This window comes from Rana temporaria, chromosome 2, assembly GCF_905171775.1.
Source record: "Rana temporaria chromosome 2, aRanTem1.1, whole genome shotgun sequence".
NCBI classification, from domain to species: Eukaryota; Metazoa; Chordata; class Amphibia; order Anura; family Ranidae; genus Rana; species Rana temporaria.
The window spans coordinates 380,160,462-380,304,640 of record NC_053490.1 but is presented as its reverse complement, the minus strand read 5'-3'; the positions used below and the strand labels follow the sequence as shown (position 1 = coordinate 380,304,640).

At 45.4% G+C, this 144,179-nt stretch overlaps 1 protein-coding gene across 3 annotated transcripts; it reads right to left on the bottom strand.

Moving 5' to 3' along the window:
• Positions 1–53,701: 53,701 nt before the first annotated feature.
• TMEM222 (transmembrane protein 222) lies at positions 53,702–102,097 on the bottom strand. 3 transcript variants are annotated; one of them, XM_040337849.1, is made up of 7 exons: positions 101,582–101,720; positions 93,709–93,917; positions 68,419–68,503; positions 68,291–68,322; positions 68,104–68,200; positions 56,720–56,847; positions 53,702–54,229 (listed from the first exon to the last, which is right to left on the bottom strand). In XM_040337849.1, the coding sequence occupies exons 2-7, from the start codon at positions 93,798–93,800 to the stop codon at positions 54,142–54,144; spliced, it is 522 nt and encodes a 173-aa protein (XP_040193783.1). In that variant the 5' UTR covers positions 93,801–93,917; positions 101,582–101,720; the 3' UTR covers positions 53,702–54,141. The 3 variants fall into 3 exon arrangements, with proteins under 3 accessions (XP_040193783.1, XP_040193782.1, XP_040193781.1); XM_040337848.1 differs by lacking the exons at positions 53,702–54,229; positions 101,582–101,720 and adding exons at positions 55,007–55,163; positions 102,009–102,097; XM_040337847.1 differs by lacking the exon at positions 53,702–54,229 and adding an exon at positions 55,007–55,163 and having other exon boundaries at positions 101,582–101,916.
• Positions 102,098–144,179: the final 42,082 nt, after the last annotated feature.

Sequence of the window (144,179 nt, the reverse complement as noted above, 5' to 3'; positions counted from 1 at the left end):
ATTTTATTCCCAAAGCCTCCGTGTTTTAGGACTGCCCACATGAAACTCCAGTTCACCCTGTCAAAGGCCTTCTCTGCATCTGTGTTCAAAAATATACATTGCGTCTGTGTTGTGTTCGCTATCTGCACCAGGTTAATAGCCTTAATTGTATTATCGCGTGCTTCCCTAGTAGGGACAAATCCCACCTGGTCCAGATGTACTAAATCTGGAATATATTGTTGTATCCTATTTGCCAAGATCTTAGCCAGGATCTTCACGTCCAAATTTAATAGCGAGATTGGTCGATAGTTCCCACAGATAGCTAGATCTTTCCCCTCTTTTGGTATCACCGATATATACGCTAGCAAAGTATCTTTAGCTAAACTAGCCGACGTCCCTAGGGCATTAAATAGTTTAACCATATATTCTGATATTGAGGGAAATAAGGTTTTATAGTATTGACCTGTGAAACCGTCAGGTCAGGGAGCTTTTCCCGTTTTCATTGTGCTTACTGCTATTTTAACTTCTTCCAGGTTTATGGTTTCCTCTAGTTTCTGTCTGTCTAATTCTGATAATCTTGGTATTTCTGCTTCTGTTAGATACTTGTCAATTTGCTCGCTAGTCAGGGGCTTGCTTTGTATGTTATAGAGAGAATGATAATATTCTTGGAACTCCTTCGCTATATCTTTTGGTTTTGTAACCTTCGATTTCTTAGGTGGATTAATATGTGGAATATAATTACTCATTTTCTGTTCACGTAAAAGTCTAGCCAATCTTTTCCCGCATTTATCTCCTGACTCATATTCAAACTTTTTGCATCTCTGCATTGCCGCAGTTACTTTGTAGTATAGAAGATCGTTAATTTCAGTTCTTTTATTTACCAACTCATTCTCTACATTTCTTGACCATGTTTGTTTATGTTTGCCCTCCAAGATAGCTAACTCTTTCAGTAGCCTGTTCAACTTTTCAGTACGTTTCCTCTTGATCCTAGATCCGTGTTTAATTAACACACCTCTGATTACTACCTTGTGTGCTTCCCAGATAATTCCGGGGTCGCACTCTGGAGTGTCATTGATTTTAAAATAAAACTTCAGCTCTTCCATTACGTCTTCTAAGACCTCGTTATCTTGCAACAAACTTTCATTTAATCTCCTCTGATTTGTTCTGGTCTGTCTTAAATCTTTTAACTCGTATACCAGAAAGATCGGGGCATGATCCGACCAGGTAATAGATCCTATTTTGGTTGATTGTACAAAGTGTAATTGGGCATGTGGAATAAGGAAAAGGTCTATACGAGAGTATGTTTTATGTGGGGCAGAATAATACGTATAGTCTTTTTCTTTATTATGCATCAACCTCCATATGTCAATCAGTTGATTTTTATACAAAGTTTGCGTAGTCCGATTTCTCACGCCAGGAGATATAGATGATTTTCCCGATGAGGTGTCCTCTTTGGGGTCTAACGGGATATTTAGATCCCCTCCCATAATTAGGTGTCCTTCTGTAAATTCTAATAAGCGTTTAATTGTTTTGTCCAAGAAAACTTCTTGGTGCTCGTTTGGGACATACACAGTAGCAAGTGTTACCCCTGCTCCTCCTATTTTGCCCTTCACAAAAAGGTATCTCCCTTTCGGATCACTCATTGAGTCTTCATATGTCCACTGAGTTCTCTCTGCTATTAGGATAGACACCCCCCTTGACTTTGCCTCTTTATTTGTCGCGTGATATGCTATTGGGTATATCCTATTCTTTAAAATCGGAGTTTTGTCCTCTCTAAAATGTGTTTCCTGTATGTACGCAACGTCAATTTTTAATCTTTGTAGATCATCTAGAAGGACCCTCCTTTTTTCGGGTATGTTCAACCCCTTCGCGTTTATCGATATGATATTTAATTTCTCCATCTTATCTTACTATATCTTACTATATCCTTGTTCCCGTATTTAATGGATATGTAGGTATAGAGGGTTTAGACCGTTATCAGGGGGGGGGAGGGTAGGAAAAAAAAGCAGAAATAAAGATGAATATAAAACCCCTTATGTGGAGAAAAAAAAAAAAAAAAAAAAAAAAAAAAAAAAAAAAAAAAAAAAAAAAAAAAAAAAAAAAAAAAAAAAAAAAAGGAGATACTCTCCTTTGCTAATATTAGCTATCCTGCTAATAAGAGTAGAAACACTCACCGTTTAAACGGTATTTGAGCGTCGACCTATGTTTGGGGGCGTGTACCCCAGATGGCCTCCTACTGTGCTCCCATATCCCCTTCTCTCTCAAGATTAAGTACACAAATAGGAAAAAAATACAAAAAAAGACAGTGGGAGTACCAAGATCCCACTTCTAAAGTTGTACTTCTAGAAAGAAAAAAGGATATGTATTGAACAATAATAAGAGAGAGAGCCTGCAGCTCCGGGTCTCCCCACGACTCTCAGCTTCTTTCCAGTACCGCAAGCTAAGGCCACTAACAAATAGGGGAAACAAATAAAAAAAGAGAGAAAGGACCATTACCTATCTAACGTGTACAACTGCCTTATCTAGTACCAAATATACGTAACCTATAACTTATATAACACTTATAGCCTTTGGCCCTGGCCATTTTCTCTTTTTCCTCCCTCCTTCCCCTCAGATATAACCCCCCCACCCCTCCCCTCCCCCCCCCCGAGGTGGTTATCATTCCCTGTTGTACCCACTCTTACCCCCTTTACCCCCCACCCCCGTCCTCTTGTGTTAAACCCCTTCCACCCGCTAGCCGGATCTAGATGGGAGTACAAAATGAGGGCATGATATAACATGATGTAGTTCAAAAATTATAACCCCCCCCCCCCCCCCCCCCAAAAATTTTTTAAAAAGAAAGAAAAAAAAAAAATAAAAAAAAAAATAAAGGGGGGAGGGGTCAGTTATCCACTTCTCTATTTGCCTATGAACTTTATGGACTATATACCATCCTATCATATCATATCATTACTTCAGATATCTTCCCCTGTGTACCTTCACAACAAGATGTATTCCCGACCGGCAGCGTTGGAAGGATAAATAAAGTTTTAACCCCAGCACCAAGAAGGAAAGAGAAAAAAAAAAAAAAAAAAAAAAAAAAAAAAAAAAAAAAAAAAAGAAAAAAAAAAAAAAAAGGACCTGTCCACCTCCCCTATCTCCCAAACACCTTTTGGATGGTTGGGGCAGGAGAGGAGAGAGTGCTGTGTTCCCAAAAAATCGCTCTACTTTAGTGATGAGGTGCGTCCAGGTTTATATTACCCCCCGTGTGTATTAATTTATCTTATGTGTGTGTGAATGTGGCAATGTGATCTAAGCTATTATGTATAGTATTATAGGGTCATTGATATTGTGATTAATAATAATTAGTGTGAATTGGTGTTTATTACTAAAGTGTTTACTGGGGTGTATCTCACTCCCCAGTAGTGTCAAGTGTGTCAAGTGTATGTAATGAGTGTGTAATAAAAAAAAAAAAAAAAAAAAAAAGAAGGATGGTCCTCTCTTCCACCCCAATCAGACCACACTGGCCATACCAAATGAATACATTTTCCCGTTGGGGGGTGTATCCCTTCCCTCTCTCTGTCCCCCTTCCTCCACTCCTCTCTCTCCCCCCTCCTCCCCCATGCTGAGAGGGGGGCGGGAAAAAGAAAAAAAAATATATATCTTATAGTTCCTTAAAATACATTTCCCTATAATCCTCCCCATTCTTTGAGGAAGTTATTTCTCCTCCAGTAACAATGAAAAAATATACCAAAAGGGGAAAAAATGTATGTGAGGGAGAGGAGAGGGAGAAAAAGAAAGAAAAAAAAAAAAAGAGACAGACCCCGCAGGAGAGGGGGGATTCTCTGTTTATGAAAATAAATAAATAAAGGAAAAAAAGACCTCGGGGCCGGGAGGTGGGAGGGGGGGCAGATCAATAAAAAAAAAGTCCAAAAAGTCAGATAAAGGAAAAAAAAGTAAATTTAAGTCTCACGACTTTTATTCTGGCCTGGGCACTGTCTTCCATCTGGAGCCACTATTTGTCTCTTGGGTAGTCTCCCAACTTGCCATCGTCCCCTGTTTGTGTATTTTGAGATGTCCTCCTTTGTCCTGTCTTCATTTGAAACCTTCCCCTGTTGCTCATATATGTTATCGGTAAGAGCCAGTTTGGAATCTGAATTGGTGTTGTTTCGAGGAACATAAATAACTCTGGAAGCTCTGCTGGGTTTCTAAGCATAAATGACTCTGCAGACTTACGGAATGTGACCGCAAGTGGGTACCCCCACCTGTATGTGGCCCCTTTTTCTCTAGCGAGAACCAATAGTGGCCGCAGGCACGCTCTGCGCTGAAGAGTAGCCCGGGACAAGTCTGGTAAAATTTTTATGTATGCACCCTCGAATATTATGTCCTTTGTGTCCCATGCTGTCCTAAGAATCACTTCTTTCTGCTGATACCGGTACAATCGGCAGATTATGTCCCTTGGCCTATCAGGGTTAGTCGATTTGGGGCCTGGGGCTCTATGCACCCTCTCTATCTCAATTTCTGTCTGCGGTAATTTTAATAGTGTCCCAAAGACCTCCTTAATTTTAGCGTCCAAGTCCTCAGCGTCTGTTGCCTCCGGGACGCCCCTAAGGCGCACATTTTTCCTACGACTTCTGTCTTCTAATACTTCCATCTGCAGTTGTAGATCAATTAATGATTCAGTTGCTATGTCCGCTCTGTTATGCTTTATCTCCTCCAAGGCTCTTTCAGCGGCCCCCACTCTCTGCTCAATCGACACTATAGATCCCTCTCTTAACATCACCTTTTCTGACAGGGTATTTAGATCTAGTCTTACCGCCTGTAGCTCCTGACGTTGGGTCTCCTCTACTCGGAGTATCATTACCTCGATCTCCTCCCTGGTGGGTAGCCGCTCAATATCCTGGCGTGTGGGGAGGGCAGCTAGCATCGCTTTAATCTCTGCCATTTCCATGTCTATCTCCGCCGACTTCGTTCCACCCGCCGGGACCCTCACTGCAGTAGGCGTCTGTCTCTGGGTATTTCCCGCTCCAAAAGATCTCCGTTGCGTTACTAACCTCTCCCCCTCAGTGTACCTTTCACTGTCCCGGCCTCGGGCACCTTTGTTAATTACACCGCACGCGGCAATAGACACCGGTGATGCCGAGGTAAGATACCTCTGAATATCTCCTTGTTTACTCTTTACTGCCGCTTTCTTTGTGTCTGCCCGCGTTGTGTATTTGCGATCATTACTCATACCGCTCCATGAAACTTACAGCTTCTGCCAATTACTGCCAGGCACTCCCGTTAAATACCCGCTCAGCACCTCCTCTCCTCCTTTAGTGTTATCAGCTCCAAAGAGGGAGAGAAAAAATAAAAGAGGGAGAGCACCCCAAAAAAAAGAGGGGAAAAAAAATAAATCCGTTTTCCACTTTTAAATTGTCAGTAGATGCATCAGATTTAACCACTATAACAGGTGCAGCATATGGGGTCTATGTGTTTAACCCCCTTATATAGGTGAGCCTGTAGCTGGGTCACAGAGTGAACATACGGGTCAACCTCTCATAAGAGGGGGGGGGTGGGGTCTATCTCAGCCTGTCCCCCAATGCTGCTGGGTTTTTCACTGAGGTAGAAGAGCCAGAAGTAGAGCCAGTCCTATCATCTGCTCATCTCGCTATTTCCCGGGGTGTAGCTCCATCTCCAATTCTGCAATGTGGGGTGGTGGTGGTGGGGGTGGTGGGGAGCAGATGAATACAGTAGTAGAAAGTAGTCTACAGTAGTAGAAATGATTAGTCTTTGGGGATTAGTCTTTATGACTTCTTTAATGTTCTTCCCCAGCAACCCTACCCCCCCTTCCACATCTGAATACTGTCTCCCACACTCACGTAAGGCTGCGGGGTCCCGTGCTCCTCGCTCTGATTGCTATGCACAGTGCTTCCTCGGGTCGGATCTGGTCCCGTCCTTCCGTCCACCAACCCAGCGTTGCCCCAGTAGCTCCAGTGAGGGTCTTCAGCTACATCTGACCACCGGCGTACGCTCACCAGGCACTCGCTCACCACCGATCCACAGGATCCCAGATCACCCCGCACCAGGCACTAGCAGGCGGGGGTCGAGCGGAACACACCGGTACAGTGACACTCAGGTACGGCTCACGGCACTGCTCCCCGGGGATCTCATCAAATTATTATCATATGCGATCAGGAGCACTTAGACGCTCACGCCGCCACCTTTACTCCTTCCAGTTCCCTGTCGCGTCCTCCCGTCCTCGTGGAGGTAACTTCAACGCTCTGCTGGCTACATTAATCCATCCACGGCAGTTACACAGTCCCCGAGTTAATCAAGTTAATCACCGTTTTGGCATGGAGAGAGCCCGGAGCTTCAGGTTTCTGTGTCTCTCACGCTGCCATTCCTAGGCCACGCCCCCCATAACCAGTGTATTCTAACCACAAAGGGTTCCTGCTGTCAGAATAAAATAGCACAGCGTGGAGGATTCCTCCATGATCAGTGTATTCCGACAGCGGAGGGGTCCTGCTGTCAGTGCACAATAACACAGAGGATTCCTCCATATACCTTGCTTATGTGCAGTGGCAGTTGATGCTAAACTTTTTTTGGGGGGGTTGCCACCCCCCCAAGCCCACACTCAGCCCTCCACGGTCCCCCGCACTGAGGGCCGTCTTAACATCATGGGCCCCTGAGCAAAGTAATGCTTTGGGGCCCCAACAATGGAGACAGTACAGTTAAGGAGACATCAAGTAGGCAGGAGGCAGACAAGTGGAGCTTCCCCTTTTGGTTGGAGCTCCGCATTAACTACATGAACAATCATTCTGTACAGCAAAGAAACATTGTGAAAACACTACATACATAAAGTATCAAAGCTGTCCTGTGCATATAATATATCTGCTAGATTGATGCCTCCCCAGCACTATGGCCTCTCTACACCCCAGATGTTCCCTAGCACCCTGACCCCTCTACACACCAGATATCCCCCAGCACTCTGACCCCTCTACACTAGGGTGATCAGACATCCCCAGTTTCAGGGGACAGTCCCCTGATTGAGGACACTGTCCCAGGACCAAGTCTGTCCCTGGTTTTGTCCCCAGATTGGATTTAATAAGCGGCAGGGGCAATTTCAAAGACAGTCAGTGCAGAATTAAAAAAAAAAAAATAGAATTGCACACCCCTGCTCCGCCGTGGCTACTAGCATAGGGGGGTTGTATTTTTCCCATTATCTGTGCCCCTTAACATGTGCTGGTCGGAGCGGAGGGAATATTTCTTCAGTTTCGGGTGCATGCCCATTCAGCTTCGCTCGCATTTTCTTCTGCCTTGGCTCAAATCCTGGCCAGCCTCCTGCCTATCTCCTTGCCTTCCCTGGCGGAGTGATCTTCCTCCGCTCCCCATCCAGTATTAGCTGGGGCCCGAAGAGTAAGACTTGAGAGGCTGTGAGGTGAGCGGCGACAGGCAGAGAGTCGCTGATTGTTGCCATTACTAGTAAAGAAAAAATATGTCCCCGGATTTCATTTTAAAAAACTGGTCACCTTACTCTACACCCCATATATCTCCCCAGCACTCTGACCCCTCTACATCCCAGATATCCCCCCCCCCCAGCACTGTAACCATGTACCATAAGATACTCCTTTTATTGTGTCCCCACTACATCCCTGATATACCCTACACCAGGGGTGCCCAACCTTTTGAAGAGCAAGGGCCACTTAAGCGACTTGGTACCCGGGCACGGGCCACAATGAGCCGAGCGGGGGGATGGCAGCAGACTCGGCTCTATAGAGCCCACTCTACTTTCAGCACACCAAACTCGCAGGTAATAGAAGTCTATGGCTCAGTGCAGGTATCCCACAGGTGCACTTATCTGCACCTGTGGATCAGTTTGAAAGCAGCCCAGTAAGCACAGCAGAACAGATATACCCATACATACATTGTGATTTTAGTAATAAATTTACCTTTAATAAACAGTATTCTATTCTATTCCATCCCAGAGCAGGAGGTCGCGGGCCACATCAGAGGGCTTCGCGGGCACTGATTGGGCACCCCTGCCCTACACTGTGGCCTCTCTACATCCCAGATACCTCTAGCACTATAGAGGGACAGAGGAGGGAGCATCCCTTCGGGCATTCCAAGGGCCAGATTCAGATAGAGATACGACGGCGTATCTCCTGATACGCCGTCGTATCGCTGAGTTCCGTCGGGCGGATCTATGTGCCTGATTCATAGAATCAGGTTCCGCATAGATCTCCCTAAGATAAGACAGGTGTAAGGGACTTACACCGTCGGATCTTAGGCTGCAATCTCACGCTGGCCGCTAGGTGGCGCTTCCGTTTGTATACGCGAGGAATATGCAAATGAGGAGTTACGCCGATTCAGAAACGAACGACCGCCTGGGGCATTTTTTTGTACGTCGTTTGCGTTCTGCTTTTTCCAGCGTATAGTTACCCCTGCTATATGCAGCGTATCCTATGTTAAGTATGGCCGTCGTTCCCGGGTCGAATTTTGAATTTTTTACGTCGTTTGCGAATACGGATGGACGTAATTTACGCTCACGTCGAAACCAATGACGTCCTAGCGACGTCATTTGGAGCAATGCACGCTTGGAAATTTAGCGGAGGGCGCATGCGCAGTTAGTTTGGCGCGGGGATGCGCCCGATTTAAATTTTACACGCCCCCTAGCCGCGGAATTTGAATTCCGCCGGGGGATTTACGATACGCCGCCGCAACTTTACAGGCAAGTGCTTTCTGAATTAAGCACTTGCGGCGGCGTAACGTAAATCATCTAAAGATCCGCTGACCTATCTGAATCTGGCCCCAAGTCTTTTGGTGAAAACAATTCTGCACAGCTGGGCTCACCATGACACCATCCACAATGCTACTTCCGCAGGTGGTCTTTTAGTGCTGCCGACTCTGCAGCTCCTACCCCACAGCCTTCGAGTCCCAAGCATTCAAGCTGCATGGGGCAGGGTCAGAGCTAAGACAGCCCTGCCCGCACTCACCCCTCCACGGCTTCCTCGGCTTCTCCTCCTTGCCAACCTGATCTGCCTCCTGTCCTCATTGGCCAGGAGGAGAAGCCAGAAGACAATAGCGAATATTGGTTCGCTAGTGTAACAAGTGGGTGGGTTTGGGGTGAAGTGCTCCGAGCCCAACCTTTTTCAAGCCAATTAGAGCCACCGGCTCTAATCATGTGGCTTGAAAAAAAGAACCTACGAGTCTGGTGCCCTGCATGCATCCCCACATGCAAACTAGGGGGGTGATGCCCCTTGTAAACCGACCGCTCCTGCTTATGTGGATGGGAAAATATATACTTTTTTTTTGATCAGCCTGCTGTGTGATGAAAAAACAAAACAAAAAAACAATCCATCTATAACCAGTTTTAGGTGCTTGTTCCTTGGGCAAGGCAGTTTTTCAGGTGCGAAACACACAAAAGTATTGTATGAGTATTTCACTTTTACAGCCAAACCCATTGAAGTCTTTAGGGGCAAAAACACCTTAAAATGCTATAAGAAAAAACTCATGCACTTTTTTTGGGTATAAAGTGTAGGGCGACTGACCATACAATTGTGAACAGAGATAATTAGAAATAATGGGATTCTGCATGTTGAGCATAGTTGTTCTGTTCCCAAATGAAGGCGGATGAAGGTATAACTGATAATAGCTGTGTGACGTCCTACCTTTGTATCCAAGCAGTGGGGCAGACAGGACCGGCAGATGCTCAGGTTAGATGGATCCAGACTTGGACATGAGGATGAAATCAACGTGGGTTTATTCAATCCAGATAAGCAATAAACGGTGATAGGGCAACCAAATTGATAAGAGGCATGGAGGAGCTCAGTTATGAGGAAAGATTAGAAGAACTGAATTTATTCACTCTTGAGAAGAGGAGAATAAGGGGGAATATGATCAACATGTGCAAATATATAAGAGGTCCATAGAGTGAACTTGGTGTTGAGTTATTCACTTTACGGTCAACACTGAGGACAAGGGGGCACTCTTTACGTCTAGAGGAAAAGAGATTTCACCTCCAAATACGGAAAGTTTTTTTCACAGTAAGAGCTGTCAAAATGTGGAACAGACTCCCTCCAGACGTGGTTCTGGCCAGCTCAGTAGATTGCTTTAAGAAAGGCCTGGATTCTTTCCTAAATGTAAAGAATATAACTGAGTACTAAGATTTGTAGGTAAAGTTGATCCAGGGTAAATCCGATTGCCTCTCGGGGGATCAGGAAGGAATTTTTTTCCCCTGCTGTAGCAAATTGGATCTCATGCTCTGCTGGGGTTTTTTGCCTTCCTCTGGATCAACTGTGGGTATGGAGTTGGGTGTATGGGATTGTACTGTGTTTTTTATTTTGTTTGTTTATTTTTTTGTGGTTGAACTGGATGGACTTGTCTTTTTTCAACCTGACTAACTATGTAACTATCAAACTATGATACAATACTGTTCTGTAGTAGTGGTATCAATGCTGACTTGTTGGTATCAATCCTGAGGCTAGCTGCTGCTGCTGCTGGTCAAAAACTGATGCCTTCTCAAGCCCAAAAAATATGCAGTGTCTAGTCACACAGTCATGAGGCACGGAGATGGCTGCCCCCACGTGATGAGGCCAGCCTTGCAGGAGTACATGCCCCAGATGGAAAAAACTTTACTAACAAGAACAGAGGCGTGTGGCATGCAAATTCTGGCCAGAAGATGACAGCAGTACAAGAGATGCATGAAAACAACATGGTGAAATAAAGATTGCATTATTAACGTACAGATAACTATGAGGAGAACAGCACACTCCCCGTCTGAAATTTCCGTTAGGAGATTTCACTATGACGAATGTCCATGAAATATGATGCAACCTGTAACAAAGAACATGTGAAATGCAATAAACATAGCATAGTGGATTGCCTGATCCATAGTGATGTACAGAACTGTTCGCCGGCGAATAGTTTGTGGCGATTTTCGCTTGTTCGCGTTCGCCGCCGCGGGCGAACATATGCCTCCCTCCCTGACCCTCCCACTTCCTGGACAGCATCCATTTTAGAATCATTCGGAACCTGCAGTCTTAGTGAGAGGAGGGACAGTGTAGCTGCTGCTGTTTGAATAGGGAAATCTATAGCTAGGCTAGTGTTTTCAGTGTCCACTCCAGTCCTGAAAGACTCATCTGATCTCTGCTGTAAGGACAGCACCCCAAAAAGACCTTTTTAGGGCTAGTATATCAGTCTGCTTTTTTTCCCCTCTGTAATCTAATTGAAGTTGCCTGCTAGGCAGCGTGTGTGTGACAGGATCACAGCGTACACTGTGCCCAGTGCCACCCACCACTCATCTATCTTGGTGGCACAGTAGATAACATTTAAAAAAATATATATTTAACTGCAATAGAATAGTAATCAGTTGCCTGGCTGCCAGCGTGTGTCAGGCTCATAGCATATACTTTGCCCACTTGCCCAGTGCCACCACTCATATCTGGTGGCATAGTAGATTAAATAAAAAAAAAACACAATTTTGACTGCAATAGAATAGCAGTTGTCTGCAGGCGTGTGTCAGGCCTACAGCGTCTACTCTGCCAACTTCTGCCAGTGCACAGTGCCACTCATATCTGGTGTCACAGTAGCTTGCATGCATAGTACTAAACGAATAAAAAAAATGACTGGCAGAGGCAGGCCACCCCGCAGGGGCCGTCGTGGTCGTGGTGCTGCGATTCCCTTTGGCCCTAGAATAATGCTCAGTGTTCAGAGACCACGTACCCTGAACTCGAAAAGTTCTGAGGACATAGTTGACTGGCTAACACAGGACACCCAATCTTCTACAGCTTCCGCTCGAAACCTTGACGCACCATCCTCCTCCCACTCAACTTCGGGCACCTCTCAAGTTACCACTCGCCCACCTGCCGCCACCACCAACACTAGCATCACAGCTGCTTCACTTGATCTGTCAGAGGAGTTATTTACACATGAGTTGGAAGAAATTAGTTATGCGCAACCATTATTGCCAGAGGTTGTAGATAAAAGGGATATGACTCAGTCAGGCAGCATTACACACATGGACGTATGGTGTGATGATGATGTACCCGCTGCTGCTTCCTTTGCTGAGTTGTCAGATACAAGTGAAGCGGTTGATGATGACGATGTGTCCGGGGATGTCACGTGGGTGCTCACTCGAAGAGAAGAACAGGGGGAAAGTTCAGATAGGGAGACAGAGCGGAGGAGGAGACGAGTTGGAAGCAGGGGGAGGTCGTCGCAAGGAGCTTGTGGCACAGTCAGACAGCATGTATCGGCACCCGGGGTCAGCCAGACAGCACGCCAATCAATGCATGCTGTTGCCACCACCAGAATGCCGTCATTGCAAAGCTCAGCAGTGTGGCATTTTTTTGTGTGTCTGCCTCTGATAACAGTGATGCCATTTGCAACCTGTGCCAAAAGAAACGGAGTCGTGGGAAATCCAACATCCACCTAGGTACAACTGCTTTGCGAAGGCACATGATCGCACATCACAAACGCCTATGGGATCAACACATGATGACGAGTACAAGCAGCACACAAGCTCAAAGCCACCATCCTCCTCCTGGTGCAGCATCTTCAGTCACGTCAACCACTGTTGTCCTCCTTGCCCCCTCTCAACCATCCGCCACTCCGTCTCTCACCTTGAGCAGTTCCTGCTCATATGCCCACAGTCAGGTGTCTGTCAAGGACATGTTTGAGCATAAGAAGCCAATGTCACAGAGTCACCCCCTTGCCCGGCGTCTGACAGCTGGCTTGTCGGAACTCTTAGCCCGCCAGCCTTCAAAAAATGTGTAACTATTGGGACACCGCAGTGGAAGGTACCCGGCCGAAATTTCTTTTCACAAAAGGCAATCCCCAACCTGTACTCTATTGTACAAAAGGAAGTCATGGCATCCCTGGCACACAGTGTTGGGGAAAGGGTCCATCTGACCACTGATACCTGGTCTGCAAAGCACGGTCAGGGCAGGTATATCACCTACACTGCGCATTGGGTAAACCTGCTGACGTCTGGCCGCCACGACTTGCAGGCAGTCCTGCTGCCACCTCCTCTACTCCTCCGAACTCCATCCTCTTCGATAACCTCCTCGGCTGAGTCCTCTTCTGCAGCTGCGTCTTGCTCCACATCAACTGCACCCCCCCAGCTCCCCAGAGGCTATTCCACATCACGGATATGACAGTGCCACGCCGTCTTGGGGTTGACTTGCCTGAAAGCAGAGAGTCACACCGGACCAGCACTCCTGTCCGCCCTGAACGCACAGGTGGATCAGTGGCTGACTCCGCACCAACTGGAGATCGGCAAAGTGGTGTGTGACAATGGAAGCAATTTGTTGGCGGCATTGAATTTGGGCAAGTTGACACATGTCCCGTGCATGGCACATGTGATAAATCTGATTGTACAACGCTTTGTGCATAAGTACCCAGACTTACAGGACGTCCTCAAGCAGGCCAGGAAGGTGTGTGGCCATTTCAGGCGTTCCTACATGGCCATGGCGCACTTTTCAGATATCCAGTGGCGAAAAACATGCCAGTGAGGCGCTTGATTTGCGACAGCCCCACGCGTTGGAATTCAACACTCCTAATGTTCGACCGCCTGCTCCAACAAGAAAAAGCCGTCAACGAGTATTTGTATGACCGGGGTGCTAGGACAGCCTCTGCGCAGCTGGGAATTTTTTTGCCACATTACTGGAAGCTCATGCGCAATGCCTGTAGGCTCATGCGTCCTTTTGAGGAGGTGACACACCTAGTCAGTCGCACTGAAGGCAGCATCAGCGACATGATACCATTTGTTTTTTTCCTGGAACGTGCCCTGCGAAGAGTGCTGGATCAGGCCGTAGATGAGCGTGAAGAGGAAGAGGAAGAGTTGTGGTCACCATCACCACCAGAAACAGCCTTATAATCATCACTTGCTGGACCTGCAGAATCGCTGGAAGAGGAGTGTGAGGAAGAGGAGTCAGAGGAGGAATGTGGCTTTGAGGAGGAGGAAGACCAACCACAGCAGGCATCCCAGGGTGCTCATTGTCACCTATCTGGTACCCGTGGTGTTGTACGTCGCTGGGAGGAAGAACAGACCTTCAGTGAGATCAGCGAGGACGAGGAACGGGACATGAGTAGCTCGGCATCCAACCTTGTGCAAATGGGGTCTTTCATGCTGTCCTGCCTGTTGAGGGACCCTCGTATAAAAAGGCTGAAGGAGAACCACCTGTACTGGGTGGCCACGCTACTAGACCCCCGGTATAAGCAGAAAGTGCCTGAAATGTTACCAAATTACCGGAAGTCGGAAAAGATGCAGCAGTTCCAAAATAAATTAAAAAGTATGCTTTACACAGCATACAAGGGTGATGTCACAGCACAATGGGAATCTAACAGTGGAAGAGGTGAAAGTAATCCTCCTCCTACCATGACCACGCCGGCAAGGACAGGACGCTTTACAGACGTGTTGATGGAGGACATGCGGAGCTTTTTCAGTTTTACGCATCGTCACAGCCCTTCGGGGTCCACCCTCAAAACGACTCGACCGACAGGTAGCAGACTACCTTGCCTTAACTGCAGATATCGACACTCTGAGGAGCGATGAACCCCTTGACTACTGGATGTGCAGGCTTGACCTGTGGCCTGAGCTATCTTAATTTGCGATAGAACTTCTGGCCTGCCCCGCTTCAAGTGTTCTTTCAGAAAGGACCTTCAGTGCAGCAGGAGGTATTGTCACTGAGAAAAGAAGTCGCCTAGGTCAAAAAAGTCTAGATTGCCTCACCGTTATTAAGATGAATGAGGCATGGATCCCGAAGGGACTGACAGTGGGCGATACATTTGACTAAAAGGCCTGATGAGATGAGCTTCCTTGTGCTACACATGGTCCACACGCTGCTGTATTTTATCTCTGCATGCCGGATTATCTGCCACCAAATAGGGTTCAAGCCGCAATGTTTTAGTGCACTTTCTGCCTGGAAAACATCAATTTTTCTGGCCGCTGCTACAGCAGCAGCTGCAACAATACCTACTTTTTCAGGCATGTGTACATGCCTAATTTTTTTGGCCTCTGGTGCTGCACTGTGGCTGCAAAAAAAAAAAAAAAAGGCACATACATGTGTCAATTCCCCTTCGCGATCGTTACCTTGTTGTGGTGAAGGGGCTTGCGTAGCACAATGAAGCGACCACCTCTATGAGTGTGTTGGCAATGGCAATGTTGGCACACCCCAGATGATAAGGTCATTGCTTCATTGTGAACAGTCCAAAAGCCAACGGCTGGATAATTTTGCATAGAAAAAACATTAATTTTCTTTGTGATCATCTGAGGTGACCATTAAAGCCTACTAGGCCAACAATGGGCCCACACTGCAGAATAATTGTTTTCTGGGTCACTTAACTGTCACTGAACTACCTCAGCACAACCATAGGCTTTGAAAAACCCCCATCGCCTGCAATCTCCAAAACGTTCGTTGATATCAGTGAGGACAAGGAACGGGACATGGCTAGCTTGGTATTCAACCTTGTGTAAATGGGGAGTTTGCGGTTGTGCAAATGGACTGTTTGCAGGTGTTTGTGGTGCGTTAAACGGGGAGTTTGGTCTGTCACTGTGATTAAGTGACGTCGGCTGTCACGATACGCGTGAGGACTAGGAGGGTTCACTGGTGACGTCATCCGCTCGTGGCAGAGCGGAGACACATGATACTGCACACGCTGTCTATACAGCACTGTCTGTGAGTGTATTTGCTTTTACTCTATTAAACATGTCAAATGATTCTATGCTATGGAGGCTTCCCTGTGCTTTATTTTGAGAGCCATCGCTGTGACTGTGTGAGCCTTTCTGGAGTGGATCAGCACGATTTTGAGCAGCAATTGTTACAGGCTTGTAAAAAGCCTCATCAAGGTAAGGGGCTGGTAAAAACATCTCTACACTGTGGAAAGCCGGGCGTTTGTGTTTACAAGCATGTGGGCACATTTCATCATTTTACACTGAAGTAATTACCTGTGGATTTTTCATCTATGAGTGGAGCACATATGCACTTTAGAAATATATGATTGAATTTTTATTTTGGACTTTATTCCACTTCTGCACGATTGTGCACTGGACACACATGTATTAATATTTGCCATTCTATTTTTATTTTTATATTTAAATTTTTTTATATAAATATATATTTTTCCCGTTATATATTTATTTTTCCATTTATTGACACATATTTGGGTTTGATCCCTTTGGTGGATCGTATGGGACACTTTGCACTGCAGGATTATTTTAGTGGTTTTTGATCACCCCTGCATGTTTATTGAACATTGTTTCAGGAACTTGGCTCACAATTACTGCTTTTTGTTTTTTTTGGACTTTATTTCACCATTTATTTTATTGATTATTTGCACACTGCACTTTTTTTGGATGAAGCACTTTAAGGATTTGCACATTGCTTATTATGTTCAAATTGTCTGATTATTGTTTTTAATTATCTTGAATTTCCTTATGGTGATTTTATTTCTCACCTCATCAACATTGTGCTGTCATTGGCACGTTTGTTCACTTGACTTTATTATTATTTCACTCGTATTACCCTCCACATTATGTGATTGATGCTGGGCGGTATTCCTGGTCAAGACCGAGAGTGGAACATATTTAAACCCTATTAAGGGACGGATGCACTTTTTTTCTTTAATGATTCATTTTTAGTCATTGTTTTATTCTTTTATTCATTATTATTGACTTTAATTGTTTGCAAGCGCCACTACACCCCCCCCCCCATTTTTATCTGTTGCCAGTGTGTGAGCACTATTAGTCGTGGCTGCTGCTTAGTTATTTGTATTTATTTAAATGTATTTATTGTGCCCTGGTTAGGTTGGTTTGCGCATTAGTTCCCCCCATTTTCATACTGTGAACCCTAACCCTATTACAGACAGGGTTAGGGTTACAGACAGGGTTAGGGTTACAGACTGTAACCCTAACCCTATCTGTAACCCTAACCCTGTCTGTAACCCTATCTGTTACCCTAACCCTAACCCTGTCTGTAACCCTATCCCGATCTGTAACCCTAACCCTTACACTACCTGATCGATACAACATCATACCTGATGTTTTAAAGCACGTTATTCCAAACAATTTATGATTGTTAGGTGATTTATGCCCTTTATGGATTAAAAACGGACTCTGCGACTACGTAATTTTCCATGGGAGTTTTGCCATGGATCCCCCTCCGGCATGCCACAGTCCATGTGTTAGTCCCCTTGAAACAACTTTTCCATCACTATTGTGACTAGAAAGAGTCCCTGTGGGTTTTAAAATTTGCCTGCCTATTGAAGTCTATGGCGGTTCGCCCGTTCGCAAACCTTTGCGGAAGTTTGCATTCGCGAACCGAAAATTTTAGGTTCGCGACATCACTACTGACCCATAGCGGGTTAGAACCGTGAAGTTCAAGTTTAGTCCTTTTCAACCTTCAGGAACGTTCTCGATGGGTAATATTAGAATGAGTTTGTTAATTGGCCATGCAAACGTTTTAACCACTTCCAGACCTGCGCACGACGATGTACGTCCTCTTTTTAAAGATGGATATCTCGGTAACGGCAGCAGCTGCTGCCACAACCAAGGTATCCATCTTTAGTGTGCGCGGTCCGGTACACGATAACGGCGTTCTCTGCGGCGGATTCGCCGCCGTTATCGGTGGCGGGAGAGGGGGCCCCCCCTCCCGCAGCTCTCCCGCGCCCTCCGCCGCTTACCGGAGCCGTCGGTAGCGGCGGAGGAGATCGGGTGCGTTCGGCTGCTGACTGGGGACAAGACTGAAGGAAAAATCTCCTTCGCCCGTCCCCATAGCTCTGCTGGGCGGAAGTGACGTCAAAACGTCAGTCCCGCCCAGCCTCTTAAAGAAACATTTTTTTTTTGTCATTTGTCATTTTTCAATTTTTTTTTTCTTGCATTTTAGTCTAATTATGAGATCTGAGGTCTTTTTGACCCCAGATATCATATTTAAGAGGACCTGTCATGCTTTTTTCTATTACAAGGGAGGTTTACATAAAAGTAATAATAAAAGTGATCAATTTTTTTTTTCAGTGTAAAAAGTAATAAAATAAATAAAAATAAATAAGAAAACAAAAAAAATGTTTTTTAAAGCGCCCCGTCCCGACGAGCTCGCGCACAGAAGCGAACGCATACGCGAGTAGCGCCCGCATATGAAAACGGTGTTCAAATCACACAAGTGAGGTATCGCCGCGATCGTTAGAACGAGAGCAACCCATAATTGGGTTTAAGTTAGCAAGGGGACTTTTTATAGGAATCTGCTGTCTGTTGTTCAAGCACTTCCATTCTACGTTAAATTCCTCCTGCTGGACATGACGTATTATGAGAGACTCGATATGAGAAATGTCCTCAGCAGAGAATGGTTTATGGCAGACGTGCCAACCATGACAATCTTTATCTTCCTGAGTATTGACATAACATCTGGCTAAGTGCACTAACTTCGCAATGGTTCTGACAAGTCTCATCCAACTGGAGAAATGTTCAAAACGATGACAGTCAAGCCTGGAGGTCTCCCTTGTTTCGGTGACTAATGCGCTAACTTTGGCGCGGATTTCTGGATCATTATCTGGATCCTGGATGCTGAAAACTTCCTGTACACCTTTGTCTGCCCGTTCTAGCAGAAACTCTGGGCCTGTAAGCCAAGTAGATTTAGTAAGGGAACCCATAGACGTAGGCCTGGTGGCGTAATCTGCTGGATTAAGTTCGGACGGTACGACAATGTGTTCTCTCGTCTTAGGCTTGCTGTTCATGGTACGCTGAAGAGAGTTAAATCTGGATAGCGCTTGCTCCCGATTGTCCGGGAGCCTTACCCTGGTGGTTCGGAAGGGTAATGGAGAAACCCAGTGATTGGTTTCGTCTTTAAAGAACTCACTGTCCATTATCTTTATGAACTCTCTGTCTTCTACTGATAAGGCTACCTCATCGTCATCCTTGGTTGTGTGAAAGACTGATCTCCCCAAGTCGTCAGCAAAGAGGGGAGAAATTATGTCAGGTGGTTGTACGAGGTCTGGAGACTTCTCCTTCACTTCATAGTGATGAGGACACGGCATAATGCAAGTTGTGCGTCCATCTCCACGCATGTACGTTTTGAAGGAGTCAATTTCTGGTTGATCCAGGCATACATTTCCTATGACTACCCATCCCAGGTCCGGCCTCTGGGCATATGGCGCTTAGTCAGGACCATTAGGTGCGGTTGGTGAAATGCAGCTTCTGGGGTAGGAATCTCATCCCTATGGTTGGGTATTTGGTCGCATTCAATCAACATTGGTAGGGGTATTTATGTATTTCCACTGATGGGGGAAGCAATGAAGCCCTCCTGCCGCTAGTCTCTAGGCGGCCTGAGCAGGTGTTTAAGATGTAGGGTTCTGATGGTCCCTTTATCCCAAAGGCTTCAAAGAATTTTGGTCCTGCTAGGGACCGGTTGCTTTGGTCATCGATGATGGCATACATTTTTACTGCCTTTCCTGGTAGTCCCTCTGGATAGACCTCGCCACATACTTCCAAACATGAGCAGGAAACAGCAGCGGCTGTGTTGGCTTGGTTCTGGGGCTCCCCGCAATGACTTGGAGCGGGACTGGTGGTGACGGCAGCTGGCGAGTCTCTGGGAAATGGAACTGGGTGCATAGCTGAGGCATGTCTTTCACTATGACACTCCTCACACTTGATGGATTTACAGTCCTTAGCCATGTGCTCCAATGAAATGAAGCATTTGAAACATACACCAAGCTCGCTGAGGACCTTCTTGCACTCCTGTATGGGTTTGGATCTAAACCCCCTGCATTTGTTCAGTGAGTGTGTTTTTTTATAAATGGGACATTCACGATTGAAGGACTTGTCTCCTGAAGAGGTATTGTACTGTTTACCCGTGGGTGCTGCAGAAGACGGTAGGTTAGTCTTTCTAACACTCACGCTGCTCTTTAAGTCTCTGTGTTTATGCATGACACTTTCATACCTTGGTGATGGTGTCGCTGGAGCTGTAGTGTTGAACTCCAGGAAATCGAGGCTGGGGTCATTCCTCATCTGGGACTGTTCATCAATGAATCTTAATAAATGAATAAATGGGGGAAAGGTGACGTCATGCACCCTTTTGTACCTTGAGACTGATGCCGCCCACTTTTTTGCAGACTGTATGGTAGTTTCACGACAATTGGGTTCACTCCATGGGCTGTATCCAGGTAGCATAGCCCGATCAGACGAGGCTCTCTTTTGGCAAGCTCTAGTTCCGTGAGCAGGTCACTCAAGTCCTGAAGCTTATGGACGTCCTTAAGATTGATCTTTGAGACGTTCTGCAGTCTCCTGAATAGGGCCTTCTCTACTGCTTCTGCACTGCCGAAGGTACGTTAGAGTCTCTGCCAGGCGGCAGCGAGACCTGCTTCTGCTTGTCCCACGTAGACAGTTCTGAGGCTCTTGATGCGGTTTGTGGAGCTTGGGCCCAGCCATTTGATCAGGAGGTCGAGCTCCTGCTCTGCGGTTAGGTTGAGGTTGGTAATGGCGGCCTTGAAGGTTGCCTTCCAAGCTCTGTAGCTCTCTGCACGGTCATCATATTTTGAGAGACTTGTGTTAATTAGCTCTCTGCTCACCATAAACCTGGCAAACTCAGACATATCTGATTTCTCACTGCTTGTTGCCACGACAACCTGTGATGCCGTCGTGGCGTGTAGGCTGCGCGGGGTGAAAGGGTGAGATGCATCCGGGTAGAATGATGTTGCTGCAGGGTTGAGCTGTGATCTAGCCTCTGTAGATCGTGATGACTGCTGCTTGAGCTGTGGGGGTAGGCCAGGAAATGCATGATGGCCTTTTTTGTAGTTTTGTAATAACTTTTCTTGAGAAGGCACATCTGGGTGAACACCATCAGGTTGCTCAGGTGCTGTGACACTGGCACTGTGGGTGATGACTTGGAGGTTTCAGTGTTGTCGGCTTGGACAGTACTGCCTACTGGGGGTGATGCAGTTAATTGTTCCAGTACATAGTCGCTGGTGCGGTCAGCTGGATCTTCTACCTCCTGTGGTAGCGAGCAGACTGGATCAAGACCTTGGCTTAATGCTTGCTCAATTAGTCTTACTTTAGCGAATGCAATTTCCTCTTCCATCTCTGATTCAAGAATCTTTATTCAAGCCTCTGCTTCTGCCTTCTTGGCCTCTACTTCTGCTCTCTTTGCCTCTGCTTCCGCTCTTGCCAGAGCTTCTTTTTCAGTGAAGGAACGTCTGGCTTTGGATTGCTCTGCATTTATGCGGGGCCTCTAGTAATCTGTTGCTTAGGGCTGAGCTTCTTGAGCACGATGATCTGTATGACCGAGAGGAATGTTTGGATGAATTTGATCTGTGTGATCTAGTTTCTTGCAAATGGGAGATGCGGAGTTCGGCTTTATCTTTAGCAAGCAGCACCATGGCGTCTCTTTGTATGTCTATTGATTTCGCCTTGCTCAGTTCTGAAAGGGCTTCATCATTATTAACATTTTTTAGAAAGGTTATATACCTTGTGGACAGTCTCTTGTATCCTTCATGAGCTGTGTTCAGCCGCTTGATGGCAACTTGTAAGCTTGTGATATCACCAGAGGATTTAAGTCCTGACATGAGGGAGGAAACTTGTTCCCATAGCTCTTCCAGGTTATCGCATAGCTCGTCTTTTGTGGTTTGATAATTTTCCCTGACCTTTATTGTCGGTTTGAGGGAGCGTCTTGGTCGCACGACTTGGTCTGCTGGAAGTGTGGGTTCTACTTCCTGTTCTTCTTGGTGATCAGTATCAGGCTGCATTAGCTTTGTTTCATCACTGGGGAACTGTGCGAGGTCCCTTTCGTTCATTTTGATTTAAGGAGCACTGTCTCTTTAAGAAAATAAACTTCTGAATTGGGGGCTGAAAATCGCAGTGCGGTTGCGCTGGGGCACTCTGGCAATGTTCCTCAGGTGTTTTAAGTGATTTGTGGGGGTTAGGTTAGAGAGGGACCCCGTATGCGTTAACAGTTCTGCTATGCGAGCAAAGGTTGATATGGGATATAGAAAACGGCTTGATGAGTTGTGGAGGACTTCCAGGCGACAGTAAAGATACTGTGGACATGCAGTGCTTGCCCTTAGACTTGTGGAACTTGCACTGTAGCCAGGCAGATTCGCTGCAAGTGGGCCTGTTGCAAGGGAGATTCCTGAGTGAGGGAATCTGTGGCTGGGGTGTGGACATTAAGGCAGTTTTTGACTTTTCTGTTCCCACATGAAGGTATAACTGATAATAGCTGTGTGACTTCCTACCTTCGTATCCAAGCAGTGGGGCAGACAGGACCGGCAGATGCTCAGGTTAGAGGGATCCAGACTTGGACATGAGGATGAAATCAACGTGGGTTTTTTCAATCCAGATAAGCAATAAACGGTGATACAATACTGTTCTGTGGTAGTGGTATCAATGCTGACTTGTTGGTATCTATCCTAATGTGTTAATATACACTGACATAGGTTGGGGAAAATCTACAAGAAAATAGAAAAGACACATATTGAGAGGAGATGGTGCTGCTCACCCCGGATGTGTACAATATGGGAAAGTTCCCCCGGTGGGGTTTTTAGGCAAGCAAGAATTCAATAATTATAATGTATAATATGCATTGTATAGTGAAAGTACTCCCGCGCTGTCAGTAGACTAAAAGAATAGGGGGACACTGCTGCAAGCACCTAGTGATCTATCCTGATAGAAAACAATGTAACAAATGAAAAAAGTGGTGGTGTCTGCGCAACAAAAGGAAAGGGGACGTGAAAAGAAAGGGGAGTAGTGTGATACACTAAATGCGTGAACATGAAAATTGCCTCAACTGACCATTGAATAATCCAAATGACAATGGATAAGTGAGATAAATAATAATATAAATGATGAAACACCCTCGGAAGGGATAGGGAGGGAATTGTCTCCTGGAATCCTTACAAGGTGTTGGGGATTTGACTGTAATACACTGCTTGGTTTTTATGTGTACTCTCCCATGTAATGTTCAATGTTTTAAAAAGCTCTGGAGAATGTAAACTGAATTTATTTTATACATGCTCAATAAAAGACCTTTGTTTGAGAAAAAAAAAAAAAATGATGAAACACAGTGCAACATGTGAATGGATACAAGTACCTATATGCACAAAATATAATGAGATGTGGTATAACAAAAAAACATACGCATGCACAGAAAGTGCATATAATGAGAGTGAATAAATAAATAAGTAAATAGATAGATAAATAAAAGTCTCTAGGTCGTGATCCCAAAGCCAAGTGTTGAAGGATGTAGAAACTCCAAAGTGCAGGAACACCTCTTTTGGCTCTTAGCAGCTCACCTAAAAGCTGTTGTACTAACAGCCTAATACTCCACAGTTAAACCAGGTGACACGATCTGTCTGGAAGTGCAATTGTAGGACCCAATTCCAGGTATAGTGGGCCAGATTCACAAAAGAGATACGACGGCGTATCTCTGTAATACGCCCATCCTAACTATGCGGACGAGCGTAATTGACTTACACCGTCGGATCTTAGGATGCAATTCTAGGCCGGCCGCTAGGTGGCGATTCCATTGCGGTCGGCGTAGAATAGGCAAATGACTAGTTACGGCGATCCACGAAGATCCGCGCATTCGTCACAATCTCGTACGTCGTCGCTAGTCGGTTTTTCCCGTCGCAAAGTTACACCTGCTTTAACATGGCTTATCTTTAGAACAGCCATGTTAAAGTATGGCCGTCGTTCCTGCGTCGAATTTCAATTTTATTTTATTTTTTGCGTAAGACGTCCGGGAATACGAGACGCACGTCGCAGTTAAAAAAAAACGTTGGGAGGGCCGTAATTTCGTGCAAAGCACATTGGGAAATTTTAACACGGAGCATGCGCTGAACGTTCGGCGCAGGAACGAGCCTAATTTAAATGGTGCCCACCCCATTTGAATTAGGCGGGCTTGCGCCGAGCGGATTTACGTTACACCGCCGCAAGTTTACAGGTAAGAGCTTTGAGAATCAGGCACTTATGCTGTAAACCTGCGGCAGTGTAACGTAAATGGGATACGTTACGCCGCCGCTGAGTAACGTAATTGTACCTGAATCTGGCCCATATAGCGTAACTCTGTGACCCTTCTAGTGGCTCAAAGGGGATGCAGTATCAATACACTCACTCAGACTAAAAAGATAAGGAGCCTATCTCCACGAACGCAGAGCTCGTAATTAATCCTGTTTGTCCTTTCTTATCCCTCCTTGTCTCCTGGGCTCACACTTGCGGTAATAGATAGCTCAGAGAGTGACAATGGAGTAGAGAAGAGAGAGGAGACACAACGCATAATCCCGTAGGGAACAAATTTATTGGTAAAAACAATATATTAAAAAAATCTCTGGGTGTATGACATGGACTTAAATATTGTTTATAGCGCAAAAAATAAAAACCGCAGAGGTGATCAAATACCACCAAAAGAAAGCTCCATTTATGGGGAAAAAAGGACGCCAATTTTGTTTGGGAGCCACGTCGCACGACCGCACAATTGTCTGTTAAAGCGACGCAGTCCCGAACTGTAAAAACACCTTGGGTCTTTAGGCAGCATATTGGTCTGGTCCTTAACTGGTTAATGAAATAGTTTTTATTTTAATTTTTACTTATTCTTTTTTTTTTTTTTTTTTTTTTACAAATTCTTTATTTTTCATTTTTCAACATATCACATTGCCTCAAAACACAGGTTCGTATCACATCAAACAATATAAACAGCTTCATACTCTACATTCTTCTATTTGTCTTTTCTCCTATTTAGATTTCCTCTATTTTTATCTACCGCTCTCCCTCTATATCTCTTCTACCCAAGTACTTTTTCTCCTTCTCCTCTTTTCCTCCCTTTTCTACATCTTTGACGTGATCTTCCCCTGTTTAAGGCACTAATACCCCATCTTCTCCCCCTCCCCCCCCTTCCCCCGAGTATATTACTCGGCATAACCAAAAAAAAAAAAAAAAAAAAAAAACCCCCATACTCTCCCTCCTCCTCCTAATGGACTCTCCTCCTCACCCTTACCCCTCCCCCCCCCGCGCCCTATATCTGACATATGGTGCCCATATCTCTTCCACCCTCTCCTCCCTCTCCCTCAAAGAAGCCGTGAGGGTTTCCATGCTTCGTATTTCAGTGATTTTGGCTATCCATTGTGATTTGCTTGGGGAGCATGCGCTCTTCCAAAGAGCCGGGATACACGATCTGGCTGTGACCACTAAATGTCTCACTAGGGATCTCTTAAATTTTTCTATTGACATGGGTAAATCTAATAGCAGATAAGTCGCCGGTTCATCCCCCAACACTATCTCAGTTATTTCTTCTATCACTTCAGATACCATTTTCCAAAAGTCTTTGACTCCTTCACAGTTCCAAAAAATGTGTAGCAGAGTTCCCTCTTCTTTCTGACATCGCCAGCAAATATTTGATACTTGGGGAAATATCCGATTTAAGACCTCCGGTGTTCTGTACCACCTGCTCAGAATCTTATATCCTCCTTCTTGGAATTTAGATGCTATTGATGCTTTATGATTAAATTGAAAGATTTTTTTCTTCTGAGTTTCCGTGAATGTTACCTCTAGGTCTCTTTCCCAACTCTGAATAAAACCTATTACTCGTGGTGCTTTTATTTCGTTTACCATTGAGTAGAACAGGGATAGTGAATGTCTTACTGGTTCTCTCTTAAGGCACATTTTCTCAAATTCCGTCAGTATTTCTCTCACCCTGATTTGTCCTCGAATAGTTCGGAGAAATCCCCCTAACTGTCTTCTCCTAAATGGGTCTAGATGTTCGGCCAGTTCCCTCTCTATTTCTTCATTAGACATTACCCGATTCTCTCTCTGAAAGTGTATCAATCTAGTTTGACCTCTATTTTTTAAATTCCCGAATCCTGGATCATTCAGGTCCGGAATATACAGTGGGTTCCCTAGAATTGGTGTCATCGGGTTGACTTCCGTTTCATCCTCTAGGTTTTTAAATACTTTTTTAACAGTACTTATTGTCGTCCCTATCGTTGGGTGTCTCTTGACTGTCTGTGGTATGACCGATTTAGAGAGCCATATTAGCCCCTCCAGTGGGATATCCGTCATTTCTTGTTCTAAGAGGATCCAAGGTTTGATCTTTGGCGCAACGCACCAGTCAAGTACTCTCGACAGGTGAACTGCCTCATAATAGGCTAGCGGATCTGGGAATCCTACTCCTCCCTTTTCCTTTGGCAGTGTTAAGATATCTCTTCTCACTCTTGCCGGTTTCCCTGCCCATATGAATCCTGCAAACTTTGCTTTGATTCCTTTAAGGAATCCCTGCGGAATCCTTATTGGGAGTGTCTGTAGTACGTACAATAACCTCGGCATTGCATTCATCTTTAAGATGTTAATCCTCCCGAACCAAGTAAACACCTCCTTGTCCCATTTCTGTAAGTCTTTTTTCAATTGTCTTACCAACGGGGCTAAATTTAACTCTAATATTCTGCTTAGTTTCTTCGGTATTTTAGTCCCCAGGTATCCTACGTGTGAGTTCGTCCATCTAAATGGGAAGCAGTTCGCCAAATGTTGTTGTTGTGTATTATTCATCTCTACCCCCATTGCCTCAGATTTGTCATAGTTTACTCTAAAGTTTGAGATTTTTCCATACTTGTCTATCTCTGCAAGCAGTGGGGGCAGAGATAGTACTGGTTCTGTCACAAAAAACATTAAATCGTCGGCAAATGCCGCGAGCTTCTGCTCTCCCCCCTTTACTTTTATTCCTCTAATATCTGTGCTTAGCCTTATTGTTCTTAAAAAGGGTTCTAATGTTAAAACAAAGATCAATGGCGATAGAGGACACCCTTGTCGTGTCCCATTGCATATATCAAAGGGTTCTGACATAATGCCATTTATCTTTATTTTTGCTTTTGGTCTGGAATATAGGCTCATAATCCATCTTTGCATTCCCTCCCGCAGTCCTATATGTTGGATAATAGATTTTAAAAACTTCCAATCAACCCTATCGAATGCTTTTTCAGCGTCCGTAGATACTAATACTAAGGGCTTTTTATGTGACTGCGAGAGGTGAATCGCATTGATCACTCGTTGCGTATTTTCCCTACCTTCTCTTCCTGGCATGAAGCCTACTTGGTCCTGATGTATCAGGCTAAGCGTGTATGGTAATATTCTATTTGCTAAAATTTTTGCAAAGATCTTCAAATCAACGTTCAGTAAAGATATTGGGCGATAATTTGCACATTGCGCTGGGTCTTTCCCCTCTTTCTGTATAACCGCTATATGTGCCATAAGAGTTTCTTCTGGCATCTTCTGTCCTTCTCGTATCGAGTTGAAAGCATCTAAGAATCTCGGCATCAACTTTTCTGCGTAAGTCTTATAATAAAGAAGGGTAAATCCGTCTGGGCCGGGTGCTTTACCCGGTTTTAACTGCTTAAGCGTGTTTCTAACTTCTTCTGCTGTTATCGGGCCTTCTAGACTTCTCCCTATATCTTCTGATAGCTTCGGCATTCCTGACTTCTCTATATATTCTTTTATTTTTCCCTCCCTCTCCCCCATTTTAGCCATCCTCTGCTCCCCTTCTAGTTGGTACAAACTCACATAATAGTTTCTAAATATTTCAGCAATTTCTTGTGGGGATTTCGTTATTTTGTCCCCCGTTGTTTTAATACCCTCTATATGGTTTTGGGCTCTTACCTCACCTAAAGCTCTCGCTAGCATCTTACTTGGTTTGTTGCCAAATTCATAAAACGCTTGTTTACACCTTCTTAATGATGCTTTCGCTTTATCCGTTAATATTAGGTTCAATTCCTCCCGTGTCTTCCTCAGCTCTTCCTCTACCTGTATTGCCAAAGATCTTTTATGTACTTTTTCTAGTCTACGGATTTCTCCCATCAGAGCATCCATCTTTGCTCCTATCTTTCGTTTCCTATGTGTTCCCAGGGATATCAATATTCCTCTGATATAACACTTATGTGTTTCCCAAATACACATTGGGGTCACTTCTCCATCCTCGTTATTGTCAAAGAAGGTCTCCATTTCCTGTTTTATCTTTTCCTCATACTCTGGGTCCCTTATAAGGGACTCATTGATTTTCCAGTGCCATTCACGTGCTACCTCTTCCCCCCATTTCAATGTACACTTTATAGGTGCGTGGTCAGATATTGAAAAAGACCCAATAGTAACTTCCTCTATTCCCTGTAGATAATTTTGTGATACAAATATATAATCTATTCTGGAATAGGTTCTATATTTCGCTGAAAAAAAAGTGTAGTCTCTCTCATGTGGGTGGGTGGTCCTCCAACAGTCTACTACCTGTGTTTCTTGTAGGAGCCTATTTGCTTTTCTTAGTTTGCTATATGCTAGATGTGAGGTTCCCCTTGATGTGTCTAAAATAGGATCTAGAGCAATGTTTAGGTCTCCTGCCATTATTACAATACCTTCCGTAATCTGTTGTACCCTGTTTGTGTACTTCTCCAATGCTGCTATTTGACCGTCATTGGGCAAGTACACATTTACCAGGGTCACCTTCTGCTCATTTATGTATCCTTTCACAATAAGGAGGCGTCCTTCCTCTTCCTTTGTTATGCTTAACTCTTTCCATAATATCGTTTTTGAAAGCATAATTGATACTCCCTTTGTCTTTGTTGACGATGAGGAACTGTGATACACCTTTGGGAATCTGTGATTCTCTAGCTTTGGAATTTTTTTTTTTTTTAAATGAGTCTCTTGAAGAAATACTATTTGTGCCTTTGATCTCCATAGTTCTGCCATTAATTTTGATCGTTTCTCCGGTTTATTTAGCCCTTTCACATTATAGGTCATTACCGTAATTTTAGACATTTTGAAATTTTGCCTATGTTAACCCCCACAGCTCTTCTTGGGAGGGGAAAGGGATCGGGGGCTGATACACTAAGATGATGGAGGGCTCCACCCCCCGGCCAAAACGAATACGCGAGAGGAAGCGGGCGAGGAAGGGGGGGAAAAAAGGCAAGCCCGGGAAGAGAGAGGGAAAGAGAAAAAAAAAAAAAAAAGGGAGTGACCTGATCTGGTTTAACCCCTGGGATCTCAGACCTGGAAAAAGAAAAAAAGAGAAAAAAAAAAAAAAAAAAACCCCAAAAATACCCTCCACCTAGCGTCTCCGACTTCCCTCCACACGGAGGAGAGACGCTCTAATGGGGGTCGATGTATGAGCAACAAGGAGGACCGCACCTTCCCGCAGGTCCGGGTATCCCTCGTCTATTTGGTCTCCCACCTTTCCCCACCAGAGAAGGAGAGAAACAAAGACCAAGAGAGGAGAGGCGCAAGAAGGGGGGAGAGAAAAGAAAAAAACAAAAAATCCTCTCCCCCCCCCGTCCACCCCCCCCCTCACCCCCCACCTCCCCCCCCCCTTCTCCTACACAGCCAACAGCCTTTTTATATCTGGGCCTTTTCATCCCTCTTCAATAGCATCGGTATCCACATATTTACAATATTATACATACATATCACATACATATCATTCTATATATACTTGTCGTTCCTGTCATCCCTCCTCTTCCCTCCTCTCACTTCTTTCTCTCTTATCTCCTTTCCCTGCCATGGCCCAACGATCTTGCGATCTTCATACTTTTACATTATTCCCTGGCTCCACTGAATCCCTATTTTGGGTTGCTTGTTTGTTCTTCCCCTCCACCCTTCCTCCCCTCATCCCATCTCCCACTACCCTTTTCCCTCCCATTCCCACCCCCGAATCCTTCCCATTCCTCCCCCCCCCTCCCCGTGTCATTCCTTTAAATTAGTCCTCTATGGACTGTGTTATCCCCCTCCTCTAGTGTGTCTAGATATACTAGACCTTAGCGTCAAAATCTTCCCTAAATCCAGTGCTCTTATTTTACCCGTGTAATCAATTCCTTCCTTATTACACTGCATCTCTACTCATTCCCATTCCCTTACTTGTTCGTGTCTCACTCTTACCCATCCTTGTTCCCACTTCATACTTAAACCCCTTGTACTATTTATCATACTTCATTTAGTGAAATGATATCTACCTCTTAACCATTAAACCCCTACTGACCCAATATATACAATATCATTCAATCCAATATCAAACCCACAAAAAGACAAAATTCCCCTCTAACCCCCTAACCACCCTTCCCCCTACCCCCCCCCCCTACCCCTTCCCATTCAACCCCAAATTCCCACCCCTCCCCCTTTGGTGGACGGGGAGTCCGATCATATCCTATATTGGTTTCAGGTTTGCAATTCTGGCCTCTAATCTTCTCTAATCATGAGCATACCCACAACATACCCAAGATACATACACCCCAAATCCAACTACACCAGAATTAAAACACCAATAACCAGTCCGCGTTTGGAAATGGCCTAGAAAGGACCTCCAAAAAAAAAAAAAAAAAAAAAAAAAAGGGAGAGAAATGTTCTCAAGATACCCCCAAACCACACAGAGGAGGAAAAAAAAAAAGAAAAGGCAGGCATTAGAATTCCTCATTATTTCTGAGCTTAACCCCCGTCTGTGTTCTACTGCACACTTTACTCCAATTTTTCCAATATCCAAAATATTTTCCAAGCCCTAAAAAAAAAAAAAAAAAGGAAAAAATTGAGGGCTATAAAAAAGAAGGGGATGTTAATTATTGTCAGAAACCCCCCTTAACTGGGGGCAGGTAATTAGCTTCCTCTCCCTTCCTTCCAATTTTTAGAGGGATGACGCTCCTTAGTATCCATGTCTGTATTGCTGTGGACCTTTGCTATCTATATCCTCCTTCTATCTATCTGATACTGTGTCTGGTAGGTCTAACCAGTTCGGTACTTCTATAGGCGTTGCTTCCAGAAATCCAAAGAGAGCGGGGAGCTGAGAGGGGTCTCTTAGATTAAAGTTTCTTCCTGCCCTTTTTATATTTACAGCCAGCGGGTATCCCCATCTGTATGTAGCTTCCTGACTGCGTATGTATTCAAGTAGCGGTCTCAACATACGTCGTCTTGCTTTTGTTTGCCAACACAAATCAGGAAAAAGCTGTATACTTGCCCCCTCCCATATCATAGTTCCTTCTTTCCATGCCTCCCTCAGAATATCCTCCTTTATTCTAAAAAAATGTATTCGGCATAACACATCCCGAGGACTGCTTTGATCCGGGTTTCTTATTGTAGGAACCTTATGTACTCTATCCAGCTCTATTGGGGACTCTGAATTTTTTTTCAATATTTTGTTGAAGATAGATACGACAGCTTCTCTTAGCGCAGCGCCCTCACAACTTTCCGGTATGCCTCTAATGTGCACGTTATTTCTTCTGCTTCTATTATCCGCCTCTTCAGCCTTTAATTGTAGTCTAACCAGCTGCTGTTGCTGTCCACGGACTTTTTCTTCCAGGGCTTCTAATCTATAGTCACCTGTAGCTTGCTGGTTCTCTAGTACAGCTATTTTTTGCTCCCCATCTGCCACTCTTATCCGGACCTCTTCCATCTCTTCTTTCAGTGTACCTGTCAAGGCCGTTAACATTTTCTGAATGTCCTCTTTGGTTGGAAGGGCCTGGATAAGCCTGCTTAATTGTCTAATGTCAAGGGGCTGCTCTTGTAGAGGTGTATTCGCTGTGTCCCCTCTATTCTGTAGGTCAGGCTGTGTGTCTTCTCCTGCTGAGTGTATTTTTTCCTTTACCTTAGACATTTCACCTACTATGGCCATTTTCACACTTTTAATTTCTAGTGTGGGTGGTGCAGTCAGTGTCTCTGTATGCGTTGCGGTATAAGCCCCCGATAATTTCCGAATATCTGGCGTTAATGACAATGGAAATAGTGACTTTACCTCTGTAGATGGGTGTGAAATACCTCCGGTCAGCTCTTTCACTATCCACTCCACCTCGGGGGCTGCTACCGTGCTTCTCGTCCGGTTTTGAACCTCCTGCGCTGTCAAGATCTTTGCAGCTGATCCTACTGCCGTGGTATCCTCCGGTACTGCTATCTGCCGCTTTCCTTCTGCCTCTGCTGTGACCGCTGCATATGGCTTCAGTATTACGGCGGCTGCTTGCAGAGAGCTTTCTGTCAGGGATTCCCTCCTCAACACAGCACTTCCACTGGCGTCCTTCTGCTGTGCACTGCCCCTTTGTACCGTCATGTACCTAGTGATATACGAATGGCCGGGCGTGTGCACTCCTCCTGAGCTGCCGCTCTTCTTTCCCCGCCGCGACATCAGCTGATCAGCGCCGCATACTAGGCGCCACTCTCCCTCACTCGCCGGGAGGGGTGAAGGGAAAGGGGTTTTCAAAACTGCCGCTCTTCTGTCGAGGCGCACCACGGACCTCCGCTAGACCAGCGCGCTCACTCCTCCATGCTCACGTCACCACCCCCGGAAACGGAAGTCTCTTACTTATTCTTTTTTACCAGAGTTTATATTATAATTGTCATGATTCATATCACATGTTTACATCAAATAAAATCTTTTAAACCAAACAATGCATATTATACATTATAATTATTGAATTTTTAGCTTGCCTAAAAACCCCACCGGGGGAACTTTCCCATATTGTACACATCCGGGGTGAACAGCACCATCTCCTCTCAATATGTGCCTTTTCACGCAATTTTTTGGGCTGGTTAAACACCCCTTCCCCCTCAGACACATGAGAGTTATGCCCCGTACACATGATCATTTTTCGGCATGAAAAAACATTGTTTTTCAAAAACGTCATTTAAAAATGATCGTGTGTGGGCTACACATCATTTTTCAGGTTCTGAAAAATGACAGAAAAAAAAAATTCGAACATGCTGCATTTTTTAATGTAGTTTTAAACTATGTCGTTTTTCGGGTTGTAAAAAATGATCGTGTGTGGGCTAAAACGACGTAAAAAACCTGTGCATGCTCAGAAGCAAGTTATGAGACGGGAGCGCTCGTTCTGGCAAAACTAACGTTCATAATGGAGTAAGCACATTCATCACGCTGTAACAGACAGAAAAGCGTGAATCGTCTTTTACCAACACGGAATCAGCTAAAGCAGCTCAAAGGCGAATGGAACTTTCCCTTTATAGTGCCGTTGTATGTGTTGTACGTCACCGCGCTTTGCTAGATCATTTTTTAAAAACGACTGTGTGTAGGCAACGTCATTTTAATGATGAAGTTGGGAAAATGTCGTTTTTTGGACATGCTGAAAAATGATTGTGTGTACGCGGCATAAGGATATGAGCCATGTGCCATTGATGTGCTCTTTTTGCCCTTTGTCTCTGTATTGCATATATACCTCATATACCTGGAGTAATTTTCGGGGTGATGAATGGGTTAACCTGATGTTAGGATACGGAATAAACTTCGAACAGGAGACAAATTGTGAGATTTTGATCTCCTCCCCTGTTCGAAACACAAGTTCAGTTAGAGAGAAATAACCTTTTCCTCTCTGGCTTTTTAGTTACAAAACAAACAAATCCATACCCCCCCTTTCCATAAGGACCAATACCCTATGTTTTTTTTTTTTTGCATAACTGGGACAGGCAATCTTGATGTCACATCACCAGGCACATGGCTCAATACCTTTTTTAGATATAATTCTAATATTCAAATACTGCAACAATGTATTGTATTTCAATATGAGTATTGTGTTAAATTTGTGTAATTTACATGTACTAACTATATGACAGCAATGATGATTTTTTTTTTTTATATAATTTCTTCTGATTCCCTTTTAAGGATCCCCTGGCTTCCTGTTTGGCCACTGGTGCTAGTGGGTTTGGTTTTATTTTCCCCCATGTGACTTCCCGGCAGGGGGAGGGAGCACAGGGCTCTGTGCTCCCATCATGCTCCATAAGGTGGCAGAGTTTCTTCCGTCCGCCAGGGGGAGCAATTCCCCTTACCGGCAGTGTCCCCGATCACTTCCGAACGTCGCAATGTCGCTTATGCGGCTTGGTTTCCTCGGCTTAGCACAGTGTGGATGGGGGCGGGGCACCTGCGGGAGGGGCTCGCCTTGGAACACATTTTCCCCATTAAAGGCAGTATAAATTTATGCAAGGAGCTAGGTGGATCTTGGCAGGTTCCCTAGCATCCAACTATGGGCGGCAGGATAGTCTCCAATATGTAAGTATATCTCTCCTTCCTTTTATCCATAGGTTGATTGCAATTATATGCAATCAACACTAGTTCAACTGTGTAGATGTAGTAGTAACTTCCCTAAACAATTCAATAGAACATAAATCAATATAATGAAAATTTAAATAAAAACAAAATTTCATTAACACTGACAACCACACAATTTAAGCTGATCTAGCATAATTTCATCACCACACTTCACTACTTGTTTTTATCTCATTACAATTGCGTTTTCATTGTCTTTTTGTATTCCCTTTCTACCTTATTATTATCGCCACCTTCATTAACCCAATTTCATTGACCTATATACCCAATGAATGGGCACCTTTTTCCTTTTATAGGTACATAATTATATATAAGAACACTTACTATATAGAATATTATACAAAAATAGGATACTTTTCTGGCGAATTTCTGCTTGCCCATACCAAATATATAAAATTAAAAACCCATTTAAGTGCATCATACAATGCACTTTATAAGATTGTTTCCAATGTTCTGCCGCAGGTGTCCGCCATCTTGTCCATGCATGCCCCATAGGGGCCATTCTCCTAATTGTGACTCCCTACAAGGCGCATGTGGTCCAATTGACGCTGCCAGGTGACCGGGGAGCCACCAGGATTTTTTATGTAATCTCTTGCAGCAAACCAAAAACCTCTGAAGAAGACCCCGAATGGGGTTGAAACGCGTCAGTTTGTTTATGCACAGATGCATGTAATATGTCAAGTTGTATAACAATTTTGGTTTTGCACCATTGTGTATGGATTTTTATTATTCTTCTTTTTACCAGAGTTTATATTATAATTGTCATGATTCATACCACATGTTTACATCGAATAAAAACTTTTAAACCAAACAATGCATATTATACATTATAATTATTGAATTTTTGCTTGCCTAAAAACCCCACCGAGGGAACTTTCCCATATTGGGGAAAATCTACAAAAGCCAAGAGCCTGTTGTAGAGGGTTTCATGGATCCCCAGTGTTACACACCCCCCCCCCCCTCAGCATGACCAGATTATACCCCTTGGGTCTTGGATGGAAGTCTGACTAGAATAAAGGACTGGATTAGTACAAAGTTTTAAAAATTAGATATAAAGCAATTCTGGAAATTTTTCTGGTTGAGGCCCCCATGAGCGAGGGACCCCAACCTGTGTATCCATCTGGTCTCGTTCTGTGATACCTGAATAATCTTATTGGTCCCCTCCAGTGGTCCGTAATAATATGTACCCCATAAAAGATGAGGCCTGAGGTGTCCCTCTGATGTACCTCATCAAAGTGTCTGGATAAGCTATGTTTGGGGAAGCCCTTATGTATGTTATTGATGTGCTCCCTTATCTGGACACACAAGGGCCTGGTGGTACGCCCCACGTACTGCAGCCGACATGGACACTCGACTACGTACGCGACATGTGTACTGTTACACATAATCAGCTCTTTGATCTGATACTCCTTATTGTATACATTAGACTTAAACGTTGTTCTCTTCCTGGGTTGTGTTTTGCTCTTCCTACATGGCAGACATCTCTGACATCTGTAGAAACCCTTAAGACCAGGACAAATTTCTACTTGAGTGGGTGGATCTATAACATTGTGTACCAGGTGTGTTCTTAAAGCGGGGGTTCACCCTATCGACGGGAAAAAAAAAAAAAAAATTATTTTACCTTAAAATCAGGCATTGTAGCGCGAGCTACAGTATGCCTGTCCCGAATTTTTTACCCCCGTACTCACCTTGTAGTCGTCCATCGAAGATACCGGGGAATGGGCGTGCCTATGGAGACGGAGGATGATTGACGGCCGGCTCTGGCGCGTCACGCTTCTCCGGAAATAGCCGAAATAGGCTTGGTCTTCACGACGCGTGCGCATAGCCTGTGCGCAGGCGCCGTGAAGAGCCGAGACCTACTCCGGCTGTCTTCGGGGAGAGTGACGTGCCAGGGCCGGCCGTCAATCATCCTCCCTCTCCATAGGCACGCCCATTCCCCGCGGGAGCCGAAATCTACGATGGACGACTACAAGGTGAGTACGGGGTTAAAAAAATCGGGACAGGCATACTGTAGCTCGCGCTACAATGCCTGTCTCGATGGTAAAATGTGGCGGGGGGGTGAACTACCGCTTTAATGTTGGTGCTTTCCTGTATATGAATCTGGGTTTTCGTGGCAATATTTTTACAAGTGTTCTGTCTTCCTTTAGTATTGGCCAATATTTTTTTTAATAATGTGTTCAAGTTGTGGGTACTGATTGCTGTATCCCGTAATGAAGGCTATATCCATATGTCTTGATCCCAGTGATTTTTCTCTCTTGGTCAGCAGGGATTTCCTGTCAAAGCCTCTTACTGCATCTTTAAGTTTGTTCAGCTGATGTTCCTGATACCCTTTTTCCTTGAACCTTTTAATGAAGACATCTGCTTGTTTGTCATAATATTCCACCCAGTGGCAATTGCGCCTGATCCTCAGCAGTTGCCCTTTCGGGATGTTGACTTTCCACTTCAGGTGGTGACAACTTGAAATGGGTATGTACCCATTACTGTCTGTCTTTTTGAAGAAGGTTTGTGTATACAGCACATCTCCCTCCTTAAAAATTTCCAAATCCAGATAGTCAATACGTTCTTTATGCCACTTTCCCGTGAAGGTAATTCCATACCTGTTATTTAGTCCCAGCAGGAATGTTTCAAAGAATTCTGCTGTTCCATTCCACAGGATCACCAGGTCATCCTATACAGGGAGTGCAGAATTATTAGGCAAATGAGTATTTTGACCACATCATCCTCTTTATGCATGTTGTCTTACTCCAAGCTGTATAGGCTCGAAAGCCTACTACCAATTAAGCATATTAGGTGATGTGCATCTCTGTAATGAGAAGGGGTGTGGTCTAATGACATCAACACCCTATATCAGGTGTGCATAATTATTAGGCAACTTCCTTTCCTTTGGCAAAATGGGTCAAAAGAAGGACTTGACAGGCTCAGAAAAGTAAAAAATAGTGAGATATCTTGCAGAGGGATGCAGCACTCTTAAAATTGCAAAGCTTCTGAAGCGTGATCATCGAACAATCAAGCGTTTCATTCAAAATAGTCAACAGGGTCGCAAGAAGCGTGTGGAAAAACCAAGGCGCAAAATAACTGCCCATGAACTGAGAAAAGTCAAGCGTGCAGCTGCCAAGATGCCACTTGCCACCAGTTTGGCCATATTTCAGAGCTGCAACATCACTGGAGTGCCCAAAAGCACAAGGTGTGCAATACTCAGAGACATGGCCAAGGTAAGAAAGGCTGAAAGACGACCACCACTGAACAAGACACACAAGCTGAAACGTCAAGACTGGGCCAAGAAATATCTCAAGACTGATTTTTCTAAGGTTTTATGGACTGATGAAATGAGAGTGAGTCTTGATGGGCCAGATGGATGGGCCCGTGGCTGGATTGGTAAAGGGCAGAGAGCTCCAGTCCGACTCAGACGCCAGCAAGGTGGAGGTGGAGTACTGGTTTGGGCTGGTATCATCAAAGATGAGCTTGTGGGGCCTTTTCGGGTTGAGGATGGAGTCAAGCTCAACTCCCAGTCCTACTGCCAGTTTCTGGAAGACACCTTCTTCAAGCAGTGGTACATGAAGAAGTCTGCATCCTTCAAGAAAAACATGATTTTCATGCAGGACAATGCTCCATCACACGCGTCCAAGTACTCCACAGCGTGGCTGGCAAGAAAGGGTATAAAAAAAGAAAAACTAATGACATGGCCTCCTTGTTCACCTGATCTGAACCCCATTGAGAACCTGTGGTCCATCATCAAATGTGAGATTTACAAGGAGGGAAAACAGTACACCTCTCTGAACAGTGTCTGGGAGGCTGTGGTTGCTGCTGCACGCAATGTTGATGGTGAACAGATCAAAACACTGACAGAATCCATGGATGGCAGGCTTTTGAGTGTCCTTGCAAAGACAGGTGGCTATATTGGTCACTGATTTGTTTTTGTTTTGTTTTTGAATGTCAGAAATGTATATTTGTGAATGTTGAGATGTTATATTGGTTTCACTGGTAAAAATAAATAATTGAAATGGGTATATATTTTTTGTTTTGTTAAGTTGCCTAATAATTATGCACAGTAATAGTCACCTGCACACACAGATATCCCCCTAAAATAGCTAAAACTAAAAACAAACTAAAAACTACTTCCAAAAATATTCAGCTTTGATATTAATGAGTTTTTTGGGTTCATTGAGAACATGGTTGTTGTTCAATAATAAAATGAATCCTCAAAAATACAACTTGCCTAATAATTCGGCACTCCCTGTATATCACCTATACAACCTAATCTGGGGTATAATCTTCTGGTAAATGTATTCCTCTTCCCACATATCCATGAAAAGCTTCGCCATACTGGGGGCATATCTTGCCCCTATGGCTACACCTCTTGTTTGTACATAATAATGCTTGCTGTACCAAAAGTAGTTATTTTCCATAGCCAGTTTCAGGCCCTCCAGGATATAGGTTAGTTGTTCCTGTTTCATGTCTGTGTGCTCATGCAAGGCTTTTTCAACTCCATTTAGGCCGTCCTGTTGCACAATGCTTGTATACAGCGAATTTACATCCACGGTGGCCAACAAGCAGTTCTCCATTCCTGTTAGTACACAATTACTAGTTGAACTCCAGGAACTATCTCTGAAATGCAACCTCCCTTTAGTTACTAGGGGTTTAAGAATTTTGTCCAGGTACTCGCCCAGCTTAGAGAACACAGAGTTTATACCGCTGATAATAGGTCTCCCTGGTGGTTTGTCTAATCTTTTGTGAATTTCCTTGTTCCTGATGTCCTCTTCTACCATTTTTTTTAAAAGCTCCCAGGCATTGATTTTTTTCCTGGGGTCTGGGGGTTATAGATGGAGTGGTTCTTAAGTGTGGTATGGGTATAAATAGCTGGTTCTGTTGTTCTGGTATCCTCATTCAGTGCAAATTTTTTTTTTTTTTTCAATTTAATTTCCTCATACATTTTTGAAGATCAATGTAGGCTTCAAACTTGTCTATTTGTTTCTCTGGTGCATATTTGATGCCTAAATCAAGAATTTTCCATTCTTCATCTGTAAACGTGGCACTACTCAGATTGTAAATGCCCTCTCCTAGTATTCCCTTTGTCTTTTTCTTCTTCCCCCCTCTCTTCCCTCTTCTGCGTCTGCTCGGTCTACGTTCCTTTGATGGAAATCGTTTGTTCTCTCCCAGTCCTGGGTTCTGCCCCCTGTGTTGTTGGGCTCTTGGGTTTGGTGATAAGTTCGTTGCTCTAATGGTTCCTGACCTCTTTCCATATCTCTGGGTGTGGTACCCCATCCTGACGATCCTCCCCTTCTCCACCATGGATTCCTTTACGGTACTCTTGCATTCCACCGTCAATGTGGTCTGTCGCATTGGTTCCCCCTGGGAAAATCCCTAGGTACGTCCACCCCCAGTTGGGTTGCTTCTGCCCTTACCAGTTCCCGATATATAGTTGGAGTTGTATTTCCATAGATTTTATCTCGGATGTGCCCCCCTCAACAGGTTCTACAGTCATCTGGGTAGTGGTGGATCGGTTCTCCAAAATGTGTCACTTGATTCCTCACCCAGGCCTTTCTTCTTTCAGTCTTGTCACAACTTTCATTTCGTCTTCATGGGATGCCTTCACATATTGTTTCTGACAGAGGAGTTCAATTTACTGCTCGGTTTTTGAGCACCTTGGCCAAATCCTTTGGGATTAAATTGGATTTTTCTTCTGCCATTCATCCCCAGTCCAATGGGCAAATGGAACGTGTCAATCAAAATGTAGAACGTTTTCTCTGTGCCTTCATCTCAGCCCACCAAGATGACTGGGTGGACCCTTTGCCCTGGTCAGAGTTTGCCTTAAACCAACACTCCAATGCCAGTTCTGGAAAATCTCCCTTCTTCACTGTTTACGGGCAGCATCCATCTGTTCCCTTCCCTGTTCCCATTTTCCCCCCTTGTACCAGCAGCAGCAGAAACCCAAAGGACCTTCAACTCAATCTGGAGTCTAATAATCTTCATCTGGCTGCTTCCAGGCATAAAACAGCAGCAGATGGTCATTGCCATCGGGCTCCTAAGTTTCTACCTGGCGATAGAGTCTGGCTCTCTACCAAGCACATCCAACTCCGGGTGCCCTCAATGAAATTTGCCCACTTCATTGGTCCCTTTCCCATTCTCCTTCAGATCAATACAGTTGCTTTCAAGATCCGTCTGCCCTCTCAGGATCCCCAATGCCTTCCATGTCTCCCTGCTCAGGCTACTGGTCCTCAATCGCTTCTCTCGCCCTTCTTCTCACCCCGTTCCTGTGGATCAGTATGAGATTAAATAAATATTTTACTCCAAATACCCCCGAGGGAAGCTACTCTATCTTATTGATTGGAAGGGCTACAGCCCGGAGGAGAGGTCTTTGGTTCCTGTTGCAGATGTCTCAGTCCCACGCTTGATGACCAGATTTCATCGGAAATTTCCCTCCAAGCCAGCCCCCAGACGTGTAGGGGGATCTCATAAGCGGGGGGTTACTGTCACAGATCAGCTGCGGAGCTGATCTGTGTCTTACCTTTACTGCTGTAGGTCGTCTGGCACCTGTTGTTCCACAAGCTTGTGTTCAGCCCTGGCTGAACTCAGCAGTTATGGGTGTCGCCGGCTTCACCTGTTGCTTAATATATCCTTCCTTTCTGCTACTTCCTGTCCAGCCCCCCATGTGCCTTGCTATTTAAATTCCATTGAGACCAGTTTCTGGTTGCTTGAGCAACACTTGTTTCTGAGCACTATTTCTGTAACCTGCTTACCTGACTTCTCATGAACTCATCTCTTGTGTACCCAATCGGCTAGTTCTCCCGATTACGTTGTCTGCTGCCCTCCCTGACCTTGGCTCACTATCCGGCTCTCTTTTGCTTCATCCATCCGTGTCTGACTGTGTCTTCTGGTACTCTCCTCGCAAGCAGGGTGAACCTGGGTCGTGACCTGGGGTCAGCACGCAGCTAAGCCCAAACCCTTGTGACGGGGTCCCTGGCAGAATACCGGCTGGCCCTTAGACTCCACGCCCTGGGGGATCCCGTGTCACCTGCTCGCCTGTGGGCTCACGTCAGTACCATTTTGACACCAGTACCAGTGCTGCCGCCAGCGATAGGCCCCGCGAACAAATGCCCAGTACCAGTGCTGCCACATCACGCCTGAATACCAGCACAGGAAATTCAACTCCCCCAACTACTGGAGTGTCACATCCCCCAAGAGCCAGGGCCGCTACATACATGCCAGATGGTCTTGCCAACCCAACACGGCTGCCTTCCGACTCAGAATTACCAATTATTCCCCCTTTCACAGCACAGCCAGGAGTGCAGGCCAACACCCAAAATTTCACAGAGATCGATTGCTGCAGTTCATTGTGAACCAGACAAATTTATATGCCCAGCAGTATATTGCCAACAACCCCAAATCACCTTATGCCCATCCAATTGAGTGGAGAGATCTGAATTTGGAGGAGTTCAAAATGTTTATGGGCCTCACCATAAACATGGGGCTTACAAAAAAAATTTATGACATACCTATTGGTCCACCAAACCCATCCACCACATGCCCATGTATTCTGCCGTAATGCCCAGGTCCCGATATGAGATGATTGTGAGATTCCTTCATTTTATAGATGACACCCAGTGCCCTCCCCGCAATAATCCAAATTCCGATAAGCTATATAAAATTCGCCCACTGATATTTATTTTACCAACGATTTACAAAACTCTATGTCCCCGAGAAGCATACATGTGTGGATGAGTCCCTCGTACCTTTTTCAGGCCGGCTAGGAATAAAACAATATATTCCTAGCAAAAAGGCCAAATACAGAGTAACATTTTACAAGCTCTGTGAGAGTCACGGAATATCTGTATGCGTTTCGCATATATGAAGGAAGAAATTCCCAGCTCCAGCCCCCTAAGTGCCCGGCCTACATGGGCACAACTGGAAAAATCGTATGGGACCTGGCTTACCCACTTCTGAACAAAGGATATCACATATACCTTGACAATTTCTATACCAGCCTGCCCCTTTTCAAACACTTATACATCACAAAAACCCTGGCTTGCGGAACCGCCAGAAAAAAGGGCTTCCCACAATCCATAGTAAACAAAAAGCTGCAAAGGGGGGGGGGGGAGAGAGCTGGCCTTGAGATGGAAGGATAACAGGAACGTGCACATGATGTCCACCATTCACAATGACACTACAGTTGTAGTTCAGCTAAGACGAGGTCCCATTGAAAAGCCGACATGTGTCCAAGATTACAGTGGGAATCGAAAGTTTGGGCACCCCAGGTAAAAATTTGTATTAATGTGCATAACTAAGCCAAGGAAAGATGGAAAAATCTCCAAAAGGCATCAAATTACAGATTAGACTTTCTTATAATTAGGGTTGTCCCGATACCACTTTTTTGAGACTGAGTACAAGTACCGATACTTTTTTTCAATTACCCGCCGATACCGAATACCGATACTTTTTTTTTAATGTCATGTGACAGTGGCAGCATTTTATTTTATTACGTTTTTTTTTTTACAGTGATTTTTTTTTCTTTTTTTGGGGGAGGGGGGGGGGGTGAGTGGATTGTCAGTGTGTTTTTTTTTTTTTACATTTTATGTTATTTTTATTTATTTTAAATATTTATTGCAATTTTGTTTTAATCAGCCCTGTTGGGGGTCCTTGGAGAGATATCAGGGGTCTAAACCTCTGACATCTCCCCTTTAAGACAGAGAAAGGGACTAAGGACAGATTCCCCAGTCCCTTTCTCTGCAGCCTCAGCTGAAATGAATGAAGGGAAGCTCCTCCATTCATAAACTGAAGCATCATAAACACAGGTTACGATGCTCAGTTATGATGTGATCACTGACTCTGTCCATTCTGAAAAGGTAGGAGCCGGGTTTAGCAGCTCCTACCTCCGCTCTCCATCCTGACAGATTGAGGGGGGAGAGCAGCACGGAGGGGGGGGGGGGAGTCAGCACGGGGGACTAGGTGGCACGGAGCACAAGGCGGCACGGGGGACAAGGCGGCACAGGGGATAAGGCGGGACGGGGGACAAGGCGGCACGGAGCACAAGGTTGCAGGGAGCACGGAGCACAAGGCGACACGGAGCACGGGGGACAAGGCGACACGGAGCACGGGGGACAAGGCGACACGGAGCACGGGGGACAAGGCGGCACGGAGCACGGGGGACAAGTCGGCACGGAGCACGGGGGACAAGGCGGCACGGAGCATAAGGCGGCACGGAGCATGGGGGACAAGGCAGCACGGAGCATGGGGGACAAGGCGGCACGGAGCACGGGGGACGAAGGCAGCACGGAGCACGAAGGCAGCACGGAGCACGGGGGCAGAAGACAGCACAGAGCACGGGGGCAGAAGACAGCACAGAGCACGGGGGCAGAAGGCAGCACGGGGGGGAGAAGACAGCACGGAGAAGACTTGCAACTCCCCTGCCGCACTGATCTCCCAGGTATCGGGTGAAGTATCGGAGCATTTCCCCCGAGTACAAGTACTCGTGGAAATGCTCGGTATCGGTACCGATACTGATACTAGTATTGGTATCGGGACATTCCTACTCATATGTCAAAAAAAGTTAGATTTTATTTCCATCATTTACACTTTCAAGATAACAGAAAACAAAAAAATGGCGTCTGCAAAAGTTTGGGCACCCTGCAGAGTTAATATCTTGTACTGCCCCCTTTGGCAAGTATCACAGATTGTAAACGCTTTTTGTAGCCAGCCAAGAGTCTTTCAATTCTTGTTTGAGGTATCTTTGCCATTCTTCCTTACAAAAGTCTTCCAGTTCTGTCTGATATTTTTCTTGGTCTTCCAGATCTTGCTTTTACTTCCACTGTTCCTGATGACTGCCATTTCTTATATACATTCCGAACAGGGGATATTGACATCTGAAAACGCTTTGCTATCTTCTTATAGCCTTCTCCAGCTTTGTGAGCATCAACTATTTTCAGTTTCAGTTTTCTAGACAACTGCTTAGAAGATCCCATGGTGCTGATTGTTGGGGCAAGGTCAGATGAGTCTGGGCATTCAAAACCTTTGAGTTTGACATCACCTGGTCTTCCCAGACGATGATTGAGAACAATCCATGACACTGGCAGGTCTCAGCTTTGCAAAGGGGCCAGTGCATGCTATAAATTCTGCAGGATGTCCAAACTTTTGCAGACACCATTTTTTTTGTTTTCTGTAATTTTGAAAGTGTAAATGATGGAAATAAAATCTAACTTTTTTTGACATATTATAAGAATGTCTAATCTGTAATTTGATGCCTTTTGGAGATTTTTTCATCTTTCCTTGGCTTCGTTATGCACATTAATACCAATTTTTACCTGGGGTGCCCAAACTTTCGATCCCCATGGTATAATCCCTACATGGGGGGGGGGGGGGGGGGATTTCAATGCTCAAATGATTCAGCCCTATTTATCAATAAGGAGGTCCCGATTCTGGTACAAGAAGGTAGCAATTTCTCATCCATTTGGCCATTTATAATTCCTACATAGTCTACACCAAATTCACAGAAAGCCCCGCCCCTTCCTAAAATTCACAGAAGTAGTCACGTCCCTCATCTATCAACAAAGACCCCCCCCCCCCAGAAGACCTTTGCGCTGATGCTGTTAGCCAACTTCATGAACGCCACTTCCCGTACAACATCCCACCATCCAAAGCAGGCCGAAGACGGCAAAAAAGATGTCGCGTTTGCAGCAGAAGAGGATTTCGAAAATATACCAGCTATCATTGTTCCCAGTTTCCCTCCCAAACCTGGCATTTGCATTGGTGAATGCTTCGAACTTCATCATACATCCCTAAAATATTAGCCCATATTTTTAACCATTTCCCCATTTTCATCATCTGTGCTGACCACTTTCCATGCTTCCCCTAATAACCATGCCACTGCCTTCCACGTGAACTGACTCTGGCCTGCTTTTTGACTATGCCTCTGCCTACCGTTTGGACTGCTTCCACGTGAACTGACCCTGGCCTGTTTTGTGACTATGCTTCTGCCTACCGCTTGGACTGCTTGCACGTGAACTGATCCTGGCCTGTTTTAAGGACTATGCTTTTGCCTACCGCTTAGACTGAACTGTTGCCCTGCTACTGTAGTACACAGGGGTCTCACATATGTGAGGGGCTTCAGAATAGTTTTTCCGGATAGAGAAAACAATTTTTTTGTTTTCTCCAGGTTTCGTAATTTCCGGATTAGGGTCTGAAGTCCAGAGGCTTCATAGAGATTTGGGTGGGTCGAAGCCTCTACCCCTATGCCCCTGTACACAGGTCTTACCCAATTGCGGCCCTCAGCCTGCTGCTGACTTACTACCATCATGCCTTTGCCTGCCGCATGAACAGACCACACCTCTGCCTGCTACCTGGACTATGCAAGTAATTAGCTGTAGCAAGAGGCAGTATGTTTATGAAGGGCTGGAGAGCGGTACAATGAGTGTCTGCAGGTAACGGTGTACCAGGACCAATATTATGGCTGTGCTGGCTGTCTATGCCTGGACAATTCCAATGGACAAATGCTTTGGCTGTGCTGACAATATCCTTGTGCTGACCATAGACAATATTCCTGCCTGCTGCCTGGATAATTACTATTGCTGTCACTAAGCACATCCCTGACTGCTGCCTGGACCAGTGCTCTCTTCTGTGGACACTACTAAAAAGCACAGGTAATACTTTTTTTTTACCCTTTCCGCAATAGAATTTATTTTGGATTGTAATTCTTGGCATGTACATGCTATGTGTTTAGAACTATGAAGAGCCTTCAAAAAATGATAGGTTGCCAGGAAATTACTGGTATTTATGTAATGTATGCTCCTATGGTGGTACTTTGATGTTGGGCCTCTGTATGTGGCCAAGCTGTGTAAAAGTCTCACATGTGGTATCCCAATACTCAGGAGGAGTAGCAGAATGTATTTTGGGGTGTCTTTTTTGCTATGTGTTGGAAATATCTTATAAATGGACAGGGGTGTTTCTAGGTGCCAAAAAGACCAGGTGCTTCAGCCCGAAGCCAAGCCGGCACCGGGAGCGGGGGTTGAGGTGCGGTCGGCGGGGTGACCTACCTGACACGCATACCCTGACCTTCGTGTGTGTGTGTGCACACACACACTGACATAACCTACATACACTGACCTGACCTGCATACACTGACCTGACCCACTGACCTGTCCTACATACACTGACCTGACCCACTGACCTGTCCTACATACACTTACCTGTCCTACATACACTGACCTGACCCACTGACCTGTACTACATACACTGATCTGACCCACTGACCTGTCCTACAAACACTGACATGACCCACTGACCTGTCCTACAAACACTGCATCTTGCACATTCCAAACTCATGTATTTTATGCAAACATGTGGACTGGTAAATCATGCGATTTAGCTGTTGTGCGTTTAGCAACAATGTGCACCAGCAACTGTACATCCCAGCAGCTTGTGCGTTTGCGGAAACAGACCTCTTCGAGCGACTTAAGCACTTTAATATGACCAAGCATCCTCATGCGATTATGTAACGATATGCCAATCCATCAACCGCAAACATGTATCTTATGCCAACATGTGGGCTGGTAAAAAAGAAAGTTATCCTCCTCAAACGTGCATTTCCGCAAACATGCGATTTAGCTCAACAATGTGCACCAGCAACTGTGCACCCCAGCAGTTTGCTCTGGAGGTTTGCTAGCAACCTTTACTCCTTGGCTAAAGTTTTGTCCAACCAGCAGAAATAAATTGTTGCAGCAATGGATGGAGTGGGAAGGTACAAGCAACCTATGGGGATTTTATTTTAAAAACCCAAGGAGGAGACAGAGGCTTCGGCCATTTATGCTGAGGGTAAGTTATATGCAGCATGAATACCTGAAAAAGACTGCAGCTGCAGATACCTCCACCTCGTCAGCTGCACCTGTACCCCAAGAGTTTACATGTTTCGTTCCTTTAGAACTAGGAACTTCGTCAGTTCTGTAAGCCTAATTGCCACTAGCAGTTCAACAAGATTTCAATATCTGATGGACATATCTACTTGATATATTTGAATGGACACTACCCATAAGTAATGGGAACCTGTCAATTAATTGTGGCTACATTGTTGCAAAGTCCTCTTAAGTGCAGCATAGGTGAACTCTGATACATAATGATCACTACTACAGTGTCTCAAATATATATTTTTGTTGAATGCCTCCTTATCAGTTACTATCTGATGGAAATTGAATAACTGTTTACGCCAGACGCGGCGACCCATCTGAAGAGCAGAGACATATATATATATATATATATACCACTTTTTTTCTCCAGCTTAGTAGAATTGTCTGCGGTCCCTGGGACTATATCTCTCTCATCTGATTCATCACTTGCCATTTATCTCCAATTGAGCAGTATTACTATACCACTATATAGTGGATCCTTCTCATGTCCCCATTTTTGAGCTTTTCTTTTTTGCAACTTTTCCCACTTAGACAGGGAACCACCGCATGGTGTGGAAATCTTTAGGATTATTGATAGCAGTGGGGGTTTTATATGTGCTTGGGGTGGGGGGTCTCTTTGTGTTGTGTGGAGGGTGAATGGGTGAGTTATGGACTTAGATCTCCTTATTGGATGATCGAGCTCCAGTTTTCAATTTGTCACTGATTTTTGCCGTCTCGTTTTGTGAGTGTATTCTCAGGTCACTTCTAGGGTACTATACCATAATTGGTTACCTGTGTGTTTTTAATGCCTTTTATGCTCTATTTTCTGATATTTAATAAAACTTAGTAATAACTTTTAAGGGTGTGCAGCAGTCATTTTTCTTTTTTTTCTCTCTTGGTCAATGTGAAAGCCGGAGGGCTTTCACACTGAGGCGATGCGCTGGCAGGAGAGAAAAAAAATCTCCTGCTAGCAGCATCTTTGGAGCGGTGAGAGGAGCGGTATGTATACCGCTCCTTCACATTTAAAACAATAGGGAACCGCGGCAATACCGCCCGCAATGCGCCTCTGGGCGGTATTAACCCTTTATAAGCTGCTAGCAGGGGTTAATACCGCACCGCTAGCGGCCAATTCCAACGGTATAGCGCCACCGCGCCTCCCGCCCCAGTGTGAAAGGGGCCTAAGCTAAAAAGCAGAGGAAATTAACACAGGTGCAACAACAGCTGAACTTAGTCTAGCAATTAACAATGCCTGCTAATCTGCCCAGCTGTTGCTGAGTAGGCGTCTTAGGTAGGTCTGTATCCAACACACAGGAGGTGCCATCACATCCCCCCGCTTACCCGCCGTTCTGGCTTCAAAAGCGCACTCCCCTTGCGCGCACGTAGGCAAATGGTGTAGGTGAGGGGAGAGAGATCCACCAAGGAGCGTCATGGACCCGGACTACGAGGGACCCCTCCCCCATACAACTGCGGCAGAGCCTGAAGCGGAGGAAGTGAGCTGCTCAACAGACCGGCTGACTCTGAGCTTTCATTCCTGCAGAGCATAAGTAAAAACACCAGTATGTCTTTTTACTCCCTCTAGTGGCAGAAAACAGATAAAACATGCAGCTACTCATGGAAGATAGTCCTTAAGGAATTTACCTAGGATTGTTTTCACTTACCTTATCCTCGCCGCAGGATACAGACAGATCCAGCCTTTACTCATCACAGCGGGTAGTATTGTGCCAACCTTAATTGATTGCCACATGCCACCAGATGCAGTATGCCACAGTTCCTGCGCATTGCCCCCCAGCCTGGGACCCCTGCACATTCCTCCCCACACCACCAGCTCTGGACTCCTGCACATTGCCCACCCACCCTCTCCAGCTCTGCACACTGTCCCCCCCCCCCCCCGCTGTGCGGTGTAATGTGATAGCGCACATACTGACCCCCCTGCCACAGCTCACTTCTCTCCCTGCCCTGGATGTCACAGCACCCAGCGCTGCCGCCTGTCTTCACTCATGGAAGGCGGGGGGGGGGGGGGCGCCGGGCTGTCATCCCAGTTAATGTATGGCATCCAGTGCAGAATGCACCCTCGCCCCCCCTTGGTACATTGACCGGGCTGTGTGGGCGGAACATCGGTGATGCTGGCGAGCAGCGGGAGATATCATCATCTCTCTGCTCGCCTGCTTCACCCCTAACAGCGGCGGGGCTGTGTGGGCGGAAGTGCGGTGATCTCTCTGCTCGCCCGCCACCGCAGGCTTCGCTGCCCACCAGTATCCTCCATGAAGCCCTGTTGGGTGGTATTTCTTGCAGGCAGCTTAACTGGGCCTGACTGGAAAAATGTATTTATGCCAAGGTAACCCTGTGCCCCTCTAGATCTCCCCTATGAAAGACATAATCACCCTCTGGGTCACTCAGTCGGTCCACGTGACTGATCTGAAAAGTAGGATACTCACACCCCTGGTCTTTGAGAGGGGCAAAGAGCTGCGATAAGCTAAAGGGAAGTGATAATTGGCAAAATGTAGGCATCTTACCAGTTTGGAAGTCTTTTTTTTGGACTAAAGCGACCCTCGTTCTCAAACGCCATACTTTATTTTCATTTTACAAAAAAAGTTGAAGAAAATACAGAAATATTTGGTTTATATATTAGGAATCTGATGGCATCCAAACAAAATGGAAGCTACATTTCTATTACAACCCATGCACAGTGGTTCTTTTCTTGAATATAATACAGGTAGAGTCCAGAGACAAATGTGTTCACCTTAATGAATACACTCTATTCATTCTAGACAAACGCAACCCCACTGTCTCCTTGAGGTATTAGGCAAGAAGTGTGAGAAAACTAGAATACGGAGAGCAACTTGCGTCTCTTTATCAGTACAAGAGTATTACATAAAAAAAAAATGATATATATATATATATATATATATATATATATATATATATATATATATATATATGCGCAAACCCAGCTTGAGGGGTGGAATTCATTGCTTGTCTGGACCACAGACCATGCACCATTCTAGGACTCTTGCCTTGTGGCATTTAGGAGGATCAGAGTTCATTAATCTTAGTAAACATTAATTTAGAAAAAAGGTAATTTACAGTCTCTGCTCCTTCTAAATAAATCCAAATGTGTACAAACCCTCTCAAAATATCCTAAATTAATTTTACTGTACCTGTCCAAAGCCAGCCATACATGGAAAAAATACCTTTCCTGCAACCACAGGTTGGGGAAATGTTGCACCACCTCATTGCAACCATGTGCATTACACTTTGATGGCAGTATGATATTTGTTGTGCCTGTAAGGGCAAAGCATTATGGCATGTGTATACCCCCCAATCCAACTGGCAACGTAGCATAAAATGGGCCATGATTTTATGGTCCCACCAAGTGCAAGTATAAAATGAGCCCTAAGGCATAGCTAGAAAAATGGAAATGCAACATTGCAACAATAGTAAGAATTTTTCTAACTGTAATGAAGTTCTGGCTTGTGGGTAAGCATTTATTGCACTTCTGCATTTCAGGGCTAATTGGCGTCCTGTGTCAAAAAGTCACTGATCATGGCCATTTATTACAATCTTTTTATTTTAGTTATCAAACAGCACTTCCCATGGGGGAGGGGGCGGGAGACAACAAAAGAGGTACCAATGTAAAATTCATTACAATAAAAAAAAAAAAAAAAAAATTGATTATATATATATATATATATATATATATATATATATATATATATATATATATATATATATATATATATATATATATATATATATATATATATATATATATATAACACACACACACACACACACACACACACACACACACACACACATATATATATATATATATATATATATATATATATATATACATATACATACACATACACACCAAGTATTTTGCCTAGTTTTCTGTAAGAGTTATGTAGTGGTGTAACCTTTGAATAGTGGAATGTAACCAAGGTATGATAGATAAAATTAGCTACCCAACATTTGTAACAACCATGTTTCTTCTGTCTGGTGCCTATGCTAACAGAGCATCACAGGGCCACCATATGTACAATATGTGTGGGGGGTGGGGGGGGGGAAGGAAAAAAAAAAAAAAAAGAAGAAAGAAAGACTTAAAGAATCCGGAGGCAAGGGTAGACCCACTAGCCCTCTGATAAAGTATTGTAACCAAAAATTCTATGTTTTATCAAATTTTAACTGAATATCTAGCTGCAAGAATAATATATTATATGGAGAATATTATAAGATATACATTTTTCAGTTAAGTTGGAACTTCGATATCTAGTGCTATCTAGAGCTATTTCTGGTATTCTCGTGATGTTCACTGCAGTTACCAATTGCATCAGGTTGAAAAGTCATTGCCACCAAATGTGAAACAGTTCCCAGCTGGCTGCAATGCCTGAAGCAGGTGGATGATGCTTGTGGACACGTTTTAGCTACTCCAGTGGATACCATGTACAAATGCATGAATGTTTTATAACTGAATTCCACCAGTTATCAACCAGGGTTATATTAGGAGAAACCTATAACAAAATTTGCTATATCTTGCCATTTCTCTAGGTCAAATGTAGATCCCAAATGTCCTTCCCAGTGAGTCATATAAGGAAGTCTGCTCATAGAGTATGGCCCTTCAAATGGGTGGTTGTGCTGCAGGATAATTTAAATGGAAATAAAGTAAGCAGCCTAACAGCACATTTAAATTTGAGTTTTCAGAAATGGTTTGACAATAGCAAATCATTTTTAGAATGTTTTATACTCAAACTAATTTCCAATAAAAGAAAATGTCCCCTATCCTCAGCAACCCTTTGATTTCCCACAGCAACCCCAGGAGAAAATCTGGATTATTTAGCAGAGTAGCAAGAGAGCTTCCTAGCTCTTTGCCTGTTCCAGACCACAAGCAAAGTGCTGGACATTTGATGAAAGGTCACAATTTGCTAGGGAGCTCCTGAATATCATGGTTGAAATTAATGGGAAGGGCAAGAGGCTCTATTGCAATAGTGGACACCCTTGTCTTGTACCCTAGTGAATAGTTACAAGCAGGGATTTATATCCCTTAAGAAGTATTTGTGCTGTGGGGGTTTTATAACGTGTCCACAAAATATTCATAAAGGGGGTTTTAAATCTCCTAGGCTCAACAATGCAATCCCCGGATAAGCTATCAAATGATTTATAAAAGTCTACAGAAAGAAGCATAGCTTCCCTATAGATAGGAGTGTCCCAATTGAGTGCAGACAGACAATATTAGGTCCAAAGAATCTGATTAGAAACTTTTCAATGGCGAATGAAGCCCAATTGATCTTTGTGAATACAGTATATCATTCTAAAAAAGGATGGAGCTGAATTTCCAGGGCTTTAATAAGAATTTTAGACAATTTATTATTGATCTGGGCCTACAATTTGAAACATTGGTAGGTTCTTTGTTAGGTTTGGGTATCACACTAATAAAGGAATGCAAGGAATTAAAATATGAAGCCATGTAGCGAACGAATAATGGTTTGTAATATCCGATAGGGAAGCAGTCAGGCCTGGAAGACTTGTTCACTTAAAATTTTTGAGAACTCTAGAAATCTCGGCCACCATGAACGGTTCCATCCATTAGTGAGATAGTAAAGTCAGGAGATCTAAGGAGTCAAAAAATGTATGGAGATGGGAGTGATCGAAAACAGAAGCATTAAAAATTGTGTTATATAAGGCGTGAAACTCCTGTAGGATCTTAAGGGTTTTGAAATAGGGTACCATCTTTTAGGATCCTGTCCATTTACATAGAAGCTTTAGTCTTTTTCATTGTGTCTTTATTATACATAAAGACCAGATTACGTTAAACAACGTTACCGGCGGGTGTAAATGTTTTAAAACCATTGCTTCTGTATTCAGTTTGTTGTGCTGCATGAATATTGTGCTTTAGGGTAGCCATAAATGGGCTCATAATAATTAGCAGTTTCCAGCATCACTTGTTTTAACTGGGCATTTCAAATCTACAAAGTGGGTGATGACAAGATTCTACGGTGGAGACACTCATGATCACAAAATACGATTTTCCGCTCTGTTGCTTTGTCTATTAAAGTGCATTATACCTAAAAAAATTGGACCATTTTAAAAGACATCTTAGGAGCACAACCATATACTGACCAATTACAACATTTAGACAATCAGTGAGTTTACAATTATACAGGCTTAAAAGGCTATTGTAATCAAACTTCCACTCCATTTGGAATCCATGTAGACCTTTAAGGATGTCTTCTAAAGCCTCATACACGTGATCGGACTTCAAACAAACTTTTCCGTGGATTTTTGTTCATAGGGCGTTGGCCGTGAACTTGGTATGCATACACACGGCAGGCCTTTTTCAGCCAACTTTCACCAAATCAAAATGTTTTTTTCTGCTCTTTACCACCACCCTTTAGCCAACTTCTGCTATTGTTGGTTGATTTTAGCATTGATTCGGAGCATGCGTGTTTGTACTTTGGACTAATGTCCGATGGACTTCTGTACACACGATAGGATTTTGCACCGCAGGAATTTTGTCCGTTTGCAGAGCGAACATTTGTCCGATGAAAAACGAAAAACTTTGTCCGATGGAGCTTACACATGATCGAATTTTTTTGAAAACCTGCTCATTTTGAAGTTTGTTGTCAAAAAGTCCAATCGTGTGTATGGGCCTAAAGGTTTGCAAAAAAACGGTGTATCCAATTGTAGGTTTTCAATGTCCACTTTACGCAAATCTTTAAATATGCACAAAAGGAACGAAGCACAATCCATGTTTACATTTTTGCTTACCAGGTTCGCTATTTTGCTGCTTTGTGCCATCATGAATCAAATGCAAGCATCCATGAATATTATAAGCGCTACACAGATTGCTTGACTCCTGAGTAGAACCATAATATTTCACTTTATTAATATATGCAAACACCAACAGTTACATAATCAATTGACTATACCAGTAAAAAAACTATGGCATGGAATTAAATTCCATATTGTATTTACAGTTGTACTGTGCTTATGAATGCATTCTCGACACCATTTTTGTTTGGCTATACGATACGAGGGCCTCGATCCCATAAGAGATTAGATGTGGTACTTTCTGATATGAAAGAAAGAACAAAAGGTTTACTATAACGTTTCCTGTAAAGCCAATTGTTTTTAAAAAGGAAAAAAAACATGGCACAGGGGAACATGCAAGCCTTTATGAAAGTTAGTATTAGTAAAGAATCCTGCAATGTGAAGATACTGTCCTTGGCTCAATTTCTCCTTGAATCCAATTAGTGGATAGAACCAAGCCGATTGATAATAATAGGAGTCCGTAACAAATTTCACCGCAGATGTAAAGTAAGCACAATTGTGATAACTGCCCCTATCAACAAGAAGAAGGGGACCCAGGTCTTCAGGAAGCCTCCGACACTAAAAGTAGATGAGGTATTTGAAATTAACATTACAGAGTACATACAGTTAGATCTATTCTATAGATAGTATAAAAGAAGAATACAGAAGTAAAATAGAGTTCAGTTTCGATCTTTGCTTTAGCCTGTCGAACAGATAATATGTTCAAAGTATTAGCATAGTGGGTTGAATAGTTTGGGTAAAGCATTTAAAAGAAATTGAAGTAAAAATGCTGCAGTTGGACTTCATTAGGATGGCCCTGGTGTTTCGTCTTAACATAGGTCTCTGTCAGAATGCAACGCAAAATTGCACCGAGGCCAAAAGTCAGTCATAAAGAGCCACCCATGTCCGACTATCCAAAGGCAAGCACAGCACAAACTTGCTGGCCACTATCTCCCAAACTAGCTCCCACAACCTGTACACCACCCTCTCTATGCCTGCATAAAGACCCCCAAACACGCAACTGTGCATAAATGCCCTAAATCACCCTTGGTATCACAACAACCCTGTCCAAGCACAGCATCTTTAACCCTCTTCTCAGCAATGCACCAATATTATGCCTTCTACTCTCAACATGCTTTCACTAACACTACCTTGCCCACAGACTCATCCCCCTTTCTCAACACTGCACCTGCATGCCCTCACCAACCCCCCTTCACACTATCACAGTTGCACCCCCTTAATAATGAGCCTCCATTCCAAATCTATACACACTTCTCTTTTATTCCATGCCTGCATGTCTCCCCCTTGCTGTCACCCCACTCCTGCAGAAGTACAACACAATCCCCCGAACCGAACCTACCCCATCCCAATCTATCCACTGACCCTGCATCCACTCCCTTCCATCCCACTTGTTTTCTTTACCACTCCAACCTTGCCTGTTTTTAAATGGACATACCTTTGCGAGTACAGGGGATATAAAAAGTCTACACACCCCAGGTAAAATATCAGGTTTCTGTGATGAAAAAAAAAAAAAAAAAAGACAAAGATAAATAATTTCAGAACTTTTTCCACATTTAGCGCGATCTATAAACTGTACGACTCAATTGAACAAGCTGAAATCTTTTAGGTGGAGGGAAGTAAAAATAAAATAATAAGGTTGCATAAGTGTGCACACCCTTAAACCAATACTTTGTTGGAGCACCTTTTGATTTTATTACAGCACCCAGTTTATTTTGGTACGAGTCCTTCGGCATGACACATCTTGACTTGCCAATATTTGCCCACTCTTCTTTGCAAAAACACTCCAAATCTGTGAGATTGCAAGGGCATCTCCTGTGCACATCCCTCTTCAGATCTCCCCAGATTTTAATCAGATTCAGGTCTGGGACATTTTTTTTAAACTTTAATCTTCTTCTGGTGAAGCCATGCCTTTGGATGTATGCGTTTGGGTGGTTGTCATGCTAAATGATGAGGTTCCTCTTCGTGTTCAGCTTTCTAGCAAAAGATTTAAGGTTTTGTGCGAATATTGACTGGTATTTGGAATTGTTCATAATTTCCTCTACCTTGACTAAGGCCCCTGTTCCAGCTGAAGAAAAACAGCCCCAAAGCATGATGCTGCCACCACCATGCTTCACTGTGGGCATAGTGTTCTTTTGGTGATGTGCAGTGTTGTTTTTGTGCCAAAACATATCTTTTGGAATTATGGACAAAAAGTTCAACAGACAAGAACATATTTTTACACATGCTTTTGGGAGACTGTGTTTTTGCAAAATTTAGCCGAGCTTGGATGTTTTTCTTCGTAACGCTACCCAATAGCCCAGACATATGAAGAATATGGGAGGTTGTTGTACCACACAGCCAGTACTTGCCAGATATTCCTGCAGTTCCTTTAATGTTGCTGTAGGCCTCTGGGCAGCCTCCCTGACCAATTTTCTTCTCTGCATTTTATCAATTTTGGAGGGACGTCCAGTTCTTGGTAATGTCACTGTTGTGACATATTTTTTTCACTTGATGTTGATGGTCTTTACTGTGTTCCATGGTATATCTAATTCCTTGGAAATTCTTTTGTACCCTTCTCCTAACTGATGCTTTTTAACTACGAGATCCCTCTGATGCTTTGGAAGCGCTCTGCGGACCATGGCTTTTGCTGTAGGATGCGACTAAGAAAATGTCAGGAAAGACCTACTAGAACAGCTGAACTTTATTTGGGGGTTAACCAGAGGCACTTTAAATTGTGTCAGGTGACTCCTGTTTAACATGAGTTTGAATGTGATTGCTTAATTCTGAACTAGATCCCCAGTTATAAGAGGGTGTGCACACTTATGCAACCACATTATTTTTATTTTTTATTTTTACTTTCCCCCCCAAAAGATGTTTTTTAATTGAGTTGTACTGGTGATAGGTCATATTAAAAGGTGGAGAAAAAAAAAAGTTCTGAAATTATTTATTTTTGTCAATTTTTTTTATATTACAGAAACCTGACATTTTAACAGGGGAGATAGAGAGGTCCACATACACACAGGACATAGATGAGAATACAAAGACTTAAGCAGTAAAATACAAACTCACCTAACATATTTACTGTAAACCAAGCTCAGCATACAGAGTTTCACCATATTCCAGTTTGTGTTATTGTACTTCATAAGGTTCAAAGCCATAGCCACATGGGAATGACAGTTGTCACAGCATAAATTGTGCTAGAACAAAAAAAAAACACAGACATTTACATACAAGAATGTGAATCAGAGATCAACAAAGTAGTAGGCATACCAAACTGTATATAATGTTTTTGATGGAGGATATTAAAACCACCAAAAAAAAAAAAAAAAAAAAAGGAGATTAACCACCTCAGGTCCAGAAGGTTTTACCCCCTTGATGACCAGGCCATTTTTTTTTTTTTTTTTTTTTTAGCACTGCGCTATTTTAGCTAGTAATTGCACAATCATGCAACGCTGTACACAAACAATATTGATATTTTTTGTTACACAAATAAAGCTTTCTTTTGGTGGTATTTGATCAGCAGCAGTTTTTTATTATATAAAATGGGAAAAAAAAAAAAGGCGAAAATATTTAAAATAGGTGAAACTCATATTATATAGATTACACATAGGGGGGGATTTATTAAAACTGGTGAACTCAAAATCTGGTGCATCTATGCATAGTAACCAATCAGCTTCTATCCTTCAGCTTGTTTAATTAGGCTTTGACAATAAAACATGGAAACTGATTGGTTTCTATGGAGAGCTGCACTAGATTTTGTGTGCATTATCTTGAGTAAATCTCCCCCAGAGAGTGATATATTTCATGCCTGTCCTTTTTTTAATTTTGAAGACAGCTAGTGAAAACCCAAAATTCAATATCTCAGTTAAAATTGTTACATGAGACCAATAAAAAAAAAAAAAAAAAAAAAAAAGAAGAAGATTTTTAATACAGAAAAGTTGGCTTACTGAAAAGTATGTGCATGTACAGTATAGTATGTACTCAATACTTGATCGGGGCTCCTTTTTCATGAATTACTGCATTAATGCAGCATGACATAGAGGCGATCAGCCTGTGGCACTACTGAGGTGTTATGAAAGCCCAGGTTGCGTTGATAGTGGCCTTCAGCTATCTTCACCGTTGGGTCTGGTGTCTCTCATCTGCCTCTGGACAATATCCCACAGATTCTCTATGGGGTATAGGTCAAGAAAGTTTGCTGGCCAATCAAGCATAGTGATAACATGATCACTAAACCAGGTACCGTATTGGCAGTGTGGGCAGGTGCCAAGTCCTACTGGAAAATAAAATCAGCATCTCCATAAAGCTGGTCAGCAGAGGGAAGCCTGAAGTGCTGTAGAATTTCCTGACTGTGGAAACTTAACACTGGACCTCATGCAACTTGGATTCTGTGCGTCTCCACTCTTCCTCCAGACTCTGGGACCTTGATTTCCAACTAAAATGTAAAATCTACATTCATCTGAAGAGGACTGTGGACCACTGAGCAAGAGTCCAGTCCTTTTTCTCCTTAGCCCAGATAAGGCACTTCTGACTTTGTCTTTGGTTCAGAAGTGGCTTGACAAAAGTTGTAGCCCAAGTCCTGGATATGTCTGTGTGTAATAGCTCTTGAAGCACTCTTCATTAATATGCTTGGATATAGCACTCTGAACAGCCAGCTTCTTAAGCAAAGACCTTTTGTGACTTACCCTCCTTGTGGAGGGTGTCAATGACTGTCTTCTGGACCAGTGTTTCTCAACTCCAGTCCTCAAGGCGCCCCAACAGGTCATGTTTTCAGGATTTCCCTCAGATAGAACAGCTGTGGTAATTACTAAGGGTAATTACTAAGGCAGTGAAACTGATCAAATCAGATGTGCAAAATAATGGAAAGCCTAAAAACATGACCTGTTGGGGCGCCTTGAGGACTGTAGTTGAGAAACACTGTTCTGGACAACTGCCAAGTCAGTAGTCTTTCCCCATGATTGTGTAACCTACTGAACCAGACAGACCATTTGGGCTCAGGAAACCTTTACAGGTGTTTTGAGTTAGATGATTAGAGTGCGACACCATGAGTCTACGATATTTAACTTCCACAATATTCTAACTTTCTGAGATACTGAATGCTGGGTTAATCATCAAAATTTAAAAGAATGAGGGGCGTGTCCAAGATGGCGAGGTGAGCGGACGCTTCTAGACTGAGCTCCACTGGGACGTTTGTTTTTCTCCGGATCTGACTGATCCTTTGACTCCCTCTGCTGCACCTGGATGGGATGCCGGTCCTCGGGCATGCCAGCCGGTAAGGGCAAGAGGCTTCGTTTCCCAGCGGTAGTGGAGGATCCGCCGCCTACCCCGCCTGCTCACGTGGAGACCCGTGCTACTCGAGGCTCCTGCCGGGCCGCGGCAATGGGGGAGCCTGAACCCAGACCCCCCTGGCTTGCGGAGGTCATGGGTGCTATAGCCACCTGCCAGGCTACCCTTACGGCAAAAATAGAGGCCGTTCAGCTGGACATGGGCCTCCTGAGGCAGGACATTGATAAGTTGCAGTCCCGCACGGCGGAGACCGAACAGCGGGTTGGCGTTGCTGAGGACGAGATATTTGAACACTCGGCGGCGATCCGGACCCTCCAGACCAAGGTGAAGGCCCTGGTATACAGGGCTGAGGATGCCGAGAACAGGAACCATAGAAACAATCTCCGCATAGTATGCTTTCTGGAGGGGCAGAGGGCCCGAACCCGAGTACATTTGTGGTGATCTCCTGCGCTCGCTCCTGCCGGATTCCTGTTTGTCCCCCCAATATGTGGTTGAGAGGGCGCACCGTGTGCCACCCAAGCCGGGACCCCTGGGATCGCCGCCGAGGACATTCATCCTTAAACTCCTTAACTTCAGAGACAGGGATGAGATCCTCAGGGCTCCAGAGCCCTAGGTGACCTCCGCTTCCAAAATACTAAACTCCTCATTTTTCCAGACTACTCTGTGGAGACGCAGAAGATGAGGAAATCCTTCGACCAGGTCAAGGCGGCCATAAGAGCGAGGAATATCCGCTATAGTGTGCCGTTTCTGGCGCAGCTGAGGGTTCAGGATGGCGAATCGGTTAGTTTCTTTACTACGCCGCGTGATGCTCTGGCCTGGTTGGACTCTCTGCCCCGGGACCACTGAGAATTGGATTTGTGAGTTTATCCTGCTATGCTTCCTCCCTGTTTTCACGTCCCCCCTTCTGCCCTGCTTGACGCTGTGCTGCCCCCCCCCCCCCCGGCTGCCCGTTTTGTTTCGATTTTGTTCTTATTTTATTTTTTCTCGTTTGCAACCTAAGACTGTGCCCCTGCAACTGTCAGGTGATTGATGCAGCCCTGCTGAGTGTTCCTGTCTGCGGTGGGCTCTTCATTATTTACTACTCCAGGTGCCTTGGATCACAACTGCTCCCGATTTGCCGGTGGGGGGGTGTCTGGTGAGTAGCTTATTTACCCGGCCATACTCTTATTGACCCCTCCTGGCCTCTAGACTGTCCCAGCAGGAGCTGTGAATGAATGAATGAAAACTTATATAGCGCGGCACATGCGAACTTAATCGCCTCTGGGTGCTTGTTGTTCCCGTCTCCTTTGGTATCAAAAGAGATGTGTTTTGATCTTTCTCCTGAATGCTAAGTGGTTCTCCTCCAACCGAATGCTGGTTGGTAAAGCGTTCCATAGTCTGGGACCTTGGACCGCGAATCTCCTTTCTCCTTTGGATTTGTAGTTGGCTTTCGGTATCTGAAGAAGATTTTGATTGGTGGATCGCAAAACGCGATTGGGATTATGAGCTTTTATTTTTTCGCATAGATAATGGGGAGCCTTCCCATGGATACATCTATGCGTTAGACAGAGTGCTTTAAAAGCAATTCTGTCTTTTACTGGCAACCAATGAAGGGATCTCAGTGAAGGCGAGATTGATTCCCAGGGTTTTTTCCCAGTCACAAGTCTGGCGGCCGTATTTTGAACGACTTGCAGACGAGCGATTTGGTATTTTGGGAGTCTGAGGTAAAGGGCATTTGCATAATCCAGTCTGGAGTTTACAATAGCTCCCACCACGACCGCTATGTCTTCTTTGGGAATGAAAGGAGTAAGTCTGCGTAGTAGGCGCAGCAGATGGTGAGATCCGCCGACTACTGACCCTATTTGTGCATCCATTGTCATGTAGGAGTCGAAGATGACCCCGAGACTTTTGACTTTGGCGCTAGGGGTGATGATTTTGCCCAGAATGGGCGGGGGTGTCCAAGTTGTTGCAGGTTGTTTCATACGCTTGGCGTGAAACAGGAGAAGTTCTGTTTTCGCTCTGTTGAGTTTAAGATAACTCTTTGTCATCCAGTTCTCTATCAAAGAGAGGCATGTCTCTAGATTGAGGTGGTGATCCTTTTTATTGCAAATGCGGAAATACAGTTGCGTGTCGTCTGCATATGAGTGATAAAGCAGTTTTCGGCTGCTGACGATTTCAAAAAGCGGTCGAAGATAGATGTTAAATAACACCGGCGACAGAGGCGATCCTTGAGGGACTCCGCACGATAATGTGCGTTTCTCAGAGGTGAAAGGTCCTAACTTCACTGTTTGCGATCTGTTGTCCAAAAAAGAGGAGAACCAAGATAAATCGCCTTCTGCGACTTTGGCTACTTCAGCTAGCCGAGTCAAAAGTAGCTTGTGGTCTACAGTGTCGAAGGCTGCGCTTAGGTCCAACAGAACCAGAAGACAAGATTCTCCTTCGTCTGCGGCTTCGAGAGCGTCGTCCCATATTTTGACCAATGCTGTTTCCGTCCCGTGTCCAGGACGGAAGCCCGATTGAAAAGGATCAAGTAGGTTGTGGGTATCTAGATGCTGTTGCAGCTGTTGTACCACTACTTTTTCCATTACCTTTGAGAGAACGTTTAGGCCTGTTATGGGACGGCGGTGAATAGGGTCCTTAGGGTCTAAGGTGGGTTTCTTTAAGATAGGTCGGATTATGCCCTCTTTCAACTGGGAAGGCACTATACCTTCCTTGAATGATTGGTTAATAAGCTGCGTGATAGGAGGTGCCAAGATGTCAGCGCATTCCTTCAGCAGTTTAGTGGGGATGATATTATTTGGCGCTGTGCCGTTACGCAAAGTACCAATGATATTCTTTGTGGCATGGATAGAGATGGGTTCCAGCGTAAACTTACCTAATTGTGGTGAATTACTGCAGGTATTGTATGGATAATTACGGGGGGGGGTGTTGTTTTGCTGAATGCTTTCCCGGATTCCCTCGGGAGTGAAGCCTGTCTGCTTACCTGCACTCTCTGGAACTTTGACGGAGGGGCACTATGGCCGCTTGTACAGGTCCCCTACTTGTCGGCAGCTGTGTTCTGGATTTTGGGATGCAAACCCTCCCCTCAGTTTTAGGGGGATGGGTGGGGTGGGGGGTTCGGCCATTTGGGGGCCGCTGCGTTCTGGGGGTTAATGTTTGGTTTTTTTGTTATGTTATTTTTGTTTATTTTGCAGATAGATATGTCAGCGTTACATGGAGCTATGATGTGCATGTCCTGGGGTCGGGGGCCGAGTTCAGGAGCCGGCCAAATTTACCGTTTTGACTCCCCTGTTGAATTCCTGAGCCATGTCTTCAGTTAATATTGTATCCTGGAATACCAGGGGACTAAATTCTCCAACCAAGCGCTCCCTGGTGTTCCAATTCCTTAAGTCCCACAATCCCCACATTTGCATCTTGCAAGAGACCCACCTTATGGGGAGTAGAATACTATCTCTTAAGAAACCGTGGGTGGGACAGCACTATCATTCTACATACTCTAGTTTCTCTAGAGGGGTTAGTGTCCTGGTTCACAAGTCCCTCCCATTCCGGCTCCTGGACCTGGCCCTAGATCCTGACGGCAGATATGTTATTGTTCATGCTGTACTGTATTCCATGACTTGGACAATTGTGGGCCTCTACCTGCCTCCCCCGGCCTCACTGTCGCTGCTAAACCAGGTGACTGCCAAGATGGCCGAGTTCGCCTCTGACAATGTAGTTATACTCAGTGATTTTAATCTGGTTCCTGACTTGGGAATGGATCGGTTAACGTCTTTGCATGTCCCTTGCTCAGGGCTGGCTGATTGGGCTGAGATGTACGGTCTGACAGAGACGTGTGGAGGTGGAGACACCCTCGGACCCGGGCCTATACGTGCCACTCGGCCTCCCATAGGACGTTCTCCCGCATCGATCTGGTATATGCGGGGGGGGTCAGTCCTCCCGAGGGTGGCGGATATACGTATACTCCCGAGGGGTCTCTGATCACGCTCCAATGCTCTTGACAGTTGACCTATCCGTGGGTTCTCCTGTCAGACTATGGAGACTCTCCAGATTCTGGGTTACGGACACTGATGTCGACACTCAATTTCAGACCGAGGCGACGGGTTACTGGGCGGATAATGCTGGCACGGCTGATGCCGTGACAGTGTGGGATGCCTTTAAGGCCTCTAGGAGGGGGCACTACCAGACCATTATTGCCAAGGTCCGTAGGGAGCACAGGGCTGAGTTGGTGCGGGCGGAGGGGGAGGAGGCGGGGGCAGGGGCAGAGGAGGTTTTTGTCAGATCTCGAGATCCGCGGGATTATGCGTGGCTTCAGTTTTTGACGGGGGAGGTTCTTAGTCTGCGCACCGCTCTCACCCAGAAGAGGCTGCTTGCTCAGTCTCAGCGGATTTTTGAGCAGGGAGAGCGGTCCGGGAGGCTGCTGGCCTGGCTCTCCAAGGAGCAGGCGACTGGGATGTGTATCTCGGGTGTTCGGGATCCTGCAGGGGAACTTATCTGTTTGCCGGAGGGCATCAGTAAATGCTTTCCTGACTTCTATAGACTCCTTTACAACTCAAAGGCCGATTACGAGGTCTCGGATCTTCGGATATACCTGGAAGACATTGACATACCGGTTCTTACCCCGACGTATCGCACAAAACTTGATGCCCCCATTACGGTTGTGGAGGTCAAACGGGCCCTTAAGTCCATGCAAGTGGGGAAAACGCGGGACCTGATGGACTCCCTGTGGAGTTTTATAAGCACTACGCTGCGGATCTCATCAGTAAATTTCATTCCCCGATGGGGAGGCTCCCTGATTCCATGAGTGAGGCGATGATTGTGGTCATTCCCAAGCCAGGAAGGGACCCTACCTTGTGTTCCTCGTATCGATCCATCTCTTTGCTCAATGTGGACGCAAAGATCTTGGCGAAGATCCTTGCGAAAAGACTAAACCTGGTCATAACTGCTCTGGTCCATCCGGACCAAAACGGGTTTCATGCCGGGGTGGGGAACGGACATCAACATTAGACGCCTTCTCACTCACATCGGTAGAGCCGGGAGGGTTCAGCGGGGGTGGTGGCCTCACTCGAAGCGGAGAAGGCTTTTGACTCTGTCGAGTGGGGCTACATGTGGGAGGTGCTTTCTAGTTTCGGGTTCGGACCTGCCTTCAAAAAATGGGTGCGTATGCTATACAACTGCCCTTTGGCCAGGATTAGAACTAATGGCTGCCTTTCTGACACATTCCAGCTGGGCATGGGTGTCCCCTCCCCCCGGGCTTGTTTGCCCTGGCAGTTGAACCCCTTGCCATATTGTTGAGAGCGGACGCAAGAGTTAAGGGATTACAGATAGGGCCGATAGAGGAAAAGGTGTCTCTGTATGCGGATGATACCCTCCTCTATTTGGCGGATGCCTCATCCTCATTGCAAGTGGCCCTGGACCTTATTGATCGGTTTGGTCGGTACTCGGGCATACGCATCAATTGGGATAAATCGGTCCTGTGCCCGCTCCATCCCTCGTTCTTGCGAACCTCGACACACACACCGCTTCAATGGGTGAGAATGAGTTCAAATATCTGGGGCGAGTGAGTACTTTGGCAAGAATGTTCAACCACTTATGTCCCAACTGGCAACTAGATGTATGGCGTGGCGATCCCTCCCCCTAACACCGGTGGGCAGGGTTCATTTGTTGAAAATGGTCTACCTTCCAAAGTTCTTATACTTTTTCCGTAATACCCCTTCGCATATACCTAGGACGTTCTTTAAACGCTTGGAGAGTCTGTTATCTTTTGTGTGGGCTGGGCGACCCCCCCGGGTGGCGAGGCAGATCCTCTACCTCCTTTATCTGGAGGGGGGCTAGCACTTCCAAATTTTTTGATCTACTACTGGGCGGCAGTGCTGGTTACGGTTCGGTGGTGGTTCTCCCAGCCCAGGCAGAATCCGGCAGTCACGCTGGAGGCGGCTATTCTGGGCTCATATGCGGCCCTGAGTAATTTGCCATTCCGGGGTCTCCGGGCGAATCCCTCTATGACGACCCTCATGCGGACCACAATTAAGGTCTGGCAGGAGGCTCGGCTTATCTATAGGAAGCCCGCCCATGTGTCCCCGCATATGCCCCTGTGGAGCAATCCTATGCTGCCCCATCTGAACAGCATCCCGCACCCCTCCCTCTGGGCTAAGAAGTGTATTATTAAGTTGAGTCAGATAGTTCATGAGGGCAGGCTTATGCCCTTTCGGGAGATGCGGTATGTTCATGCCTTGCCGATCTCTTTTCAATTTAGGTACTGGCAGCTTGCGCATGCATTCAAGGCCCAATTCTCTGACCCCCGGACCTTGGAGTCAGACTCTGTTGAGCGCCTCCTGACCTCCAGTGTGATGGTGCGCCCTCTATCATCCTTATACCTGCGTCTAACGGTGGCGTATGATACCAAGCTTACTAGGTCCTGGGAAAAGTGGAAGGCTGATATGCCGTCCTTGGATGAGGAGGGCTGGGAGGACTGCATTTCCTCATATATGCCCTCTTTGATCGTCGCGAAGGACAGATTCATACAATTCAAAATTCCTTCACAGAGCTTATTACACCCCGCAGCGGTTAGCTCGTATCTACCCGTCGAGGGACCCTAACTGCCAGAGGTGTAAATTAGAACTGGGAACATTCTGGCACATGGTCTGGGCGTGTCCCAAGCTGCAGCCGTATTGGGCGGCGGTGGCCTCCAGACTGACTGATGTGAGTGGGACGGTTATTCTGGTTGACCCGACAATCCTGTTACTCAGCCATTTAGAGGACGTTATGGGGGATAGGTACTGTATATTGCGACTGACCTTTGCACGCTTATGCTAGACGTGAGATACTGTTGAAGTGGAAATCAGAGGATCCTCCTAATTGTGCCTCTTGGCAACGCACAGTAAATTCGGTGCTACCCCTATATCAAGCTGACCTACGAAAATAGACAGTGCCCGGTCCAGTTGGACAGGCACTCGGGTTGCCCTTGACCCCCCCTCTCCTGACTGAGGGGGGGTGTTCACGGCGGCCCCATATGACAGTTAATGTTCGAGGTCCCTCCCCCTCTCCCTTCCTGTTCCACTCCTGTATTTATTCTGTTTTGAAGTTTGGGCGGGTTGGCTGCACGGTGTTTGCTGGGACTCACTAATTTGCCATCATCTCTGAATGTCTATTCTTTAAAGAGACCGAGACTGTGCCTGGGGTCCTACCCTTGGCCGGACAGCAATGCATGCTCCTGATACTGGATTTGTACATCATTGTATTTACTGTAGTGCACTTGTAATGTAATGCTGATTTGTCTAATAAACTCTTCCCTGTTAAAAAAAAATTAAAACAAAAAAATTTAAAGAATGAAATTCTTGAAATATATCAATCTATGGATCGATACAATATATGAGTTTCGCTTTGAATTACTGAAAATAAATTAACTTTTTGATGATATTTAAATGTTTGAGAGGCACATATGTATGTATGTATTTTTATTTTATGTTTTACTTTTTGCTATAAAACATATGCAAAAATAAAATTTAATTTCTTCATAAATTTTTTGGCAAAATGTACTGTGCTACATGTCTTCGGTACAAACTATGGTATATATATATATATATATATATATATATATATATATATATATATATATATACACATACACATATACACACACACACACACACACACACACACTGAAATGTTTATTTATTTACTAATACTACTAATGGTGGTGATCAGAGACTTATGGGACTGCGACAGTGAGGCAGGCAATCTAACGCTAACTGGCACCGACATCACCAGGGACACGAATACAGTGATAATACCATACACTGTCACTGTACTAATGACACTGGCTGGAAGGGGTTAACATCTCGGGTAATCAAGGGGTTAAATGTCTGCCTAAGAGTGTAATGTGGGCTGAACTTTTATTAACCACTTGCCGGCCAGCCACTGTCATACTGCGGGACATGTGTGTATGTAAACATACAAATACCTGTTCTGTGTGGAGACACAGATCGTGAGTTCCTAATAGCTAGGAACCACGATCTGACATTTCCTCTAATTAGTCCCCTCCCTCCACAGTTAGAAACACACCTAAGGAAAACATTTAACCCCTTAATCGCCCCCTAGTGTTAACCCCTTCCCTGCCAGTGACATTTTTTACAGTAATCAGTGCATTTTTCTTTTTAGCAATGGTCCCAAAAATGTGTCAAAAGTGTCCGCCATAATGTTGCAGTGCTGATTTAAAAAAATAAAATAAAAAATAAAAAAAACAATCAATAGTATTGCGATTTTTTATTACCAAAAATATGCAGAGGAATACATATCTGCCTAAAACTGAGAAAAAATATAGATAAACATTTAAAAAAAATTAAATAAAAATTGGAGAAATTTATTAACGCAGAAAGTCAAAATTGTCACTTTTTTTGTTTATAGCGGTTAAAAAAAAAAAAAAAAAAAACACACCACCAAAAGAAATCTCTATTTGTGGGAAATGTTTTGGGTACATTGTCGCAAGACCGCGCAATTGTCAGTTAAAGCGACGCAGTGCCGAATCCCCAAAAAATGGCCTGATCATTGAGTAGCCAATTCTTCCAGGGCTGAAGTGGTTAAAGATCGCTTTGTTTCCTCCCTCTACTCTGCAGTGAGAAGAAACCGAGAGATTGTTTCCTCTGTACGGAGCCCTGCGTTGATTGTCAACACAGGGTTCTGGGCTATGATTGGACACAGCCAACCGCAGGCCTGGCCATGAATCATTGGCTAACTCCCACTGTGTACAATCATAGCGGGTGTCTGAGGTGTGCGCGCGCGCATGCGTCCTAAACCTGGAAACATGCAGCGACGTACCAGTATACTTTGCTTGCATGGGCTGCCTGTCTGCAGTACATTGTGGGTGGACGGTCTGCAAGTGGTTAAGATAAACCCTCTGCTCTCTCCTCCTGTCAACATGTTCCTTGTCATCATATGTGCAATGCAGCAGAGCCTGATTGGCTCCTAATACTGCACCGTTCAATCCGAGTGCTACTGTATAGTTGCTACTGTATGGTTAATTAAAAGGAGGTAAATTCCGAGTTAATCCAGATTTTTATATTAGCTGCATTTAAAAAGTACATACATTTTTTTATTGAATACATATCTGCATTGCTATGTGTATTCCTTATATCTGCCTAGATATACACTTTAAAACTGATGCAACTTTGATGTGAAAAAAAAAAATAACTCACCATGCGATGTTTATACTCTTCAGAAGCTTCGTGGACAGCTGTATCCCATGGATTGGGACCATTGGCATAGACAAGATTAGGATCTAATTGCCAGTATCTAAATATGAAGATTTTTTTGCAGAATGGTGAAAATTAGAAACATAAAAAATAACCAAGGAATAATGTTACTGTAAAAGAAGCCACTTACTTGACTGGTTTCCCAAATGCCATACAATCTTCCTGTAAACAAAGAGTTTTATGTTACATATAACTGCAGTTATCCCATAAATCAAGATCAAGGCTATGAATTAGAACATATACAACAGATGTACTTACAGACACAAAATAAGGTCCGGCAAAGTCTCGGATTACACCAGATGATGTACAGATTCCCATGTGACCAATGAAGGGAAATAACCATCTAAAAGAAACACACATTTTTTTTTTTTTAATGTCCATTCGAACGTTTCCAGAACATCTCAGTATTCACTCAAGTGAAAAGTACAGTGCGTCAAGTGAACTTGTACCTAAACTGCACAGTAAGGGCCAATTCACACTGACGTGCGCTAAAATGTATGGAAAATGCATGCATGTATGTATTGCATGTGTCAATCCATGATAGTTGCGTTTTAATGTGCGCCGACATCTGTTCACATACATTCTGACATCCGATGACATGCATTATGGTGTGAATAGAACACATTGGAAATGATCGTTTTTCAGATGTCCTTCTGTTGATCTGTATTTTACAGCTGAGATAAAAAGCAGATCAGATCAACGCACTGGTGTAAATTGGCCTTAAAACATTTACATATTCTGAGCAGGCAGAAAAATAAAAGGTAATTCTCCCCTTATTTTCTATGGCAGCCTTGTAATGTAAACAAACAGCGGGTGCTTTTAACCTGTTGGATACTAACTGAAGCCCAACTTTAGAGCCTTTGATGTGAATTTGAGAATTAATTGCTTTCTAGTACATGCAGCTACAAAGATCAGTAACGGCTTGTTTTAAAGCTGTTTTACTACTTAACCACTTAAGGACCGGACCAATACGCTGCCTAAAGACCCAAGGTGTTTTTACAATTTGGCACTGCGCTGCTTTAACTGGTAATTGCGCAGTCATGCAATGTTGTACCGAAACGAAATTTGCGTCCTTTTCTTCCCACAAATAGAGCTTTCTTTTGATGGTATTTGATTTCCTCTGCGATTTTTATTTTTTGCGATATAAAACGGAAAAAGACCGAAAATTTTGAAGGGAGCAAATTTTTGATTTCACTCCTCACTACCTATCACAGTTTCGAAGGCCATAAAATGCCAAAATAGCACAAAACCCCCCCAAATGACACCATTTTAGAAAGTAGACACCCCAAGCTATTTGCTGAGAGGCATGTCGAGTCCATGGAATATTTTATATTTTGACACAAGTTGCGGGAATATGACAAACTGATTTTTTTTTTCCAAAATACATTCTGCTGCTTCTCCTGAGTACGGGATACCACGTGTGGGACTTTTTGTGAGCCTAGCCGCATACGGGGCCCCGAAAACAAAGCACCACCTTCAAGATTTCTAAGGGCATACATTTTTGATTTCACTCCTCACTACCTATCACAGTTTTGAAGGCCATAAAATGCCAAGATGGCACACAACCCCCCCAAATGACCCAATTTTCGAAAGAAGACACTCCAAGCTATTTGCTGAGAGGCATGTCGAGTCCATGGAATATTAAATTTTTTTGCCCCAAGTCACTGAATGACCAAAAAAAAAAATTACAAAACGTTGTCACTAAATGATATATTTCTCACACATGCCATAGGCATATGTGGAATTACACCCCAAAATACATTCTGCTGCTTCTCCTGAGTACGGGGATACCACATATGTGGGACTTTTTGGGAGCCTAGCCGCGTACGGGGCCCCGAAAACCAAGCACTGCCTTCAAGATTTGTGTGAGTGAAATCAAAAATTTATGTCCTTAGAAATCTTGAAGGTGGTGTTTGGTTTTCGGGGTCTCATACGCGGCTAGGCTCCCAAAAAGTCCCACACATGTGGTATCCCCGTACTCAGGAGAAGCAGCAGAATGTATTTTGGGGTGCAATTCCACATATAACCATGACATGTGTGAGAAATATATCATTTAGTGACAATGTTTTGTACATTTTTTTTTGGTCATTATTCAATCACTTGGGGCAAAAAAATTAAATATTCCATGGACTCAACATGCCTCTCAGCAAATAGCTTGGGGTGTCTACTTTCCAAAATGGGGTCATTTGGGGGGGGGGGTTTTGTGCTATTTTGGCATTTTATGGCCTTCGAAACTGTGATAGGTAGTAAGGAGTGAAATCAAAAATTTGCGCCCTTAGAAATGTTGAAGGCGGTGCTTGGTTTTCGGGGTCCCGTACGCGGCTAGGCTCCCAAAAAGTCCCAAACATGTGGAATCCCCGTACTCAGGAGAAGCAGCAGAATGTATTTTAGGGTGCAACTCCACATATAACCATGGCATGTGTGAGCAATATATCATTTAGTGACAATTTTTTTTTTTTTTTTGTCATTATTCAATCACTTTGGACAAAAAAAAAAAAAAATTTATGGACTCAACATGTCTCTCAGCAATTTCCTTGGGGTGTCTTCTTTCCAAAATGGGGTCATTTGGGGTTTTTTTGTGCCATTTTGGCATTTTATGGCCTTCGAAACTGTGATAGGTAGTTAAGAGTGAAATCAAAAATTTACACCCTTAGAAAGCCTGAAGGCGGTGATTGGTTTTGGGGGTCCCGTACGTGGCTAGGCTCCCAAAAAGTCTCACACATGTGGTATCCCCGTACTCAGGAGAAACAGCAGAATGTATTTTGGGGTGTAATTCCACATATGCCCATGGCATGTTTGAGCAATATATCATTTAGTGACAACTTTGCGCAAAAAAATATATATATATATATATATATATATATATATATATATATATATATATATATATATATATATATATATTTTTTCCCCACAACTTGGGTCAAAATATAAAATATTCCATGGACTTGAGATGCCTCTCAGCAAATAGCTTGGGGTGTCTACTTTCCAAAATGGGGTTATTTGGGGGGGTTTTGAGTTGTCCTGGCATTTTATGCACAACATTTAGAAGCTTATGTCGCACATCACCAACTCTTCTAACCACTTGAAGAAAAAGCCCTTTCTGACACTGTTTGTTTACATTAAAACATATTTTTTTGCAAGAAAGTTAAGTTGAACCCCCAAACATTATATATTTTTTTAAAGCAAAGGCCCTACAGATTAAAATGGTGGGTGTTACAAAAAAAATTTCCACACAGTATTTGCGCAGCGTTTTTTCAAACGCATTTTTTGGGGAAAAAATACACTTTTTTTTACTTTAAAGCACTAAAACACACTATATTGCCCAAATTATTGATGAAATAAAAATTATGATCTTAGGCCGAGTACATGGATACCAAACACGACATACTTTAAAATTGTGCACAAACGCGCAGTGGCGACAAACTACATACATTTTTAAAAGCCTTTACAGGTTACCACATTAGATTTACAGAGTAGGTCTACTGCTAAAATGACTGCCCTCGATCTGCCCTTCGCGGTGATACCTCACATGCATGGTGCAATTGCTGTTTACATATGACTCCAGACCGACGCTTGCGTTCGCCTTTGCGCAAGAGCAGGGGGGGACAGGGATGCTTTTTTTTTTTTAATATATATTTATTTCGCTTTTTTTTTTATTTTATTTGTTAACTGTTCCTTCCATTTTTTTACCATTTTTTACCATTTTTATTGTTATCTCAGGGAATGTAAATATCCCTTATGATAGCAATAGTTAGTGACAGGTACTCTTTTTTTTTTTTTTTAAATAGGGTCTATTAGACCCTAGATCTTTCCTCTGCCCTCAAAGCATCTGACCACACCAAGATCGGTGTGATAAAATGCTTTCCCATATTCCCAATGGCGCTGTTTATATCCGGGGGGGGGGGGGGGCATTCCCTCCCACTGAATGTAAAAGCAGTCTAGAGGCTAATTGGCTGCTAGGACTGCTTTTACATGAAAGCCGACTGCTGGCTGAAAAGAATGATACCAAGATGATGCCTAAACCCGCAGGCATCATTCTGGTATAACCATTCAAAGTCCAGCAACATACCAGTACGTTGATGGTTCTTGTTGGACATGTATTGTAACCTTTTTTTTTCATGCAGCCTGTTGGCTGAACGAAAAAAAGATTGATCGGTGGGTATGCCCACCATTAGAATACCTCCCTTCATCCACCCACTTCTAATGATGGGCATACATGCACCATTTATATATGCCGAAGCATGGGGGCATCCTCCCGCAAAAAAGTTATGCCGCGTACACACGGTCTGACTTTTTTATGCCGCGTACACACGGTCGGACTTTTCCACGGGAAAGCCTCCGTAGGAATGTCAACCGTATGTACGCGGCATTAGGAGCAAAATCGCTCCTCCGCCCCTAATGCCCCCATGCTTCGGCATATATGCTCTATTTTTTAACTGTGGTGGTGAAATCACCTCCTACAGCACTGGAGTCGCGGCTTTATATATCGTGGGAGCAAACACTGTTGCTGTCAAGATAAATAAGTCCGGATTGGAACATCAGACTCCATAGAACCATTCTGGGGGGGTGGAGCCGTGATGTGAGAGTGAGAGAGTGAGAGAGCAAGAAGATGTTGGCTCCTCTCCTCCCCAGGCCTTTCCATGCAGTTTATGCCGGGATGAGTTCAGCTGAGTCCCCCTGATTGTCCATGTGTAAAGCATGGTCTGTGCTGAGTTCCCCGGACAGAGGAAGCTTGTCGGCGGCATTGTAAGCTGAGCCTCTTGCTTCCACCTGCCTTTTCCTGCCTCCCCTGGCTGCTCCTCCTGACCCTCCACGTGTAAAGCTTATGGGCTGAGGAGAGGTCACAGCCGAAGTATACCAGAGGATGCCGTTAACACAGTGGGTTGTGTGAGAAGCTGTACGGGTTGTGAAATATCTGGAATTCCTGAGAAGTGAGAGAGGAGTGAGCAGCGGGGAATACAAGGTGATTTTTGAAGGCTGAATCCTGTGCTCTTGTGTTTTAATCAAGAAACAAGCCACAAGCTCTGTATCCTGGCCCTGAGGACCCCCCCCTCCCTAACTAAAAGGTCATGTGAGTAAAACGGACTGTTACTGGAATGCTGAGCCGTTTTTTTTTGTTGTTTTTTTTTTCTTTCTCCCTCTTTTGGCTGTGGAGAGTGTTATGCAGACCAACGGTCAGGACAGGATATTTAAAACTTAAGTAAAATGTAAAGGTAAAATAAAATGTAGAAGGTCAATATAGTTAAAAGATAAAATGTATGGGATTAATAGAAGGGGAAGCTTGGGGAGTGGGAGGGGCCCACTATATGTCGGTGGGAGAATTTTTCCCCCGTTAGGTAGGTCCCGAGGTAAGGGACTTGGTTCTCCGTTAGGGAGTGGAGGGGGTGGGGAGTCTGGACGGGGTTGTAAGGTCCCGAACGGACAGAACATCCTCTTAGGGGGTTACCCATACGTAGATATGGTAGCTTATATGTTATTCGTGGGGTTAAGTGTATGGTCCTTTTGTTTTTTTGCTTTTTTTTTTTTTTTTTTTTTTTTCCGTTATTTTTTTCCCCGTTTTTTTTACTTTTTTTGTGTGGTGTTTTTTTTTTGCTGTCTCTCTCGCCCGCCCGCCGCCGGTCCTGTTTCAGGGCCTGTCCGCTCTTATTTCCCTCGTCCTACCGTCCCCTTCCCTCTATTTGGGGGGCTGGGGCTGGTGGGAGGAGGGAATAGAGTTTAGGGAGTAAGGACTAAAAAGATGTCAGATAAAATGAAAATTATATCATATAATACAAGGGGTCTTTGTTCAGGTTGTAAGAGGGGGCGTCTCTGGCATGAACTGCGCCACCTTGGGGCGGAAATTGTTCTTCTACAGGAGACGCACTTCGTGGAAGGGTCAATCCCCCATATGCCCCTTTTCGTATACAATCAGTGGTTTCATGCTCCTTCGCCTATTTCTGGGGCAAGAGGGGTTACAATGGGAATACATAAACAATGCCCTTTGGTACCTACAGAAGTACAAAAGGACCCGGAAGGGCGATATCTTTTTGTGAAAGGAAAAATCCAGGGTCAGTGTTATACTATAGCAACGATTTATGCCCCAAATAGTCAAACGGTTAAGTTTTTAATTAAAACCCTAGATAGGTTGGAGAAATTCAGAGAAGGTCTGTTGATCTTGGGGGGAGACTTTAATATTACTATGGACCCGAGTTTAGATACCTCATCTGGGAAAACTTTTTTGTCACAGAAAGCGCTAAGATGTGTTAAAAAGCGTCTACGTTCCCTACATTTGGTCGACAGCTGGAGGGTATTACATGAGCAGGATAGAGATTACAGCTATTTCTCCAAGACACATAATATGTATTCAAGGATCGATATGTTAATGATCGACCAATATTATTTGAGTCTGGTGGACTTTGCGACTATTGAGTCGATCACCATATCAGATCATGCACCGATAAGTTTAGGGATGAGACCAGCTTTGGTTGGGAGTAGGGAAAGAACTTGGAGACTGAATGAAGTGATATTGGACGATAAGCAAAATGTAGAATCCTTAACTGGCAAGTTGACCTCATATTTTGAGATGAATACGTCAGAAGAGGTGTCGGACCAGGTGGTCTGGGAGGCCCATAAGGCGGTAATGAGAGGGGAGTTAATTTCAATGGGATCACGTATTAAAAGAGATAGACAGAAGGAACTGACAACTCTTTTAGAGGAGATACATAACATAGAAATAAAACATAAGACCCATTTAAAGCCAGGAGATACGCAAAATTTAGAGAAGCTTCGGGCGGATCTCAAACAGCTTCTGGATCGAAAAACTCAGAATAAAAACAGATATTTTGCCCATCGCTTTTATGAGCAGGGAAATAAGAGCGGGAGGTTAATGGCCAGACAACTAAAGAAACAACAGGAGGCGTGCCATGTACATACAATAAAGGTAGGGAGTAAACAGATAGTAGATTCTCAAGCGATAGCAGCTGAATTCCATCGGTTCTATACTTCTTTATACAATCTAGATCCAAATGTGGGGGAGGCAGACGGGGGGGGGGCAGGAGGAAGGGATTCGGGAATATTTAAAGGCCTCGGGACTACAAGCAATACCAACAGCAGCCCTGGAGGAAATGGAAAAACCCATCTCCATAGAGGAGCTAGAGAGAGTGATACTGGAGGCAGCGCAGGGCAAAAGTCCAGGACCAGATGGATTTACTAATATGTATTATAAAAAGTTCTCCTCTATAATCCTGACCCCCCTCTGTAGGTATCTCAACTCGGTGTCGATCTTGAGTCCATTATCGCCAGATGCTTTAACTGCTTATGTGACTGTCCTCCCGAAAGCGGGGAAGGATCCGCAATGCTGCGCTAGTTACAGGCCGATCTCCCTCCTGAACTCCGATGTTAAGTTCCTATCTAAAATTCTAGCTTTGAGGCTACAGGATCACATTGTTAACCTGATCCATCCGGACCAGACAGGATTTATGAAAGGCCGAGAGGCCAGAGATAATACAATAAGAGCCCTCCATGTGTTACATTGGATACACAAAGGCCCAAATAAAACTCCGGCAGTTGTGATCTCAATGGACGCTGAAAAGGCCTTTGATAGGGTGGGGTGGGGATTTACGGTCGGAGTTCTGAGGGAGATGGGCCTGAGGGAAAGAATGATGGGATGGGTGATGGCATTGTATGCAGAACCCAGAGCAAGGGTTAAAGTCAACGGGAGACTATCAGATTACTTTGAAATAAAAAACGGGACTAGGCAGGGGTGCCCACTGTCCCCATTACTATTCGCTATGGTATTGGAACCTTTTTTGTGTATGATTAGAGGGAATAGGGGGATCAAAGGGATAGTTATAGGATCGATGGAACACAAGATATCCGCATATGCGGATGACTTGTTGCTATATCTTTCCTCACCTCAAGAGTCTCTGACGGAATTGAGGAGAGAGATAGACAGGTTTGGCTGCATTTCCAACTTTAAAATAAATATAGAGAAATCGATGCTGATGCCGAATCAACTGCCTGCGGGGATGAAGAAAAAGCTGCAAAGATCCTTCCCCTTTGTATGGCGTTCAGACTCTATATTTTACCTGGGAACACATATAGCCCCAGATGTTAAACGTTTATATGAGTTGAATTATATACCCCTGCTCTCATCAATACTAAGAGATTTACAGAGATGGAGAAGTTATACACTGACCTGGTTTGGGAGAGTAAGCGCCCTTAAAATGAGTATAATTCCAAGGCTTATCTATGTCCTGTATGCCATCCCTATAGCTCTCCCACAAATATTTTTTAAACAAATAAAGAAAGCTTTTAGGACTTTTGTCTGGGGGGATAAACATCCCAGGCTGGCATATGATATTTTGAAAAGATCAAAGAAGGAAGGAGGAGTAGGACTCCCAGACATGGTACTCTACTATAGAGCCATGGCCCTGGTTCGTATTATGAACTGGAGACATGACTCAAAAGGTAAAATATGGGTTTCCCTGGAGAAAACACTGGCAGGAAGGGATCTGGCGGGAGCACCCTGGATCCCGACCGTATTTAGGGGGTTATCGGAATATGTGTCACCACTAACTACAACAACGCTGTCTATCTGGGATAGAATGAATAAGTCGGGAAAGTTTGCCCCTCCAATATCGCCTATTACTCCTTTGGAGGGATTTCCATGGTTCCCTCCTGGGGAAGAGAAGGGTAGTTTTGAGGGGTGGGGAGGAAATTGTTCAGAGGTGGCTCCATTTGGGGAACTGCTTCCCTTAAGGGAGTTGGTACAAAAGCAGGGGGAGGTATCAATGAGGGAATGGAAATACCGGCAGTTGACAGACCTGTTTAATAAATGGAAACACCAAATTAGATCAGTAAATACCATGACTACTTTTGAGGAGTGGTGTGTTAACCGCTTGGAACCAGGCCATATGTTATCTCGGATGCACAGAATGGTCCAGAGTGCCCAAGATAAGACAATCCCATATTACATGCGTGAATGGGAAAGGGAGTTGGGCCTTAAATTTACAGCGGAACAATCAAATAGGTTGATGGAAATAACACACCGGTCCTCAATAAGTTCATATATACAGGAGATGTCGTATAAGTTCCTGACTAGATGGTACCATACGCCGACCCGTTTGGCTCAGATCTACCCATTAATGAATGCCAACTGCTGGAGGGGGTGCAATCAAAGAGGGTCATTTCTTCATATATGGTGGCAGTGTCCCAGGATCAGGAGATTTTGGGAGGAGATATCCCCGTGGATAAAGAAACTGACATTAAGACCTATTGAGCAATCCCCATTGCATTTCCTGTTTCATGGAATGCCAGCATCCATGAAGTTCTACAAAAGAAGTGTTACACCACACCTATTAAATGCAGCGAAGGCACTGATACCTAGATACTGGAAACAACCTAAAGTCCCCAATATAGTGGAATGGAAAATCGAGGTAGAGAGGATAATGGAGGCAGAGAGATGGGTATACATGGTCAAGGACCAACAGGACAAATTTAAGGATATATGGGCAGGGTGGATATATTACTCTCCTGAAGTAGGGAAGGATTAGCTTGGGGCGGAGAGGCTAGGAGGCGGGTGGGGGGGAGCGGTGAGACGGCGAATAATCTTTTTTCCTTTTTTTTTTTCTTTTTTTGTTGTCTCCCTACCCTGCGGGCACCGGAGGGGGAGGAGGTGGGAGGGGGGAGGCGCGCCCCCCACCCCTCCTAATTCTCACCTTTTTTTTTTTTTTTTTTTTTTTTCCCTCCTCCTCTTTTTCACAACACTAATTTGGATCACTAAAGAGGAGGAAATAATTAATCAATTAAGTCAACATAGGAGGATAAGTATAGAGGCTCCCCTTAAGGAATTTTATTTGGGAGTCATAAGAATGGGAACGGGGGTTTTAAAGGAAGGTTATAGTCACAAAAGAAAGATCACTAATAAGGGAAAGGAGAAGAACACACCCAATATTGTTGTTTTTTTTTTTATGTATTTATTTTTTTTCCACTCCTTTTTTTTGAGGTGGTTATGAAACTTCTCCCCTTTGCATGGTAGGGGGGGGGGAGATAAGGTGATGGGGAGTTAAAGAGGCACGAAACAAAGAAAACAACTTTTTTTTTTTTTCTCACTAAAGTCACGAAATTAAGGACTATTAAGCCCTGCACAAAATCCCTTTTGCCTTTTTTTTTTTTTTTTTTTATTATTAGGGTGGTATTGAGCTCCTCCTTTTTGTGCCGTAGGGAGGTCATAAGGTGATGGGGTTTAGGGGGTCACGTGGGAGGGGGGGGGGTCTCGTCTCTCCTTTCTCCTCCTCCTCTTTCTCTCTCTCCCTGGCGTCCCTCCCGCCTCTTGTAGGTGGGGAGTGGGACGGGGGATTGGAGGAGAGGGAGGGGGAGGCCGATGGTGCCCATGGGGGGGATAAGGTAATGTAGGAAAGTATTTTTATTTGAATATGTACGGAGATATCCTTTTTTTTTTTTTTTTTTTTTCTGTTTTGTTTTTTGTTTTGTTTTGTTATTGTTATTTGTTTATTGTATGTGATGTAATTTGGAAAATAAAGAAAATGAGTAATTATAAAAAAAAAGATAAATAAGTCCTGCGCAACAGCTGAATGGCGTACCTGAAAACAGTAAAGTAAATTACATACCTGAAAAGCAAGCATGAAAAAACATAACAATAAAACTTTGCAGAATAGAATACAGTAAAAAAGAGCATAACAATAGAGAGAGAATAGAGAGGGAGAGAACAATAAAACGACAACTATTTTTTTTTTTTACTTTTTTTTTTATTTTTATTTTTTTTAACACTTTTTTTTGTAACTAACTGTTCAACTTTTCGGTTCCAGGTTTGGGTCTCTCAAAATGCGATGGCATCTTGGGAGACCCTGTGCAAGTGAGCCTAGCCTGTGAAATGTTTCACCCTACACTAATAATTAACTTGTGTGTGGAAGCGTTCAAAACATTCACCAATACAAAGACCAGGATTGTCAGGACAGCGGGGACAAAAATAACGGGTGTCACGCCTAAATCCGCGCTTGCTACAGACACAACATTTTCTTTGGGGGGCTTTTTGGGTAGGGGTACTCTGCATGAGAGGCATTTTTCGTATGCCCTCGAGTCGGCTTACTGCATTTGGTAGGGGATGGCGAGGTACAGTACCGCCTGGATACAGGAGTTCTGTGATGATATCCTTCTGGAATTGAAGGAAGGATTCATTCCGTCCTGAAGCTTTGTATAAGACAAAAGCATTCAGTAGAGCCAATTGAAATAAATGTAGAGACACTTTTGTACCAGCGTCTCGTCTTACGGACAATATGATACGGCGCCATCAACTGGTTGTTGAGGTCCACCCCTCCCATATTTTAGTTATATTCGTGGATACAGAGGGGTTTCTCCACAACACCAGTCGCCGTACGAATTTGTACTGTCGTGTCTGCGTGAAGGGTGGCAAGAACGAAAACATTCTTATTGTCCCGCCACTTCACAGCGAGCAAATTATTACATCTGAAGCAGGCTCTCGCCCCCAGCCTTAGATGAGAATCTACAAGCCTCTGGGGAAAGCCCCGGCGATTAGGTCGCACGGTGCCACATGCTCCAATCTGATCATCAAACAAGTGACTAAAAAGTGGCACGCTGCTGTAATAATTGTCCACGTATAAGTGGTACCCCTTTCCGAATAAGGGTGACACCAAGTCCCAAACGATCTTGCCAGCGCTCCCCATGTAATCTGGGCATCCTTCCGCCTCTACCTCACCATCTGTGCCCTCAATTTCCTAAAGCTCCATGTGTAGCCTGTGGCCCTGTCACAGAGCTTATAGAGCTTGACCCCGTATCTGGCACGCTTGTTGGGAAGGTACTACTTGAAAGACAAGCGGCCAGAAAATTTAATTAGGGACTCGTCAACGCATACAACCTGCTGGGGATTAAACAAGGCTGCAAAACGTTGGTTGAAATGGTTTATGAAGGGCCAAATTTTGTAGAGCCCGTCAAATTCAGGGTCTCCACGTGGACAACAAAGTGCATTGTCACTGAAATGCAGGAACCGCAGGATCGCCTCGTATCGTTTCCTGGCCATGTGAGCAGAGAACACGGGCATATGGTCAATGGGATGTGTGGACCAATACATCCGCAACTCCAGAAATTGGTGTATGCCCATGTTGAGGGTAAGGCCCAGAAAGGTCTTAAATTCGGAAACCTCAATAGGTTTCCATTCTTTGGCAAGGAGGGTCTGGGGATTAGCGGCGATGTAGGTACCAGCATATAAATTACTCTGGTCCATAATAGATCTATAGAGATCTTCCGTGAAATATAGCGAATATAAATCAAGTGCCATAAAATTCGCTGTATCCACCTGAATACCGGGTTGGCCAGTGAATGGGGGAAGTACGGGTGCTGCAGAAGTGGTGGGGACCCAATCAGGATAGGCGAATTCTGCAGGAAGGGCACTATGGGCACGACGGGCCTGTCTTTGTCTTCTTCTTGGTGGCAGCGGGACACTACTTGTGCTTGCCACCTCGCCAGCTTGAACTGCACTTATGGGACTCGCCACGTCGCCACGTCTTACTGCAGTGCTGGATGAACGGCCAGGGTGTACTAGGCCGCTGGTGCTTGCCAATCCACCAGAAGGAATGGTGGCGCTAGTACTGGCTCTCTGCTCCATACAAGGGTCCTGTGGTTCTTGCTGCTCAACAACATCAGAATGGGGTCGGGTACGCCTGGCCTTAGCAGGGACCACTACTCCGTCGTCCGAGCTATCTGACATGGAGCCGCTGTCGTAAATAGGATCGTATTCTGAGCCAGATTCTGACAGATGCGTGACCTCCTCGTCTTCACTATCTGACATGCTCAGGATCCTAAGAGCCTCTTCACCAGTGTACATTCGCTTTGCCATTTTGGGCTCTAAATTTAGTGGTACACTGGTGATGATTCACGGGTAAAAAAAGCACCTGACTATAGAAAGGAAAATGTAGAAAACGCTTAAAAAAAAAACTGTTAGCGATCGCAGGGATCAGGCCTGTCTGCGAACGCTGCAGTTGTGTGTTGTGTTTTTGAAGTGACAGTGATCGATCGATACTGCACTTGGGTGGGTTGGGCTGGGCAGAGGGGGAAAACGCAGGTGCTAGCGGGTATCTGGGCTGATTCCGCTAACAATGCGTTTTTGGGTACCCTAAACTGCTGGGTACGCTAGTATAGATCTGATCAGATCAGGTATCGATCCGTTCAGATACTATACCACTAAGGGGGGTGTATGCTTTGCGAGTGGGTGTAAGCGGTACTGGCACTAACCTAACGCTGCCTGGGGCGACGCAGACCCTGACTGACGCTAAAATTTAATTTATATCACCCGCCGGGCAATCAGGGGGTTAAACCTTTATTGGGTTATATACGGCGGGTGCCCTGATGCTATAAACAGCAAACTAACTAACCAGCGTCAACCGTAACACTTATACGGTGATCACTGGTGAAAGGGTTAACTAGGGGGCATTCAGGGGTTAAAAACTTTATTTATGGGGGTACCCAACGCTATAGAACCTGGCGGCGAACCTCAAAAAAAACTAACTGCCTAGCGGCAACAGTGACACTAATACAGCGATCAGAAAATCCATCGCTTAGTGACACTGGCAATAGGGGGTGAAAGGGTTAACTAGGGCGGTGATCAAGGGGTTAAACCTTTATTAGGGGGGGGGGGTAGGGGGCTACCCTGGACCTAAAGGGGGCTAAAACTAACTGCCCTGACACTTTTTTTTGTCACACTGACACTAAATGCAGTAATCAGAAAATAAATGACACTGCATTCAGTGACACTGTGGCAGTTGACTGGGGGGGGGGTGATCGGCGGTGACTGGGGGGGGGGGTTAAATGTGCCTAATGTGCTGGTGTTAGTGTGGTGTTTGGGTGCAACTTACTTGTGTGATGTCTTCTCTCCGCAGCGGTGGTTGATATGACCACCACGAGGAGAGATCACACACTTCCCCTCTTCCTGTGTTTACACTAAACACAGGAAGAGGCGGGGGGGGGGGCGCTGGCATTGGCTCAGAGCGATCGCAAGGGGGTGGCTGAAAACGAACAGCCGCCCCCTCATCCCGGATCGCTTCTGGAGCTTTACCGAACCGCCGCATGTACCGGGGGGGGGGGACCCCCGACCGGCGTCTAGGCAGGGACGTACAGGTACGCCAATGTGCCTGTCCGTGCCATTCTGCCGACGTAAATGTACATGCGGCGGTCCGGAACCGGTTAAGAATATGTAAAAAAAACAACTTTCATGGGGTGTAGTTTGGAAAAGATGCATTTTAAATCACATCCCCTATTTTAGTAAGAAAACTAGGATCAAAGACACAGTTGGTAGAGGGGTGGCTGCCATAAGATAAATTGCCTTTGCCGACTCTCTTGCAAGAATCTCCTAGCAAGTCCGCTGGCTATGCATGCCAAAGGGTAAAAGGCATACCAATCTTGGTTTTGCAGAAAACACCATTATGTTAGAAGCACTTTCAGACTTTCATAGCTGTCTGCTTCACCAGACTTGAGGTCCAAGTAATATTCAAGTCAACACTGCGAGGTACTTCTCTAAAACACAACCTCTGTCCATTAAAGTGAAAATACATTTAACCCCACCTCCCAAACAAAAAACCAACGTTAGACCTACCGGTAACGGTATTTCTATGAACCTTCCAGGACGGCACCCGAGAGATGATGGCTCCTCCTGCAGGAAACACAATCACATGACAGTTTAAAAGGCCCCGCCCTTCCCCTTGCTCCTCAGTATGCAATAGAGTAATCCTGAACTGGTTCACAAGGGACGTAGTCCTTATAGGTACTTACCTTTTTTCCCCTCCACATAGGGTGGGAAGTAGGCCTGCCGTCCTGGAAGGTTTATAGAAATACCGTTACCGGTAGGTCTAACGTTGGTTTTCTCTTACCACCTTCCAGGACGGCACCCGAGAGGATAATTGAGTAATAAACACAGGCCTACCTTCAGGGTGGGACCACAGCTTGTAGCACCTTTCGACCAAAGGCTAAGTCTTGCTGTGACAACATTTCCACACGATAGTGCTTCAGGAATGTATGATGGCTGGACCAGGTGGCCGCACTGCGGATTTGTTCCCAGGAGGCCCCTGCTTTCTCAGCCCAGGAAGTTGCTATGGCTCTGGTAGAGTGAGCCTTGATCTTTTTGGGAGCTGTTGCTCCAGTACATACATAGGCTTTGGATATTGCTTCTCTAATCCATCTTGAGACTGAGGCTTTTGATGCCTGCAGTCCCTTCCTGGGCCCAGCGTGTAGAACTAGTAGGTGGTTAGATCTTCTAAAACTTTTAGTTCTCTCTAGATAAATGAGAAGACACCTTCTCACGTCTAACAAATGAAATTTCTTTTCTTTTTCGTTCTTTGGTTCAGAACAAAAGGACGGCAATATTATGTCTTGCGTCCTATGAAATAGGGATGCCACCTTCGGCAGGTACAGGGGGTCTGCTCTGAGGGTGATCCTATCTGGCTGTACCCTCAGGAAGGGTTCTTTCATGGATAGCGCCTGCAAATCCCCTACCCTCCTGGCCGAAGTAATGGCTAACAAAAAGGTCAACTTTAATGTTAGAAACTTAAGGGGAACCTCTTCCAGAGGTTCGAATGGGTGTATAGATAACGCCTCTAACACCCTAGTTAAGTCCCAAGGCGGACAATTATATTTTTGGACTGGAGAAATTCTTTCTCTAGCTAACAAAAAACGTTTTATAAGGTCCTCTTTCGCCAATCTTTTATCAAGATAGACTGAAAGAGCCGTTATTTGGACCCGAAGGGTACTAACTTTTAATCCTAAATCTACCCCATCCTGGAGGAAGTCCAGGATAACCGGGATAGAAGTTGAAGCTACCTGTCTTTCCTTACGCCAGGAACAGAAGGTCTTCCATACCTTTTGGTAAATCTTTTGAGTTACTGGTTTTCTGCTCATGAGAAGGGTATCTATGACCTTCTCTGAGCAGCCTTTGCGTTCTAGAATCTGGCGCTCACTAACCAGGCTGCTAGCTGGAAGAATTCCGGCTTTGGATGGAGTACTGGGCCCTGCCTGAGGAGATCTGCCCTGTACGGGAGCTTCAGAGGCTCCACCATTGCCATGGCTCTTAGGTTTGCGAACCAAGTTCTTTTTGGCCACCATGGTGCTATCAGAAGAATCTGGCCTGGAGACCTGCTGAGTTTCTGAAGAACTCGCGGAATGAGCGCTACCGGCGGGAAGGCATAGGCCAGCCCGAAGCGCCAGGTCTGGGATAGCGCATCCAGACCTTCCGACTGTAGTTCCCAGGAAATCGAGAAATACCTTTCTACCTTCCTGTTTTGTCTGTTGGCAAACAAGTCTATTTCCGGTTCCCCGAAATACTGGACTAGGTGTTGAAACACCTCTGGGTTCAGTTCCCATTCCTCCTCCCTCAACTTGTGACGGCTGAGGAAGTCTGCTTCTATATTGCTCGTCCCCTTTATGTATATGGCTGAGATAGAGAGTACTCTTTCTTCTGCCCAGGTTAGGATTTCCCTGGAAAGTTCTAGTAGGGGACTGGACCTGGTCCCTCCCTGGTGACCTAGGTACGCTACTACTGTAGAGTTGTCTGAGCTTACTTGGACTTCTCTGCCTCTGATGTCTTCCTGGAAGGCTATTAAGGCTTCCCCCACTGCTCTGAGTTCTCTGTAATTGGATGACCTGCGAGCTAGTGAGCTGTCCCATTGCCCCTGCGCTTTTTTCCCCTCCAGGTGGGCGCCCCACCCCCAGGAACTGGCATCCGTGGTAACCTTCACTGGGTTCCACTGAGCCCACGGTCGCCCTCCCCTCAGGTTTTGGGGAGATGTCCACCACTCCAGGGAGGACAGAACCTGGGGGGTGAGTAGTATATCCTGATCTAAGGACTCTTTCCTTTTGTCCCATGAGGACAGGAAGAAGAAGTGTAATGCCCTTGCATGAAGCTGAGCCCAAACCACCGCTGGGATGCTTGCTGACATCAGGCCTAGAACTCTCAGAACATTCCGTCTGGAGAGTTTGGGGTTTTTGATAAGGTTCCCGACTGCTGAGGCTAGTTTTAAAACTTTTTCTTCTGGTAAGAAGAGTCTCTGCTGCCTGGTGTCCACTACGTATCCCAGGAAGGTCTTGACCTGTTCTGGTTTGAGGGAGGATTTTTCTATGTTGATTATCCACCCTAGGCTCTCTAGGAGTGCCATTGCTTTGTTGGCATCCAGCGTGACTTGGGCGGCTGACTTTCCTGAAATCAGCAAGTCGTCTAAATAGGGTATAAGGGATATGCCCTGAAGGTGCAGGTATGCCACCGCTTCTGCTAGGATTTTTGTAAAAATCCTTGGGCTGGAGGTTAGCCCGAATGGTAGTGCTCTGAACTGCCAGGGGAAGGTTTCTCCTTCCACCACGACCGCAAACCTCAGATATACCTGGTGATCCACGTGGAGATAGGCATCTCTGAGATCTAGGGTCACCAAGAAGGCCTCCTTCATGAGGTTCTTTCTTACCGAATAAATACTTTCCATAGTAAACTTTTTGTATTCCAGAAGCTTGTTCAGGTTTCTCAAGTTTACTATTAGACGGTATTTCCCGGAGGGTTTTCGTACTACGAAAATATGGGAATAAAATCCCTGGTACTGCTGAGCTTTTGGTACTGGTACTACCACTAGTTGTTTGGCTAACTCCTGTATGCCCTCCAAAAGGGCAGACCTTTTCAGGGTATCCCTGGGAAGGTGAGTAATGGTGATCATGGTGGGGGGTGTAACCAGAAATTCTAGGCGATAGCCTTTTTGAATTATTTGGCAGATGTAATAACTGTTCGAAATTCTCTCCCATTGAGGGAGGAATTGAGATAGTCGACCCCCCACTCTGACCTCGCCGTCACTTGGACGGTTTGTCGCTGGGTTTTGGAGGAGGGAAAAGGAGGTTGTTCTTCCTGTTCCCTTTGCCAAAGTTCCAACGCCTAAAAGGTTCCTTTTTGGCTTTCTGTCTACCCTGCCCCTGGGGGCCTCGAAAAGTTTTCTTGAAACCTTCTTTTTTGGGTTTAACTGGGAATTTTTTACCTTTTTCTGATGACCTAGCCAGGACATCGTCCAGGTCTTTCCCAAACAACAGGGAACCTTGGAAGGGGATGCCACAGAGCTTTCCCTTGGATGTAGCATCTCCTTCCCAGGCCTTGATCCAAACTGCCCTCCTAGTAGAGTTAATGAGGGCTGCTGTCTTGGCTGCTGCCCTTGCAGATTCCGTAGCTGCATCTGCTAGGTAAGCAATCGCCTTCCTTACCACTGTAAGTGACTCAACTACCTCCTCCGCCTCCGAATTCTGGGCGAGGTGGTCGGTGAGTGTCTCTACCCAAACATCTGTATTCCTAGCTACACATGCTGCTGCTAAGGCTGGGCTTAGTGCTGCCGCATTGGCCTCCCAGGCTTTTCTAAGGAGAGACTCTGCTCTACGGTCCATCACATCCTTGATGTTACCCGCATCCTCAAAGGAGAGATCAGACAATTTAGTGACTTGCGACAAAGCCGCATCAAGTCTAGGAAGCTTAAAAAAGACTTCCTCATCTTCCTGGGAGAAGGGGAACCTTCTTTTCCAGGTTTTTTGTTTGATTATTCTCCTTTCAGGGTCTCTCCACTCCTGAAGGACTAACTCCTTGAGGGATTTGTGCAGGGGGAATACTTTAGATTGAGCGTCACTCAGGCCCCTATAAACTTTATCCTGTGCTGAGGTAGGTTTAGGGGTCTCAGGAATTTCCTCTGTGGCGTAGATAGCCTGGAGGAGACTCTCTAGATCTTCTACAGAAAAGAGGTGTTTTCTTGGACGTGTGTCCTCCTGAGACTGACTAATGGAGTCTCCATCTACCTCCCCTGAGCTGTGCCTAGACCTAGGTAGACTGGCTACCTCACTCTCTTCACCATCTGCTTCCCCCAAAGGGGGAATTTGTGAAGGTGTAAAGAAAACACTTGGGCCCTTAGAAAAGGGGGTCTCCTGAGAGGAAGTGCCTTCCTTAGGGGTAAGTTCCTCTGTTTCAGTCTGTGCCGACTGCCCGGCTGCCTCCCGAAAGGCTTTAACTGTTGCTAACATTTCTGTTTGCATGGATGAGAGAAAACTCTTCATCATGGCAGCAGCCTCCTTTCCCGCCAGTATATTAATACATTTGTAGCAGAAAGGTTTTGTGTAGGACTTGGGGAGCTTCTCTCTACAATTCCCACACTTTTTAGAGGAACTATGCCCTGTAGCGGAGGGAGACTGAGCTGAGGCCTCCTGGGGTCCGCTGGGGGTTTCTGAAAGACATGAAATATACATTTAAATTGTCTTTTTTCCCCCAAGACTGCTGGCTGTACTGGGGAGGGGAGGAAGTGGACGAGAAGGGACCAGATCCTGCTCCGGTCGTTCCCTAAAAGTTTGGGAACTCTCACCACTTCCCCCCTCCCTTTCCAGGGGGATTGGTACTTACCGCCCCTCGACCTGGATCTGCCAGCGGTCGTGTCGGTCTTTCCGTCCTCTTCCATGAGGAGGGTGACTCGGTCCTGGCTGTCGGTACTCCTGTACTGGTCACCGCAAGCCGACCCGTCCACCACCCACGCTGTCTCCTCGCTCCACTGGGAACTTCCGGGTTACGCCGTCCGGAACCGCCCACTTCCTGTGATGCAGTTCCTGTCTCAGAATGAGGCCTGGAGCGCGGCGTTTTTACGTCTGGAGACCCGGGAAAACGGCGATTCGAATGGTGGTGGATTCGATAGCACGCAGTGATGGCTCACCTCCCCGCAGCTCAGAGCACTGGTGCTTCCATAGGGCGACCTGTGAGTTTGGACCGAAGTCTACAGGTAAGTTCAGCCCTCCCCGGCCTCCCTTAGACCTGTCTCACAGGGGTACCTTCGACCCTCCCCGGTCTCTAGGTTTCCATAAACAAAACAAACGTGTCGCTGTGTTGGAGAAACACAATCAATACTGAGAAGCAAGGGGAAGGGCGGGGCCTTTTAAACTGTCATGTGATTGTGTTTCCTGCAGGAGGAGCCATCATCTCTCGGGTGCCGTCCTGGAAGGTGGTAAGAGAAAATTAAATGCTAGCTGCCATCACCCTGACAATGCTGCACTAAAGAAAAATAATAAATGTTATTTTTCCATTATCTAATTTATCTCATTGCACAATGCCCCAGTACCCCCTTGGGGCTGCAAAGACGCATAACAAGTCGTTTTCCATGAGAACCATTCATATACGTGCGATTTCAAAGTAGTTCCTATTTGGTCTGACTTTCATGCGAGTTGAGGTCCATATACCTCAAGTTTTACACAGGCATTCCCTGAAATTGTGGCAAAATCATGCCAAAAAAAAAAAAAACACACACCAAAATAGCAAACTATAAAACAAAAAAAAGAAATGCTACTTGCAAGACAAGCTTTTTCCCCTACATTTTGTTATGGACGCTTATTTTAATGGTAAAAAAAAGAAACCAAACCCAAATCGCGGAAGGGGGAGACTAGATGGAGTGAGGATTCTTGTTTTAGAATTTTTAAGAATTAATGATATTGCTTTTCTGCTTGCAGCAGAGTAAAATATAGGTGGCATTTCAAAACCCACTACCAACAAAAAGACACACATAGCTGGGAAACCCCACTGTGCATCTGTATACTTGAACTTTTCAAATTTTAGCAGCCCTAGTTAGACTAAAGTTAGTGCATATTACTACAAGAGATGTTTAGCAGTTATAAAATTATAAATATATTTAGAAATTCAATACAACAGCTTGGTGTCTTATAACATCTTTACTATTTCTGTTGTGCAGTCAACTTATTTTGTTATTAACATTGCATATACTGTATATTGGTATTTAAAAAAAAGATCCAGGAATGTGATTACTATAAAACTTTTACTTTGTGCCAGCTTGACTCAAATTGTGCAGGTACCATCTCTGACGGTGTATCTTTAATTTACTGTTTTTAGCCCATGTCACATACAAGAAGTTCCACCCTCTTCCCGGTAGGTGCTCCAGTGACTTCCCCTCTGTATAAATAAAATATGTAGATAAAGAGTGTCACTGCTCTGGCAGATCTGCCACTCAGGAGAAGCCTTGTATTTTTTTTCAATGAATAGGAGGAGGCTTCTTCTGATTGGTAGAGGTGGATCTCCTTCTTGGCCAATAAGAGAAAGCGCCTTGTTTTCAGTGAAAAATACAAGGCTTATCCTGTATGGAGAAGTTGCTGAAGCAAGCAACTCATTATTTAGTACAGGGAAAGTTGCTGGTGCACCCGATGGAATAGGATGCAGCTTCCTGTATGTAGTATAAGCTGCAACAATATATTACAGATTCACCATTGGCCACACAGAGGTGGCATCTACATAATTCGTTTGAGCCTAGCTAATTCAAAGTAAATGTTTGAAGTATATATTTGGTAAGATGTCGCTTAAAACGAACCCTGTGCTTCAGATGTGCATATGGATGTGTAGGATACGCCTGCTGGGACGTCAGGAGATGTGGCCAGAGCAGCGCTGGCTGAGGCAATACACAAGCATATCCACATCTGAAGCACAGGGTTGGTTTTGAGCAGTCTTACCCCACATACATCTACGCTTCTGAATTAGTGCCCAACGTCTGCTCCCACTTTCTGAATACCGGTAGAAACACCCGTTATCCTCTAGCTTTGAGCAGTGCTCAAAGTCCACAAATGTTTGAAGTAGTTTTGAAGTTTGTTTCCTGGAGTTCTTCTTTAAAGTTATCTTGGCCTAGGTTGGTTACATCTGATTCATCATATCTCACATCCAGATGGCAGTTGAGGGTGTAGAAATTCACTGCAGTAGCCTGTGCTTGTCAGAGAATACAAGTTAGCCGTTTGGCTGAAAGAAATATGCATGAAAGAAGACGTTTGTCTAATAGAAATGTGCATGTAAGAATGAATGTTCACAGAACGGCACACAGGAATGTGCATGCGTGCAGGAATACACGCACGCAAAATGGGCGTTCGCACAATGTATCCTAATGTCAGATGGGCTATTTAAAGCGGAGGTTTACCCAAATAACATTTATATAAGACCAAATTATTTATACTACCAGCATGTACAGTCGGCACTTTTTATTTTTTTAGGCTGTACATATCTTATAATCTATATTTGCAATCCGGCTTCCAGGTACTTCTCCCGCGGGAGTAGGCGTTTCCAAGCTGAGCCGCAAGGTAATCTGGCCGTTCGCCAGATGATTGATGTCTATCAGAAAATGTTCCCCCTGGCGGATAAGGCCCCGCCCCCCATATAGCATAGGCGCGTCACGGAGTTTCCGAAAGGAGCCGAACAGGTAAAGCTGCGAGTCGGCTCTATACGGCGCCTGCACAGTCAGCTCTACACGGCTCCTAGTCTGTGCAGAGTGTAGAGCCGACTCGCCCCGTTACCTGTTCGGCTCCTTTCGGAAACTCTGAAGCGCCTACGCTATACAGGGGGCGGGGCCTTATCCGCCGGGGGAAACATTTTCTGATAGGCATCAATCATCTGGGTGAACGCCCAGATTACATTGCGGCTCAGCTTGGAAACGCCTACTCCCACAGGAGAAGTACCTGGAAGCCAGATTGCAAATATGCTCTATGCTGACTGGTCATTAGCTTTCCCTGTGCATCTCCAGTGTGTTCCCTTGGTTGCTGTCTCGGCTTACTCCAGACACGATATCGGATCCAGCTTCCGTCTTGTCGTTAGTTTCTGACCCTGCTCGTTCCCGACTTTGGTAACTCACTGCCTGCCTGTTAATCAGCCTGGCTATCCGATGACCACATTCCTGCCTCTGATCCTGACTTACCGCCCTGCTTGCGTGTCTGCCCGGCTGTCTGCTGCTGCAGTTCTACACCACGCTGAATGTTCCTGCTGAAAGTCTGCTGAGAGCTCTGACCAGCCACACACCGTGGCCCGCAGCATAGGAGAAGTGCTACTTTAACCTCAGCTAAACTGTTGTGCATGGCTACAGTTCCAGATCTGATGATTCTCTGACCTACATCTGCAGGCGTGTTCTTCCTGTTCCTTGGTGCCCTCTGTTTCCATTTAATTGAGGGCCTGGACTGGAGATACAAGAGAGGCCGACCTCCTCAATTCAGTCTCCGCTCAGGTACGTGACAACTGCAGTCACAGTTGATCTCCTCTGGGTGCTGCTGGAGTGACATATTTTGTATAAAGATATCATTCGGCACCTCCTCTTTCAGAAAACTTTTTTTTTTTTTAATTCAAAGAATGTAAGACACGCTTTGATTGGACAAAGTGGTGAACATGATGTCTTAAATTCCTCCTCTCACCCTTGTCCAATCAGCAACACCTTATATTTATTGAAAAAATACAAGCTGTTCTCTGAAAAGCCTGTGCTCAGTATACAGAATGCAAACCATTCGATCAAGTGTCCAGATCCGATACACGCTACTACAGTGAATGTCTTTGAAGGAATTTTTGCAGGTAGGTTGTTCCAAACATCTTGGAGAACTAACCACAGATCTGAAATCCCAGACAGACTCAATGATGGTGAGATCAGGGCTCTGTGGGGTCCAAACCATCACGCTTAGTTAGACCTCATCCCCAGAGCCCACTGGATACGAGATATCAGTAATTAGATGTACCTAAGCTGGGCCAGAGAAAGTGTAAAAAATAAAAATAAAAAAAAGGAAGGATGGATAACGTTAATCACTTCAATACAGGGCACTTTCACCTCCTTCCTGCCCAGTCCAATTTTCAGCGCTGCACATTTTAAATGATGATTGCACGGTCATGCATCACCGTATCCAAGACAACATTTTTATCATTTATTTCCCACCAATAGAGTGTTCTTTTGCTGGTATTTATTTGTTGTGCTACAAATAATAAAAAAAAAAAAAAAACACCTTGTAAATAAGTACGTTTTCTCCTTCACCGACGGGCACTGATGAGGCAGTACCGATTGGCACTGATGAGGCACCAATAAGCAGCACTTATCAGGAGCCACCGATGGGCACCAATTGGCATCTGTGGTTGTCTCCAGTGGGCATCCTCGATGGGTCTGCACAGATAATCAATGCACTGATAATTATCAGTGCAGATACCCCCCCACCCCCCATCAGGAGAGCAGCCAATCGTCTCTCCTCTACTCGCTCCTGCCAGTGCAAGTAGAGAAAAGGCTGATAAATGCCACTTCCTGGTTACCATGTGATCAGCTGTGATAGAACACAGTTGATCACATGGTGAAGAGCCTACATCAGGGGTGCCCAACCAGCGGCCCGCGGAGCCCTCTGATGTGGCCCGCGACCTCCTGCTCTGGGATGGAATAGAAAAGAAAAGAATACTGTTATTAACCACTTAACCGGACCATATTGCTGGTCAAAGACCAGAGCACTTTTTGCGATTCGGCACTGCGTCGCTTTAACTGACAATTGCGTGGTCGTGCGACGTGGCTCCCAAACAAATTGGCGTCCTTTTTTCCCCACAAATAGAGATTTCTTTTGGTGGTATTTGATCACCTCTGTGGTTTTTAGTTTTTGCGCTATAAACAAAAATAGAGCAACAGTTTTGAAAAAAAAAATGAATATTTTTTGCTATAATAAATATCCCCCAAAAATATATTAAAAAAACTTTTTTTTCCCCCTCAGTTTAGGCCGATACGTATTCTTCTACAAATTTTTGGTAAAAAAAAAAAAAAAAAAAAAAATTGCAATAAGCGTTTATTGATTGGTTTGCGCAAAAGTTATAGCGTTTACAAAATAGGGGGTATTTTTATGGCATTTTTATTAATATTTTTTTTTTACTAGTAATGGCGGCAATCAGCGATTTTTTTTTGGTACTGCGACATTATGGCAGACACTTTTGACACATTTTTGGGACCATTGGCATTTTTATAGCGATCAGTGCTATAAAAATGCATTGGATTACTATAAAAATGCCACTGGCAGTGAAGGGGTTAACACTAGGGGGTGGGAAAGGGGTTAAATATGTTCCCTGGGTGTGTTCTAACTGTAGGGGTTGGTGGCCTCACTAGGGGAAATGACTGATCTTCTGTTCATACATTGTCGAACAGAAGATCAGCATTTCTCTCCCTGACAGGACCGGGAGCCCCTAGTGGCCTGCGCGAGAGCCGACGTATAGGTACGTCTGCATATGCAGAGTGGACACAGACATCCCGGCCATCCGCTCATTGTGACCCACGAACGGTTACCAAGTCACTTAAGTGGCCCTTGCTCTTCAAAAGGTTGGGCACCCCTGGCCTACATCATAGGCTCTTTACCAAGATCATAGACGCAGTGTGTCAGACTGACACTCCACACCACCAATGGGCGCATGCTAGTGGCTTATCCTGCTGGACATTATATGACATCCAGTCAGGATAATACAACCCCTTTTCGGCCGTCATTCTGCTATATGGCAGGCGGGAAGGGGTTAAGGTATTGGATTATATAAAAAAAATTCAACTCCTATGTTTTTATATTGCACAATATCATATACGAAAAGCAGTAGATAATGTTGTACAGACAAAACATCAGACACAACAAATGCTTGCCATTTTCTGAAGGCCTCATGCTCCTGCTGACAGGTCCTGTGAATGAATGTGCATGTGTTGAATTCTCTGCTAGCATTTTCTTTAGCTGTGTTATATAGATTCTTACGTTAAGACTGGGATAGGTGTCCAGACAACACAGTGAGGGAAACGGCTTCGCTCCAGGTCCGGCTTCATTTTCTCCTCCACCACTTCCGCCATAAAACGGGCAACAACACAGCTACTTCTGCCAACACTCTCAAACACCCGTCACAGATTCACTTGCCAGTAGTCTTTTATACTTATGGTTATAAGTATTTTCAGTCATTTAACTTGCAACTGTAAACAAAGCACAGTTATATTAATGTTTGAGATTACGTATATCAGGGCTCAAAATTTAAAGTTCTGAGCTTTAAGTGCTAGTTCACACCAGACGCAGTTTCGTGCACTTTTTTTCTGCACTAAACATGCATGCACAGTGTTTTTCATGTATTCCAATGGCTCTAGTTCACACCATGCAGTCAGTTTCCAATGCAGAAACTGACCGGAAACGGACTGCATGGTGTGAACTAGAGCCATTGGAATACATGGAAAGCACTGTGCATGCATTTTTAGTGCAGAAAAAAAAGGGGGGGTATGGAACTGTGTCTGGTGTTAACTAGCACTATACTCGCCACCAGTTATCCCACCCAACCAATACCCTGTCCCGCCCTCGTAAATTAACATAAGCATATTAAATTGATCTGGCTGTGATAAAACAAAAAAACACATACGGATAAAATATGATTGGCTACTATAGGCACTGTTTGGCAGGTTTGGGTAGTATAGTGCGGTCTTGTGGCAGGTTTGGGTAGTGTAGGGCAGTATAGTGGCAGGCTAGAGCTGTATGCCATGGCATGGCAATGTGCTCAGTTACTTACAGCATTATTGGATATAAACACTCCTGAGGCTGCTGTGGTATCTCCTCCTGAGCTTCAGTGAACAAGTTTTTGGGAAAAGGCAGCCACACCCCTGGCTCCACCCACCAACTCCGGCGAGAGACAGCCTAACTTGATTGAATGACAGAGGAGTGTTATAGGCAGCCTCCCCTGCAGCCCTGAAACGCCAATCGACTTGGCCATGATGAAAGGGGAAAGGGAAAGTGTAGCGCCCCCCCCCCCCATGAAGCTGGGGCCCAGGGGTGTCCCCCCAGCTTATTTCCATTTACATAATGTGACCAGGCGAGTGGAAATATTGAGGGCTGACTTATAAGTCAAGAAGCATGCACATAATGTCATGCAAGGAAGTTTAGAAACACTATAGCTGCTGACTTTTAATAAGGACACTTACATGTCCAGGGTGCCCGCGATGTTGGCAGCAGAAGCTGAGCAATTGCTCGGGTCTCGACTTCCCCGCCGCCATCCTCGGTGAGGGAATCCGGAAGTGAAGCATTGCGGTTTCACTGCCCGATTCCCTACTGCGCATGTGAATGGGCGGATGTCTCCTGAGACACACACACACACACACACACACACACACACACACACACAAGGTCCCAGAAGACGCAGCTCCCCATTTCCTAGGAGGCAGCGTGAGGAGGAGAAGAAAGAAGACCACTGCGGACAAGGAAGTGGCAGATTAGGAGATCTGCCTAGTAACAGCCACTTCTGGCAAGTATATTTTTATAAAAAAATTTAGGGTGGATCCTAAACACAAAATGGTTCATATGGTGCATGCAGCATTACTTAAAAATAGTTCTAAACTCAAAAGTTATTTTTTAACCATAATGCATTCTCCGCTTTGAAATGCAAACATTCAAATACCTGCCCCCCCCCCCCCCACCCACCCCAAACACTTACCTGACTCTCTCTTCCTGGTCTCACAAGAGACTTTGAGTGGGAGCCATTGGCTTATACTGCTGTTAGTCAACTCATGTGTGGAGGGAGCGAGGTGCATGGCTGAGCCGTGCTGTATGTGTCCATGGATGTAGGTGCCCCCATAGTACATGGCTTGCTTTGAGGGAACTGGCAGGAAGAAAAGCACAGAGCGCCAGTGGGGGACTGGTGTACAGAGGCAGGCTTTAGTTAAATTGTAATGCATTTATTAAAGAGGAAGTAAACCCTGATGGGTTTACTTCCAGTTTGTTTCCCTGCAAAGGTAAAGCATAATGGGCTACTATGCATCACATAGTAGCCCATTATGTGTCCCTTACCTGAAACCGAAGCCTGCAATGTCCCCGATTTCGTCGCCTACACGAAGTGTCCATCTTTCACCCTCTTTCTTCCGGGTATCGCTGCTCCGGCACTGTGACTGGCCGGAGCAGCGATGACGTCACTCCTGCGCATGCGCGCGGTAGCCGACACTTACGGCATGATGCCATTCAGCAACAGCACGCTCAGTGCGCCTGCGCAGTTGTCTACGGCACGCATGCCCCGTATACATTGGTGCATTATTTATTGCAAATATCTCCTAAACCGTGTAGGTCTAGGAGATATTGCAAGCACCTACAGGAAAGCCTTAATCTAGGCTTACCTGTAGGTGAAAGTTCTCAGAGAGGGTTTACAACCACTTTAAGCATTTGCCTAGAAATATTATATGGAATATATTATTTATGGTATAAAGATTTGAACATGCACTACAGATGCAGATTTAGTCGTGATATGCAGCGTCTTTATAAAACCAAAGTTTCATAAACATACAAAAAAAAAAAAAAAATTGCTTTTTGACAAACAGAATATAAAAAAAATTCTATAAAGTCTATTGGCTGCAATGCCATTGCACATATTACCTGAATACATCATGAACAATAAAAATGAAGGGGAGAAAAAAAAAGAAGAAAATACTTTATTTTTTTTCCCCAACAGCTTAGCAGATGCCCCCTACTTATTCTTATATGGTAGTGCAGTACATGTTTTAACTTTAGGCTCCATGCACACTGGGCTTAAAAAAAAAAAAAAAAAAGAAGGTCAGAGTAAAAAAACGCTTATATAGAGCATTTTTTGTACAAAGTTTAACCACTTAAGCCCTGGACCAAAATGCAGGTAAAGGCCCAGGCCCCTTTTGCGATTCGGCACTGCGTCTCTGACAATTGCGCGGTCGTGCGACGGGGCTCCCAAACAAAATTGGCGTCCTTTTTTGTTTACCACAAATAGAGCTTTCTTTTGGTGGTATTTGATCACCTCTGCGGTTTTTATTTTTTGCACTATAAACAAAAATAGAGCGACAATTTTGAAAAAAATTCAATATTTTTACTATAATAAATATCCCCCGAAAATATATAGAAAAAAAGTTTTTTTCCTCAGTTTAGGCCGATACGTATTCTTCTACATATTTTTGGTAAAAAAAAAAAAAAAAAAAAAAAAATCGCAATAAGCGTTTATCGGTTGGTTTGCGCAAAATTTATAGCGTTTACAAAATAGGGGATAGTTTTATTGCATTTTTATGAATTCTCTTCTTTTTTTTTTACTACTAATGGCGGTGATCAGCGATTTTTTTCGTGACTGCGACATTATGGCGGACACTTCGGACAATTTTGACACATTTTTGGGACCATTGTCATTTTCACAGCAAAACATGCATTTAAAATGCATTGTTTATTGTGGAAATGACAGTTGCAGTTTGGGAGTTAACCACAGGGGGCGCTGAAGGATTTATGTTTCACCTAGTGTGTGTTTACAACTGTAGGGGGGTGTGGCTGTAGGAGTGACGTCATCGATTGTGTCTCCCTATAAAGGGGATGACACGATCAATGCAGCCGCCAGTGAAGCACGGGGAAGTCGTGTTTACACGCGGCTCTCCCCGTTCTTCAGCTCCGGGGACCGATCGCGGGACCCCAGCGGCGATCGGGTCCCGGAGCTTCGGACCGGGACGCGGGAGCGCGCCCGCGTCCCACGGCTGGGTCCATGTACAGGACGTACCTGCACGTACATCTGCCCAGCCGTGCCATTCTGCTGACGTATATATGCAGGAGGTGGTCCTTAAGTGGTTAAACAAGTTTAGGAGAGTTTAATGTTTTTTCTGCCTCCAAGCTGCAATCAGAAAACGCGAACCAGGAGGGTTTTTTTTTCTGCCTCTAACCGTTAAACTCAAAATATGCCTCTTAACGTCCGAATGTGTATGGACACTTAGGATAACATTGAGCTGCTTCTACAGGCAGAACACAAAACTCCTGTAGATGCAACGTTTAAAGTGGCTGTAAACCCAACCACACATCTTGCGAATAAGCCTAGATTAAGGCTTACCTGTAGGTGCAAGAAATATCTACAGTAATTACAGGTGCGGATGTCTACGGCGCATGCACGCTGTAGACAACGGCGCATGCACGCTGTAGACAACGGCGCATGCACGCTGTAGACAACGGCGCAGGCGCACTGAAAGTGCAGTTTTTCTTAATGGCATAACCAGGGTTAATGCCGTATTCCCACGCGCATGAGTGATGTCATCCCCGCCCGGCCAATCACGGCGCCGGAGCGGCAAAAACAGGAAGTATCTGTAAGTGGACATGGCGCGGCGGGGAACGAGGACTACTTCGAGATCAGGGGGGGGGGGGGGGCCTTACTTCCTCTTTAAGCCAGTGTGCGTGGAGCCTTAATGTGCTATTATTATAGGCTGCAACGAAATTGTGTTGCCAATACAGAAAAGGCCAGGAGAGAGCGCCAAAAAGATAGTGTGAATGAGTGTAATTGCATACTAAAGGAAAAAGATTGATTCATCTCTCAGCCAATACAGCTCGCTGATAAAGTCAGGGGGCTGGTGCTTTAACAGACAGGCGGGGCTCAAAGGAAAGCGGAAGTTAAGGTAGGTAAAAGCCCCTCCCCCACATTTTCATTAGTTGTCAAAAACTGGAACAGATTTCCGTCAATTGACTTAATACAAAATGTATTTTCATTTCGTTTTTGTCACTGAAAACATGCAGCTGACAAAAACTATAATGAAAATATTTTTGCCAATGAAATTAACACTGGTCCAGGCTATTACCAGCATACCATGTTCAGATAAATAAAACTGGACCCTTTAATGCAGTGGTTCTCAACCCTGTAGTGCCGTGACCCCTTGATAAAATTTCCCAAGTTGTGGGGACCCCGAACAGTAAAATTATTTTGTAGCGTGGGTTGTCGGCACCCAAGGCAAGACAAGGAATTTGTGCCTCTAACCCACGGACATTTAACGCTCCCCGAGTCCCTTCCACACATACAGTATTAAATCCCATCATGCTACATTTTAGGATGGAGCACCCTTTCATCTCTCTATCCTAATATGCCTCCCCCCCATCACTCTCTCTAGCGTCTTTCTTGTTGTTTAATGGCAACTATAATCACAGGTAGTGTTACTCACTGTGTTTCCGACTTTGTGGTGTCTCGCAGCAGTGACACCTATGCCGAAATCAGGAAATAGGGTCTCCTCCAGCCCCTCCCACTTCATTCTTTACCAGTCAGCTGACCTTTAGTCTCTGCCCCCCAGCCATGCCATGAACTGAGTGGGTGGCTGTGAAGAGGCTGAGTGGGTGGCTGCAAAAAGGTTAGGAGAGCGGTGCAGGCTTCAGGAACAGCCCAGGATTTGGTGACCCCTGGCAAATTGTCATTTGACCCCCGAGGAGGTCCCGACCCCCAGGTTGAGAACCACTGCTTTAATGTCATCAAACAGAAAACAATAACATTTTGAGGCCACTTAGGGCCTCATCTTCATGGCTGTCACTGCTGTCTGAAGAAAATGCTCTTAATGGCCTTGAAATGTCTATTTTCTGTTGGTGCCTGTTTTTCTTGTGTTCTGTCTTACAGGTGCACTGGCAGAGCAGGGAGCTCAGAAATGCTGTCTCGGTGCTGGCCACCACCTGCCAGAAATGCATGTACCTGTTACCCACAGGTACACAAATTTATAGGGGTCTCCACTGGTCATGCACCCAGCATCAAATGAGAAAGATGAAGGTGCAGGATGAATGATATAACATATTTGTAGGTAGATGAACCTGTCGCAAGCACCAACAACTATGGCGAGGAGCATTGAGGCATGCGTCTACAACATTGTTTATGAATTCCACCGATTGCATTCTGGTAACTAGGGATGACATCAGGCAGGTTCATACATGAATCCAGTGGTGGCTGGTGCTCCAGCTGGGGGAGTGTGGGTGTGGCAAACAAACCCCCCCCCCCCCATGGGTACTCACGCGGTCGGGATCACGAGGACGAGCATCTCACCCGTACATCTTCTCTGGCGTTGGCGGCGATGCAGAGAGATTACTCCGATGAGGACGGTGGCGGCCATTTCCCGGATCTCCCCGTACCAGCAGATATGGTGGATTCTCCTGTTGGCCAATCGGGACCCGCTTCCCGAGGAGAAGCAGGAAGACAATAGTGAATATTAATTTGCTATTGTCACACAACTGGGTGGGCTCAGAGCGCAGTGTTCTGCGTCCTGAACCCACCCTTTTTTGAAGCCAATAAGAGCCTCGGGCTCTAATCATGTGCTTAAAAAAAAAAAACTATTGAAATCCATGCATCCGACACCATGCATGTAGATTATGGGCCGGGCGCATGGATTAGGAGGGGGGCGAAGCCCCTGCACCCCTAATGGACAGGCCGCCACTGCATGAGTCCAAATCTGCCTGGGCTATACTGCCGGTCTTGGTGTGTCACATTTGTAAATATAAAAGTACATCCACCTGCATCAGCACGCATCCTGTCCAGCTGTTTATGTACTATGGCCAGTAGGGGTGCAACGGATCAAAAAACTCACGGATCGGATCATTTTTCGGATCGGCAAAAAAAAAAAAAAATCTCCCCCACTGTAATATCCACATGTCCCCCCCCCCCCACCAACTATAGTACCCCCTCCTCTCGGTACAGTGACCCCCCCCTCCTCTCGGTACAGTGACCCCCCCTCCTCTCGGTACAGTGACCCCCCCCCCTCCTCTCGGTACAGTGACCCCCCTTCTTGGAGTACAGTGACCCCCCTTCTTGGAGTACAGTGACCGGGGCCCCCTTCATTTAGTAGTGACCCACTCTGCTCTCAATACAGTGACTGACACTCCCCGAGCGTGGGCTCCTCCTCTGTGGGTGTAAACAGAGGAGGGCCGCCGCCGGGTGTACCAAGATGGCCGCGGCTCCGGAGCTAGGCCGAAGCCGCGGCCTTTCCAAATGTTACGGCGGCGGCTCCGGAGCTAGGCCGAAGCCGCGGCCATAACATTAGGAAAGGCTGCGGCTTCGGCCTAGCTCCGGAGCCGCCGCCGTAACATTAGGAAAGGCCGCGGCTTCGGCCAAGCTCCGGAGCCGTGGCAATCCGCGGATCACAGTGTGTTCCGATCCGACGGGGGTGACCCGTTCGGATCACGGATCAACTGTGATCCGTTGCACCCCTAATGGCCAGATGGAAAGCGGTTAAAGTGGTTGTAAAGGCAGAAGTTTTTTTATCTTAATGCAGTCCGATATAAAAACCCTGTTTGCAGCAGCCCCCCCCTTAATCAAGAGAGAGAGAGAGATCGAGATCTGAATAAACAAACAGAGCTGCAGCTTGGCTCGGGTGCCCCCATAACATACTGCTTTCTGTGAGGGCACCCGACAGGAGGAAGGAGCCAGAAGCGCTGGCAAGGGACCTGAGAAGAGGAAGAACTGGGCTGTTCTGTGCAAAACTACAGCACAGAGGAGGCAAGTATAACACGTTTGTTATTTTTAGACTTTAGTATCACTTTAATAGGAGAGCAGAGGCAATGACAGGAACACCGCACAAAGGAAGCAATACAAACAGAGCAGGATACCTTCTCATACAAGTACAGAAGGCACATAGTGTTGGGATTACATATTCTTTAAACCTATACATAATAAAAGGATCAGAGACAAGACTATAGAAGCCTTCTGCAGACTGATTGGCTCTCCAAATAAGTTATTAATATGAGAAACTCCTATACTGTATAGTAAGACTATATAGGAAGTGAGGAGAGCCACAGGCAGCACAAAGATGCCCATAGGAGAAAGAATGACAGTGCTGCTTGTGTGGCAGACTTAGATACATATTATGATTCTATGTCTCACCTGAAATAAGGAAGCAGCTCAGATGGCCTCCATTGTGATTCCCGGAAGGAGGAAGAGTGCGCCTTCTAGAACAGAACAAACAGCAACACAGAATCCTACATGACACCAGCAGATGAAAACATGGCAGCACCTCACAACTTCCGGCAACCTCTGGGAGAAACCATTCGGAAGGAGGAGGGGGGGGGGAGCAGGTGTCCCTTCTTCCCTCCCGCAGTGTAGAAGACAAGGAGTCGCTGATGTGTGAAGTAAATAAAGCTCAGTGAGAGTTGTTTGTTTTGTGGCCGAGGAGGGTATGAAAAAATGGCTACTGCAGTGCTGTTATGTGAGGTAGCGGAATTACCTCACGCATAGCAATTCAGCGTGTCTTTTATATTATTATAATACTATTTTCTGGCCGCCCATTGTCTTACAGTGCCTGGTGCTTTACCAAAGTTCCTCTAATAATCCGGATGTGTGTAGAAAAAAAAACGGTGTAGCAGTAAAATACGGTATCCCATGAAAATTGGTATCCCTGGCATCAACTGCGCATGTGCCGATTTCAGTCAATTGAAATCGAGCGCAGAGCTACTGCCGACGAACACAGCTGTGTCATATTAACCCTTCACCCGCCGAGAGATACACTGCAGATTACACTGAATCTGGATGACAGCGGCTGCGAGGTACAAGGTACAGCAACAAGCTGTATAGGCTACCTACGGGGGGGGGGTGGGTGAGTCTTTATTTCACGGGGATCAGTCTGTATGTCACGGGGGGGGGGGGGGGGTGAGTCTTTATTTCACGGGGATCAGTCTGTATGTCACGGGGGGGGGGGTGAGTCTTTATTTCACGGGGATCAGTCTGTATGTCACGAGGGGGGGTGAGTCTTTATTTCACGGGGATCAGTCTGTATGTCACGGGGGGGGGGGGGGTGAGTCTTTATTTCACAGGGATCAGTCTGTATGTCACGAGGGGGGGTGAGTCTTTATTTCACGGGGATCAGTCTGTATGTCACGAGGGGGGGTGAGTCTTTATTTCACGGGATCAGTCTGTATGTCACGGGGGGGGGGGGTGAGACTTTATTTCACGGGGATCAGTCTGTATGTCACGGGGGGGGGGGGGTGAGACTTTATTTCACAGGGATCAGTCTGTATGTCACAAGGGGGGGGGGGGGGTGAGTCTTTATGTCACGGGGGGGGGGGGGGTCAGTCTGTATTTCACTGGGGTGGGGGTGAGTCTGTATTTCACGGGGGTCAGTCTGGGGGGGGGGTCAATCTGTATGTCACGAGAGGGGGGGATGAGTCTGTATTTTACGGGGGGCAGTCTGTATGTCATGAGGGGGGGGTGAGTCTGTATTTCACAGGGGTCAGTCTGGGGGGGGTCAGTCTGTATTTCATGGGGGTCAGTCTGGGGGGGTCAGTCTGTATTTCACAGGGGGTCAGTCTGTATGTCATGGGGGGTGTCAGTCTGTATTTCACGGGGGTCAGTCTGGGGGGGGGGGGTCAGTCTACATGTCACAGGGGTCAGTCAGTATTCCATGGGGGTCAGTCTGTATTTCACGGGGGGGGGCAGTCTGTATGTCAAGGAGGGGGTAGTCTGTATGTTGGGGGGGTGAGTCTGTATTTCACGGGGGTCAGTCTGTATGTCGGGGGGGGGGGGGGGGTCTGTATGCAGATTTTCATGGCCCTGTAATATTATAAGAGGGGATATGTATTTTAATGGTTCTGTAATATTATAAGAGGGGGATGCAGATTTTCATGGTTCTGTAATATTATAAGAGGGGATACAGATTTTCATGGCTCTGTAATAATATAAGAGGGGGATACAGATTTTCATGGCCCTGTAATAATATAAGAGGGGGATACAGATTTTCATGGCCCTGTAATAATATAGGAGGGGGATACGGATTTTCATGGCCTGTAATAATATAAGAGGGGTATACAGATTTTCATGGCCCTGTAATATTAGTTTAGTTTCAGGTCTAAATTCAGCAAAAATTTCGAGCCGACATCTGACCTGAAACAGTGAATGGAGACGCACCCGACTTCTGCTGTGAGCCGCTGCATTCTCCATGTAAACACAGCCAGTGCTAAATGGAAATTTATATCCCTGGCCCACCCATGTTTTAGTTAACCAAAGAGGTATGTTACAATGTATTTCTAAATTGTCAGTTTCTCACTCTGATTATTTTTTTTTCAGCTTCCCCCATCTGTTTTGGCTGCCCCCATGTAGATCTGCAGTTTTCTCATCCACCTGTGATTGGCCGTGTACTTGGAGTGGAAACGTATATATCAATTCTTCATGCAGCTCACCTTTATATTTTTCCAATCTTGTATCGTCTGTCAGCAGAAATGGCTTTACAATCAAGCTGACCTGGCCCACCCTTTCTTTCCTAACCCTAGCTATTCTTTCTTAGGGATATTGTTGCCCAACTTTTTTTGGTAAACATTGTGATTAAAGGGGAGTTCCGCCTAAAAAAAATTTAATATTAAAAGTCAGTAGCTACAAATACTGCAGTTGCTGACTTTTAATAATCGTACACTCGCCTGTCCCAGGGTCCAGCGATGTGGGGGAACGAAGCCCCGCTTCTCTCCCCCTCCTCTCCGCGGCACCGACATTGTCACTGTGGGCGTCCGGCTGTGGCTTCACAGCCGGGCACACACTGCGCATGCACGAGCCATGCTGCGCACCTTGACTGGCGGAGCAGTCACCTGTGATGTGTCCCAGATGATTGCGGAGAGGAAGGGGAAAAGGTGAGCTTACTTCCGCCGCGGCGGCCCGGGAGGAAGTGGGAGCTGGAACCCTCTAAAAAGATGCCCCGTTTTTTTTTTTTTTATATAAAATTCCCTGTTTTGAAAAGTTTATAAATCATATGTTTTAACATCAATAAAATGGTCAGTGCCTATTTTTTCTCATACGCTTGCCTTGTTGCCTTTTTCCTTTATTTTTGTCTTTCAGTTTGTTGTTTGTTTTTGACCTCCGGAAGCTTTTACCCCCTTTATGACCCCCTTTATGACCATAGTATTGTTTGCTATCCAGCACTGTGCTACTTTCACACTGGGGCGCTAAGGGCGTAGGTGGTAAAGCGCCGCTAGAAATAGCGGCGCTTTACCGTCATTTTTGTGGCTTTTAACCACCACTAGCGGCCGAAAAGCGCTTTTTCAGCGGCGCTGCCCATTGATTTCAATGGGCAGGAGCGCTTTAGGAGAGGTGTATTCACCGCTCCTACAGCGCCTCAAAGATGCAGCTAGCAGGACATTTTTTTTCTGTCCTGCCAGCGCACCACTCCAGTGTGAAAGCCCAAGGGAAGAAGAGGCTCTTTCTAGGTGCATTGCAGGCGCATATCGGATCGGACATTTGGGCTGAAACAGAACAAAAGACGCACATAGAGATCCGGTCACGATCTCCTGACATGCGAATTGGATGCAGGGAAATTCTCATCCAATTCGCACTAATGTGAACCCAACCTTAATTGGAAATTACTCGGTCATGCAATACCCAAATGCCTGGGGTCCCAAATTTGGCACAGAGGTAGGAAAGGTCTACCTCTGGGGGCCACTAGTATCCCTGTACCAAGTTTGCCTGTACCTAGCACTTCTGGGTTTTTGGTCAGCTTGGTGTAGTATGGGAAGCTTACAGTGGGCACAGCTTGGGTCCTGAACATGTACAGGGGGTCCAAATTTGGCACAGCGTTAGGGGAGGACCTAGCCCGAATTGTTCTGGTCAACTTTTTCATGGGTCACTTGGGAGTGTGTGGCCCTTGGGCAGTATCACAGCGCAGGGAGTGCTGAGTACTCCAGGAATCTCTAGACTCTTTAACTATTTAACAGTACCTGCAGAGCAGGGCTCCTCAATGCCTATAAAACTTCATATTTCAAGTGCACACTTTCCTGGATAAGCTCTCAAAGTTTTGGTTCTGCAGCAACAACCAGCTGGATATTGGTTCCAGTCAAAAAATTTATATTTGCCAGCACACCATGGATTGACAAAAAAGTAGCATCCAAATAGGTAATTTATTGCATGATTACAACATAAGAAGAGTTCACTCTCATCAATGCCTGTGTCCTGCAGTGGTCAGGCAAATTCTACCCCCCTACAGGTCCCCATGAAAAGAAAGCATTGGCTACCACAAGGCCCTAAATTCAGGCTAGCTTGGCCCACTATGTTAATCTATGGCGCAGTAATGGCTGGCCACAGCTTGAGCCCCTGGACATGTTTGGGGCCCAAGCTGTGGCCCCTCAAAGTTCCCGATAGTGTGCGATAGATTAACAGTGGGCCAAGCTAGCCTAAATTTAGGGCCCCCTTGGTAGCCAAACCACGTAGCCCAGGGGCACCAAACTTGGTACTGGGAAACTGGAGGCCACGGACCACACACACATTTTGGGGCCAATGCTTCATTTTCAGGTAGACCTACATTGGGGTAGAATTTGCCCGACCACCGTGAGACACAGGAATTGTATCCATATATTCGGTCCTTAAATGTATATATTCTCAATGCACAACTCTTTCATCCGCTTTGGTTGCAGGGGATCTGTCACTGGTTGCGACTGACCCTTGAACATCATCTCCCTATGCAATCAAGCTTACCCAGTGTCCTTGGACACCATTGCTTCTGGGTTCTTTACCTCTGATCCCCCGGGTGTTCCACGTATGTGAATAATTAGGGGGGTTTGGTTATCTGATTAGTGGACAGATGTACTATATATACTCGAGTATAAGCCAAGGCACCTGATTCTACCAAAAAAAAAACTGGGAAAACGTATTGACTCGAGTATAAGCCTAGGATGTCCATGTGCATGCCTCACTGTGCCCAATCTCTCTACCTGATCTCCGGCGATGTGTGACTAGACTGACGTTTAAACATGGGAGTCTATGGAAGGGGTGCCTGGGTTTGAAAAATCGGTGCTCCCCAGCCGTAGGTCCTCCGGACAACAAACTTTGCACACTTGTAGATGAAGAGTGGGGCTACATGTGTGCCAAGATTGGTGTCCAGGGGATCTATGGCAAAAGTTGAAGATGGACACAGACTCGAGTATAAGCCGAGGGGGGCATTTTCAGCATAAAAAAATGTGCTGAAAAACTCGGCTTATACTCGAGTATATACGTCTTTTTTCTATATGCGTATTTATATATTTACCTAGTGATTCTTTTTTTCTTCTCCTTATATTCATCCCCACTTATCCTTTTATGTTCATCTCTTCTTCTCTTCCTCTCTTCCTCCCCACCGTCCACCCCTTCCCCGCTTTTACTTAATTTATTTCCCCCTTTTTTACCTTCCCTGCCTCCCTCTCACTTCCCCTCCCCCCTCTTCTTCCCTTTTTTGCCTTCCACCCCCCCCTCTGCCCCTTTTCCTCCTTTTGTTTCTTGACGTATTTTCTTGTCCACAGACCACCAGTTATACCCACTGCTAGAAAATTGCATTTTTTTTTTTATTTACTGTACCATCAAGTGCCTCCCGTGTCTGCTGTGGGGGGATTTACCTGTATTGGGTGCCTCTCTTTTGTGTTTTCTGATGCTCCATTGGGCCTTCATTTGTAAGCCATGCATGACTATATAAATCTCTAACATTATTTATCCTGAAGAAGCGGCCAAAGCCACAAAACATGCAGAGGAATACGTCAGGACATACATCTCCATTCCTCACAATACCTGTTCTTTGTGAACCATTTATCTCAATTTTGCAACAACTGTTTATGTTCTGCTGTACAAAATGTTTTTAATTATGTTTACCTTCTTAAAGCGGGGGTTCACCCTATATAAAAAAAAATAAAAACATTTTTTCCCTCTAGCATTAAATTCGGCATAGTAGCGCGAGCTACAGTATGCCTGTCTGTATTTTTTTTCCCCCGTACTCACTGTTATATCGTACTTACAAGATTCCGGGGAATGGGCGTTCCTATGGACAGGGAGGGTGATTGACGGCCGGCCGTGGCACGTCACGCTTCTCCGGAAATAGCCGAAATAGGCTTGGCTCTTCACGGCGCCTGCGCATAGCCTGTGCGCAGGCGCCGTAAAGAGCCGAGACCTACTCCAGCTGTCTTCGGGGAGCGTGACGTGCCAGAGCCGGCCGTCAATCACCCTACCTCTTGCTAGGAACGCCCATTCCCCGCGGCAGACGGAATCGTCTATGTACGATATAACCGTGAGTACGGGGATAAAAAAATTAAGACCGGCATAGTGTAGCTCGCGCTACTATGCCGGATTTTATGCTGAAATGTTGTTCAGCAGGGTGAACCACCGCTTTAATAAATTGACATTTTATACTTACTTTGGCCTAATCCTTGGGTACCGAGATTGTCTTCAACTTTCACAGTACCGTGGGGCAAATTTGAAACAGCCCCTGGCACACCCCCTTTCCAATATCCTAATACAAAGGATGATGGTACCCGCCCCTATCCCTAGATGTAACTAATTGAGACAATATTCTATATTGTAAACTGAATAAGGGTCCATGTAGTACTGTACACAACAATGAAAGGGACATGATCACTAACACACAGATAAACAAATAACACACAGAGTTTTTAGAGGTGAAAATGTTTTTATTGGCAGAATAAACAGTACATCAGAAATACATTTGACATTTCACTTATAAGAAAGCGGTAATGAGCGAGCCCAATGGCTATCGCCTATAGCAGCACTTGCACCCAAAGGTTTAATGAATAGGCTTGGATCAGAAGATCAGGAGGTAAAGAAAAAGGGGGAAGAAAGATAAAGGCACAAAGGGTTGGAGAGGGGGGAAATTGAGGGGGGGGGGGGTCTGCAGGGAGAGCCTGGGGTGGAGACAGTAACTTGGTAAATGAATGGTATCCCTACATCTTTAGGGAAAGGTACACACAGAGATTTAAAAAAAATAGTTTAATTTAAATATTATAAGCACTCTAAGGAATGAGGAAGCCTACTTACTCCAAACCAAAAAATAATTAGGAATTCTCCCCCCCACCGCTGGCTACACAGACAGATAGACCCCCCCCCCCCAAGACTGACAACCCACAAAACAAAATACTGACACCTTAGATTGACCCCCCCCCCCCCCGTCCAACTGAAAGACCAGACTGAACCCCCCCGCCACTAATACACGTCACCCCCAAAATAAAGACAATGATAATTGCTTTCTAGCGGCTTGCTTTTCCACCTCTATGGCAGTTGATGGGTTAAAATTGTGTCCTCCCACAATATTAATAATCCAGACTGTGAAATGGTGTATCCCCCCTAATATTACAGGGTCATTACAACCTCTTATAATATTACAGGCCATGAAAATCCCTATCCCCCTCTTATATTATTACAGGGCCAAGAAACTCTGTATCCCCCTCTTATAATATTACAGGGCCATGAAAATCTGTATCCCCCTCTTATAATATTACAGGGCCATGAAAATCTGTATCCCCCTCTTATAATATTACAGGCCATGAAAATCTGTATCCCCTCTTATAATATTACAGGCCATGAAAATCCATATCCCCTCTTATATTATTATAGGGCCATGAAAATCTGTATCCCGTTATAATATTACAGAACCATGAAAATCTGCATCCCCTCTTATAATATTACAGGGTCATGAATATCCGTATCCCCCTCTTATAATATTACAGGGCCATGAAAAACTGTATCCCCCTCTTATGTTACAGGCCATGAAAATCTGTTTCCTCCTCTTATATTACAGGCCATGAAAATCTGTCTGTATCCCCTTTTATATTAAAATATTACAAGATCCTCACCTCCCAACAACTGACCCCCCCTCACTCACAATTCTTTGCCCCACAAACTAAATACTGACCCCCCATTCCCCACCAAGAGAGCCACACCTCTGATAGATCGTCACGTCTCAACTTATGACCCCTGGGCTCCACCCCCCCATGACATGCAGACTCACCCCCCCGTGACATGTGGTCTGCCTGTGACATGCTGAATGTGGCCCCCCCCTGTGACATACATACTGACCCCCCCCCTGTGACAGACAGACTGACCACCCCCCTCTGTGACATACAGACTGACCCCCCACTGTGACATAAAGACTCCCCCCCCCCAGACTGACCACCGTGAAATACTGACTGACCCCCCCCGGTGACATACAGACTGAACCACGTGAAATACAGACTGCCCCCCCCCTTGACATACAGACTGACCCCCTGTGAAATACAGACTGACCCCCCTGACATACAGACTGACCCCCGTAAAATACAGACTGACCCCCGTGAAATACAGACTGACCCCCCAGACTGACCCCCATGAAATACTGACTGACCCCCCCCTCTGTGACATACAGACTGACTCCCGTGAAATACAGACTCACCCCCCCTTGACATACAGACTGACCCACGTGAAATACATACCCCCACAGACTGACCCCCGTGAAATACAGACTGACTCCCCCATGACATACAGACTGACCCCCTGTGAAATACAGACTGACCCCCGTGAAATACAGACTGGCCCCTGTGAAATACAGACTGAACCCCCCCCCCCCCAAGACTGACCCCCCTGACATACAGACTGACCCCCGTGAAATACAGACTGACCCCCGTGAAATACAGACTGACCCCCCAGACTGACCCCCATGAAATACTGACTGACCCCCCCCCCGTGACATACAGACTGACTCCCGTGAAATACAGACTCACCCCCCCTTGACATACAGACTGACCCACGTGAAATACATACCCCCACAGACTGACCCCCGTGAAATACAGACTGACCCCCCCATGACATACAGACTCACCCCCTGTGAAATACAGACTGCTCCCCCCCAGACTGACCCCCGTGAACTACAGACTGACCCCCCCCTGACTGACCTCCGTGAAATACAGACTGACCTCCCCCCCAAGACTGGCCCCTGTGAAATACAGACTCACCCCCCCCCCCACCGTGACATACAGACTGATCCCCGTGAAATACAGCCTGACCCCCCCCTTGACATACAGACTGACCCCCTGTGAAATACAGACTGCCCCCCCCAGACTGATCCCCGTGAAATACAGACTGACCCCCCCCAGACTGACCTCCGTGAAATACAGACTGACCCCCCCACCCCAGACTGACCCTCGGGAAATACAGACTGACCCCCCCATGACATACAGACTGACCCCCTGTGAAATACAGACTGCCCCCCCCCACACTGACCCCCGTGAAATACAGACTGACCCCCGTGAAATACAGACTGCTCCCCCCAGACTGGCCCCCGTGAAATACAGAGTGACCCAACCCTAGATTGGCCCTTGTGAAATACAGACTGACCCCCTCCCTAGACTGGCTCCCGTGAAATACAGACTGACCCCCCCCAAGACTGGCCCTTGTAAAAAACAGACTCACCCCCCCGTGACATACAGACTGATCCCCGTGAAATACAGACTGACCTCCCCCTGGACATACAGACCCCCCCGACATACAGACTGCCCCCCCTTGACATACAGACTGACCCCCGTGAAATACAGACTCACCCCCCCCCCGACATACAGACTGCCCCCCCCCGTGAAATACAGACTCACCCCCCCACCCCGTGACATACAGACTGACCCCCATGAAATACTGACTGACCCCCATGACATATAGACTGACCCCCCCAGACTGACCCCCTGCGAAATACAGACTGCCCCCCCAGACTGACCCCCATGAAATACAGACTGACCCCCCCAGACTGACCCCTGTGAAATACAGACTCATCCCCCCCTCATGACATACAGACTGACTCCCGTGAAATACTGACTCATCCCCCCCTCGTGAAATACAGACTGACCTCCGTGATATACAGACTCATCCCCCCCTCGTGACATACAGATTGACCCCCCCCAGACTGACCCCCGTGAAATACAGACTCACCCCCCCCCTCGTGAAATACAGACTGACCCCCCACCCCAGACCCTGTGAAATACAGACTGACCCCCCCTCGTGACATACAGACTGATCCCCCTGAAATAAAGACTCATCCCCCCCTGTGACATACAGACTGATCCCCGTGAAATAAAGACTCCCCCCCGTGACATACAGACTGATCCCTGTGAAATAAAGACTCCCCCCCCCCCCCCCCCCCCCCCCCCCCCCCCCCCCCCCCCCCCCGTGACATACAGACTGATCCCTGTGAAATAAAGACTCACCCCCCCCCCCCCGTGTGACATACAGACTGATCCCCCCCGTAGGTAGCCTATACAGATTGTTTTGCTGTACCTTGTACCTCACAGCCGCTGTCATCTAGATCGGGTGAAGGGTTAATATGACACAGCTGTGTTCGTCGGCAGCAGCTCTGCGCTCGATTTCAATTGACTGAAATCGGCACATGCGCAGTTGATGCCAGGGATACCGATTTTCATGGGATACCGATTTTACTGCTACACCGGATGTACCGTATGTAGAAAAAAAAACGTGTGCTCTGTAATGTTTGGCACCTCATGTTGGCCTGGTCTGGGGACACAGCAGATCCACATTCTTCGAGACACTTCAGCGAACGGTTGCGCTATAACAGCGTTGCATTCAGCAGTGCAGGCAGAATTAAAGATTGCTATTTTAAAGCGGAGTTCCAGGTAAAAAGAGAACTAGGTCTCAAACAACTTACATTTGTCCCGTCACCCCAAAGTATTTATGTATATATAATATTCTTTTTTTTTTTTTTACCTTTTTTGCATGTTTTCCTCTGGACTTCTGTCCCGTGATGCCGCGGTGAGGTACATCACTTCCAAGGTTTTATCCGACTCTTCCTGTGTGTGTGTCCCAGAAGACGACATAGGGTTGCCACCTGTCTGGGTTTTAAATCATGTGTCCGGGTTTCAGGCGGACTGAAACCCAGACACATTATTCAGACTGGCCTATGGCTCCCCAAGTAACCAAGATAGTCACTTACATATCTGTTGCTGTCTGGGAGCTGGGGGCTGGTTTCGCATCACTCGGGGGCAGGGAGATGTCACCAAGAGCAATTTGGCCACATCCACTGCCATCTGCGCACTGCATTACTACTGTGTTCGGGTTTGGCTTCAAGAAAAGGTGGTAACCCTAAGTCAACGGACCATTCAAAAAGCACAGCACGACTCGCAAATGCAGAGTCGTGCTAAAGGCTTCACTGCTGGTTTCCCTTACTTGCAATGCCGGCGCTTGCACACAAAGGCGATGGATGGATCAGCTTAGAGTGCTGACGATGCAGGCTCCCTGGACAGGTAAGTGTCCTTATATTAAAAGTCAGACAAATTTGAAAAAAAAAAACACAATATTTTGTACTGTTTTCTATAATAAATATACCATTTTTTTTATTTTTTTATTTAAAGCAATTTTTTTCTTGGTTTAGGCCGATATGTATTCTTCTACAAATTTTTGGTAATAAAAATCGCAATAAACGTATATTGATTGGTTTGCGCAAAAGTTATAGCATCTACAATATAGGGGAAGGATTTATGGTATTTTTATTATTATTATTTTTTTTTTTACTAGTAATGACAGTGATCACGATTATTTTTATTTATTTATTTGTCGGGACTGCGACATTATGGCGGACAGTTCGGAGACACTTTTGACACATTTTTGGGACCATTGACAATTATACAGCGATCAGTGCTATAAAAAGGGGTTAACACTAGGGGGCAATCAAGGGGTTAACTGTGTTCCCTCGTGTGTGTTCTAAATGTAGGGTGATGGGACTGACTAGAGGAGATGACAGATTGTTGTTCCTAGCTAGTAGGAACACAAGATCTGTCTCTCCTAACAGAACAGGGATTTGTGTGTCACAAGAGTCATTTCACAGAGTCTGCCTTCTGATCTACAGAGGTGCCGAGAGGAGTTCCAGGAGTTCCAGGAGGCGGAGTCAGTACAAGAATCACTGCTTGCGGGCAGCAAGGTACCATGACATATGTAGTCATTAGAAACAGTAAACAGTAGGATTGTTCCGATACCACTTTTTTAGGACCGAGTACAAGTACCAATACTTTTTAGTACTCGCCGATACCGGTTACAAATAATTTTTTTAGTACTCGCCGATACCGGTTACAAATAATTTTTTTTGAATGTCATGTGACAGTGGCACTAATATGCAGCACTGATGAGGTGTAGACTGTCAGTAGCTTTTTATTAAATTTTTTTTTACAATTTTTTTTATATATATATATATATATATATATATATATATATATATATATATATATATATATATATATATATATATACTAGGGTTGCCACCTGTCCGGGATTCACCCAGACAGTCCGGTATTTACATCCTCTGCCCGGGTTTCTGACTGCCTGTCACCCGGACAACAGCCACCTGGGAACCCTCAAAAATTCTTATAACACCCCCATAAAAACGTAATCAGGATTCAGGATCTATAACCTGTATAAGAATGTGACCTATCTTTACATATATTTAACTGTCTTGATGGAAACAGCCCTAATTACAAGGGACATGTTTCTCTCTGTGGAGGGATACAGAACCTCCTGGCCGCATAAGCCGATGCTCTGCTTCTAGTCCCGGCTACTGGAGCCCTGCCAGGACTGTTCACAGTTTACAGAGAGAGCTGTGAGTGAGTGGGCAGGAAGAGGAAGGAGCTGCACGGTGTGTGAGGGGACAGCAGGACAGAGAGGGGAGGAGAGAAGCTGGCTGCACATTACCAAACTATTCATGTAAGTATTCATCTCACAGTATGTTGCCAAGTGTATTTATGTCTGTTTGTGTGTATCTGAGTGCATGTATGTATCTCAGTGTGTGTGTGTGTGTGTGTATATATGTGTGTGTGTGTATGTAGATAATTGAGCACATGTACAGTATATATATAGTATGTATGCATGTTTCTTAGTATATATATCTTAGTGTTTCTTTACAGCATGTGTATATGCATGTATCTGAGTGTATGTATATATATATATATATATATATATATATATATATATATATATATATATATATATATATATATATATATATATATATATATATATATGTGTGTGCATGTACTGTATGTAATTGAGCATATGCATATATCTGAGTGTGAATGAATATATCTCAGTATCTGTATGTATTTGAGTGTGATTGCATGTTATTAACTGAACATATTTCTATATCTGAGTATGTAATTTACTATATACAATATATATGGAATAGTGTGTTAATTGTTTTTAGGTTTATGTTTATATGGGAAGAATTGTTATTTAAAGCGGAGCTCCACCCTAAAGTGGAACTTCCGCTTCTCGGATTCCTCTCCCCCTCCGGTGTCACATTTGGCACCTTTCAGGGGGGAGGGGGGTGCAGATACCTGTCTAAGACAGGTATTTGCACCCACTTCTGGGAATACACACTGTGGGTAAACTGCGGGTAGTGCGTCACTTCCCGGCCCCCCCCCCCTTTGTGCTCTGGCAAACACACGGCTCCCAGAACACAGCGGGGACCAGTTAAGACGCTTAGCGCTGATCGCGCATGCGCAGTAGGGAATCTGGAAGTGAAGCCGCAACGCTTCACTTCCTGATTCCCTCACCCATGACGGCGGTGGGGGCAGCAGAGTGATGAGCGATTGCTCGTCTTCTGCTGCGGACGGCGCTGGACTCCAGGACAGGTAAGTGTCCTAATATTAAAAGTCAGCAGCTGCAGTATTTGTAGCTAATGGATTTTAATGTTTTTTTTTTACAGTGGAGCTCCGCTTTAAGGTTAAGTTCATCTTTTGGGAAAAAAAAATTAAAATGACAATTTTTTTGCAGGTAAAAAATTTGCAAATATTTTTTTTCCTAAGAAATCTGTGAATAAAAGACACTGAGCCTTGTGGACGCCCACTGTCATGGGGGAGGTATTGGGGGGAGAGGGGGGTGGATGCTGAACATGTTACATTTTTTTGCCCTAAATACGGGTGTAACATGTAACTTGTTCAGAAGGGTGAACTCAGCCATTCATTTTTGTGACCAGGGGGTAGTAAAACCAGTGCTAGGGGAAGAGGGCTGTGCTGGGAGAAAGAATTTGGTGGGAGAAGGATTTGTGCTAGGAGGAGGAATTTGGGCTTAGGGGAAGGATTGGATGGAGAGGATTTGTGCTGGGGAGGGGGCATTTGTAGGGGAAGGGCTTGTGCTAGGAGGGGGATTTTGGGGGGAAGGATTTGTTCTAAGGTTGATTTGGGGTGGGTGGGAAAATATTTGTGCTGGGGGGGGGGGGACTGGGAGGGGGTTGTACTAGAAGGTAGAATGTGGGGGAGCTACAGCTGCTGATTAGCATTTTCTGACAGGGTCTAGTGCTGCTGTCAGAATCCAATAGGGAGATTTCTCCATCTACAGGACTTCATTTGCTTGGATCGAGTTAATTTTTTTTTGTTCAGCCCACTGGCTGAATAAAAAGTAACTGTGTATGGTCAGCTAACAGACTCCTGCACTATTCACACTATTGTACATTACATACTTCTGACCAAAGTGATCATTGTCTCCACAGTTGCTGGTTGCTAATCAGTCCCTGGCTTTTTTAACGACGGTCTTCTTTAAAGGGGTTGTAAAGATAAAAATATTTTCCTCTTAAATTAAAGTCTGACAGTAGCTGATAAAGTAAAAAGTAATGTTTTGCATTATAACTAGTTTGATACCTGTGGAAATCGAGCTGTTTTATTCACCTCCAGCACTCCTGAATCATTATTCTCACTGACTTCCTGGTTTGCGGTGCGCATTCATTCTTGCTACATCACGGCCTAATGGGAACTACAGTTCCCATTAGGCTTAGCCTCCATGCCTGTGAGGGATAAGAGAGCATCTTCACGCAGGGCTGTAGTCATAGGGAGGGGGTGAGCACATTCTGCTTCCCACCATGCAAAACGGCTCAGATGCTGGTGGAAAGCAAGAAGAGGAGAGACAGGAAATGGCATTTTCAAACCTGGATTACTGTATTTTGGAGGTCAAAAGGAAAAACGAGGTAAGTGATATTTAAATGCTCTAGCTTACAGCAATCAAATGATCTAATAAAAAACGAACCTTTAGTGTTCCTTTAAGGTAGGCTCAGACAGAGTTAGCTGTCTGTTTATTTTCAGTGCACATAAAATTATATGTAATGGTAGCGTTTCATTTTTTTTAAATAATAGTGCTGATGGGTATGCATATCTGTGAGACTACTTCTTGTGGCACAGCAATCAAAGCCTCTTTTATGAGTTCACGAAGGTTTGATTTATTAAACCATACTCCATTCACTGTTCTCTGTAATTGGGCCAGCACCCAGTGTTCACCGTGACGTGCTGTGCATGCCACATTACTGCTCAAGTTTGGGTGCCCAAAGGTGCCCCAGGTCTTGTATAGTTCTAGCAACACCCCTGTATTATACCCAGGCCCACCAACCCCATAAGGTAAGCAATACTCCACTCCTGGGCTGATTTAACCTAACATTTAAACAGGCTGTTTTGCAAACCATTCATTGATTTTTTTTTTGTTTTAGAAGAATTGTCCATCTCACTACCCCCCCTGTTCACTCCCACTCCAAGGTCTTTAACAATCTTATCGTCTATAGTGTATACTAAGAAAAAAAAAATGCTGTACGCCAGTAAAGTGTTTGGGTTTGGCTTGAAGAAAAGGTGGCAACCCTAATATATACACATATATACAGTTCCAATAAAAAGTATGTGAACCCTTTTGGAATGATATGGATTTCTGCACAAATTGGTCATAAAATGTGATCTGATCTTCATCTAAGTCACAACAATAGACAGAAAATCACATTATCCTGTGCAACGGTTACAATTATTAACCCCTGTGCATAACACCTATAAGTAACAATCCTTCAAAGATATATGTGTATCTAAATGTGTTCATATAAAAATGTTTTTCTCAGAATAGTGTGGAAACACACTCATAGACAATTTCTTATCACTCAGACAAACGATTTATATGGTGACAAAAATATATATATATATATATATATATATATATATATATACACATAAAAAATGCTCGAGAATTTCTACATAAATCCTCTTCCACTTTAAGAGTCCCAGTGTGATGACCAAGTGTTCTATGGCAAAAATACTCCTCTTGCGGGGTGTATAAACACAACGTGATTTCACCACTTGCGTGATTATCCCATCACCGTTAAAAATGGTCACTCACCAGATCCCATTCAACTAGCGCCTTTGGTTCATTCCCAGGATAACCACTCCTAATTCTGCGTCACCACAACTGTCAGGTATCTTGGGTGTGTTAAAGTAGTCTCTTTTTCTCTACAAAAGCTCACAGAAAAAGAGTACCCCTCATAGTGTAGTAGGTAAAAGAATTTATTGGTTAAAAAATAAAACATATATTGCACTCACATTTTATTGTGCCCATAAGCCGGCACCAAGCTTCTCGAGCCATGTATGCAAGTATGTGATGGAAGGAAAAAAAACGTTCCTCTCTTGTGATCCCCCTACGCCTGTCTTACGATCAGCGTGTTGCCCTGTAGATGTCCGCAGCCTCTACGCGTTTCGTAAGATATGTTGCGTCCTCAGGAGCTTCCTGATTCATGTTGAAGTATCTGGGGCAATGTTAGAGGAGCGTGTTAAAAGCCTAGAACAATCACAGAGGTCACAAATTTCTCAGGTCGATCTTATGCAGCTTAAAATTGAAGAAATTGAGGACCGCAGCAGACGTAAGAACTTGAGGTTCAGGGGGATACCTGAAGCAATTGAGAAAGAGGCATTACAGAGGACTATTGAGGCAATATGCCACCAATTAGTCGACTCCCCCTCCCCCCAGTCCCTTGAATTTGAGAGGCTACATAGAGCCTTGGGTCCTCCATCAGTAAACCCGCCATGATTAGGCACTAAATTAGAAGTGTGAAATGCGTCGGCTGTCCTGTTTTCTGTTGGTTGCAGTGACTGTATGTGTACAGTTGAAAATTAAAGACAACTTTTTTAAGTCATTTTGGAGTGCGGCTATCCAGTTTTTGTTTCTCATTTTGCCAGTAAACCTGAATAGACCAAGAGATGTGATTTGCTGTTTTCATTATTTCACATATAAAGAGCTTATAAGCCGGAGGGCATGGGAAGCAGGAGAGATCATGCATGAAGGGTCCCGGATACAAATCTTGCCAGATCTTTCCCGGGCCACTCTACAGTGGAGAGCAATGTTGCGTCCAGTATTGGATAAGGTTAAGAAGGCAGGAGGGACTTATCGCTGGGGATATCCGATAGCAGTAATAATAAAGAAAAATACAAGGACATTCTATTTACAACAACCCCTGGAACTCCCTGAACTGTTCAAATTTATAGAGATAGAGACAATGGAGGTGCCAAACTGGCTGCAGCACCTGCCAGGTTCAATAAGAAGAACAGTGAACCCTACAGGACTAAGGGGCCCAGTCTCCCCTAAGGATAGGGGGAGGGGGGGCCAGTGTTGCCCCTTTAAGGTAGCAGATAGGGGACTGTGATATGAAGTAAGGGTAGAAGGGATGGACCCACCCCCCCCTTATATTAGTAGCTCTTTTTTTTATATATATATTTTTCCTCCTTATATCAAGACTAATCTACTGCCTCCCCATATTCCCCAAAGCGTCACCTTGCTTTCAATCTTCCTTGTAATGGATTAGGGCCAGTCTAAGGCCTACCTCCCTCTTGGCAGCGTGGGTGCCCCGTTCCCACATGTTCCTTTTTATTCCCCCCCCCCCTCCCCTCTCAGGGCCCCGCCGTTTTTTATATATTTATGCTTATTCTTTTGGAGTGGAAATGATATTAATAGGACACAGTGGGTAGCAATGGCACGAAATAATCACTATAGCACAAGGTTCTATTCATAACCCACAATTTATATAGATAAGAACAGGGGGCCTGATTCCCAAAAACCTGTGTAAATGTAGGATTATCTAACTTATGTCATTTAAGTTACGGCGCCCTAAGTTGGTGTCGTAAGTACCGTATCCACAGCGCATTTCCGCACCAAATTGCGCCATCCTTAACCTAAGTTCCAATGCGTAAGGCGTGGTTATGGCAAGTGGGAATGAAGTGGGCGTGCTTCATTGTAATGAGCCGTGACCCCATGCAAATGAAGGGCCGGCCGTACTGCGCATGCGCGCACGAATCTGGACCTCACTGCGCATGTGCAGAACTTTGGTCATCGCAATCAGTGAGATAGGTAAAAGGCCAAGCGTACTTAGTTTGAGGATCGCCCTGTGTCTAAATAGCCCCAGTCAAACACACTTCTATTGCAAAAGTATTTCCCTGTGTTCCCTTCCTAAAGCAAGTTGCTTCTGCTTTGAACGTTTGTCAGTGTTTGTTGGTAAGATTTGTTTGTGAGAAAAGTGTTTGTGGAGTTGGAGGGTATAGTTGGTGTTTGTTTTTGCTAATTTGTTCTTTGTTTTGATTGTTTGCCTGTTTGTTTTTGAGAAGTGTTTCTTTTTTGGTGTGTGATTGTTTTTTGTTTCCCTTTTTTGCCTGTTTGTTTTTGATAAGTGTGTCTTTTTTGGTGTGTGTTTTTTTTTGGTTTCCCTTTTTTGCCTGTTATTTTTTGAATTTATAGTAGCTGTCTGTTTTTTTTGTTTTTTTTATTGTTTTTATTTTTGTTGTGTGTGTGTATTGTTGTTTGTTTTCTGGGTGAGTTCCCTGTTGCTGGGTGTTGTCTGTCATGGCTCCCAAGCGCAGGAAGCTAAATTTTACACCGGCAGAGAAGCATATACTTGCTCAGGGCGTCATTAAATATGGGCGATTTCTCCATGGCCCTGAGAGCCACAACACCACCCCGGCCAGGAGGAAGGAGATCCTTAAAAATATTACCGATCGGATCAATGCGGCGGGGGGGGGGGGGGGAGACCAGGACCATCGCTGGAGTTCAAAAAAAGATCAATGACTTGAGGAGCGTGTCCCGGAACAAGCTGGCAACGCTGCATGCCCATACCAGGGGCACTGGAGGAGGGGGACCCTGCCCAGTCAGGATGAGTGAGGAGGAATGGGCAGTGGCCCAGTGTTTCCACCCACAGCAGGTGGTGGGCCTGCCTGGCTTTGACAATGATCCTCTTATGAGGACAGGTAATTTTTTTGAATTTCTATCTGGTGATTAGCATGTGTGGGTGGGGGAAGGGAAGATGTGCCAAGTGTGTGGATCCACCAACCTGTGATTGTTTTGTGTCCTCCCCAGATGGCCAGGAGGTTGCAGCCCCATCAGCCCAGGAGGTTGCTGGGTCATCAGCCCAGGAGGTGGCAGCCCCATCAGCCCAGGAGGTGGCAGCCCCATCAGCCCAGGAGGTGGCAGCCCCATCAGCCCAGGAGGTGGCAGCCCCATCAGGTCAGGAGGTGGCAGCCCCATCAGGTCAGGAGGTGGCAGCCCCATCAGGGCAGGAGGTTCCTGGCCCATCAGGGCATGAGGTTGCTGGCCCATCAGGGCAGGAGGTTGCTGGCCCATCAGGGCAGGCTGCTGCACCACCCCCAAGACAGGCTGATGCAGAGTCCCAAGAAGGGCAGGATTCGCCATGGGAGGGGAGTGCCTACAACTCCCCTAATTTGGATGTTGAGTGGGAGGAGGATGAGGGGGAGGAAGATGACAATATTGAGATTGGGCAGCAAATCATGATGGGCCAAGATATGACCTTTGAGTCATCCCCTGAGGGAACCCCACAGGCGCCCAGCAGTCAGGCCACCATCATGGGTGGCCCCTTCCAACCCTCCTCCAACATGCAGCAGCACCCATGGCTCACTCCAACTCCTCCTCCAAGGCCACAAGCCTCAGGGGCAAGTAGGAGGCCGACCCTGGAAACCAGGGGGGGGTTGGTGCGTCTGCCGGTCAGTCTGTTGAGGGACAATGTCCGGCAGACCCGCAGTCTGGCTGAAATAAAAAAATCTATAACCAAGGTGGAGCGCAGCCTGGGTGCAATGAGGGAGTCACTGGGTGAGGTGGCCACCAACTCAGTGGGGGTCATCACGTGTTTGTGGGACCTGAAAAACGCAACAACAGGCGTGGCCCAGGAGGTGACTGCCCTCACCCAGGCTGTGCAGGCCAATACCCGGGCTGGCCAGGCTAATACGGCTGACATTACTTCCTGTCTGACAAGGATAGCCGTTGCCTTGGAGGGAAGGCCAGCAGGAGGACAGACACCAGGGGAGGCTCCTTCTTCTCCTGCACAGACCCCCCCCCCCCTGAAAATACTCCCTCCCCTGCACAGACCCCCCCCCCCCCCCCCGTGAAAATACTCCCTCCCCTGCACAGACCCCCCCCCGTGAAGATCCCCCAGTCGGCCGTGGCCGTCCCCGTGCCCGTGGCCGTGGGCAGCCCAGAAGGAGCACTCGGCAACATCCTTAAGTTGCAGGGGTACTTTTGATTTTTTTTTTTTTTTATACTGTACTTATGATTTGGTTTATGTGTGTGAATGATGTGTGAATGTGGGGGGTGGCATTCCTGAAAACATAAGGGTGTCACCCTCAGTTTTGGTGGAGCAGGGATCCCCAGGACCAGGGAGAAGTCATCCTAGGTTCCTGAATGGTGTATGAATGCACAGTGACATAATTGGAGCCGTGGCGGGGCGTTACTGCTCCCAAGTACCAAAGGGGGGGGGGGTACTTGGATCTAATCCAATTCAATGTGCATGTGATGTGTCTGTGCTAGGGACCACAGTGACGTGCATTCATGCATTCATGCATTCTCATTGTGAGATAAGTATTGTGCGTTTTCTACCCAAAAAAAAACATTCTCATTGTCATATAAGTAATGTGCATTTTATGTGCAAAGAAAATTTTTACATGTCACATAATCTCTGTGATTTTTTCTGGGGAAAGCCAAAATAAAAAGATAATTAGGGTCCATTTACTGGGCAAATATGCCTTCAGTCTCCTTATTGCCTGGCCCTCAGCAGACCGGGTAGAGGGGTTTGGGGGGGGGGCGGATTGCCTGGGTGGGGGGTTAGGTCAGGACATATCTCAACATGCAGGCCCCTTCTCACAGCAAAATTATGGAGGAAGCAACATGCCCCAATAATTTGGCAGACAAAGTCTGGGGAATACAAGAGTGTACCCCCAGTCTTGTCAAGGCATCTAAATCTGGACTTGAGAAGGCCAAATGTCCGCTGTACTATTGCCCGGGTCTGGATGTGCACCTCATTGAATTTGCGTTCTCCGGGTGTTTGGGGGTTCCTAAAGGGGGTCATCAGGTGGGGTCCCAACGCATATCCAGAGTCACCTGTAAGGGAAAAGACAGGAGGATATTAGTCATGCATGTGCCCCTTGTGATGTCTGCATCATGGGGGGGGGCATACCTGACACCAATGTCACTCACCAATCAGCCAGCTGTCTCCATACACATTCTGCTCCAAGTCTTGGTAGATCTTGGTCTGCCGTAGGATGTAACTGTCGTGGCACGACCCTGGAAACTTGGCACAAACGTGCCAGATGAGGCCATGGGCATCTACGATCACCTGGACGTTGATCGAATGCCAGCCTTTCCTGTTTCTGAACAGGTGTTCAGTTTCATGGGGGGGCTGTAGTGCCACATGGGTGCAGTCTATCGCCCCGATGGTCCTTGGGAAGCCAGCAATGCTGTAGAAGTCTGTCATGGCTTGCACACGCTGCTCCTCCTGGGTGGGCATCACAAACTGGTTGGTCATGCGCCGCAGTATGGCAGGGACCACCTGATGGACACATCTGCTCATTGTCGACTGCACCATCCCAGCCAGACCTCCAGATGCACGCTGGAATGAGCCACTGGATAAAAAATGGAGCGTTGCCATCACTTTATGAAGAGGTGTCAGGGCATGGGAGCGTCTGGTTGGGGTGATAAGATCCTCATGAAGAAGTTGGGTGATCTCCAGGATGGCTTCCCTATCGAACCTGTAGTTGCCATACACCTCATAATCTGGCATTTGCAAAAGATCACGCCGTGGACGATAAACTCTCGCCTGTGCCCTCATCCTCCTCCTCTGTGCCCTCCTCCTCCTTTGTGCCTGTAAGGCAGCAAGTGCCGTCAGAATCATAGCTGGCCCTGGCATTTTTCAACAAAGACCCTTCTCAACTATAGCTCTAAGCTCTAGTCACTACCTACAGCAAACCCTTCCACTGCATGTGTAAAATTAGGGCTGGTTTTATAATGTGGAAATTTAGTCAGGAAAACTAACAGGTGCGCACAGGGCGGAAAATACGGCGCACACACTTAATTTTGAGAATCGCCCTAACTCCCTCATTTGCATCTTTGCCTATCAAAAACAGCGGCGAGACTAGCGTAATTTGCGCCCGGGGATGCGCTGGTGTAACTAATTTAAGTACGGCTGAAAATACGGAAATCTTTGCTTAACTCGTTTTGAAGATCGTGCGCAAATATACGCGCCGTGTAAATTTAGAAAACTGGAGTTAAGTCTGCGTATCTCTTTTGGGAATCAGGCCCAGGATGTATAAAGTGGGGTAGTGGGGAAGTAAGGAAATGAACACAGTAAGGGGGGGGGGGGTGCAATCCGTATACCCCCCCCCCTTTTTTTTCTTCACATTTAAGAAGCACATTAAGAATTTTTTTTTTTTTGGAAGACTAAAGTAGTCTTTCGAAAATATAAGGGCCAGAAGACGGAGGGATTGGGATGGGGGGCGGGGGGACACTGGCTGCAGATGGGGGGAAATGAGGGAGGGGAGGGGCTAGTAAAGGGAATATTGGTGTCCAGCCGAAGGTCTCTTAAAAAGGAGAGAAAAGAGAAAATGTATATTTACGTATCTATGTATACATGTACATGTGTATTTCGGCTATCCTGGGGAAAATAAGCTAAAAAATTACTTTGAGAATAATGAGAACAGATGACAAATGGAAGGATAAGAATGTCATGAAGTAGCAAAATTGTAAGGTAGAAGGTAGATGAAGGGAATGATTATCTATCTATATATATAAAACTCAACGTGTGTGTGTGTATGTATGTATGTATGTTCCAGCATCACGTCCAAACGGCTAAAGATATTAACATGAAACTTGGCACACATGTTACTTATATGTCAGCAACAAACATAGGATAGGTGGTTTAACCCTTACCCACCCCCATTTGCCATGGTCAGGGTTTTTCTTTAAAGTCCCATTCGACTCTATGGGAAATACATGTTACTTCATGTTCCAGCATCACGTCCAAACGGCTAAAGATATTAACATGAAACTTGGCACACATGTTACTTATATGTCAGCAACAAACATAGGATAGGTGGTTTAACCCTTACCCACCCCCATTTGCCATGGTCGGGGTTTTCCTTTAAAGTCCCATTCAACTCTATGGGAAATACATGTTACTTCATAACTTCCAAACGGCTGTACATATTTCGATAACACTTGGTCACATGTTACTTATATGTCCACTTAAACTATAAGATAGTTAATTTATCCCTTAACTACCCCCATTTGTGAGGGTCTGGGTTTTTGTTTAAAGTCCCATGCAAATCAATGGGAAATGTATGTTCCCACATAACTTCTGTACGCCTGGAGATATTTCAATAATACCTGGTACACATATTACTTATATGCCAAATAAAAATATATGACAGTTAAATTAACCCTTACCTACACCCTTATATAAAAGATGGGTATATTTATATTACTATGATTTTCCTCCCCAAAAGGTTAAGATAGGAAGACCGGGCAACGCCGGGTATTCAGTTAGTAGGGAAATAAAAATAGTCGGAGGGAGGAGGGAGGGGAGCAGGCTGGGGCTCACTTAGCCTAATTAGACCAGTCCCTAAAATAGGTTAGCGCCCGCTGGAACCATTGGGGAGGGGGTTAAAGGTGGGTGATATCCCTTTGGGGTTTAGAGGAGGGTAGGGGGAGGTGGGTTGAATACACAGAGAAGGGTGGGATAGGGTAGGGGATAGTACTTGTTTTTTTTTTTTCTCACAGAGATGGAGGGAATAAAAATAACTTCCTTGAACGCTAAGGGACTTAGGGCCAGATTCACAAAGGAGATACGACGGAGTATCTCAGATTATCTATGCAACTGATTCATAGAATCAGTTACGCATAGATATCCAGAAGATCCGACAGGTGTAATGGACTTACACTGTCGGATCTTAGGATGCAATACCGCGGCCGCCGCTGCGGGGAGTTCGCGTCGTAAACCAGCGTCGGGTATGCAAATTAGGAGTTACGGCGATCTACGAAGATTTTTCCCGACGTTACGTCGTCGCAAGTGTTAGATTTCCGTCGCAAAGATAGGGCACCTTTAATATGGTGGAAAAGTACTCCACCATGTTAAAGTATGCCCGTCTTTCCCGCGTTGCTTTTGAATTATTTAAAAAAAAAATATTTTTCCCGGCGTAAGTGCTCAAAACGTCGGCGCGTCGTAATTTCGCGCAAAGCACGTTGGGAAATTTGCGACGGGAGCATGCGCAGTACGTCCGGCGCGGGAACGTGCCTAATTTAAATGGTACCCACCCCATTTGAATTGGACCGCCTTGCGCCGGACGTGTTTACGATACACCGCCGCAAATTTCCAGGTAAGTGCTTTGTGGATCGGGCACTTAGACTGAAAACTTGCGGCGGTGTAACGTAAACGGTTTACGTTACGCTGCGCCGCGGGTATGTGAATCTGGCCCATGATGTCCCAGAAAAACGTAGGATGTTGTTGACTGACCTGCGGCGCTCAGGGACAGATATAGCCTACATACAGGAGACACACTTCAGGACAGGGGGACTCCCACTCCTCCAGAATAGATTCTTTCCTTGTGTATACCACGCAGGAAATCAGGAAGCAAAATCTAAGGGAGTATCAATCCTGATTTTCAATAGAATTTCCTGGTCATTAGACAATAGATACCTAGATCCAAAAGGTAGATTTCTTTTTCTTAAAGGGAGTATTGTAGGAATTAAAGTGACTCTGGCCACGATGTATGTACCAAATGTACACCAAGATGCATTTATGAGGAAAGTTCTCACGGAGTTGTTGGAATTTTCAGAAGGTAAATTAATTCTTGGGGGAGATTTTAATATCTCCCTAGACCCGAGAATAGACACCTCCATGGGAACTTCGAGGGGGTCAGAAGGGGAGTACTGCGAAAATTATACGAAGTTCAGTTAGTGGATGTATGGAGGACGTTGCACGGAGAAGAGAGGGACTATACCTTCTTCTCCAACCCACACCAAGTGTATTCCCGCATAGACCTGTTTCTGATCCCCCACTATTTAATCTCCTCTGTGATGGAAGTGTCCATTGGTAGTATAACGTGGTCAGATCACGCCCCGGTCAGACTGCGCCTCTCACTGTCTAGCACGGTTCTCGCCCAGGAGTTACAGAACCCCAAAGTCAGGGAAGATGTGGCTCAAGAGATCATAGCCTACTTCCAAATGAACGACACACCTGGGAACGACCCGGGAATGGTGTGGGAGGCACACAAGACTGTGATCAGGGGGGTCTTGATTAAGCATGGATCAATTCTGAAAAAGAGACGAGAACAACAGGTTAAGATATTACAAAGAATTTGCTACACTATTAGGCAATCAGATAATAAAGGTTTTTAATGCGATGGCCAGACTGCGGCATTTCCACCGTACGCGCTGTTAGCATACATTACGGTTATCCCCAAAGAAGGGAAAGACCCGGCGGAGTGCGGTAGTTATAGGCCGATTTCATTATTAAACACAGATCTAAAACTTTTTACGAAAGTATTGGCAACACGGCTCCAGTCATGGCTCCCTGAGCTGGTAGATATGGACCAGGTGGGATTTATCCCCACACGGGAGGCAAGGGATAACACAATAAAAGTCCTTAACCTGGTCCACTATGCCAATGAAGGAGACATCCCTTGCGTGTTCCTAAACACAGAGGCCGAGAAGGCATTCGATAGAGTAAGCTGGTGTTTTCTTTTCTCAGTGCTGCGCCATGTGGGGTTGGGGGAGCGCATGATTAGATGGATCGGGAGCGTTTATACGGCTCCACATGCCGCAGTAAGAGTTAATGGAATATTTTCAAAATCTTTAAGATTACAAATGGCACACGACAGGGATTTCCTCTTTCACCCTTATTATTTGCACTAAAAGTACGCCAAAACTCGGACATACAGGGAATACAGATAGGAGAACAAACGCACAAAGTATCAGCCTATGCGGACGATCTGTTATTCTCTATACCCAACCCACACGTCTCACTTCCTAATCTTGTGAAAGAGATCGAAATATACGGTGAGCTGTCAAATCTAAAAATAACTCAGGCCAAATCTGAAGCGATGAGTGTGGCAATGTCACCTCAGAAGTGCAAGATTATACAACAAGACTTTGGGTTTAAGTGGAAGAATGTGCTAAAGTACTTGGGTATTCTGATTCCAGCTAATTTAAAGGAAATTTTTAAAATAAACTTTTTAACTCTGTAAGAAAGCTGCTTGAGAAATGGCAACATGGACTATACTCATGGTTCGTCGAAACAACATAGTTAAGATGAGTATTTTGCCAAAAATTATGTATATGTTTCAGGCCCTGCCAATAGCTATTCCAGCGGCCTTCCTCCGACAAATGAGTACCCTCCTGATGAAATTTTTATGGGCAGGGAAACGACCAAGAATAAAAAAAGAGCTGATGATGATACCCAAGTGCTTTGGGGGGATGGCAGTCCCAGACATTGTCAAGTACTACCAAGCGGCCCACCTGACAAGATTGGTAGGCACGGGTATTATAAACGCTGGGTTGATATGGAGCAACAGATTAGTCCAATACCACTACGCAGAGCCCCTTGGTGCTACAATGTATTACCAAGTATGTTGAAGAAACATCCTACAATCGGTCCAACGCTGCTAATTGCGGCTAAGGTCTGCCGAAATCCAAAGTTTTCAACGAGCCAATCCCCCTTGTTTCCTATTATGGGGAATCCAGGCTTTATACCAGGAACAGAGGGAGGAGCATTTAATAAACTAAAAGAAAAGGGTACTGTGCAGGTTTCACATTTCTTGCAAACAGAAACCTGGCCATCTATTGATGCCCTAATGAAACCAAGGGGAACCTTTGAATTAAGTTTATGGCAGGCGCTCCAAGTAAATCACTTTCTGAGATCTCTGGGAAAGCTGTCTAATTTTCGGCGAGAGTTAACAAAATTTGAGGCCTACTGTGATGATGAGGAACCAATATCACAAGTGGTTTCTAAGATGTATAGATTGCTGAATTCTCCTCAGTGGGATTTTGTAATGCCGGGAATTAGTTAGTGGGAGAGAGACTTGGGGAGAATTTTTTTTCGCCAACCTAGCGTAAACATATCATCCACTGCATTGAATTCCTCGGTTTGTACGCGAACACAGGAATCCAACTACAAACTTCTAACCCAATGGTACTACACCCCAGTAAAGCTGCATACATTTTCTACAGAAAATTCAGAGCGCTGTTGGAGATGTTGGACTGGAGCAAGGAACTTTGCTGCACATAGCTGCATTTGTTGCACATCTTGTGTAAAAGTAAGACAATACTGGCTTAAAGTCCAGAGAATTTCCCAAAAACTTACAGAGTTCCATATACCAGATGATCCTGCTTTTTTCTTGCTCCATAGCTCACAGATCCCGGTGCGGACATATAAAAAATTAGTGCTGTGTCACTTGATAAATGCTGCTAAAAGTGGAATAACCTTACAGTGGAGAGACACTAGAACACCCTCCATTACGAGATGGCTTAATAGAGTTCGAGAGATAGGCGCTATAGAAGATCTGGTTCTATCAGCCTGAAATAAAAGAGAACAGTATGTTGAAACATGGACAGGATGGAATTTATTCATATACTCTGAAGAGGGGAAGAGAATGCTTGCAGAGGAGAGTATGGAGTGAGGAGTCCCCTTCCTGGGGGGAGTGTGTATAGGGGCGTGAGTAATAGAAACAAGAAGATAGTACCACCATCTCTTGAGTAAGGGTTACTGGGGGGGAGGTAGAGGGGTTGGGAGGGGGGAAGGGGGGTTTTCCCTTTTTGGGGGGGGGGGGAAGGGGAGGGAAAGGTAGGGTATATAAGGACAAGGGAACAAAGAGGTTTTAGGTGAATGAGAACAATAAAGTTAATTTAGAGATTTGGATAAGAAGGTTTAAGACGTTCTGTTTACTAATAAAATACCATGGGAAAGGAGAGATATAGACATGCCTTTCCTGGTTGTTTTTTTTGTCCAGAGTGACAGTGGGGCTGATTTACCAAGCCTTTGCGCCATGATTCATGGAGCAAAGGCAGGAGTAAAAGCCTTTTGTCATTTACTAAAGAAATACGCCGACAGAGCAGTGTATTTCTTTAGTTACTATAATGCCTAGTGCACCAGGAGAGGGCGCATGGTGCGCCTCTATAGACCTGGCGCACGGCATTTGGAAATGTAAATAGAAGTGGTTTGGGCGGGAGTTTATTAGGGGGGATGTGGGGTGATGTGGGGAAGTGTAGTGACATGTGTTTGTTTAAGTTTTACGGGCCGAATTGAAAGTGAAAGTGATTTTTCTGAAAACATTGCCGCACGCTGCAAGTATGCCTAAAACCTCGGGAGGTTTATTTGCATACTGCGCATGCGTGCGCGGCAATTTCGTCCTTTCACACACGCCGTCTCACTACGCCGTCTCACTACACCGGGAAAATCTTGGTAAATCATAAGCGGCGTAACTGTATTTGCGCAGCTTGAGACGGCGCACGTGAAAGCCCGAACTGTTTTCAGCTTACGCTGACCATGAAGGGGAACTCCGCGCCAAATAAAAAAAAAATCGGCGTGGGTTTTCCTGCAGTGGCACATCAGACCCTTCGGTTTGGTCTGGATCGTTAGGGGGAAAACCTACGCTGAAAAAAACAGCATGGGGTTCCCCCAAGATCCATACCAAACCCTTATCCAAGCACACAGTCTGGCCGGACAGGAATGGGGGTGGGGACGAGCGAGCGCCCCCCCCTCCTGAGCCATACCAGACCGCATGCCCTCAACATGGGGGAGTGTGTGCTTTGAGGCAGGGGGCACTGCCCCCCCACCCCAAAGCACTCTTGTCCCCATGTCGATAGGGACAAGGGCCTCTTCCCGACAACCCTTGCCGTTGGTTGTCGGGGTATGCGGGCGGGGGCTTATCGAAATCTGGGAGCCCCCTTCAATAAGGAGGCCCCCAGATGCTGGCCCCCCCACCCTATGTGAATGAGTATGGGGTACATCGTACCCCTACCCAATCACCTGGGGGGAAAATGTAAAGTAAAAAAATAAATAAATCACACAGATTTTTGTAGTAATTTATTAGTCAGCTGGGGGGTCTTCTGCCGGGGGCCCCCCTTTCTTCTTTAAGCTCTTTTACATAGGGGGGGTGTAGGCCCGGTCTTCTCTCTTCCCCCCCAGGCTTCTCCGCTGCCTTCCGCCAGGACCCCCCACCCCCTTTAAGCTCTTTTCTATTCCGGGGGGGGGGCATCCGGGCTTCGCCGTTTTCTGCCGGGGGGTGGGCATCTCTCCGCTGTGTTCTCTGTTCCCTCTTCTGTCTGGCTCCTCCGCAGGGGCCAGGGCTTCTCTCCGCTGTCTTCCTTCTTCTGTTCCATTCGATGTTGACACGACGAGCTCTCCCGATGTAATGCCATCTAAGCGGTGTGCATCGACTTATATAGGCATAGGGTGTGGTCACCGTGTGATGCCACCTGGCGACCCCACCCTTTGTGACATCACATTCCCGGGGCATGATGGTAATGTGATGTCACAAAGGGTGGGGTCGCAGGGTGGCATCACCTGGGGACCACGCCCTATGCCTATATAAAAGTCGATGCGCACCGCTCAGACGACATTACAGCGGGAGAGCTTGTCGTGTCAACATCACTGGAAGAGAAGAAGGAAGAAGAGAGCGGAGAGAGGCCCTGGCCCCCGCAGTGGAGCCAGGCAGAAGAAGGAACAGAGAACACAGTGGAGAGAAACCCGTGCGGGGCTCGGCAGAAGAGGCAAGAGAGAAGACCGGGCCCACGCGGGGCCCGGCAGAAGAGAGAAGCCTAGGGGGGGTGGCCCACCCACCGGCAGAAAACGACGAAGCCCGGATGCCCCCCCGAATGTAAAAGAGCTTAAAGGGGGTGGGGGGCCCCGGCAGAAGACAGCAAAGAGAAGCCCGGGGGTGGCCCACCCCCGGCAGAAAACGACGAAGCCTGGATGCCTCCCCGAATCAAAAAGAGTTTAAAGGGGGTGGGGGCCCCGGCAGAAGACCCCACAGCTGACTAATAAATGATTTTAAAAATCTGTGTGGTGTGTTTTTTTTTTAACTTTACATTTTTCACCCAGGTGAATGGGTAGGGGTACGCTTTACCCCATACTCATTCACATAGGGTGGGGGGCCGGGATCTGGGGGCCACCTTATTAAAGGGGGCTCCCAGATTCTGATAAGCCCCCAGCCCGCATACCCCGACAACCAACGGCAAGGGTTGTCGGGAAGAGGCCCTTGTCCCTATTGACATGGGGACAAGAGTGCTTTGGGGCGGGGGGGCAATGCCCCCTGCCCCAAAGCACACACTCCCCCATGTTGAGGGCATGTGGTCTGGTACGGCTCAGGAGGGGGAGGGGCGCTCGCTCGTCCCCACCCCCATTCCTGTCCGGCCAGACTGCGTGCTTGGATAAGGATTTGGTCTGGATCTTGGGGGAACTCCACGCCGTTTTTTTATTTGGTGTGGGGTTCCCCTTCATGGTCAGCGTCCCCTGCTCGCTCCTGGTCCCGACGCGGGTGCCTGTTGGGCGCAATCATTGCCGTGCACCCGCGATCGCTCGTCACAGAGCGAGAATCGGGAGTTGTGTGTGTAAACACACAGCTCCCGGTCCTGTCAGGGGGACAAATGCCTGATCGTCTGTTCATACAATGTATGAACAGCGATCTGTCATTTCCCCAAGTCAGTCTCACCCCCCTTCAGTTAGAACACACACAGGGAACATAATTAACCCCTCCCTTGCTCCTAGTGTTAACCCCTTCCCTGCCAGTGGCATTTTTATAGTAAGCCATGCATAATGTCGCAGTACCAATAAAAATCGCTGATCGCCGCCATTACTAGTAAAAAAAAAATATTTCTACCCCTATTTTGTAGACGCTATAACTTTTGCGCAAACCAATCAATAAACGCTTATTGTGATTTTTTGGAACCAAAAATATGTACAAGAATATGTATCCGCCTAAACTGAGGAAAAAAATTTTTTTTATATCTTTTTGGGGATATATATTAGAGCAAAAAGTAAAAATATTCTTTTTTTTTTTAAATTGTCGCTCTATTTTTGTTTATAGCGCAAAAAATAAAAACCACAGAAGTGATAAAATACCACCAAAAGAAAGCTCTATTTGTGGGAAAAAAAGAACGCCAATTTTATTTGGGAACCACGTCGCACGACCGCGCAATTGTCAGTTAAAACAACACAGTGCCGAATCGCAAAAATTGGCCCGGTCATTGACCAGCAATATGGTCCGGGGCTCAAGTGGTTAAAAAATAACAAAACAGTAAAGTTAGCCAATTTTTTGTGATAATGTGAAAGATGATGTTACACCGAGTAAATAGATACCTAACTTGTCACGCTTTAATATTGCACACACTCATGGAATGGCGCCAAACTTCAGGACTTTAAAATCTCCATAGGCGACGCTTGTTTTTTTTTTACAGGTTACCAGTTTAGAGTTACAGAAGAGGTCTAGTGCTAAAAGTATTGCTCTCGTTTAAACGCACGTGTCAATACCTCACATGTGTGGTTTGAACGGCGTTTACATATGTGGGCGGGACTTACATGCGTATTTGCTTCTGAGTGTGAGCTACTAGGGACAGGGGCGTTTTAATTATTATTATTTTTTTTACGTAATAATTCAATAAGACCTCACATCTGTCCTTCAGGCTGGAAAGCATGCGATCGGAGAAAAAAACAGATGCTTTCAGCCGCGATTGCAGCTTTGTTTATGTTTCTGCCTCTGCATTTCTGGTGAACTGAGCATGCCCAGGGACTTTTTTATGTTGTTTTTTGTGTGTGAACATCACTTGGATGACTCTGATCATGCTCATAGAGCTGTTTTTGGGGTTAGTAATTTAAGGACATCCTTAACAGGTGTACCCACTTACAAGCGCACCCAAAGTAGAGACTGAACTTTGCTGGGATAGAGCATATGCTAGCTGCCCTGAGAAGAGGGCAGTGTGGCAGGCAGGCAGGCAGGAATGAATGAATGAATGAATGAATGTCTTTGCTAAACAGATATGTCTTCGATCAAGTTTTTTTTTGGCAATTTTTTTAACAGTGTTTACTTTGATGTATTTCTGCTGCATTATCTTGCTAAATGTTTCTCAAGATGTTGTGACTAATGTTTCAAACCTGTGTCTGTGGGTCTATCCTGTTATTTCCAAAGCATAAACCATATGCTGTTTACTGTCTCAAATGAACCTATTTTTATTTTTTATATTTATTTATTTATGTTTGTTTTTTTGATTTTGCTTTCCTTGTTTTGTTGACCAATAAAATGACTTTCAAATTTTGAAGTTTGTTTTCTGTTACTTTTTCATGCTACAGATTTTGATAACTGCAGCTGAAATAGGTTTGGTCTAACCAATCATTTGTGATTTGTCTCGAAGCTCCTTTCCTGGTGTGTATGCATGAAATGTTTGCTGTCATGTTTAATCACCAGGAAAGGAAAAATAGAGCGGTAAGTATCCTTTTTACTGCAGTGGGCCTCAGCCTCAGTCCTCAAGTAGCTCCGACAGGACATGTTTTGTGGATTTATCTTATCAAGAATTGCTGTCCAGACTGTCTTTTAAAGCACATGTGCAAGATGAAGCAAAACCTGCAAACATGGCCTGTTGTAGGGGGGGGGGGGGGGGGTTATTGGCGGACAGGCTTGAAGTGCTGATTTACAGCACAGTGCTTAAATCTAGCGCAAGGCAATCCTATTCTAATTGTGGGTGTTTGAGGGAACCCAATTGAGTGTTAGAACCCCTGCTTGTGTTTTTTGGGTTGGGCTTTGTGTCCCTTTTCTTAAAATTGGCTTTACTTCCTGTCACACAGCTGAACAGGACGTGAGGTTAAAACCCTACCAATGTCTTTTCTTGGGGGGACACAGGTCAATCTAATTAGTGTTCCCATTAAGCAAATTGCACTGCTGTGTACACCCCAAATTATTAGTTAGTTTGGGGTTTAGTAAAGGCAAAGCCACTCTGCAGTACGAGCGTAGTCGCTGAAAATCAGAGGGGAAGCACTGATGGTTTTAACATCCAATCCTGTAGAAGCAAAGTTTTTTTTTTTGTTCTTTTCTTCCTTGCTTGTCCACTTGTAGTGCAAAGTGGATTTGCCTTTAGTAAATGGACCCCAAAGTCCAAGATCCCTAATAATTTGGGGTGTATACAGCAAAATGCTAGAGTGCAATTTACATAATGGGAAACTATTTAGATTGATCTGTGTGTCCCCAAGAAAAGACATTAGTAAGGTTTTACCCTCACTTCCTGTTTGGCTATGTGACAGGAAGTGAATGAATTTAAAGTGGAAAGTGACAACATTTGTGAGGTGTCTTCACCCTATCAGGGGTGCAGACATCCCCAAAAAATGAGCAGATGATACTTATTTGCAAATTAAGAAAAACAATTATTTAACATTGGGTGGTATTTGTGGGGGTCCCTAACACACATTCATACATATTAGCAACGCTGTATCCTGGCCTGTTGGCATGGTTATATTTTCTTAGTCCTCTCAATAAAATTATTAGAAATTTGTGCTTAAAGTAGAACTATAATCAGCACTTTTTTTCTTTCATTTTGGATAGAGTGAGGGAGGGAGGGTTATAACCCCTGTCAATTTATTTTTGTACCATCCCTGTCCAATTGGGGAGATTTGCCTTCACTTCCTGCCCCATAGCCAAACAGGAAGTTAGAGAAAAACTATGCAAATTAAGGGAATCCAGTGCCCCCCCCCCCCCCCCCAGAACTAGTGTGTGTGTGTCCCCTGAAAATTTCTGGGCGGGTCATAAAAAACAGGGTGTGGCCATGACAGGAAGGGTGGGTCATTTTTCTATTAGGAGGTGCAGAAGTTTAGTCAAAACCTAAATATACTACTGCATATTAGGGCTTATTTAGACAGGATCCGATTTACAGCATGTTTTTAGATTGTGGGGGGAAACCCACACAGGCACAGGGAGAACATGCAAACTCCAGGCAGATGGTGTCACGGGCGGGATTCGAACCAGCGACCCTTTTTGCTGCTAGGTGAAAGTACTATCCACTACACCACTGTGCTGAACGAACATGATCGCGGCTGAGAGCATGAGATCAGTGTTTTTTTTCCAACCTCATGCTTTCCAGACTGGAGGACAGATGTGGGGTCTTATTGACCCTGTCTCTCTCCATAAAGAGGACCTGTCACACACTAGTCCTATTACAAGGGATGTTTACATTCCTTGTAATAGGAATAAAAGTGATAAAAAAAAAGGGACAAAAAAGTACAAAAAGAAAAATATTACGTTAAAAAAAAAAGAACAAAAAATAAATAAAAAATGAAAACGCCCCTGTCCCTAATAGCTCACACACAGAAGCGAACACGCATTTAAGTCCCGCCCACATATGTAACCGCCGTTCAAACCACTCATGAGGTATTGAATTGAATTACCCGCCGTGTGCTGCTCCTGTGACCCCGCCCCCCTCTGACGCCACGGGTAAACTCATAAGAAAATCTGTGTGTGGTAATGTGCGTCAGACGGGGGCGGGGTCACAGGAGCATCACACAGCGGGAACTTCAAATGGAAGCTCTTGCGCGGCTTCTTCTTCCCCGGACGCTGCGCTTGAAATTGAATTCCCCGCCATGTGACGCTCCTGTGACCCCGCCCCCCTCTGACACACATGTCCCACTCTGGGACCTTCTTATGAGTTTACCTGTGGTGTCAGAGGGGGGCGGGGTCCCAGGAGCGGCACACGGCGGGGAGTTAGATTTCAAGCGCAGCGTCCAGGGAAGAAGAAGATGCGGGACGAGAAGGCCGATGGAAGGAGAAGATGGAAGAAGACGCTGGTCAAGATGCGGATGAGAAGGCCGACGGAAGGAGAAGAAGATGGAAGATTACGCCGGTCAAGATGCGGACGAGAAGACCCAAGAAAAAAGCAGAGGAAGAAGAAGATGGAGGAAGAAACCTGAATGAAAGAAGAAAAGAAGAAGAAGCGCGGAAAGAAGATATTAATAAAGGAATTGTCAAAAACTGGCTATTGTCACCGGCATATTGTCTAGGCAGCGGGAGGGGACGTCCCCCCTCCCGCTGCCATCCGGTGCTTCTCCAGGCTCTCCCGTGCCATCGGGGGCCCGGAGAGCGAATCGGCCGGCGCTCGTTGGTGAACTATAGAGATGACTGGTGACCAGACGGTCACAGTCATCTCTATGACCGTCGGAGGACCAGGCGCAACGTTATGACGTCTACGCCCGGTACCCAAAAGTAAACAAAGCCGCTATCGCGGCTGTCGGCATGTAATCGGTGATTTTTTTTTCACCAATTTCATGCTTGTAAGCCTGTAGGAGAGATGTGGGGTCTTATTGACCCCACATCTCTCCATAAAGAGGACCTGTCACAGTGATTCTTATTTCAAGGGGTTTACATTCCTTGTAATAGGAATAAAAGTGATCAAAAAAAATAATGTAAAAAAAAGAGTAAAAATAAAAAAATTAAGTAAATAAAAAAAAAAATTTAAAACGCCCCTGTCCCGGTCTCTCACGTGCAGAAGCGAACGCGCATGCAAGTCCCGCCCACATATGTAAACACCGTTCAAACCCCACATGTGAGGTATCATCGCGTGCGTTAAAGCGTGTGCAACAATTCCATGAGTGTGCGCAATTTTAAAGCGTGACATGTTAGGAATCTATTTACTCGGCGTAACATCGTCTTTCACATTATACAAACAAATTGGGCTAACTTTACTGTTTTGTTATTTTTTAACTCATGAAACTGTTTTTTTCCCTAAAAAAAGGCGTTTGAAAAATTATTGCGCAAATACCGTGTGAGAAAAAAAGTTGCAATGACTGCCATTTTATTCCCTAGGGTGTCTGCTAAAAAAATATATATAATGTTTGGGGGTTCTGATTAATTTTCTAGCAAAAAAATTGTGATTTTTACATAAAGGAGAAAAGTGCCAAAATAGGCCCGGTAACGAAGTGGTTAAAGGGGTCTTCCAGATTTCGATAAGCTCCCTGCACGCAGACCCCCACAACCACTGGGCAAGGGTTGTGGGGATGAGGCCCTTGTCCCCATCAACATGGGGACATCCTCCCCATGGTGAGGGCATGTGGCCTGGTACGGTTCAGGAGAGGGGGGGGCGCACTCTGTCCCCCCCTCTTTTCTGCGGCCGGCCAGGTTAATGTGCTCGGATAAGGGTCTGGTGTGGATTTTTGGGGGAACTCCACGCCATTTATTTTTTTAATTTGGGGTGGAGTTCCCCTTAAAATCCATACAAGACCTGAAGGGCCTGGTATGGATATTTAGAGGGAACCCCCACGTATTTTTTTTTTTTTTACGGCAGGGTTCCCCTTATTATCCATACCAGACCTGAAGGGCCTAGTAATTGAATTTGGGGGGGACCCCATGCTTTAAAAAAAAAAAATTATGAATGAATCCTCTCAGAATTCCCGGGAGGCGACAATTCATTATTGCCGTAAGTGAATTTTAAATGACTTTTTTTCCTTCAGAATGTAATTTTGTGCAGGGACAGTTCTAACCACAGGAAACATGCGCTTTTTCACATGCTGACTTTACACCCCCCCTAGGTACGAAATTTAAAGGAATATTTCACTTTTATTGTTTCACTTTAAGCATTATTAAATTCACTGCTCCCGAAAATATAAAAAGCATTGATACATGTCCCCTGGGGCAGGACTCAGGTCCCCAAACACTTTTTAGGACAAAAATTAGCATATTAACCTTTAAAATGAACACTTTTTATTTCTCCCATAGACTTCTAAAGGGAGTTCGGCGGTGGCTTTACATATTACTTGCATTGCGCCGGCTGCTGCGCCTGGTTCATGCGCCTAATTAAGGATTCATCAGGGCCACACAGGTGTCCAAAATAGGGGTGGTCCGTGGCCTTCACGTGGTTCAAGTCACAGATGGTATCAGGACAACAACCAGGGCACACAATATGGTCCTGGGTCTAGTTATACTGACAGACCAGGGTTTGTACCACGTCATTTAGAGTCTCCGAGGTCCTCCGATTGGAGGAGTGATGGAGAATACAATATAGATATGTACAATACATTTTTTCCCCTACGGGATTTAGAGGGCCCCTCAGGGGAATATGGCCTCATTCCGAGGGATAATTATCCTCACTCTTCTCAACAATATAATTCTGGACCAGAGTATGTTGAGAGCCCTGGGCCATCAAATCAGGAGGGCCAGCACTGGGGTTTTCACAAACCCAATCAAGGTGTCAAGAGATCAAAGAGAGGATCAAGAGGGGCTACGAGCAAAAAAGAAAAAGGCTGTAGTGGGTGCTGGTATCTTTAATTTGAGTAATGTGGCTTTGTCTGATGCTGAGAAATTGGTACTAGACAAAGGATTAAGTATGCGCCTCCTCGTAGGTTGAATACATTTCAAAGACAAACGTAATCAACAAAGGAGAAATATATTGCTAAGGTAATTGATGAAGTGTGAAAATTGATAAGTAAATAAATGAAATTAAAATAAATTAATAAATCAAGCTGCAACACCTAAAAAACATGTGATATACATGTAACAAGATAATAATACAAGAGGGGAATAGGTTGCGCTAGAAAAAAAACGACACAACCTGACCAATGTGCGTATAAAGTGCATGAATAAAAAAACTGAATAAAAAAAAAATATATATATTAAGTGTAAAAATATATATATGTGAATAAAAATTACAAAATAGTCCCTCTGAAAAATAAGGCTAGTAACATATGTTTGCACAATAAATTTGAGTTCACAATAAATTTGAGTTCAGACATCAAACAAGTGAAAAAAAATTGTCCAATTTCAAATATAATCAAAACAGTGAAAAGATAAAAGGAAAAAACAGTCCACCACCGATTCAGATAAGTGTTGATTGAAAGGAGGAATTGCTCAGGGTCACACCAGGGAAAAGGTAAGTGAATGCTCTTACCAGACAAGTTGGACCCCCTGTTAGATAGAGTCAAGAAGGCATATATATCCACCCGATCAAATGATGGGAGATCACCGGGGCTGTAGACTCCTCGACTTCCAGTTGATCCTCATCCAGTCCATGCAGGTGGCTATCTCCTCGGAGCGATCCGCTCTAAACTTAGTATCCCACAGGATATTGAAACCACTTTGCCGCCATCATTTTGCTATATGGCAGGCAGCAAGTGGTTAAAATCACTGCTCCTTTTCCTTCAATTTCCCTTCTAAAGGTTTAATTTTTGTCTGAATTTCTCACTTCCTGTTTCTCCTCAGTAAGCTGTTCTGGCTAACCACCACTCGGATAATGGGGGCAAGTTTACCTTGGATAAGTATATGCAGGCAGCAAATCCAGCACAGTTTCCAAATACATGAAGGAAAAAATAAAGTCCAATAATCAAAGTCAAAAGAAGCAGATCAAGCAACAAAAGTTAGGCAACAACCTCACATGGCAAATATCAAGTGCACACTGAAAGCAGCTCTAAAAACAATTGAGCTCAGTATGGGGTTTATTTACTGAAGGTAAATCCACATTGCACTACAAGTGCACTTGGAAGTGCAGTCGCTGTAAATCTGAGGGGGACATGCAAGGAAAATAAAAAACAGCATTTTTGCTTGCACATGATTGGATGATAAAATCAGCAGAGCTTCCCCTCATTTTGATCTTCCCCTCAGATCTACAGTGACTGTACTTCTAAGTGCACTTGTAGTGCACAGTGAATTTGCCTTTAGTAAATCAACCCTTATGTGTTGTACTAATGGATGCCAATCAGTGCCAAACAATAATGCCTGCCAATCAGTGATGCCCATTGTGGGCACTGATTGGCATCCATTGTGGGCACTGATTGACATCCATTATACATTTCTGATTGGCATCCCTGGTGGTCTAGGGTGGCATACCTGTGGTGGGCATCCCTGGTGGTCCAGTGTGGGCATCCTCGGGGGGGGTGGGGGCTGCGCTGATAATCGATCAGCACAAACCCCCCCTGTCAGAGGAACAGCCGATCGGCTTTCCTCTACTCGCGTCTGAGGAAAAGCCGATTACCGGCTTTTCCTGATCGTACACGGCTGATCACGTGGTAAAGAGTCTCCGTCAGAGACTCTTTACCTAAATCAGTGTTGCGGGGTGTCAAACTGCCCCCCTGCAACAACGATCGCCGCAATGCGCGCAGCGGCTCAATATCCTGAAGACGTCATATGATAGTCAGGTTATTGAAACCACTTTGCCGCCATCATTTTGCTATATGGCGGGCGGCAATGCGGTTAAAGATTTGCGGCATGTAATCAACTTGCTGGCTGGGCTTACTCCCAAAGCTGGTCTTTGGCTGGTGACAGCTGATGTCATCTCCTTATACACAGTTATCCCACATAAATTGGGTTTATTTGCAGTCGAGTACTTTTTAAGAAGAGACTCGGGGTTGTTTGATGAACAAATTTCATACATTTTAGAGCTGTTATCTTTTGCAGCATCACATCGTTATTTTTGGTTCAATGGCCAGTTTTACAGACAGGGCCGTGGGGTTGCCATGGGGGCTAAGTATGCCAGTTTTACCAACCTATTCATGGGGGATGTCGTCTATGCCCAACAACCACCCCAGGTGGTGTTGTGGGCTAGGTATATAGACAACATCCTACTCCTTTGGGATGGAGAGCGATGTGACTTGGATGCCTTTATGGATGAACTTAATACTAAATGATAGAGGTATTTCTCTCAATTTTGAAGCCAGCCAAAATAAAATATTTTTTTGGGGGATTTGAAGGTTGGGGTTAGGGATGACAGTTTTGTCACTTCTACTTATTTTAAGGACACAGACAGGAACTCTTATATTCCTGTCGGGCGCTGTCACCATGATAATTGGTTAAATTCTGTCCCTAAAAGCCAGTACATTTGTTTAAAGAGAAACTGTACCTATCATGGGGAGTTCCTCAGACAGGCGGATGTTCTGACTACTCGGCTTCTAGAGAAAGGCTATTCTGGCGTTTCTTTAAATGAGACACTGAAAGAGGTTGCTCTAATCGACAGGGGACATCTTTTGGGTAAGAGACCACAGAGAGGAAACAATATACCTTCTGTTCCCTTCATAACAACGTATTCAGCCCAACATACAAGTGTAAAAAAGCTCCTTAACCAGTTGCCGACCCGCTCCTGTACATTTACGTCGGCAGAATGGCACGGACAGGCACAATCACGTACCTGTACGTGCCCTGCTCGACGGGGGTCGGGGGTCCGATTGGGACCCCCCCCCCGGTACATGGCGCGGGTCGGTACGCTGCAGAAGCGATCCGGGATGTGGGGGCGGCTGTTCGTTTTCAGCCACCCCCTCCGGATCGCTCTCAGCCAATGCCAGCGCTCCCCTCCTCCTCTTCCTGTGTTTAGTGTAAACACAGGAAGCAGGAACTGTGTGATGTCTCCTCGTGGTGGTCATATCGACCACCGCTGAGGAGAGGAGACATCACAAACGTAAGTTGCACCCAACACCACACTAACACCAGCTCACATAGGCACATTTAACCCCTTAAGTCACCGCCGATCGCCCCCCCCCCCAGTCTCCTGTAACAGTGTCACTGAATGCAGTGTCATTTTTTTTTTGATTACTGCATTTAGTGTCAGTGTTACAGAAAAAAGTGTTAGGGCAGTTAGTTTTAGCCCCCTTTAGGTCCAGGGTAGCCCCCTACCCCCCCCTAATAAAGGTTTAACCCCTTGATCACCGCCCTAGTTAACCCTTTCACCCCCTATTGCCAGTGTCACTAAGCGATCGATTTTCTGATCGCTGTATTAGTGTCACTGTTGCCGCTAGGCAGTTAGTTTTTTTTGAGGTTCGCTGCCAGGTTCTATAGCGTTAGGTACCCCCATAAATAAAGTTTTTAACCTCTGATTGCCCCCTAGTTAACCCTTTCACCCCCTATTGCCAGTGTCACTAAGCGATCGATTTTCTGATCGCTGTATTAGTGTCACTGTTGCCGCTAGGCAGTTAGTTTTTTTTGAGGTTCGCCGCCAGGTTCTATAGCGTTAGGTACCCCCATAAATAAAGGTTTTAACCCCTGATTGCCCCCTAGTTAACCCTTTCACCAGTGATCACCGTATAAGTGTTACGGTTGACGCTGGTTAGTTAGCTTGCTGTTTATAGCATCAGGGCACCCGCCGTATATAACCCAATAAAGGTTTAACCCCCTGATCGCCCGGCGGGTGATATAAATTAAATTTTAGCGCCAGTCAGGGTCTGCGTCGCCCCAGGTAGCGTTAGGTTAGTGCCAGTACCGCTTACATCCACTCGCAAAGCATACACCCCCCCTTAGTGGTATAGTATCTGAACGGATCGATACCTGATCTGATCAGATCTATACTAGCGTACCCAGCAGTTTAGGGTATCCAAAAACGCATTGTTAGCGGAATCAGCCCAGATACCCGCTAGCACCTGCGTTTTCCCCCTCTGCCCAGCCCAACCCACCCAAGTGCAGTATCGATCGATCACTGTCACTTCAAAAACACAAGACACATAACTGCAGCGTTCGCAGAGACAGGCCTGATCCCTGCGATCACTAACAGTTTTTTTCGAAGCGTTTTCTACATTTTCCTTTCTATAGTCAGGTGTTTTTTTTACCTGTGAATCATCACCAGTGTCCCACTAAATTTAGAGCCCAAAATGGCAAAGCGAATGTACACTGGTGAAGAGGCCGTCAGGATTCTGTGCATGTCAGATAGTGAAGAAGAGGAGGTCACGCATCTGTCAGAATCAGGCTCAGAATACGAACCCGTTTACGACAGCGGCTCAATGTCAGATAGCTCGGACGACGGAGTGGTGGTCCCTGCTAAGGCCAGGCGTACCCGACCCCGTTCTGATGTTGTTGAGCAGCAAGAATCGCAGGTCCCTCGTATGGAGCAGAGAGCCAGTACTAGCGCCGCTATTCCTTCTGGTGGATTGGCAAGCACCAGCGGCCTAGTACACCCTGGTCGTTCATCCAGCACTGCAGTAAGACGTGGCGACGTGGCGAGTCCCATAAGTGCAGTTCAAGCTGGCGAGGTGGCAAGCACAAGCACAGGTGGCCACCAAGAAGAAGACAGAGACAGGCCCGTCGTGCCCATAGTGCCCTTCCTGCAGAATTTGCCTATCCTGATTGGGTCCCCACCACTTCTGCAGAACCCGTACTTCCCCCATTCACTGGCCAACCCGGTATTCAGGTGGATACAGCGAACTTTACGTCACTTGATTTTTATTCGCTGTATTTCACGGAAGATCTCTATAGATCTATTGTGGACCAGACTAATTTATATGCTGGTACCTACATCGCCGCTAACCCCCAGTCTCTCCTTGCCAAAGAATGGAAACCTCTTGAGGTTTCCGAATTTAAGATCTTTCTGGGCCTTACCCTCAACATGGGCATACACACATTTCCGGAGTTGCGGATGTATTGGTCCACACATCCCATCGACCATGTGCCCGTGTTCTCTGCTCACATGGCCAGGAAACGATACGAGGCGATCCTGCGGTTTCTGCATTTCAGTGACAATGCACTTTGTCGTCCACATGGAGACCCTGAATTTGACCGGCTCTACAAAATTCGGCCCCTCGTAAACCATTTCAACGAACGTTTTGCAGCCTTGTTTAATCCCCAGCAGGTTGTTTGCGTTGATGAGTCCCTGGTTAAATTTGCTGGCCGCTTGTCTTTCAAACAGTACATTCCCAGCAAGCGTTCCAGATACGGGGTCAAGCTCTATAAGCTCT

Excerpts from the sequence above, each read along its gene's own strand:
- TMEM222 (XM_040337848.1), bottom strand. The coding sequence starts at position 93,800 with ATGGCGGAAGTGGTGGAGGAGAAAATGAAGCCGGACCTGGAGCGAAGC. Across the intron at positions 68,323-68,418 it reads CCGGACCTTATTTTGTGTCT|GAAGATTGTATGGCATTTGG; the intron begins GTAAGTACATCT and ends CTTTGTTTACAG. Across the intron at positions 55,164-56,719 it reads GTTTACAGTAAATATGTTAG|AAACCTGATATTTTACCTGG; the intron begins GTGAGTTTGTAT and ends TTTTCATCACAG.